The 144,179-nt window shown below is 46.0% G+C and overlaps 1 protein-coding gene across 3 annotated transcripts; it reads right to left on the bottom strand.

The window, feature by feature from the left end:
* Positions 1-23,603: 23,603 nt before the first annotated feature.
* bean1 (brain expressed, associated with NEDD4, 1) lies at positions 23,604-126,843 on the bottom strand. 3 transcript variants are annotated; one of them, XM_048546851.2, is made up of 6 exons: positions 126,284-126,843; positions 120,264-120,338; positions 107,804-107,938; positions 52,540-52,749; positions 43,964-44,105; positions 23,604-23,956 (listed from the first exon to the last, which is right to left on the bottom strand). In XM_048546851.2, the coding sequence occupies exons 1-6, from the start codon at positions 126,309-126,311 to the stop codon at positions 23,605-23,607; spliced, it is 942 nt and encodes a 313-aa protein (XP_048402808.1). In that variant the 5' UTR covers positions 126,312-126,843; the 3' UTR covers position 23,604. The 3 variants fall into 3 exon arrangements, with proteins under 3 accessions (XP_048402808.1, XP_059507539.1, XP_059507540.1); XM_059651556.1 differs by lacking the exons at positions 120,264-120,338; positions 126,284-126,843 and adding an exon at positions 87,879-88,207 and having other exon boundaries at positions 107,804-107,905; XM_059651557.1 differs by lacking the exons at positions 107,804-107,938; positions 120,264-120,338; positions 126,284-126,843 and adding an exon at positions 100,610-100,706.
* Between the last annotated feature and the right edge of the window lie 17,336 nt (positions 126,844-144,179).

The raw sequence follows: 144,179 nt of genomic DNA, 5'->3' as shown, positions 1-144,179 counted from the left end.
AGTGGGTATTATTGCCGGGCTATTAATCTAGAAACAAAAACAGAAGTTGCTGGAAAAAAGCTCAGCAGGTCCGGCAGCATCTGTAAAGAGAAATCAGAGTTTACTTTTCAGTTCCGGTGATCGAACCCGGAACATTGACGCTGATTTTTTTCTTCACTGATGCTACCGGACCTGCTGAGCTTTTCCAGCAACTTCTGTTTTTGTGTCTGATTTACAGCAGCCGCAGTTGTTTCGGTTTTTAAGCACAACAAAGGCTGCGGGCGTGGGGCATGGGGGCGGGCACGGTCAGAGACTGGAAGGGGAATTCAGGGGCAGACAGAACGTACTCAGTTTCAGAAATTATTGAAGTGAGGCTGGAAAGTGCCTGAGCAGAAAGTGAGGTGTAGTTTCTCCATCTTGTGTTGTGCTTGACTGGAACGTTGTAAATGGCCCAGGATGGAAATATTAGGATAGGATCAAGGTAAAAAAGATAGTGCCTGAACCTGGCAACTTCTATGTTGGTGGGCCTGGCACAAGTGGTGGTGAGGTGTTGTTAGTGAACCAGCTCAGGGCTTTGGACCCACTGCAGATATGGCAGGACAAAGGACAGACTCCCTTTTGTAGAACCCCTACAGTGTGGAAATAGACCCTTCGGCCCAACAGGTCCTCACCAAATCTCGCAGCATCCCACCCAGGCCTGTCCCCTTATAACCCAACTGGCCTGCACACTACGGGCTATTTAGCACGGCCAATCCACCCAACCTGCGCATCTTTGGACTGTGAGAAGAAATCCACATAAACACGGGGAGAATGTGCAAACCCTGTTCAGATAGTCACCTGAGGCTGGAATCGAACCTGGGTTCCTGGCGCTGTGATGCAGCAGTGCTAACCGCTGAGCCACCGTGCCGCCAAATTACATCTCTTTATTCTTAAAACTATACAAAGTGGTGCTGCGTTGTGGTGACAGTTAAAACGTTTCACTGTATTTTACTGAATTATTCACTGTAAAATGCAAATGACAATAAATCATTCAAATCATTTCAGAAGTGGTTTATTGAAATGGCAAGCAAATGGGAGGTCAGGGTCATTCTTACAGAGGGGAGCTGTTCCACAAAACAGGCTCCCAGCCTGTGTTTGCCCTCACTAATGGAAAGGAGACCACAGTGTGAGCCGTGAATGTTCTGCGGCCTTGGGTTTGAATTCTGTCACAGCAGATGGGAGAATTTCAATTCAATACCAAATCAAACATCTAAAGAAAAAAAGCAAAGTACTGCACATGGCTGGAAATCTGGAATGACAGCAGAAATTGCTGGAGAAACTCAGCAGATCCTCTGTGGAGAGGGAGAAACAGAGTTAATATTTTGAGTCCAGTTTAACTCACCTTCAGAACTAGAATTAACAACCTCTTCAACTTTTGCATTGGGCCTCTGTGAATTTACTGCTGAATTTTCCCCGCAATTTCTGTTTTAAATTTAATGGTGACCATGGAACTACTGTCGATTGTCGTAAGAACTCATCTGGTTCACTAATGTCCTTCAGGGAAGGAAATCTGCCGTTCTGAGGAAGGGTCACCGGACCCAAAACGCTAACTCTGTTTTTTTTCTTTTACGGATGCAGGCCAGGCCTGCTGAGCTTTTCCAGCAATTTTGTTTTTGTTGTTGTTGTGAAGGAAATCTGCTGTCCTGACCCAGTCTGGCCTACATGTGACTCCAGACTTTCAATGATGTGGTTGACTCTGAGCTGCCTCAAAAATACCCCAGCAGGACAGTCAGCTGCATCCAAGAGCGATTAGGGATGGGCACTAAATGCTGACTCAGCCAGTGAAAAAAAAGAAATCCATCATCCTTCTTCACAACTGAAACAATTCTGAAGAATGGTCACACTGGGCTCAAAATGTTAGCTCTGTTTCTCTCTCCACAGATCCTTCCAGGCCTGATACGTTTCTCCAGCAATTTCTGTGTTTTATATATAAATAGAGTCATAGAGTGATAGAGATGTACATCATGGAAACAGACTTGTTGGTTCAACTTGCCCATGCTGACCAGATATCCTATATACATCTAATCCCATTTGCTAGCATATCCCTCTAAACCCTTCCTATTCATATACCCATCCAGATGCCTTTTAAATGCTGTAACTGTACCAGCCTCCACCACTTCCTCTGGCAGCTCATTCCATCCACGCACCACCCTCTGTGTGAAAAAGTTACCCCATTTTAAATCTTACCCCTCTTACCTTCACCCTATGCCCTTTAGTTTTGGACTCCCTAACCCAGGGAAAAAAAACGTTGTCTATTTAACCTATCCGTGCTCCTCATGATTTTATAAGGTCACCCCTCAGCCTCCAACACTCCAGGGAAAATAGCCCCAGCCTATCCAAGATAACAAAGTGTGAAGCTGGATGAACACAGCAGGCCAAGCAGCATCTCAGGAGCACAAAAGCTGATGTTTTGGGCCTAGGCCCTTCATCGGAGAGGGGGATGGGGAGAGGGAACTGGAATAAATAGGGAGAGAGGGGGAGGCGGACCAAAGATGGATAGAGGAGAAGATAGGTGGAGAGGAGAGTATAGGTGGGGAGGTGGGGAAGGGATAGGTCAGTCCAGGGAGGACGAACAAGTCAAGGAGGCGGGATGAGGTAAGTAGGTGGGAAATGGAGGTATGGCTTGAGGTGGGAGGAGGGGATAAGTGAGAGGAAGAACAGGTTAGGGAGGCGGGGAAGAGCTGAGCTGGTTCTGGCATGCAGTGGGGGAAGGGGAGATTTCAGCCTCTCCCTGTAGCTCAAACCCTCCAATCCTGGCAACATCTTTGAAAATCTTTTCTACACTCTTCAAGTTCAATGACATCTTTCCAATAGCAGGGAGACCAAAACTGAACACTATTTCTCTGAGATAACATGGTGCAGAGCTGGATGAATACAGCAGGCCAAGCATCATCAGAGGATTTCTCTGTACGTGTTGGAATTTAGAGGTATAACCGGGGAGTTTATTTCATAACCCTCTCCCCATCCCCATTTTCTGATGAAGGGTCTAGGCCCGAAACGTCAGCTTTTGTGCTCCTGAGATGCTGCTTGGCCTGCTGTGTTCATCCAGCTCCACACTTTGTTATCTTGGATTCTCCAGCATCTGCAGTTCCCATTATCTCTGGAATATTGTGTGCAGTTTTGGTCTCCTTTTCTGAGGAAGGATGCTGTTGCTCTCCTGGGAGCACAGCGAAGGTTTACCAGGCTGATCCTGGGGATGGCGGGTCTGATGTGTGAGGAGAGATCGACACAGTTGGGATTGTTTTCACTAGAGTTCAGATGAACGAGGAGGGGATCTCATAGAGACTTAGAAAATTCTAACAGGACTGGACAGGGTAGATGCAGGGAGGATGTTCCCGATGGTGGGTGTGCCCAGAACCAGGAATCACAGTCTAAGAATCTGGGGTGGACGATTTAGGACGGAGATGAGGAGACATTTCTTCACCCAAAGAGTGGTGAACCTGTGGAATTCATTACTACAGGAAGTAGTTGTTGCCAAAATATTGAATGTATTCAAGAGGTGGCTAGATACAGCACTTGGGGAAAATGAGATCAAAAGTTGTAGGGAAAAAGCAGGATGAGGCTGTTGACCTGGACGATTAGCCATGATCATGAAGAATGGTGGAGCAGGCTTGAAGGGCCGAACAGCCTCCCCCTACTCCTATCTTCTATGTTTCTAGATGTTTGTTTCCCTTTGGCTCTGGTGATGGGGGGTGGTGGGGGGGTGGTTCTTGAAAACAGGGCCACAGTCTCAAAGTAGGGAGTTAAATGTTATTTGTTAGTGTGATGAAGAGAAGTGTCTTTACTCGGATGGTAGTGGGCCTTTGAAATTCTCGATGTCAGAGAGTTCAGAATGTTCAGTTAATGGGTTTATTCAAGTTTGAGATCAATAGTTTTTCTGGGTCCCAGCAGCATTCAGGGACAGTGTATGTGCATGTGAATGTGAGGCTGAAGGTCAGCCAGAAGCTTGTTGAAGGGATTGAGTGACCTTTTTCAGCTCCAACTTCTGCTATGTTTTGTGCCCCTGATGGCGCCAACTCCCCCATCACTACATTGAAGACCTGCAGAGATAATGGGAACTGCGGATGCTGGAGAATCCAAGATAACAAAGCGTGGAGCTGGATGAACACAGCAGGCCAAGCAGCATCTTAGGAGCAGGAAAGCTGACGTTTCGGGCCTAGACCCTTCATCAGAGAGCAGATTGAAGACCTGCAGTTCCACGATAGTATTGCTGGGAGTGGTGCTGAGCTCCCCATCCACTGGTGGCTCATCGGCACCACCAACAGGAATGGAGCTGCTTTGCACCTCATAAAGCCAACAAAATGTGTGTATTAAATAAGAAAATAAATCTCAATGGCACACGAAAATGGTATGTGGAATAATTTCCTTCCCTGATGGCTGTTGTATAGGCCAGTAGAGCATTCATTTTGTGTCCAGCAACATCTCAGAATGGCCACCGTTCACTCCTTTTTGTCAGGAGTGGAATGGGGGAGGAATATTGACAGGGAAAGCGGGAGAGAATTTCTTACTCGCACTTCAAGCCTTAACTTCAACCTGGATCAAATAACAAGGGGGCTCAGTGGCAGTCTTGGCACAGAAGACAATGGATTGCAATGTACTGGTTAACACAAGTCTGTGTAAAACATCTCATGGGGTGGCTCAAGAGCATTGCAGTCTCTGGCTTTTTCATCCTCGAGGAAGGTAATGGTTTGAGGATTCTGTGGATTTTGATTTTCCTGGACCGTCTTCTTTCCATGAACTTTTTGTTTCTGTTTGCCTCTTCCCAAGCTCCTCCAAATCAGCAGCTTCCAGAGGTAGAGAACCTTCCTCTGAGATAGGAGGCCCAAATTCTCAAGTCCCACCAACTCCAGGGGCGTTTAATAACATCTCTGAACAGATTGATTGGGAAATAGCCAAAGATCATGGCTGTCAGCGACTGTCTCCCAGTTTTCAGTGTCAATGATTGAAGGACATATCTTGCTCATGGGTGTCCTCCTAGCTGGGTTCTGAATGCCCAGGAGTCTTGGACTCATTGAGCAGTTCACTGCACAGAGTCTTTGGGCAAATAATGAACCAGTGCAGGCACCTTAGCAATGAGAATATGCTGATGGAATGAGCAGACAGCAGAACCTCCAAACTGGTCACCTTGTCCTGCCAAGGGAACTGAAGATACATCTGAGACAGTGGATGGTGTAATGGAGGGGACATGGCCAAACCTCTCTGTCAGTTAAACCAAAATGCAACCTGTAGAGTAGAGGTTCCCTTTTAATAGTTACCCCTGAAACACCCAGAAGAGCTCACCTTTACCCTCGTAATCTGTTAGAAGAGTGGTTAAAAGAAAGAAAATCCCTGATCCTCACTTTACAAATAATGAGAAATAATTTCTGAAGAAGGGTCCCGACCCGAAACGTCAGCTTTTCTGCTCCCCTGATGCTGCATGGCCTACTGTGTTCATCCAGCTGTATTATCTATGAGAAATAATTCATTTGCTTAACCCTAACAATGAAAAAATTAACAGAATTATGAACAAACTGAACAATTCCTCTAGACCATTAACTACTTCCTAACTGGTCTAAATTCCACTGGAATGCCGTTCAAATAAACATAAATCCCACTTATATCAACCCAATTAATTAAAAAAATGTTCAGACTTAATCTCTTCAAGTTCGCACAGTCTATGTCTTCTCTGCGTTATCGCCAATCTTCTTTCTGTTGCTCACTTCACAAATGTCTTTCTTCTGCTGATCCTGCTGTCTTGGGAGTTTTTCTCTTTAATTTCTTTGGTGAGGACTTTGAGCCAAAATGCTGTAGTACCTTTGATGGGTCTTCTCAGAGAGCTCAACAACTTTTTTGTGAAAGCCATTTTTGTATCTCAGATGGTGCTGTTTTCGCTGCAGCTGAAGTTTGGCTCTCCCCTCAGATGGCAGTTGGCTCTCTTCCAAATTTCCAAAAGCCCTCATCTTTATACCGTAATGATATAATAGCATTTTGTACTGAGGCTCAATGTTGTCAACACCATCAGATTTAAATTCCAGTGGTTTTTGGTAACTCAGGGCCTGGTTCAAATTGATTGGTTAAATTCAAACTTGGTGTCCAGGTACCAAAGCAAAACTGCTGTTTTGCTTGCCAACTGTCAGGCCTTTTGATATAACAAAGTGTGGAGCTGGATGAACACAGCAGGCCAAGCAGCATCTCAGGAGCACAAAAGCTGACGTTTTGGGCCGATGCCCTTCATCAGAGAAAGGGATGAGGGGAGGGAATTGGAATAAATAGGGAGAGAGGCGGAGGTGGACTGAAGATGGAGAGAAAACAAGATAGGTAGAGAGGAGAGTATAGGTGGGGAGGTAGGGAGGGGATAGGTCAGTCCAGGGAAGACGGACAGGTCAAGGAGGCGGGATGAGGTAGTAGGTAGGAAATGGAGGTGCGGCTTGAGGTGGGAGGAAGGGATGGGTGAGAGGAAGAACAGGTTAGGGAAGCGGACACAGGCTGGGCTGGTTTTGGGATGCAGTGGGGGGTGGGGACGAATGGGCTGGTTTTGGGATGCGGTGGGGGAAGGGGAGATTTTGAAGCTGGTGAAGTCCACATTGATATCATTGGGCTGCAGGGTTCCCAAGCGGAATATGAGTTGCTGTTCCTGCAACCTTCGGGTGGCATCATTGTGGCACTGCAGGAGGCCCATGATGGACATGTCGTCTGAAGAATGGGAGGGGAAGTTAAAATGGTTCGCGACTGGGAGATGCAGTTGTTTGTTGCGAACCGAGCGGAGGTGTTCTGCAAAGCGGTCCCCAAGCCTCTGCTTGGTTTCCCCCATGTAGAGGAAGCCACACCGCGTGCAATGGATATAATATACCACATTGGCCTGCTGTGTTCATCCAGCTCCACACTTTGTTATCTTGGATTCTCCAGCATCTGCAGTTCCCATTATCACATCAGTTTCTAGCTGGTTACCTGAGATGGAGACTGAGAGGTCCAGGAAGGTGAGGGATGTGTTGGAGATGACCCAGGTGAACTTGAGGCTGGGGTGGAAGGTGTTGGTGAAGAGGATGAACTGTTCGAGCTCCTCCGAGGAGCAAGAGGTGGTGCCGATACACTCATCAATGTAGCAGAGGAAGAAGTGGGGTTTGGGGGACTGTGTAGGTGCCGAAGAGGGACTGTTCCATGTAACCTACAAAGAGGCAGGCATAGCTTGGGCCCATGCGGGTACCCATGGCCATCCCCTTTGTCTGTAGGAATTGGGAGGAATTGAAAGAGAAGTTGTTGAGGGTGAGGATGAGTTCGGCGAGGCGGATGAGGGTGTCGGTGGAGGGGGATTGGTCAGGCCTGCTGTACAGGAAGAAGTGGAGGGCCTTGAGGCCCTCTGCATGAGGAATACAGGTGTGTAGGGACTGGATGTCAATGGTGAAAATGATGGAGAATTGTGCAATCCAGCAAGATAACTCGATGGAGGCAGATGTCTCATTTCTAGTTCGTTATAATAATGCATAACTAATCAATGCAATTTATATCGATTGCTTTCGCGCAATAAATTGTAGCATGTTGCGTAGGACAAATCGCTCTTCCTGATAAGACCCAATAGCAATTTATCCATTATTACTGCTAGACATGACATGGAGAGATGGATTGCACTCTCCCACAACCACCCATGGACTTGCCACATGCGACATGGTGGCAGCGTTAGGATTGTTGCTTAAGTCCCTCGAGGTAACAACAATGAAAATAAATAAGGATTTTCACAAGACAAGTGAGTTTGCTGCTTTAAGGACATGACCAGGTTCAGACGGTCAGTCAGTTCCAAACTATAAAGGCAGGTAATGGCACCCATGGGAGCAGTGGCAGAGTTAAAAGCAGCTCTCCAGAAGAAAACTTCCACCTCAGGGCTGGTAAGAGGTACGGGAGAAAGGTGCACAGTGGGTAAGTAAGAGAGTAAAAGAAAGCCACATTGGAAAGTGACTGAGTCCTTCAAGAAGATGGTCATCTGGGAGTATTTCAAACCTCTGTGAGTAAGGTTAGAAACGCCCTTCCCAAAGGTTGGTGGAGGGGGAGGTGGATGAAGGACCTTAAAATAACAGCACCAAAGGCCAGAAACAAGCACAGAGATTGCTGGAGAAGCTCGGCAGGTCTAGCAGTATCTGTGGAGAAAGAAATAGAGTTAACATTTTGAGTCCAGTGTGACTCTTTTCCAGTTCTGAAGATTTAAAAAGATTTTGAAGACAGGATTCAATGGAAAAAGATGGTTCAAAAAGTTATCAGGTTGTGATAAGGTCCGGATGTTCATAATTTAAACTGTAATGTTGGTAGGGAACTGCACCAAGGCTGTAGCCACATCAGTTTATTGTAGACAGTGTCTTGGATAATGTTCCATTTCACTCATGAACCCTGTGTGGGGTATAAACATTCAATTGAGTCGTTGAATAGGTGTACAGTTAATGTAGATATGAGAATGACATTTCTGCCTTGATTGGAAAACCTTTGCCAAGTGTGTATTCCAACCCCAACGCACAGCAGGAAGCAATCATTATCGTAGTCAGCAAATGGGTGCTGTGTGAGAGGAGAATGCTGCTCACAGAGCCATGTCTGCTAGTGATTATAGAATCCCTATTCTATAAATAGAGTTATGAAAACCCTACAGTGGAGAAGCAGGCCATTCAGCCCACTGAGTCCATACTTGCTTCCAAAGAGCATCCCATCCAAGCCCAACCCCTACTCTATCCCTGCATTTCCCATGGCTAACACGCCTAGTCTGTGCATCACTGGACACTATGGGAAATTTAGCATGGCCAATCCACCCTAACCTGCACATCCTCGGACTGTGGGAGAAAACCAGAGCACAAAGAAACCCACGCAGACACAGGGAGAATGTGTAAACTCCACACAGACAGTCACCCGAGGCTGGAATCAAACCTGGGTCCTGGGTGGTGTGAGGCTGCAGTGTTAACCACTGAGCCACCGTGCTGCTCTCTGTGATCACATCCTGATGCTGCCTGTAGCCTGACCTCTGGGACACAGTGAGACATGGTTTTTTGGATGTGAGTTTGCTCGCTGAGCTGGAAGGTTAGTTTTCAGACGTTTCGTCACCTTTCTAGGTAACATCATCAGTGAGCCTCCGGTGAAACGCTGGTGTTATGTCCCACTTTCTATTTATCTGTTTAGGCTTCCTTGGGTTGGTGATGTCATTTCCTGCGTTGGTGATGTCATTTCCTGTTCTTTTTCTCAGAGGATGGTAGATTGGCTCCAAATCAATGTGTTTGTTGATGGAGTTCCGGTTGGAATGCCATGCTTCTAGGAATTCTCGTCCGAGTCTCTGTTTGGCTTGTCCTAGGATGGATGTGTTGTCCCAATCAAAGTGGTGTCCTTCCTTATCTGTATGTAAGGATACAAGTGATAGTGGGTCATGTCGTTTTGTGGCTAGTTGATGTTCATGTGTCCTGGTGGCTAGCTTTCTGCCTGTTTGTCCAATGTAGTGTTTGTCACAGTTCTTGCAAGGTATTTTGTAGATGACGTTCGTTTGCTTGTTGTCTGTATAGGGTCTTTTCAGTTCATTAGCTGCTGTTTTAGTGTGTTGGTGGGTTTGTGGGCTACCCTGATGCCAAGAGGTCCGAGTAGTCTGGCAGTCATTTCGGAAATGTCTTTGATGTAGGGGAGAGTGGTTATGGTTTCTGAGCCCGTTTTGTCTGTTTGTTTGGGTTTGTTGCCTAGGAATCGGCGGACTGTGTTCATAGGGTACCCATTCTTTTTGAATACGCTGTAAAGGTGATTTTCCTCTGCTCTGTGTAGTTCCTCTGTGCTGCAGTGTGTGGTGGCTCGTTGGAATAATGTTCTAACGCAGCTTCGTTTGTGGGTGTTGGGATGGTTGCTCCTGTAGTTCAGTATTTGGTCCGTATGTGTTGTTTTCCTGTAGACGCTGGTTTGAAGTTCCCCATTGACTGTTCGCTCTACTGTGACATCTAGGAATGGCAGTTTATTGTTGTTTTCCTCCTCTTTTGTGAATGTTATGCCAGTAAAGGGTATTATTGATGGTCTTGCAGGTTTCCTCTAATTTGTTTTGTTTAGTGATGACAAAGGTGTCATCCACGTAGCGGACCCAAAGTTTGGGTTGGATGATTGGCAGAGCTGTTTGTTCGAGTCTCTGCATTACTGCCTCTGCTAAGAACCCTGATATCGGAGATCCCATGGGTGTACCGTTGGTTTGTCTGTAGGTTTTGTTATTGAAAGTGAAGTGGGTGGTGAGGTATAGGTCCACTCGCTTGATGAAGTTGTCCTTGCTGATGAGGTTGGTGGTGTCTGGTGGATGTGTCTTCGGTTCTTCTAATAGTGTAGTCAGTGTTTCTTTGGCCAGGTTGATGTTGATGGATGTGAACAGGGCTGTTACGTCAAAGGAGACCATTATTTCATCCTCTTCTATCTTGGTGTCTTTGGTGTTCAGGAATTCTTGGGTGGAGCGAATAGAGTGGCGTGAGTCTTCAACTAAGTGTTTTAGTCTTTGGTGTAGTTCCTTGGCTAATCTGTAGGTACGTTCCAGATAGCGAGACTATGGGTCTGAGGGGGGCTCCTGGTTTGTGAATTTTTGGTAGTGTGCAGAAGCGTGGTGTGTTGGATCCATCTGGTTTCATTTTTTAGAAGTCTCTCTTGTTTAACTCTCCAGATTTTTGAAGTTTTTTGAGTAAGGCTGTGATTCAGTTCTCTAGTTAGAACATAGAACATAGAACATTACAACACATTACAGGCCCTTCGGCCCTCGATGTTGTGCCGACCTGTCATACCGATCTCAAGCCCACCTAACCTACACTATTCCATGTACGTCCATATGCTTGTCCAATGACGACTTAAATGTACCTAAAGTTGGTGAATCTACTACCGTTGCAGGCAAAGTGTTCCATTCCTTACTACTCTCTGAGTAAAGAAACTACCTCTGACATCTGTCCTATATCTTTCACCCCTCAATTTAAAGCTATGCCCCCTCGTGCTCGCCGTCACCATCCTAGGAAAAAGGCTCTCCCTATCCACCCTATCTAACCCTCTGATTATTTGATATGTCTCAATTAAGTCACCTCTCAACCTTCTTCTCTCTAATGAAAACAGCCTCAATTCCCTCAGCCTTTCCTCGTAAGTCCTTCCCTCCATACCAGGCAACATCCTAGTAAATCTCCTCTGCACCCCTTCCAAAGCTTCCACATCCATCTTATAATGCGGTGACCAGAACCATACACAATACTCCAAGTGCGGGCGCACCAGAGTTTTGTACAGCTTCACCATAACCTCTTGGTTCCGGAACTCGATCCCTCTATTAATAAAAGCTAAAACACTGTATGCCTTCTTAACAGCCCTGTCAACCTGGGTGGCAACGTTCAAGGATTTAGTTGTGGGGTCGGGTCTATCACCACCTGTTGGCTTTTTGTTACCCCAGCTCATGGGTAGCAGTTATGCTCAAATAGTCGCTGTTTATACTCGTTTAACTTCCCCAGAGGGCCTGAGGCAGGAGGGCTACACCTTCTATTCCACATTCTTACTCGTGTTGAAATCGTCTCAGCCATTAAAAATGTTCTGACTTAGTGATTCTGCTCATGTTTCATTATAGACCTGGTCTTTCACCTCTGTACCAAAGCAAGGTGCTGGAGCTCAGATAGTTAGAAGGTAAATTGGCCCTGTGTGAGCCAAGAGGCAGATGGAAAGAACATGCTCTGAATCTTTTCATCAACAAGAGTGGTGAGTTCCTTACGAAGCAAGCAGAGGAATGCTAGAGAAACTCAGCAGCTCTGGCAGCATCTGTGAGAGAGGAACAGAGTCTAATGTGACTTGTCTCTGAGTTTGTTGCAGATACTGGATTTTGTCTTTAATTGAGAGTTCCTTATGAGCTCTTCCAGAGGAAAGTGATTCACTCCCAGTGAGCCTGGTGCTTCTAGTGAGAACATGTCAATATTCAGCCTCTTATGTTTGATCACAGCTGTCATGTGGCTTCAAGTGCTCTGCACTTGATCCTGACCTTCCAACCTCTCATGAGTTGGTGATTTCTTTCTCTTTGAATTTTTTAATATTCATTCATTGGCCAGGCCAGCACTTATTATCCAGAGGCCTGTTAAGAGTCAGTCACACTGTTGTGGTCCTGGATTCACACATGGGCTAGACCAGGGTAAGGACAGCAGATTTCCTTCCTTAAAGACATTAGCGAACCATATTGTCCAAAAAAACCACCATTTGGTCATCCTAATTCCTGATTTGTATTGAATGTAGATTCCACTATTTGCCCTGATAACAAGGTGTGAGGCTGGATGAACTCAGCAGGCCAAGCAGCATCATAGGAGCAGGAAGGCTGACGTTTTGGGCCGACACCCGAAATGTCAGCTTTCCTGCTCCTCTGATGCTGAATGGCCTGCTGTGTTCATCCAGCTCTACACCTTGTTATCTTGGATTCTCCAGCATCTGCAGTTCCTATTACCACTATTTGCCACGGTGGGATTCGAACCTGTTTCCCCAGAACATTAGCTGAGCCTTTAGATCAGTTGTCCTGGAGACAATTACCTCCCGTAACATTGATAACTTCCTGAGTGCGATAGACTCACTGGTTGAGCAGCGATTCTAATCTCTGGCACTCATTGACTCGGACAGTGTGTGGAGATAGCACCTTGCAGTCTGGGGGCTGTCCGGCCAGAGCTGGGCAATGTCTGACCACTGACATCCAATGGTGCCCTCCACAGGAGATGGCCTGAAACACTTATGGCCTAAACCAATCAAATCAGGGTACTTATTTGGCACTCCCCTTCCGCATAGTGTCAATCCATACTCTGCTAGAGCATCCAGTCCAGTCCAGGTCATGAATCTGGGCAACATTTATCTTGTCTCTGAGCTGCCCTAACACCAGGATCCCCATTTCAGTGTCCACACTGGGGTCCATTGGAATGTAAAGCACTATGTTATGGAGCTACCAGAAAGACGACAAGTATTGTTTTACATTGGGCTTCAGCCCAGAGTTTCTGTTAGTGTTTGTGGTTTTGTTTCCATGACTGCAGAGCTATTTGCCCATTGCTGGGAGTTTGGGTGCCAGGGTGGGTTCTCATGCTATAGGTTGGCAAACTGCCTATCCTAGGGCCAACCCTTCCCCATGTTCCCTGTACCTGAGAGCTTCAAGCTTGGAACTATGAGGGGTGCAGTTTCAATGTGTCATCACCAGGTGGCACAGCTGTGAACTGATAGTGGGGTTCTATTAGTGTGCGAGGTTCTGACCCTTTGTATTGCTGCTGACCAGGGGCAGGGTCAGAAAGTGAAAAGCAAAATGACAAAGAAACGTGAAGTGCGCTCTAACTCCCTACGCATTGATTTGTGTCATGGTTTTCGTTTAAAGTCTAAATAACGTGGTCAAACAGTGCACGTTGTTTATGGCTTGGGACCGAGTTTGAAGCTGCAACGCTCTGACATTGAGAGGAAGTGCTGCCAGCAGAGACAAAATGGCCCATGTCTCTCTTGTGAAGAAGGAACTTGCATTTATGATGCACCTTTTATTGATCTGATGCACTAACTCTCTCCACAGTCGCTGTCCAGCTCATTTCTTTTGCAGCCTCCAATCCATTTTTAATGATGTCGTTTAAGGCATAAATATTGGCCTGGAGACTGTGGAGAGCTCCGCACTTGTACAGCCAGCATAGTGGGATCCTTTGAACTCACCTGGAATGCCAGCTGGGGCCTTGGGTTAACATATCATTTGAAAGGCAACAATTTCTGGAAGCATAGCATTAAGATGCCAGTGTAGATTATGTTTGAAGTAAAGTTTGAAGCCACGACCCACTGAGCTTATGCTGTGAATCCTACCTCTTGATCTGAGACTGACATTCCATTAGCAGTGAGAGGAATATAAATGTAACAGCTGAAAATAGATAGAGCCACATGAGTCAGTTGGAAATTAGAGATTTTCGATCACATCCTCTTGTTTTGTTTTGTATGGCTGGTATCTAGTTACTGATGACTGGCACACATTGTGTGACATTGATCCTAATTTCAGCAAACATCAACAATGATGTGTCTCGATGAATTAATGTGTCTCTGTGCTGGATATTGAGTTGTACCCTGCAGCCCTAGATGAACAGCAATTCTAGTCTCTGCTGAGAAAATTATTTAAAGGTCTCATGAGCACAGGGAGGGGCAAAACTATTTTGTCAGACACTAAAAGTGCTGAACCCTGGGCAAACCGCACAGTCGCAGCACTGTGTACCCTCTTTACATGTATTCACTTTGTGGGACATGGATGTCACTGACTGGGTCAGCATTTATTACCCCATCCCTAGTTGCCCCTTGAGAAGGTGGTGGTAAGATGCCTTCTTGAACTGCTGCAGCGCATGTGCTGTAGGTCGACCCACAATGCAGTTAGGGAGAGAATTCCAAGATCTTTATCCAGAGACAGTGAAGGAAAGGCAATACATTTCCAAGTGAGTGGCTTGGAGGGGAACTTGCTGGGGGATGGTGTTCCCAACTATCTGCTGCCCTCGTCCTTCAAGTTGGGAGGGGTCACAGGTTTGGAGGGTGTTTTTCAGCACCTGATCTGAAAGGTGACATTTCTGACTCCACAGCACTGAGAACAGAAGCTGCAACTTTCTCAGCTGGAGGTCAGAAAACTAGCCACTGATTTACACCAGACATCAAAAACATTCAGTCGTGTTATGAGAGACAAACAGCAGTGGATCCAGCATTGATCCCTGTGGAACACCGCTGATGACAGACCTCCAGTCTGAAAAACAACCTTCTATCACCACTCTCTGTCTCTCATTGTCAAGTCAATTTTGTATCCAATTGGCAAGCTCCAAATCCCATGTGATCTAACTTTACTAATCAGTCTACCATGCGCAACCTTGTCAAAGGCCTCACTAAGGTCCATGTAGACAACGTCCATGCTCTGTCCTCATCTACCTTGGACACATCCTCAAAAAACTCATTCAAGTTAGTGAGACATGATATCCGACACACAAAGCCACGTTGACTATTCCTAATCCAAATGCATGTAAATCATATCTCTCAGAATCCCCTCCACTGATGTCAGAAGCACCAATCTGTTGTCCCCAAGATTCTCCTTACAGCCTTTATTAAATAATGGCACCACATTAGCCACCCTCCAGTCCTCTGGCACCTCACCTGTGGCTGTAGACGATAGATATCTCTGCGAGGGGCCCTGAAATTTCTTCCCTATCTGGAGGTTCAGGTACACGGTTCATAGAGTCATAGAGTCCCACAGCACAGCAATCGACCCTTTGGTCCAATCAGTCCATGCAGAACATAATCCCAAATTAAACTAGTCCCATCTGCCCGCTCCTGGCCCATATCCCTCCAAACCTTTCCTATTCATGTATTTATCCTAATGCCATAGCCACATCCACCACTTCCTCAGGAAGCTCATTCCATGTGAACTATCCCATATGTAAAAACAATTAACTCTCATGTCTTTTTTAAATGTCTCTCTTCTCACCTTAAAAGTGTGCTCCCCAGTTTTGAAATCTCCATTCCATGGGAAAAAGACGACCACCATTAACTCTATCTATAACCCTCATTATTTTATAAACTTCTATCAGGATACCCTTTCAACCTCCTACACTCTATTGGGAAAAAGTCCCAGCCTGCCCACCCTTTCTTTGCAACTCAACCTTTCCACACCCAGCAACATCCCAGTAAATCTCTTCTGAACCCTTTCCAGCTTAAACAATATCCTTCCTATAACTGGGCGACCAGAAGTGGACACAGTGCTCCAGAAGATGCCTCACCAACATCCTGTACAACCTCAACATGGCTTCCTAACTCCTGTATTCAAAGGACTGAGCAATGAAGGCAAGCATGCCCTTAGAAAAAGCATCACAGGACAATGGGGTGGTTCAGAATGTGTTTAGCATGCTTGCCTTCATTGATCAGAACATTGTGTATAATAGTTGGTGTGTCATGCAATGGCTGTACAGGACATTGGTGGGGCAACTTCTGGAGTACTGTGTACAATTCTGGTCACCCTGCAATCGGAAGGATAATATTAAGTTGGAGAAGTTTCAGAAAAGATTTTGTAGGAAGTTGCTGGGGCTGAAGGGTTTGAGTTATAAGGATAGACCCAATAGGTTGGGGCTAATTTCACTGGAGCACAGGGTTGAGAGGTGACCGTGTAGAGGTTTTTAAAATCATGAGGGGCAAATATAAGGTGAATAGCTAGGGTCTTTTCCCTAGGGTAGAGGGCATAATTTTAAGGTGAGGAGAAAGATTTAAAAGGGACCCGAAGGGTAACTTTTTCACATGGAGTGTGTTTTGTGTGTGGAATGAACTGCCAGAGGAAGTGGTAGCTGCAGCTACAGTTACAACGTTTAAAATTTTTTTGGACAAATACAATATGAAGGGTTTAGAGGGATATGGGCCCAAGCTATGTAGATTTGTAGATTTGTAGATTACGTGGAACAATCCCTCTTCTGTACCTACACTTTTAGCTTTTATTAATGGAGGGATCGAGTTCCAGAACCAAGATGTTATGCTGCAGCTGTACAAAACTCTGGTGCGGCCGCACTTGGAGTATTGTGTATGGTTCTGGTCACCGCATTATAAGAAGGATGTGGAAGCTTTGGAAAGGGTGCAGAGGAGATTTACTAGGATGTTGCCTGGTATGGAGGGAAGGTCTTACGAGGAAAGGCTGAGGGACTTGAGGCTGTTTTCATTAGAGAGAAGAAGGTTGAGAGGTGACTTAATTGAGACATATCAAATAATCAGAGGGTTAGATAGGGTGGATGGGGAGAGCCTTTTTCCTAGGATGGTGACGGCGAGCACGAGGGGGCATAGCTTTAAATTGAGGAGTGAAAGATATAGGACAGATGTCAGAGGTAGTTTCTTTACTCAGACAGTAGTAAGGGAATGGAACGCTTTGCCTGCAACGGTAGTAGATTCGCCAACTTTAGGTACATTTAAGTCGTCATTGGATAAGCATATGGACGTACATGGAATAGTGTAGGTTAGATGGGCTTGAGATCGGTATGACAGGTCGGCACAACATCAAGGGCCGAACGGCCTGTACTGTGCTGTAATGTTCTGTGTTCTATGTACACTAGCCCTAAACCCCACCTCTTCCTCCGTTACATTGATGACTGTATCGGCGCCGCCTCATGCTCCCACGAGGAGTTCGAACAGTTCATCCACTTCACCAACACCTTCCACCCCAACCTTAAGTATACCTGGACCATCTCTAATACCTCTCTCTCCTTCCTGGACTTCTCTGTCTCCATCTCGGGCAATCACCTAGAAACTATATCCATTTCAAGCCCACTGACTCCCACAGCTACCTGGAATACACTTCCTCCTACCCACCTTCCTGCAAAAATGCCATCCCCTATTCCCAATTCCTTCACTTCCGCTGCATCTGCTCCCAGGATGAGGCATTCCACTCCCGTACATCTCAGTTGTCCTCGTTTTTCAAGAACCGCAACTTCGCCCCCACAGTGGTTGAGAATGCCCTCGACCGTGTTTCCCGCATATCTCACAACTCATCCCTCACACCCTATCCCCGCAATAACAGCCAAAAGAGAATCACCCTCGTCCTTACATACCACCCCACCAACATCCAGATTCAACGCATCATCTTCCGACACCTCTGCCATCTGCAATCCAGCCCCACCACCAAAGACATTTTTCCATCCCCAACCTTGTCTGCTTTCTGGAGGGACCACTCTCTCCATGACTTCCTTGTCCGCTCCACACTCCCCTCCAGCCCCACCACCCCCTGCACTTTCCCCTGCAACCGCAGGAAGTGCTACACCTGCCCCCACACTTCCTCCCTCATTCCTCCGTCCCAGGCCCCAAGAAGACTTTCCACATCAAGCAGATGTTCACCTGCACATCTGCCCATGCGTTATACTGCTTGGGGACCGCTTTGCAGAACACCTACGCTCGGTTCGCAATAGACAACTGCACCTCCCAGTTGCGAAGCTTTTCAATTCCCCCTCCCATTCCTCAGATGACATGTCCATCATGGGCCTCTTGCAGTGCCACAATGATGCTACCCAAAGGTTGCAGGAACAGCAACTCATATTCTGCTTGGGAACCCTACAGCCCAATGGTATCAATGTGGACTTCACAAGCTTCAAAATCTCCCCTCCCCACACAGCATCCCAAAACTAGGCCAGCTCGCCCCCACCTCCCTAAACTGTTCTTCCTCTCACCTATCCCCTCCTCCCACCTCAAGCTGCACCTCCATCTCCTACCTATTAACCTCATCCCACCCTCTTGACCTGTCCGTTCTCCCCGGACTAACCTATCCCCTCCCTAACTCACCGTCTACACTCACCTTTACTGGCTCCATCCCTGCCTCTTTGACCTGTCTGTGTCCTCTCCACTTATCTTCTCCATTATCCATCATCGATGCACCTCCCCCCTCTACCTATTTATTTGAGAACCCTCTTCTCCTCCCCCATTTCTGATGAAGGGTCTAGGCTCGAAACGTCAGCTTTCTTGCTCCTGAGATGCTGCTTGACCTGCTGTGTTCATCCAGCTCTACCCCTTGCTATCTGCAGACAAATGGAACTAGTTTAGTTTGGGAATCCTGGCCGGTATGCACGAGTTGGAGCGAAGAGTCTGTTTCCATGCCATACGACTCTATTGTTAAGTATGTAACTCAATTTCTTCAGCAACTCAGGTAAGTTGCATGTAGCGGTGCAGCATTGGAATATCCTAAGATTCATTTGATATTTGGGGAGCTGGTCCCAAGGTTGGGTCAGGGACAAAACACCACTGTAGGATTGAGAGATGGGTTCTTAATCATTGTTAGGGATGTGTGTGCATTGCAAGTGAGGAGACATCAGGTGGGGTACTCCTTCCATGGTTGAGTAGCCTATCCATTGCCCGGCCAATGCAAGAAGAAGGGTGCGGTGCTTGGATGAAGTGGTTATTATTTTGCAATGTGCTGTTGAAGGAGCCTTGGTGAATTGTTGCTGGGCATCCTGTTGATTCACTGGTAACTCACGGCATTCGCATTGCTGAATTACCCACAGTAACACCCTGGGGCTCACCATAGGGGAGGCAATGGTCTAGTGCTATTTTCACTAAACTATTAATCCAAAAATTTAGCTAACATTCTGGGGATCTGGGTTCACATCCTGCCATGGAATTTGAATTCAATAAAAATCTGGAACCAAGAGTCCGATGATGACCATGAATCCATTGCTGATTGGAATCGGCAAACCCATCTGGTTCATTAATGCCCTTTAGGGAAGGAAACTGCCATCCTTACCTGGTCTGGCCTACATGTGACTCCAGACCCACAGTAATGCGGTTGACTCTCAACTGCCCTCTGGGCAATTAGGGATGGGCAATAAATGTTGGCCCAGTCACCTATGCCCTCACCCCTTGAATGAATTTTAAAAAAGCTGAACTATACCAACAATTTAGAGACTAGGAATTCTCTGGTAAGTATCTCACATCCTACCTCCCCAAAGCCTCTCCAAATCTAGAAGGTGCAATGATGGAATACTCCCCACTTGCCTGGATGGGCACAGCCCCAACAACACTCAAGGACCTTGACACTATCCAGATCAAAGCAGCCGCTTGATTGGCACCAATCTGCAAACATCCATTATATGCCCAGTAACAGCAGTGTGTACTATCTACAAAACGCATTGCAGAAATTCACCAAAGATCCTGAGACAACATTTTCCAAACCCACAACCATTCCCATCTCGAAGGACAAGGGCAGCAGCTACATGGGAACACCACCCCTTGCAAGTCACTCACCATCCTGACTTGGAAATACATCACCGTTCCTTCACTGTTGTTGAGTCAAAATCCTGGAATTCCATCCCCAATAGCATTGTCAGTCAACCCACAGCAGATGGACTGCAGCGGTTCAAGAAGGCAGCTCACTATTACCTTCACAAAGGCAATGAGAGACAGGCAATAAATGCTGGTCCAGCTAGTGATGTTCACATCCAATGTGCGAACGATAAAAGACTGAGGCTGTAGTTGGCTTGTTAGGTGGGCGTAAAATACCCGACATCTCTATCTGACTTAGCCAATAAAATTTCCATGTGTTGGAAACTGAGGGGTGACCTTATAGAGGTTTATAAAATTATGAGGGGCATTAACAGGGTGAATAGGCAAGGTTTTTTTCCCCAGGCTGGGTGAGTCCAAAATTAGAGGAGCGTAGGTTTAAGGTGACAGGGAAAAGATTTAAAAGGGATCTCAGGGGCAAAGTTTTCACACAGAGGGTGGTGCGTGTATGGAATGAGCTGCCAGAGGAATTGGTGGATGTTGGTACAACGTTTAAAAGGCATCTGGATGGGTACATGAATAGGAAGGCTTAAGGAGAATATGGTAGGTGTGGCCGAGTTGGACCAAAGGATCTGTTTCTGTGCTGTGCAGCTCTATGATTTTATGTCTATCTCTCAAACAGTGTTGCCAGAACCATTCTTTGTTCCTTGTCTTTTTTCTATTTATGGAATCTCCCTGTGTGGAAATCTGGCTGCTGTGTTTCCTTCATTCTGATAGACACTTCAAAAGTGCGTCGTCAGTGCAAAGCTCTTTAGAATGTGCAGTTGTGTGAGAGGCTATGGAAATGCAGGTGCAATATGTTGGTACTGGGACACTGTTTTTGGGCCGTGTTTGACAGTAATTGTGTTGAAATGGATCTTTTTAGCTTCTATTTCTATTTGCTCAGTGTGACCCGAGGTATTAACTAAATATAAACCAGTAATTCACTCTGCGACCAAGACAGTTTTAATGTGAACAGACCTCCAGAAGGGAGACTCGACCCGTGTCGTGAATCCTCCAAAGTAGCATTAAAGTCACGTGGCTCCTGATAATTCATATTTAATTCATTGTTTTAAATTTACTCATTGGATGCAGGCAATGCTGGCTGGGTCAGCATTTATTGCCTGTTCTTTGCTGCCCCTTGAGTGGGTGGGGGTGAGATGTCCTCTTGAACCGCTGCAGCCCACCAGCTGTGAGTTGAGTGGGTGGGGGTGAGATGTCCTCTTGAACCGCTGCAGCCCACCAGCTGTGAGTTGACCCACAATGCGCTTAGGGAGGGAATTCCAAGATTCTGACCCAGCAACAGTGAAGGAAGGGCGATATATGTCCAAGTCAGGATGGTGAGTGGCTCGGAGGGGAGCTTGCAGGGGGTGGTGTTCCCATGTATCTGCTGCCCTTGTCCTTCCAGATGGAAGTGGTCGTGGGTTTGGAAGGTGCTGGATCTTTGGTGAATTTCTGCAGTGTATCTTGTAGATAGTATACACTGCTGCGACTGACCGTCGCTGGTGGAGGGAGGGGATGCTTGTGGATGTGGTGCCAATCAAGTGGCTGCTTTGTCCTCGTTGGCGTCAAGCTTCTTGAATGTTGTTGGGGCTGCACTCATCCAGGCAAGTGGGGAGTATTCCATCACACTCCTGACTTGTGCCTTGTAGATGGAGGACTGGTTTTGGGGAGTCACGAGGTGAGTTACCCGCTGAAGTATTGCTAGCCACTGTCCTACTCCTGTAGCCACTTTTAAGGGGCTGTTTCAGTTCAGCGTCTGGTAATTCAGTGGTAATCCTCAGGATATTGAATTTTAACCTGTTAAAGAGACTCGTGGGATTCTGTCTCCTGCACTTCTTGTTGCCAGTTGCCTTCGAATAGATCCCTGTTCTGTACTGAGTCAATGGCTTTCAGGAGGACAGTTGCCCTACAATTGACCTCAGTGCCATGAGAGTCTGGTGGGGGAAGGAGGATGGCGAGAGCTGACAATTGCTAGCCAATGAATTTCTCTTTGCTCAATTGAACATGCGATGATAATAATACTGGGGTGGCTCAGGTGCGAGGCCTACTGTTGTAGAACAACCTATGAACGTTTTTGCACAGAATGGCCCCAGAGAGCAGCCAAAGGTAACTTCCAGGAAGCTGTTACCTCTGGCAGTGTATTTCATGTCTCGAGGAAGTGGGGGGTGGAGACAAGAACTAAAGAAATAAAAACTGCCCAGAGATGTTGGTGATAATGGGAACTGCAGATGCTGGAGAATCCAAGATAATGAAATGTGAGGCTGGATGAATACAGCAGGCCCAGCAGCATCTCAGGAGCACAAAAGCTGACGTTTTGGGCCTAGACCCTTCATCAGAGGATGATGAAGGGTCTAGGCCCTAAATATCAGCTTTTGTGCTCCTGAGATGCTGCTGGGCCTGCTGTATTCATCCTGCCTCACATTTCATTATCTTGCCCAGAGATGTTTGTTCTTTCAGGCTGACATGCATTTTACGGAACACAAACACGCCCTTTTGTGCACAAATTGTATTTTATTCTGTTTTATGTACAGCACATGTTATAAGGCATGGTACAAACAGTGGGTTTGATTAATTCGGCACCAGGGACTTCACAAGGAGGAGTTAGGAGGAGCTGTCTCAGAAACACCAATGTCACAAGGGAATGTGTACAACTGACCTTTCGGTCAAAGACTTGCATTTCTTTGGCGCTTTTCATCACCTCAGGGTGTCCCGAATTGCAGCTCAGCCGCTGAGGTATTTTCTCGAGGGGCGATCGCTGTTGGACTGTAGGCAAAACGGCAGCCAGTCGGTGCACAGCAAGATCCCACAAACAGTAATGTGATAAACGACCAAACTGTCCTTTTTCTTCGGAGATTTTAAACTTGTTGCGGGGGTGGGGCGGGGGGATGGGGGGGAGGTGGGAGGTGGGGGTAGTGGGGTTTAATTTTGCCCAGGAAACTGAGGTGAAATTCCCTTCGCTTTGTCAGATAATGCTCCGGGATCATTCCTGTCCAGCTGAGATGGAATCTTGGTTTAACAGCCCAACTGGATAGCAGTTCCTCTGACAGTGCGGCACTCTCACATTGCACTGGGAGTCTCAGCCTGGATGTTGTGCTCAAATTTATTGAGTAAGACTTGAACCCACAAACTGCTAGCTCACAGAGGAGTGCTATCAACGAACAGACACAGCTGAAGCTGTCGTAGATAAGGTTCGCTCGGTATGTTGCAGCATTCAAGCAGCACCTCATTTTGGCCTGGTTTATGTATTCTTGTGTTAGAGGTTTCAAAAGGCGTTCTCCTCCTTCTTTTGTGGGAAATGGGCATTAGTGGACAGGCCAGCAATCGATGCCTGTCTCTAATTACCCTCAAACTGAATGGTTCTCACAGCCCTTTCAGAGCATAGTCAACCACAATGCTGTGGGACTGAAGTCATGTGCAGCCAGGCTGTGTAAAAACGGCAGATTTCCTTCCCCAAAATGATATCCGTGATCCACATGGGCTTCTCCCAAAAAAAGTGATGGCAGCCATCAGTATCACAGACTAGGTTTCTGTTCCAGGATTTTCTGGTCATTGAATTTGAATTCCTGTAGCCGCCATGGGGGGATTTGAAGCTGTGTCTCAGGAGCACGAGCCAGGCCTCCACTGAATACCACAGCTCTGCCATCTTCCCTGTTGCTTCCACATGCTGTGCCTGCCTATCTGGGGTGAAAGCGACATTCATTGCCAGTTCCCTGAGCTTGCCTCCCTCTCCATTGCATTGGGGTGGCTGGAGGTTGGGGACTGGGGGAAGGGAGGGGTTTGCTTTGGGGAATTGGGAATTGGAGGTGGGCAGGGCATGCATTGCGCCTTCCTTCCTACACCTGCTCCCTCCAGCGCAAGGACTGGATTTTACACGATGGTGCGGGAGATGGGTCTGCATTCCTCAGGCGTGTCCTTTAGCTCCCCCGGTGGGCTTAGTGGGAGGGCCACCTCCTGCCTGTTAAAGACCACCTGCTCATAGGGAGGGGCCTGGTCCAGGGGCACAGAGCTCGAGGAGATTGACACAACCACCTGCTGGGATTCGGAGGGAAGGCTTGGGACATGAGGGGGATCCCCCGGTTCCTGGGATCTGGCCTGATCCTCAGGGGGCTCCCTGTGAGTGGAGACATTCCTCTGGCGTGGGTCAGTCAGGGAGTATGGCGGTGGGTCTTCCTCTGGGAGGTAGAGATCAGGAGCACGGTGACCCACACAGTCCTCGTAGCTGGTGCAAAGAAAGAAAAGGAAGAGCCTGAGACTTGAGAACAAGGTTGAGTTATAGAAATACAAAGATATTTCCAGATGACTAATCGTCCAAACTCAAATTAATATCCAACCCAACTTCCACCCTCTTGTGCTGTTGAACCAGTTAAAAACGTGACTGTCAGTTTTCAAACTGACACAAAGTCCTGCTTGCCATTGACCGCCCCACCTACCCCCTCAGTGATCCCCAAAGGCTCCTGGTCCCACTTTTATCCACGTTTGTAATTCCCTCCACTGTCTCACCCATCGCATGCTGTAGAACAATGCACCCATGGAGTAAGATTGGGCCATTAGGACAGGTTAAAAGGTGCCATATAAATGCACAATGGTGGAGCTGACAGCTCGATAAGCCCTGTTAGGCTCACTGAACATCGTCAGGTAGACAAACAGAGCAGCCAGACTCTCACACAGCAGAACAGGAAAAGGCCATCCAACCATTGAATCTGGCCATTGGATAATGATGTCTAAGGTCCATCCAGATCTCCTCCTGCCATCTGATCATGCAGCTTGGAAACAGACCCTTCTGTCCAACTCATCCATGCTGGCTAGATATCCTAAACTGATCTAGTCCCATTAGCCAGCATCTGGCCCATATCCCTTGAAACCCTTCCTATGCATGTGCCCATCCAGATACCTTTTAAATGTTGTCACTGTACCAACCTCCACCACTTTCTCTGGCAGCTCATTCTATACACGCACCACCCTCTGTGTGAAAACATTGCCTCTTAGGTCCCTTTTAAATCTTTGCCCACTCATCTTAAATGTATGTCCTTTAGTTTTGGACTCCCCTCACCTGGGAAAAATACCCTATCCATGCCCCTCATGGTTTTATAAACTCAATAACATCACTGTGTGTATGTGAATCAGAACGCACCTCAGGCCCACTGTCTATCCTCTGGCCACGTCTGTCTCTTTGTTACTCACAATCCCTTTGTTTCCTCTAATTCCCACTGGAATTCCTACACTGTTCTGCCGAACATTCATCAGAGCTGGTATAGCACAGGGTTAGACACACTGTAGAAGTGCCTTTACTCTTTTAAAATGAAGGTAAACTGAAAGTTACATTTCCTCTACACTGTCCCCATCAAATACTCACCAGGACAGGGACAGCATACATTAGATACAGAGTAAAGCTTCCTCTACACTTACCTCATTAAACACTCCCAGAACAAGGACAGCCGGGGCAACATTCAGAGTAAAGCTCCCTCAACACTGTCCTCATCAAACACTCCCAGGACAGGGACAGCATGGGGCTACAATCAGTGTAAAGGCTCCTCTCCACTGTTTCCATCTAATGGTCCCAGGACAGGGACAATACGGGGTTAGGTACAAAATAGAGCTACCTCTACTCTTTCAAACTGGAAATAAAGTCATCTTGACACTATTTCCATCAACCATTCCCATGGCAAGTACAGGAAGGGGTTTTATATAGAGTAAAACTTTGGGTGCTGATATTTTAATGATAGAGAATGATTAACGCCTGCTTTATAACCTGTTATGAAGCAGTGAATCATAAGACACACAAATTTCCATGAAGATTAATTGGATCTTGCAGCATTATGAATTATGTGACTGAAATTCAATTAAAATCTCAACCAGAAATCAGAGGCCAGGGTCCTCTAACCCCTCATTGCTCAGATAAGTGTGCTCTCACGCGGAACCTGTCCGCTCGGTCACTCTGTGATCGTCAGTCTCTATGCAAAGGACAATGAGGCTAAGGTGAACTGTCTTCTGTTGTTAATTCACATTTTACTCCAAGTTCTGTCCTATTTTAAAGAACATTCCTCAACAGAATGTGGCCACAGCCAGGAAACAGAATAGTGGAGGTGGGGGGGAGGTACACCCCTGGCTTGACTCCACCCTCGGGCGACTCTTTGTGTGGAGTTTGCATATTCTCTCCATGTCAGAGTGGGTTTCCTCCCACAGTCCCAGGATGTGCAGGTTAGGGTGGATTGACCATGGGAAATGTAGGGTTATGGTGGGGTGGGTCTGGGTGGAGAGTCTGTGAGGACCCATTAGGCCAAATGGCTTGCTTCCACACTGTAGGGGTTTTTTGATTCCACGCATTGCCTTGTTAACATTCGGTGTATATGTTATGATACACCATAGCCCTGTGCTCACCTATCTAGGGAGTATCTGTTTAGGATGATGGCTTTTTTTGGCATGTAGAAGTGCACGTCAGTCATTTCAATAAAAAACTTTTATTGCTAATGTATCTGTGTTGTTCCCGTTTAAATTCTGTGGTCTGGCAGATTAATGCTTTCCTTGCATACTGTGGCTTAAAGCTTCGTGGATGGATTGTACTTATTGAGGATACTAATGAATTATTGTCATGTTGCTTCTATGGGAGTTCAAATGGCCCATACATCAAAACAGATACAGAAGATACAGAACAAATAACCCATAAATGGGTTAGTGAGAACAACAAAGGAGCCCCTGGAACCCAAAACATAGGCCCTGAAAACCAAATAGTAGCCCACAAGAAAATCTCAAGAAACCCCTTGGAAAAAATCTTTACCACTTAGTTAGCCTCTCAAGTGTACCACTTTAATTACTCACGCCAGGTTGATCCTCGGAGGAAGCACGGGAAGGAAGAATTGCATTCATGTAGCACCTATCGCAACTTCCTAAAGTCTTTTCAACATTTGAAGAACTCCTGAAGTGAAATTATGGTTGTAATGTATAAAATGCAGGAGCCAATTACTGCAGCGTATAACTCACCTCCTGACACCCTAAAGCCTGTCCGCTATCTACAAGGCACAAGTCAGGAGTGGGATGGAATACTCCCCACTTGCCTGGATGAGTCCAGCTTCAACAACATGTGAGAGGCTTGACACCATCTTGGATAAAGCCACCCGCTTGATTTGCACCACATCCACATCCACTCCCTCCACCAGCGACGCTCAGTAGCAGCAGTGTGTACTATGTATGAGATGCTCTGCAGAAATTCAGCAAAGATCCTCAGACAGCACCTTCCAAACCCATGACCACTTCCATCCAGAAGGTCAAAGGTGGAAGATACATGGGAACACCGCCCCCTGCAAGATCCCCTCCGAGCCACTCCCCATCCTGACTTGGAAATATATCGCCGTTCCTTCAGTATCACTGGGTCAAAATTCAGGGATTCCCTCCCTAAGGGCATCATGGCTGGCCTTGCAGCAATATGGACTGCAACAGTTCAAGGAGGGAGTTCACCACCTTCTCAAGGACAACTAGGGATGGGCAAGAAATACTGGCCCAGCCAGTGACACACTCATCCTGTAGTGTTGGCTGTGAGATTGTTTGGGATAATAAACACTGCCATATTAATGGCAGGTCTTTCTCCATTTGAATTAATATCACACACAATGAAAGACTTTCTGACTGAGCTCACTTTGCTGTTTGTGGGAGTTGTTGCGTTTCTGACATTATAACAATGACTGCACTCAAAGACGTCCTTCATGGGCTGCGAAGCACTTTGAAACATCAACAGTTCATGAAAGGTGCTTTCAGAATGTTAACAATCTTCCTTCCTGTCGAAGTAGTGAAGCCATTAGGAATAGACTTTTCCCTCTGGCTAAGGAATAGAAAGCAAAATGGCCATTGAAGCTTTCAGGATTGCTTAAGTGCAGCAGTGAATAATTTAAAGACTGTGTGACTCAGCGAGAATTGTACCTATTAGGGTGATTGATGGGACGTCTTGCTTGGCAGGCTACCTGGAATAAAAAGGCAAAGGGCTGTACTGAGAAACACACAGAAACCTTAATGGAAACAAACATGTCCAGAGTTAAAGGCCACTGTCCAAGAAAGTCCACATTTTGCTTGTCAATCATTTAATAAACTTGCCGGCTCCATCTCCAGCCTTTCCTTTTACTTAATCTGATTATTAGAAAGTAAATTACATTGCATGTTGGAAATGCAGCAAGCAGGGAAGACTGAAATAGATTATAAAATGATGGAGAGTGTCCAAGGGGCTACGTTTGTTCTCATTGGAAATGACAATTAATGGCTAGAAATGAGATACTTTGAGTGCGCTCAACATTGCACTGTCTGCTCTTTTGTCTTTCAGGGCAATATGAGGTTTCATTACATGGACATCATTTTTGGGAGTGGGCTGTATTTTTCTCACTGAAGTCCAAAGCAAAAGCTCAGCATAGTGGGGCTGAGAGATTTCAGGTAGATGTAGGAACAAGAGACTGATTTATTATTGCACAATGACTGACAAATTACTGTCTCTCATCAGCTACCCCTTTACAGAACAATGTCCGACTCCCCATCGACTGGTTTATTGAAGGGGGCAAACCATTTCTTTCGCTGGTTTGAAGTCTAATGCATTAAATCAGGACTCACAGTTATAAAGACCACTCACATACCTATGTATCCTAGCCCATATCTGCCACTGCCTCAGCTTATCCCCTGCTGAAACTCTCAGCTGGGGGATTACAGCTGAGTCTGCAGGGAGCAGTTGGCGGGAGGATCAGCAGCACAGAGTGAGTATAAGATTAACTGAGCTTGGGGATCATGGCCTAGTCTGCAGGAAGCAGTTGGAGGGAGGATCAGCAGCACAGAGTGAGTATAAGATTAACTGAGCTTGGGAATCATGGCCTAGTCTGTCAGGAGCAGTTGGCGGGAGGATCAGCAGCACAGAGTGAGTATAAGATTAACTGAGCTTGGGGATCATTGTCTCTGTGAAAAAAACTGGATTGATGTCACAGGGAGGCTGTGACCTGATTTGCTGATAGGAATCTTCAATAAAGTCAAAACAACCACAGCAAAGCCGTATTAACAAATTAATTAACTCAATCATAAAATATTTGTAATTAATAAAGTAAGTAACTAAGTAGAGATGGCTGGGCAGGTGATGTGCTGTATGATGTAGGACTGGCTGATCCCATTGCAAACTGCAGTGACCACATCTGCAGCCAGTGTTGGTGGCTCGAGGAACTTCAGCTCAGAGTTGATGAGCTGGAATCGGAGCTTCAAACACTGCAGCACATCCGGGAGGGGGAAACGTACCTAGACAATATGTTTCAGGAGGCAGTCACACCTGGTACATTAAATACTTCACTTGCAGTCAGTGATCAGGGACAGCAGGGTATGATTGTCAGCAAGGCAGGTAGGAGGATTCTGCATTCAGGAATGAGATTGTTGAAGAAGAATGAAATGCTTGCTCCCTGTGAGGATGAGAAAAGGGGCTACGGGGGATGAGCCAGCTGCCCACTGCACTTTGTACCGGAGGCCATTCAAGAGAGGGGAGCAAACAGAAAAGTGGTATTTGTAGGGGACTCAATAATTAGGGGATTGATAGCATCTTTTGTAAACAGGATCAAGAATTCCACATGCTGAATTGCCTGCGCAGTGCCAGGGTAAGAGATATCTCTGACTAGTCTGAAAGGATATTGGAGTGGGAGGGCAATGATCCAGTTGTTGTGGTCTACGTTGGGTCAAACAACAAAGGCAAGGCTCAGAAGGTGGGATCTGTTTGGGGATTATCAAGCACTAGGAATGAAATTAAGGAACAGGACCTCAAGGTCATAATATTCAGATGATGACCTGAGCTACGTGCAAATTGGCTTAGGGATAAAAAAAATAGGGAAGTAAACACATGGCTAAAGGAGTGGTGTGGGAAAGAGGGGTTCCATTTCATGGGGCACTGGCATCCGATTGGAACAGGAGGATAAATACGGTGGTTATTAGGACATTAAACTAGTGAACTAGGGGGAAGGGAAGGGGAAAATGACAGGAAGTATAATAATAAATAAAAAAGAAAGCAGCAGGCTAGTATGTGCAGGAGGTTTAACTCCATCGAAGAATATGAAAGAAGTTAAAAGGAAGGAAAACTCAGGAGATATTATTAATGGAGATGTTAGAATTCAAAAAGAAGATACAAAATCTAGCATAAAGGCACTTTACCTAGATGTTCGTAGCATTCGAAAAAGGTAGATGAGTTACTGAGACAAATAATCACAAATGGGTATGATTTATGATAACAAGGTGCAGAGCTGGATGAGCACAGCAGGCCAAGCAGCATCAGAGGAGCAGGAGAGCGATACAGAGACATGGTTGCAGAATGGTCATGACTGGGATCTAAATACCCAGGGGTAACTGACTATTTGGAAGGACAGGTAGGGAGGTAAGGCCAGGAGGTGTTGATGTGATATTTGAGGATGACATCAGGACAATAGCAGAGAGATATCTGATATAAAAGGAGTGTAAATTAGAAATTCTAAGAAGGAAACGTCATCGATAGGTGTAGTCTACAGGCCACCAAATAATACCATCATGTTGGACAGGCAATAAACAAAGAAGTAACTAATGTCTGTAAAAATGACCATGCAATGACCATGGGGGAGTGGGGATTTTAATTTACATGTCAATTGATCAAAACAGGTTGTTCAAAGCAGCCTTGAGGAGAGTTCAATGAATGTATTCATAATAGTTTCCTTGCACAGCATATAATGGAAACAACGAGGGAGCAAGCTATCCTGGACCTGTGTAATGAGACAGGAATAATTAATGATCTCGTAGTCAGAGATCCTCTTCGAAGGAACAACCACAGTATTGTTGAATTTAGAATACAGATGGAAAGTGAGAAGATAAAATCCAATACCAGGATCCTGTACTTAAACAAAGGAGAGTACAATAGGATGAGGGAGGAATTGGCTAAAGTAGACTGGAAGCAAAGACTTTATACCAGGATCATAGAAGAGCAGTGGAGGACTTACAAAGCAATGTTTCAAAGTGCTCAGCGAAAGTATACGCCAGTGAAAAGGAAGGACTGTAGAAAAAGGGGTGATCAGCCATGGATGTCTAAGGAAATAAGGGAGGCTATCAAATTTAAACTTAAGGCAAACAAAGTGTCAAAGACCAGTGGGAAGCTAGAAGATCGAGAAAAAGCTCAACAGAAAGCCACAAAAAAAGCCATAATGACAAGTAAGACAGATTATGAGAGTAAACTAACTTAGAATATAAAGACAGATAGCAAACGTTTCTACAAATATATAAAACTAAAAAGAGCAGCTAGGGTAAACATTGGTCCTTTAGAGGACAAGAAGGGGAATTAAATACTGGGAACTGAGAAAATAGCTGAGACGTTGAACAGGTATTTTTTGTCGGTCGTCACAGTGGAGGACATGAATAACATGCTAGTGGTTGATGACAAGGAAACTAAGGTAGGTGAGGACCGAGAAATGATCATTATCATGAAAGAATTAGTGTTAAGCAAGCTAAAGGAGCTGAAGGTAAATAAGTCTCCTGGCCCTGATGGAATGCATCCCAGCGTACTAAAACGGTAGAAATAGCAAATATGCTCGTGGCAATTTTCCAAAATTCGCTGGACCCTGAGGCAGTTCCAGCAGATTGGAAAATAACAAATGGGATGTTTAAAAAAGGGAAGTAGACAAAAGATTGCAAAATTATAGGCTGAGATAACAAAGTGTAGGGCTGGATGAACACAGTAGGCCAAGCAGCATCTTAGGAGTACAAGATGCTGCTTGGCCTGCTGTGTTCATGCAGCTCCACACTTTGTTATCTCGGATTCTCCAGCATCTGCAGTTCCCATTATCTCTGAAATTATAGGCCGATTAGCTTAACGTTTGTAGTGGAGAAAATGCTTGAACCTATCATTAAGGAAGAAACGGCAAGACATCTAGATAGAAATTGTCCTATTGGGCAGGGTTCATGAATGGCAGGTCATATTTAACTAATTTACTTTAATTCTGTGAAGACATTATGAGCATGGTGGACAATGGGGACCCTGTTCTGTATCTAGTTTTCCAAAAGGCATTTGACAAGGTGCCGAACAAAAGGCTGCAGTATAAGATAAAGGTGCACAGTGTTATGGGGTAATGTATTAGCATGGATCAAGGATTGGTTAACTAACAGGAAGCAAAGAGTGGGGATAAATGAGTATTTTTTTGGTTGGCAAACCGTGACTCGAAGATCAGTGTGGGACCGCAATTGTTTATAATTTACAAAGATGACTTGTAAGTGTGTCAAAGTTTGTGGATGAGACTAAGATGAGTGGTAGAGCAAAGTGTGCAGAGGGCTCTGAACGTTTCTGGAGGGATATACATAGTTTAAGTGAGTGGGCAAAGGTCTGGTAGATGGAGTACAATTTTGATAAATGTCAAGTCATCCATTTTGTTAGGAATAATAGTAAAAGGGGCTAAATTGCAGCCTGCTGCTGTGCGGAGTAACCTGGGTGTCCTTGTGCATAAATTGTAGAAGGTTGGTTTGCAGGTTCAACAGGTAATTAAGAAGGCACATGGAATTTTGCACTTCATCCCCAAAGGGAGGAATTTAACAGCAGCAAGGGTCTTTTTCAGCTGTATAGGGAGTTGGTGAGGCCACACCTGGAGTACTGCGTGCAGTTTTGGTCTCCTTACTTGAGAAAGGACGTACTGGCACTGGAGGGGACGCAGAGGAGATTCACTAGGTTGTTTCTGGAGATGAGAGGCTTGGCTTATGAGGAGACACTGAGTGGACTGGAATTGTATTTATTGGAATTTTTAAGGATGAGGAGGGGTCTTAAAGAAACATATAAAATGATGAAGGGAAAATAGGTAAGATAGAAGCAGGGAGGTTGTTTCCAGTGGTGGGTGAAACCAGAACTGGGGGCATAGCCTCAACATAAGGGGGAACAGATTTAGGACTGTGTTAAGTAGAAATATCTTCACTCAAAGGGCTGTGAATCTGCGGAATTCCCTGCCCAGTGAAGTAGTTGAGGCTTCCTCATTGAATGTTTTTAAAGCTAAGAGCGAATTTTTTGAACAGTAAAGGAATTAAGGGTTATGGTGAGAGGGTGAGTAAGTGGAGCTGAGTCCATGAAAAGATCAGCCATGATCTTGCTGAATGGTGGAGTGGACTCAAAGGGCCAGATGGCCTACTCCTGCTCCTGGTTTTTATGTCTTATTTAACATAAAGGGCAGCACGGTGGCTCAGCAGTTAGCACTGCTGCCTCACAGCACCAGAGACCTGGGTTCAATTCCACCTTCTGTGACTGTCTGTGTGGAGTTTGCACATTCTCTCTGTGGCTATGTGGGTTTCTGCCATGTGCTCCAAATTCCTTCCCCAGTGCAAAAGTGTGCAGATTGGGTGGACTGGCCATGCTACCTGCTGAAGGGTCTAGGCCTGAAACGTCAGCTTTTGTGCTCCTGAGATGCTGCTTGGCCTGCTGTGTTCATCCAGCTCCACACTTTGTTATCTCAGATTCTCCAACATCTGCAGTTCCTATTATCTCTGGCCATGTTACATTGCCCATGATGTGCAGGCTAGCTGGGCTAGCCATGGCAAATACAGGAACAGGGTGGGTCTCAGTGGGATGCACTTCAGAGCGTCAGTGTGGACTCAAAGTGCCGATTGGCCTGCTCCCACACTGTCAGCATTCTATGATGCTAATACTTGATGATTCTGATTCACTCCTGGTTGGAGTGCTACATTTTACTCCCTGTAAACTTGAACTCATTTCAAAACTCTGCTATTTTTGCTCCTTCCCTAGTAAGAACATTTACATCTTGATAAGGTAAGTTTTCATGGGCACATTTAGCAAATCCTTCACTGTACAAATCTTTAACACTATGGTAGCCCCAGTCAATGCTTGGAAAATTAAAATCCCCTAGTATTTTTAAAAGTATTTGTTTCTTGTTTTCTCATTGTGGCTTAATTCACAGTCTAATCCATGGTGCAAGAATAAGGGCAGATTTAAATTACTATGTTGCCAGATTATTATAATCCCTGAGTACATCTGAGGAACCTGGAAAACTACAGCCTACTCCAGGCTTCAGAACCTATAACTGGGGCAAACGTTTTTCAGAAATATCAAAAGTGCAGGAAGTATGAAGAATTTTTTTCCAAGATTTAGAACAGCATCACACTTGTCAGAAAGCTGTAGTGTCAGGCAGGAGAATTCTCTACTTTGACGGGTCTTATTGCAATGAACTAGTAAGATCTCTCTGACGCTGACGCTCTGAAGTGCATGTCATGGTGACCACGCCAAAAAATAGCTACTTTAATGCTCCTTCATAAATTACAAGTGGAAAATTGGGAATGACGGATTCAGGAAATGAGATGTGGGGGAGGGCTGTTTGGTAATTTACAAGGATGTTCTATACACTATTGAATGATAATGCTAGTTGGTGATATCGTAGCCACCCTGAGATCCAGGTTCCTTTAGACAGTAGAAAAGAACATATTTTGTTTTTTATGAACTACATTTAATACATTAGGCTTTGCCCTTCAATTATTCGGAATTACATTGGCATGGAAGCTTAGTTTAAGGAAGCGATAGGCTTCACAGAGTATCCCTTGCTATGGACACAGTGATGGGGCTATTATCTCCATGGCTGCAAGTTATGGGTTCAAATTCTAACACAGAGACTTGGACACATTCACTTCCATTGTAGGTCTGAGGGAGTGCTGGGCTGTTGTAGATTTTTTTTTTGTTTCACATCAAGATCCTGATCTGCCCTCTCAGGTTAATATAGAAAACCTCATCATCATTATTTCAAACTGATCAATTGAACTCTGTGTGCCCTAGTCAATCTTTGTGTCTTAAACTATATTAATGAAGACCGACCATTGGCCCTTTATTGCCTTGCTGTTTGTGGGAGCTTGCTGTGTGTTATTGTGGTTTTTGGGTTTCTGACAGTGACTGCATTCCTGGAAATACTTATTTGGTTAGAAAATGTTTTATAGTGAGAAGCCTTGGAAAATGCAATCAAATAACCTGAAGTAAACAGAGTCATTTTTGCAGTGATTGGACAGAATGATAGCTTGTACTTCCCTCTATTTTTGAACTGATGATGGAAGTGATTAAGAGTTAATTGTCTCAGTGGAATTTGTACTAAGATTCAATGATGTTGTTTGAAGTCACTAATGTCTTGTGTTTGGATCCAAGTGCTAAGATCAATCCTCCTTTTCTAATTATTTTTAATCAGCCTCCACTGACATGTAATGACACACCACTGGGGCAGGTGGGACTTGAACTTGAGCCTCCTAGCTCAGGGTTAGGGACACTAGAAGGCTCTCCAGCCATCCTTCTACAATTTTGAAATTGACCAGACAGCAGGGTTAAACCAAATGAGGGCTGACACCCACTAAGGGGCACTGTGACAGAAAATCAAAACTCCAAAGGAAACTTGTAAATTTAAGTTCAAACAGGATAATGGATGGAGTAGGTATGGAGGGATATGGACCAAATGCAGACAAATGGAACAAGTTTAAATATGTGAAAACTGGGATAGATGGGCAAGCTGGGTCGAAGGGCCTGTTTCCATCCTATATGTTGAAGGGTGATGATACTCCAGCCCCTATAGAGCCATTGTTTGCAGAATAAATCCTCTCTTCTACTCTTCTAAACAAACAAAGTTGGCTTTATCAGCCCTGATGGGACTATGTCCGAAATGTGTTAATTAGCAGCATACGGACAACAAAACAGAAACTCATTAATCCAAAATAAAATTGTCTGTGGTGATGATACAATCTGGCCCCAGTGGTGCCCACCAGCTGCAGAAGAAATCCTCCTTCCTCTTCTGAGTCTTGGGGGTGACCTAATTATCAGCGGTATGTGACAAATTGCCTCGATGAGGTTTAATCAGATGAAGCACTTGTCCTACACAAGATTAAGGTTATTGCATGATATTAACAAGTACTGGTTAGATTCACTTGATTGGCATGGTTACAAAGATGATCAGGAGCTGGAGAAGGCATCCCTTTCACCACTGGGGCCTTGTGTTAGGCTCCACAGTTATCGACAAGAACAAGACAGTCTGACGCTATCAGATTGGGCAGTCCCCAACCCTTAACTCTTTAATTAACAAGCAAATTCTGTATCACAGTGAACCCCAATCAATGGCTGACCCCACAAAATGACTTCTTTTATTCATTAACAGGATGAGGGTGTCACTGACTGGGCCAGTATTTATTGTCCATCCCTAATTACCCAAAGTCAACCACATTGCTGTGGGTCTGGAGTCACATGTAGGTCTGACCAGGTAAGGAGGGCAGTTTCCTTCCCTAAAGAACATTAGTGAACCAGATTGGTTTTTCCAACAATCGACAATGGATTCATGGTCATCATTAGACTCTTAATTCCAGATATTTATTGAATTCAAATTCCACCATTTGCTGTGGCAGGATTCAAACTCAGGTCCCCAGGGACATATCTGATTCTGGATGAACAGTCCAGCGATAACACCGCAAGGCCGTGACCTCCCCTGCACCCCTTGTATCACAGTGCAGTCATCGCAACTATTGCCTCATTGACTGAGCACATTCCAACCCTGGTGAAAAAACTTGTCTTTCTTAGACACCTTTCCTGATTTCAGACCATCCCAATACATTTTCCAGCCAATTAAATCTGTGGCCTCTGACACAGGAAGTAACAGCCAATTTGCAAACTGTAAATTCCCACAAACAGCAAAGGGATAATAACCAGATAATCTGTTCTTTTCCTGTTTGTCGGCTGAGAGATAATTATTGACCAGAAGAGTCCAAAAGTTCTGTAATATGTATTTTCCAGTCATATCTCTGGAGTGGGAGGTGAACACTTGCTGACTCTGGGATGAGACCCATTGAGCCCTTGAACTGGTATCTGCAATGGATAAGACAAAAAGAAAACAAACCTGCAAATTCCGAAATGATCAGTGACTAGTGTAGGACTAACAGGCAGTACTGCTTAGCTTGGTCGTTCAGATTCTTTTATCTTCGCTGTACAGAATACAAAAACACTAATTCTGTGAGCTCTCTGCAAAATGACATGAGTAGGTCACCACCATACTGCTGCCAGGAGCTGATGGTATATTATTGTACTGCTGGAAATTACACACACACAAACACACACACACACACACACTTTTTCTCTCTCTCTCTCTCTTTCACACACACACACACACACACACACACACAGACAATCACACACAGAGAGGCACACAGACACAGACACACACACAATCTCACACACGCACACACTTTTTCTCTCTCTCTCTCTCTCACACACACACACACACACACACACAGACACACACACACACCCAATCTCACACAGACACACAAACACACACACACACAATCACACACAGAGAGGCACACAGACAGGCACACACACACACAGGAACATAGACACAGACACACACACAATCTCACACACGCACACACTTTTTCTCTCTCTCTCTCTCTCACACACACACACACACACACACACACACACACACAGACACACACACACACCCAATCTCACACAGACACACAAACACACACACACACACAATCACACACAGAGAGGCACACAGACAGGCACACACACACACACACACACAGGAACATAGGCACAGACACACACACACAATCTCACACACACACAATCTCACACAGACAGACAGACAGACACACACACACACACACAATCACACACAGAGAGGCACACAGACAGGTACATACAGACACAGACACACACATACGCACAGGTGCACATACAATCACGCAGACACACACACACAATCTCACACAGACACACACAGACACACACACACACACAATCACACAGAGAGGCACACACACACACAGGAACACAGACACACACACACACAATCTCACACACACACAATCTCACACTGACACACAATCACACACAGAGAGGCACACAGACAGGTACACACACACACACACACACACACACACAATCACACACAGAGAGGCACACAGACAGGTACACACACACACAATCACACACAGAGAGGCACACATACACACACAGGAACATAGACACAGACACACACACAATCTCACACAGACACACACAATCACACACAGAGAGGCACACAGACAGGTACACACGGACACACACAGGCACACACACACATACGCACAGGCACATGCACATAGGCGCACTTACAATCACACCGACATACACACACACTTACAATCTCACACAGACACACACACACACAGACACATACACACACACACACCCAATCTCACACAGACACACAAATATACACACACACAATCACACACAGAGAGGCACACAGACAGGCACACACACACACAGGAACATAGACACAGACACACACACAATCTCACACAGACACACATACATACACACAGACAGGTACACACACACACACAGACACACAGGCACACGCATCCACACAGGCACATGCACACAGGCGCACATACAATCACACAGACACACACACACACACATCCACATGCACACAGGCGCACATACAATCACACAGACACACACACACACACATGTACAATCTCACACAGACACACACACAGACACATACACAGACACACACACACAGACAGACACACACAGGCACACACACAATCTCTCTCTCACACACACACACACAGAGGCACACAGACAGGCACACACACATACACACACACAGACACACACACAATCACAAGCACACACACAGGCACACACACATACACGCAGACACACACACAGAGACACACTAGATATTCTGTTCTAGTTTTACATCTGTATATCTGAATGGATAAACTCTCACCCACTCCAAACAGCTCATGTACAGCTCTTGAATAATTCTAAAATTCATTCCAAGAACACTACTTTTTTTGTTTTAATCCAAACACCGAATTTCCATTTCACATTTTTCTCCCCTGTGCCACCAGACCTATAGACACTGTTCCTTTTTTAAAATGCCACAGCAAGTGCAGAAAATAATCAAGAAAACTCATGCAAAGCTGGCTTTTATATCTGGAGGACCAGAGTTGAAGGACACAGAAGGTCTGCTGCAGTTATACAAAACCCTGGTAAGACCCCACTCGGAGCACTGTGGCAGATCTGGGCAACACACCTTAGAAAGAATAGAATGGAAAGAGTTTACAAGAATGGTGCCTGGACTTCAGGGGTTAAACTATCAGGAGAGATTATATGAATTAAGACTATTTTCTCCAGAATTTAGAAGGTTAAGGTGTGATCTGATTAAAGTTTACAGGATGTAGATATTTTCTAATTAACTTCTTGAAGTTTATAAAATTGTAAGGGGCATAGATAAGTTGAATAGACAAGGTCTTTTCCCCAGGGTGAGGGAGTCCAAAACTCAGGGCATAAGGTATAAGGTGAGAGGGGATAGATTTAAAAGTGACCTGAGGGACGAATGTTTTACACAGAGGGTGGTTCACATGTGGAATGAACTACTAGAGGAAGTGATAGATGCGGGTATGATTGCAATATTAAAAAGGCATTTGGACAGGTACGTGAATAGGAAAGGTTGAGAGGGAGATAACAAGGTGTAGAGCAGGATTGACACAGCAGGCCAAGCAGCATCATAGGAGCAGGAAACCTGATGTTTTGGACCTAGTGGATAGCAAAAAGCTTTTTCCCAGAGTGGGGGACTCAATTGCTAGGGGTCATGAGTTCAAAATGAGAGGAGGAAAGTTTAAGGGAGATATGCGTAGAAAGTTCTTTACACAGAGGGTGGTGGGCGCCTGGAACGCGTTGCCAGCAGAGGTGGTAGATGCAGACACGTTAGCGTCTTTTAAGATATATTTGGACAGGTACATGGATGGGCAGGGAGCAAATGGACACAGACCGTTAGAAAATAGATGACAGGTTAGACAGAGGATCTTGATTGGCACAGGCTTGGAGGGCCGAAGGGCCTGTTCCTGTGCTGTAATTTTCTTTGTTTCTTTGTTTCTTTAGACCCTTCTTCAGAGAAAGACAAACGGGACTAGTTTAGTTTGGGAAACTTGGTCAGCATGGATCAGTTGGACTAAAGGGTCTGCTTCTGCGGTGTATGACTCTATGATTCTCTATTAACCTGGAAAGACAGGGTATATAAAGATAAATTATTTCCATTGGTTGGGGATTCTCGAACTAGGGGGTATAGTTGGAGCATTAGAGCCAGGTCATTCAGGAGAGATGTTAGGAAGAACTTCAACACACAAAAGCTGGGAGAGGTTTGGAACTCTCTGCTCCAAGTGGCAGTGGATGCTGGATCATTTGTTAATTTTAAATCTGAGGGGGATAAATTTTAGTTTAGCAATGGTATTAAGGGAAATGAACCAAAGGCAGGTCTATGGAGTTGGGCCGGATCTCACCGGATGGAGGACCAAGTTTGATGGACTGAATGGCCTAATTCTGTTCCTATGTTGTCATTGTTCATAAGCAAACCTTCAACAATGACGTTACTCATGGCATGGTTTGTGGCAGCATTCCTCCTGAGCTAGATGCCTCTGTATACGAGACTCACTTGTGGACTGAAGCATAAACATATAAACTGACACTCCAGTGCAGTCCTGACAGAGTGCCGCACTGGCAGAGGTGCTTTGGATGAGCTAGCGAGGTCCAGCCTACTCCCTCATGGTACCCAAATGCCAGTCTGAACAAAAGCATGGGGTGGAGGCAGGCTCAATCCAGGTATTTAAGAGTGTCATTGGATGGTTATTTGGAGAGAAATGGTTTGCAGGGATATGGGGAGAAAGCTGGCAACTGGAGCTAGGTAATAGAACTGGTGCAGGCATGATTGGCTGAATGGCCTGTTTCTGTACCATGCCAATTCTGTGATGTGTCCTAATCAATATGTACTCTTGATCAACAATCTGGTCATCAACAAAACTGTTTGTGGAGGCTTGCTGTGCTCAAATGGCTATGTTTTTGACACTGCAACTCTGATAACATTTCCAGAAATACGTTATTGGCCGTAAATTGCTTTTCAATATCTAATGACAATGAAAAATACTTTTGTTTATTCTTCTTTGCGATTTGGCCATTTATTGTCTGGCTTGGACTGAGTAATTTGCTATGGCCAATTCAGGGCATTGCTGAGACATTGCTGTGGGTCTGGAGTCACATGCAGGCCAGAGTGAAATGAAATTAGTGAAGTGGGAGGGAGGGTGTTGGGTGTGGATGTGCTCTCACGACAGTCAACCAGAACCCCTGTCACCCTCACATAACTAGATTTATTAACTGATTTTAAGCTCCATTAACTGCTGTGGAGGGATTGGAACCTTTGTCCTCATTCCCTGTCATTAATCCTGTTGTGGAGTAGACCTCTGAAGTCCATGCACACCAGCAGCTTCTGGAATTGGAAGTCAATGCATCATCTCCCTCAAAATATATAAATACTTCTTAAAATGTAGACATTTAGCCACAATCAATGATCTGAGCTCTGCAGTGCTACCACATCCAATCAGGAAACATAGAAACATAGAAGACAGGAGCAGGATGGAGCCACTCGGCCCTTCGAGCCTGCTTTGCCATTTTTCACAATCATGGCTGATCATCCAACTCAACAGCCTCATCCTGCTTTCTCCTCATAACCTTTCATCCCATCCACCCCAAGTGCTATATCTAGTCACCTCTTGAATACATTCAATGTTTTGGCATCAACCACTTCCTGTGGTAATGAATCCCACAGGCTCACCACTCTTTGGGTGAAGAAATGTCTCCTCATCTCTGTCCTAAAGTGTCTACGCCACATCCTCATACAGTGACCCCTGGTTCTGGACACACCCACCATTGGGAACATCCTCTCTGCATCTACCCTGTCCAGTCCTATTAGAATTTTATAAGTCTCTATGAGATCCCCCCCTCATTTGTCTGAACTCCAGCAAAAACAATCCCAACTGAGTCAATCTCTCCTCATGCGTCAGACCTGCCATCCCCAGAATCAGCCTGGTAAACCTTCTCTGCACTCCTATCCTGGGGAAGGATGCTCTTGCTCTCAAGGGAGACCAAAACTGCACACAATATTACAGGTGTGGCCTCACCGAGGCCCAGTATAACTGCAACAACACATCCTTGCTCCTGTACTCAAAACCTGTTGCGATGAAGGTCAACATAATATTTGCCTTCTTTAACCGCCTGCTGCACTTGCATGGTTACCTTCAGCGACTGGTGCTCGAGGACACCCAGGTCCCACTGCACACTCCCGACTTCCAGCCAAGGTGGTGACACTTAACTCACTGGTGGAGGAGGCTCCACAAAAAGCCCCATCCTCGATGATGGAAGAGCCCAGCACATCAGCGCAAAAGGTAAGGCTGAAGCATTCACAGCAATCTTTAGCCAGAACTGCCAAGTGGGTGATCCATCCCAGCCTCCTGCAGTGGTCCCCAACATTACAGATACCAGTCTTCGGCAAATTTGGTTCATGCCACGTGATATCAAGAAACGGCTGGAGACACTGGAAATTGCAAAGGCTATGGGCCCTGACAACTTTCTGGCAATAGTGCTGAAGACTCCAGAACTTGCCACTCCCCTGACCAAGCTGTTCCAGTACAGTTATAACATTGACATCTACCCGGCAGCATGGAAACTGTTTTTTTCAACTCACTTGTGGGACAGGGGCATCACTGCCTGGGCCAGCATTTACAGTCCATCCCTCATTGCCCTTGAGAAGGTGGTGGTGAGCTGCCTTCTTGATCTGCTGCAGGCCCTGTTCTGTAGGTAGTCCCACAATGCCCTGGGGGGTGGTACGTTTCACTACTCCATTCACTGCGATGATTCAAGAAAGCAGCTCATCACCACCTTCTCCTGGGCAATATGGGGTGGACAACAAATACTGGTCCAGGCAACAACTCCTACATCGTGGAATGAATATAAGGACAAGGCTCCTCAGAAAACAAAGGGACATTGAACCAAAGGTGGAGATTTTTTCCCAGGGGACTAAATGCTTGCTCAAGAGATAAGTTTTAAGAAGCTCCTTAAAACTGAGAGGGTGTGTGCTGCAGACATATATCAAAGAATCCCTACAGGAAACAGGCCCTTCTCCCGACAATTCCACACTGCCCCCCAGAGCATCCCACCTAGACCCATCCCCCTATAACCCACCAAATCTACACATCCCTGAATACTACGGGCAATTTTAACATGGCTGATCCACCTAACCTGCACATCTTTGGACTGCGGGAGAAAACTGGAGCACCATGCCTGGCAGTTAACTATCACCCAGAATCACTAGGTATGTTCTCCTTAGCAAAGCTTCTACCAATCAGGGTCCATTAGCCAACCAATCTCCACTCTCCTCTCATACAGGATACATATTAATCTCCCCCTTGAGCTGGTACTCTTGCGAATTGTCCTGATAAGTGTGAGACAAAAAGCTTTAACAAAGTTTTTCTGCAATGTTGAAGGTCTGTACAATGAAATGACTATGTGAAAGACAGAATGAAAGAAATTTCTAGCTGTTAGATGTCAGTGGACTTTGGGATGGAGAGGGGATATTGAGGAAGGTCAGTGCTTGTGAAACATTGACTTCTTTTTGACTATTTGCCTCTGTAAGTAACATTGCAGAATCACATAAACACAGATAAAGGCCTTCCAGCCCATTATACATATGCTGGCTCTTTGAAAAAGCAATGCAATTTGGAAAGATGATGGCCTAATTGTATTATTGCTGGACTATGAATCCAGAAACCCTGGTAATGTTCTGCAGGGCCTGTGTTTGAATCCCATGGTAGATGGTAGAATTTGAAGTCAATAAAAAGGTCTGGAATTAAGAGTGCAATGATGGCTGTTGTTGACTGTTGGGAAAACCCCAGCTGGTTCACTAACACATTCAGGGAAGGAAATCTACCCTTACTAGGTCTGGCCTTCATGAGTCTCCAGACCCACAGCAACATGATTGACTCGAAACTGCCTTTGGGACAATAAACACTAGTCTGGTCATTGATGGTCACAGGTTATGAATGAATAAAAGTAAATGAACTTCTCTACCCTTTGCCAATAACGAAAAAGGTTTTCCTTTCAAGTACTTATCACTTGTGGCTTGTTATTGGAAATGGTAGCCAATACTAAACAGCATTGACATTGAGCACCCAGGAAATTTCTGCCTTTCAGTCTGTTGAAAGGAGAGCTGCAAAGATTTGAAACAGGGATTGGAGGCAAAGGCTTGGAAACACAAACACATCAGCCCTTTGCTTAGTACTTGATGGCAGTTCATCTAGATCCGCCTCCATTTCCTTCACTTTCTGTGCACGGGCCCAGCAGGCAGCAGACTGGGAGGATACTCACTGTGGGGGCGAATCCTGATACATCACATTGATCTGGGACAGTGTCTCAATGTAGGAGTCGATATCGAAAGTAGGGGGGTACTCTTCGACACAAGTTGATTGCAGCTCTCCAACAGATCCTCCAAATGAGAAACCATCTGGGGCTGTGGGGTACAAACATGGAGACTGTTTATTACCATTTCAGTTCAGTAACATAGTGGTGATGGAACTGGACTAATAATTCATAGCAATAATTCAAAATATCACAGGGTAGGCAATGACTCAGCCGTATTATCAGTACAGGTACCTTCTAGGTACATTCCCTTGTTTGCATGAGACTAGTTGACTGGTTCACATTTACAATGTCTCTGACCTACTGGTAAAAAGCCACAACCTAGAGCAGCTAAAGAAGGAAATCAATGGGCTTTCCTCAGGGATTTTACTGCAGAGAGAAAGGCCACAGTTTCCTTTCCGAGGGCTCAATGGTTTCTCAACAAACGTTCTCTCCTACAAACTGTTCAGTTCCTGGGCACCAATCACATTGCTGTTGGCAGGCTGGAGGCCTTTGTCATTGGCAGCTGGTGACCCCACAGACCAGTCAGCGGCTTGTTCCTGGCCGAATCTCCCTTCGACATGCCCCCCAGCTCCAGCTCACTGACAGTAACTGCTCTCCACTACTGCTTGAACAAGTAGCTGTACAAACAGCAATTACACTGTCTAATAACTTACTTTTAAAAAGAATAGCAATCCTTTCTACATTCCTTGCTTTTTTTCAACACCGTCTTTTTCATTTTTCAGTTCATACTCAAAAATATAAAGAAGTAAAAAGATACGCCTTTAACCACAGCATCTGGTAGGTTTTTAATGTGCCCTTTCAAACCCCTCACCTTTATTTAAAATGGTGGTCTAATATCACTGACTGTGATTTTCCAAAATTCCCAAGATTCTGTATGAAATGTAACACTGCTATTCCAGAAAAGGACAGAGAAAACAGAGAACTATATGGTCATGCTGATATCAGTATTGGGGAAATGTTAGAAGTCTTAAGTAAAAGTAAAGTTATCACAGTCCCAGAGGATCAAGGGGCTGCTGTCTCATTGGAGAGGAGGCTAGCGGTGGTTAACCCTGAGCATCACCATACGTCAGACTAGAGGCGAAGTTGAGAAGGAAACTCCTTCATTGCAACCTCATTCAGTGAGGGAATTGAGCCCACATGGTTGACATCACTCTATGTTGCACACCAGCTGTCCAACCAACTGAGCTAACCAACCCTAACAGTGCTCTTCCTGTTAACTGCTGATGCTGGAGTCTGAGATAACACATTGTAGAGCTGGATGAACACAGCAGGCCAAGCAGCATCAGAGGAGCAGGAAAGCTGATGTTTGGCGTCGGGACCCTTCTTCAGAAAAAAATTGAGATGTGGTCTCAACGCTCTGTGTAAGTGAAGTGCAACATCTACCAGACATTTATATTGAGTTCCAAAGGACAGTATCTTATTAGCCTTGCTGTGCTGCAAGTTAACCTTTTGTGACTTATGCACTGGAATATCTTAGATCTGTCTGCACCTCAGAATCTTGCTGTAATTCTGTTTAATTAACAGCTTTCCATTGTCCTTTGACCTCTGAATGTGAGGCTGTCCTCTGATGTTATAGGATGGGCCCCTCCTGCCTCCTGTAAGGCTGCACACAATTCAGAGCTGGCTTTGAGGCAACTGGACTGGCTGTTCACCGCTTTTGGAAAGGTCAGTCACTGTTCACAGGGCTGGGAGGATCAGGCCACAAGCTGCTGATATCAAAGAATGTCAGGAACATATTCCAGGGAGCAAGAACAGCTCTTTCCTGGGCCAACACACCCACTTATAGCCATCACATCTCCCTTTCCCCTCCCCATTTCTGAAGAAGGGTCGCGGCCCGAAGAGTCGGCCTTCCTGCTCCTCTGATGCTGCCTGGCCTGCTGTGTTCCTCCAGCTCCACAATCTTCTTCATGTCTTCTTTGTAATGCTAATTGGGAGATCAGTATTGGCCAGGACACTGACCACAACTCCCATGCTCCACTTTGAGTTAGTGATTGGGAATCTTTTAGATTCTCCCACCCAAGTAGGCAGATGGGGCTTAATGTCTCATCTGAAGAGATGGTACCTCTGACACTGCAGTGCTCCCTCTGTACTGCACCGGAGAGTCATTCTTGGAATTTCTGTCCAAGCCCCAGGGGGAATTGACCACTTATGATTCAGTGGACTATCAATCAAGCCACATTAGGAGCAATAAATGATATTGTCATAGTGTGGCACAGTGCAAATGATGTACTGAATAGCAGAATGGGCTCAAAGAATACAATGGCCCACCTTAGCTCCTATCTCATATATCCCAATGCTTTTTTAGGTTTACTAGAGGGGGCAGGAGAGACTGGAGCTCTTCACAGGGGTCCCATAAAGAAGCTCAGTGTCTCCCCCATTTTGTTTTCTTTATTCATTCATGGGATGAGGGTATCGCTGGCTAGGCAGCATTTATTGCCCATTCCTAATTGCCCAGAGGGCAGTTATGAATAAACCACATTGCTGTGGGTCTGGAGTCACATGCAGGCCAGACCAGGTAAGGATGGCAGTTTCCTTCCCTCAAGGACATTAATGAACCAGATGGGATTTTCCATCAATCAGCAATGGATTCACAGTCATCTTCAGATTTGTAATTTCAGATATATATTAAATTCAAATTCCACCATATGCTATTGTGGAATTTGAACCCACCTCCTCCAAACATTATCTGGGTCTTTGGATTAACAATCCAGCAATAATACCAGTAAGGCATTGCCTCCCAGTAGAGATTGCACTCCATATCACCCAGCGTTCCCACCTCCATCCCAACCAGGGCAGAGGGGTGGCACATTGGCTCAGTGATTAGCACTGCTGCCTCACAGCACCAGGGATCTAGGTTCAATTCCACCTTCAGACAACTGTCTGTGTGGAGTTTGCACATTCTCTGGGTGCTCCAGTTTCCTCCCACAGTCCAAATATGTGCATTAGTTGGATTGGCTGTGCTAAATTGCCCATAGTGTTTAGGGGTCTGTAGATTAGGTGGGTTATCAGGGGATGGGTCTAGGTGGGATGCTCCAAGGGTCAGTGTGGACTTGTTGGGTCAAAGGGCCTGTTTCCACACCGTAGGGATTCTCTGTTAACCAGCCAGCAGATGCCATTCTGTGCACTCAGGCTGTGATGCCCCTTTTTCCCAATACCCTTTCATTCTGGGCAAATACTGAACTCAGGTAGGACCCTCGGTAATGGGTGTCTTCATTTTGAATCCCTACAGCAGCCCCTGTTTCCAGACTTGCTTGCACTCGAACCTTGTCTCAACCTTTACCACTGGCCTATTGGCTCTATCTTTATCTATTTCCTGGGTTCCTGGAGCCTGGGTTCAATTCCAGCCTCAGGTGACGGTCTGTGTGGATTTCCTGCGGGTGCTCCGGTGTCCTCCTACAGGCCAAAGATGTGCAGGCTGGGTGGATTGGCCATGCTAAATTACCCGTAGTGTTCAGGGATGTGTAGATTGGGTGGGTTATAGGGGGATGGGTCTGGGTGGGATGCTTTGAGGGTCAGTATGGACTTGTTGGGCCAAAGGGCCTGTTTCCACATTGTAGGGATTCTATGATCTATTTCCATGAACAACAACATTTGGCATGTGCAATGACAAAAGATCATCAAAGTGAAATGTTATCTCTGTTTCTGTCTCCACAGTTGACAGATTCCAGTTTTACCTGTTAATGTCTGCACCCAACAGACTATCCCAAGAGCAATTAAAGAAAAAAATGTTTCGGCAAGGCATATGAGGACCTAGGTTTGTAGCTCACCAATTGTTTGGCCAGAGAGCTGGGGGATGGCGAGTCATTAAGGAGAAGATGGAGGTAAAGAGGTTCAGGGAGGAAATCCCAGAGTGTGTGAACCCAGGCAGCTGAAGGCATGGCCACCAAAGAGAGACTGATTCAAGTTGAGAATGTGCAGGAGGCCAGAACTGACAGCGTCTAGAGGCCTCAGAGGGCTATAGGTTACGGAGAAAGATAAGGAGGAGAGAATGGAAAATGTTATAAAAAGGAAGAGATTTTTAAAATTAAGGTGAGGGTGAAGGGGAAGGGAGGGCATAGTGTTGATGGATGAATGGGACTTGGCGTGAGTCACAGTCTAAAAATACAGGGTAGGCCCTTGAGGACTGGGACAAGGAGAACCCTGAGAATGGAGATCTGTGGAATTCTTTGCCACATAAAGTGGTTCAGTTGAACATTGAATGTTTTCAAGAAGCAGTTGGAAACAGTTCTTAGAGCTAAAGGGATCAAAGGAAATGAAGGAAAGCAGAAACAGGGGGCTGAATTGAATGATCAGCCATGATCATGTTGAATGACAGAGCAGGATCAAGGGGCTGAATGGCCTCTCCTGCTCCTAGTTACTATGTTTCTACATTTCAATGAGTTAGGATATGGGCAGCAATGTTTTGGATGAAATAAAACACCACCGTTTTGTGAATAGAGCAATTAGTAAGAGAAAGAAAATAAGAGATTGCCTGAAGTAGAAGAAACTATCAAAAGGGATGAGAAACCGTTGTAAATCCCAAGGAGTGACTGGTATTTTTAATCAGGATCATGGGGCTTCGTTCAGAATCTCCATGGCAACCGCTAGATTCCGGTGGCATGAAACGTCAATGGAATCAAGAGCCACATGAGTGAGTCCCTATTGGACACAACCCATTGCAAAGCTCAAATTGCCTTCTAGCGTACTGTGCTGTAGGGAGAACAGAATTCCCCAGCACACCTCACCCTTACCTCCAACAAAGGACATCGGAGGTGAAATGATTTAAATTACAGGCCTTTGCGGTGAGGTCAATTTTGGTGAAGTTTCGCAGTATTGAAGCTCTCTCTACGTTATCTCCATTAAACACTCCCGGGACAGGGACAGCACGGGGTTAGACACAGAGTGGAGCTCCCTGTACATTGTCTCCGCATAAAACATTCCCGGGACAGGGACAGCACGGGGTTAGATACAGAATGGAGTGCCCTCTACATTGTATCCCCATAAAACATTCCCGGGACAGGGCAGCATGGGGTTAGATAGAGAATGGAATGCCCTCTACATTGTATCCCCATAAAACATTCCCGGGACAGGGACAGCATGGGGTTAGATACAGAATGGAGTGCCCTCTACATTGTATCCCCATAAAACATTCCCGGGACAGGGCAGCATGGGGTTAGATAGAGAATGGAATGCCCTCTACATTGTATCCCCATAAAACATTCCCAGGACAGGGGCAGCATGGGGTTAGATACAGAATGGAGTGCCCTCTACATTGTATCCCCATAAAACATTCCCGGAACAGGGCAGCATGGGGTTAGATGGAACGGTGAGGGCAAGTTGCAATGGCAGATGAATGGGTGGCAGGTTTCTTTGGGCCCAGTAAAATATTTTTGAGGCTAAATATTATTCCGTTGCGATATTAATTAAGAAGCCAGACGATTTAATGTACTGTCAGAGAAATAAATCACGAGTGTGATTTTTCTTAACAGTGTTGTGCAGGCAATGCAGGCCGTGTACAAAAAAACAACTGGGCAAATGGAACTACAGTCTATTGAACCTTCCGAATTCAGAGCAGTTTCTGTCATTGTCCTTGAACACTTGAGGTGATGAGCTGCAGAAATGGTCTGTAAAGCAGCAGCATGGGACTTCTGAAGTGACATGTGTGACCAATTCAGCTCGACTGGTGGTGACCTCTGCAAATTTATCTCAGGGTCACCACTGTGTACATTACAGAGCTTGACAGTCCCCTGACAGTGTTGTTCACGGACTCCTGGCTCAACCAGGTTCACAACTGTATTCAGTGCATGTGCATTTTGGTGAGGATGAGTGATTTAATGTTGGTCATTGCCTGCTCTGGGATATGCTGAAGGTGTTGTGTCAATCATTGCATTATACATGGTTTGTGTAGAATCTTGTGCCATGGATAATTGTTTATCATATTTATGAGACTGTGACAGGTTCCTGCCTATAAACATGCTCAGTGACTTCTCTGCTTTGCTTGTAATTCCAAATGCTCTGCTCTCTGTCCTCCCAGCTTTGATAAACTTGTCCACTTTGGAAACACTGTTGTTGCGATCTTCCAGTTCACACTGAAGCCTATTCTCCCATCGGCCATTTTACTGGCTCCTTTTCCAGAAATGTCTTGATTTTAACTTTTTAATCCTTGTTTGCAAATCCCTCCATGGTCTTTTCCCCTCCCTATCTCTGTAACCCCTTTCAGCCCTACAATCCTCTCAGATCTTTGCGCTCCCCGACTTCTACCTGTTGTGATTTGTCAATTTGAAAAGTTGCTCTGTTGCGTGGTGAGACCTGTCTCTCACTCCTAACCTCCCTCCCAAAGGCCCTCTGCCTCTCTACCAACACCACCCTTTGCACCCCCTCCCCCCCACCCGCACCCCTGATATTAGGAGTTTCCATTGACCAGAAACTGAACTGAATTTGCCAAATAAACACAGTGGCTACAAGAGCAGGTTAGTGGCTAGGAATACTTTGATAGCAAGGTGTGGAACTGGATGAACACAGCAAGCCAGGCAGCATGAGAGGAGCAGGAAGGCTAATGTTTCGGGCCTAGACCCTTCTTCAGAAAAATGACCCTTCTCCAGCATTTGCAGTTCCTACTATCTAGGAATACCGTTGCGAGTAACTGACCTCCTGACTCCCCAAAGCCTGTCCACCATCTACAAGGGGCAAGTCAGGAGTGTGAGGGAATACTCCCCACTTGCCTGGATGAGTGCAGCCCCAATAACACTCAAGAAGCTTAACACCATCCAGGACAGAGCAGTTGACTTGGTTGGTACCAGATCCACAAGCATCCCCTCCCTCCACCACTGACGCTCAGTAGCAGTAGTGTGCGACATCTACAAAATGGACTGAAGATGTTTGAGTTTGTTGGCTTTCTCACTCAGCTGCCTGGGTATAGTATAGTCATTTTGTCACTGTGACGGTAACATCATCAGTGCGGCCACTAATGAAGAGATGTTGATCTACTCTGTTTGGTATTTATATGATCCAATCTGTTAAGTTGGGTGGTGTCATTTCTGGTTCTTTCATGCATGGGTTTGCATATGGAGTCTAATTCCACATGTTTGTTGATTGCATTATGGGTTGAAAATCAGGCCTCTAGGAATTCCCGTGTGTGTCTGTGGTTGGCTTGAGCTAGGATGGTCATATTGTCCCAGTTAAATTGATGGCCTTCATTGTGAGAGTGCACTCATGGGTCATATAAATTCCAAATGGAATGGAACATCATCGCTTCGTCAGAGGCCTCACTCTTGATGTCACTGAGTATGATGAAGAAATATCTGAATGAGACAAACCAGCTCAGCGAGCAAGCCAACAACCTCACCCACAACCTGACCTACAAATCTTCACTAGAACCTTACACTGCGTAAATTTATCAAAGATCCTTAGACAGCACCTTCCAAACCCACGTCCACTTCTACTTCAAAGGGCAAGGCCAGCAGATACATGGGAACACCATCCCCTGCAAGTTCCCCTCCAAACCACTCACCATCCTGACTTGGAAATGTATTGCCATTCTTTCAGGGCTGCTGGCTCAAAATCCTGGAATTCCCTCCCTAACCGCATTGGGGTCAATTCACAACACATGGATTACAGTGGTTCAAGAAGGAAGCTCACCACGACAAGGGATGAGCAATCACACTTGGTAACGTGTGTTTCTGTGTGTGTGTGTGTGTGTGTGTGTGTGTGTACCGCAGCGATATCTTTCGGTCCAATGGGAAAGGGTAAAGATGTGGTTTGTACTTGGAGTGCCATCAGCAACAAGAGAACATACTTGAGACAACAAGGTGTAGAGCTGGATGAACACAGCAGGCCAAGCAGCATCAGAGGAGCAGGAAAGCTGACGTTTCGGGCCTATCTCCCCCTCTGATGCTGCTTGGCCTGCTGTGTCCATCCAGTTCTACACCAGTTTATCTCAGATTCTCCAGCATCTGCAGTTCCTACTATCTCAAGAGAACAAACTTGATTTATTTTCACTTGAATGTTGGAGGATGAGGAGGTAACCTGACGGAGGTTTCCAAAATTATGAGAGCCATGGATAGATTGGATTGTCAGAGGCTTTTTCCCAGGGTAGAAAACTAGAGGACACAGGTTGAAAGCGAAAGGGGGTAAGCTTAAAGGAGATGTGAGAGGCAGGTTTTTTTTACACAGAAGTTGGGAAGTGCTTGCGATGTGCTGCTAAAGGAGGTGGTGGAGGTGGAGACAATTGCAACGTTGATGAGGCATCCTGACGGATACACTAATAGGCAGGGAATAAAGGGAAACAGATTGTGTAGGGGTAAAAGGTTTTTCATTTAGAAAGGCATCATGTGTTGGTGGGCCAAAGGGCCTGTTCCTGTGCTGCACTGTTCTTTTGAAATCACAAAGAAGCGCTCCAAAGCGCTCGTGATTTCAGATAGACCTGTTGGACCATCACCTGGTGTTGTGTGACTTCTGACTTTGTCTGCCCCAGTCCAACATCGGCACCTCCTCATCACGTACTGTTCTTTGTTCTTCGATTTTGTAATGTACAAGGGACTCACCATAACTTGGCTCGGTCCTGAGATTGGAGTTTCTTAAGCGGCTGTCTTTTCTGAAGCTGCCGACAATGATGGTCATGCAGGACAGGAAGAGCACTAGTCCAATCACAATGCCTGCCACTACCAGCGGTGACACCAGCAAACTGGAATCATTGCTGACGTCCATATAATGCGAATATCCACTGTGGCTTCCGCTCTGGTTCGACTGAATCTCTGAATGTAAAGAGACAAGGTTTTAGCAGACAGAAGAAATCTAAGTCAACGTTCAAAGATTATCCAGCTTTTTTTTAAGTCTACCAAACAAGAGCAAGCTTATAAAAATAAAAACCGAAAGAACTGATGATGCTGTAAACCAGGAACAAAACAGAAGCTGCTGGAAAAGTTCAGCAGGTCTGGTACTATATGTGAAGAACAAAACACGGGTAATGTGTCGGGTCCAGTGACCCTTCCTCACAAGTTTGTGTGTGTGTGTGTGTGTGTGTGTGTGTGTGTGTGTGTGTATAAGGTTATATTGTGTTGGCAGCTGTCTTTTGGAGTGTATCTCTACACTTGATCTCTGTTAAAATTCTGTCGTTGACCCAGAGAAACATCAAAAACAGCAGCATGCTTTGCAATTCCCACAGAGAATTCCCCCCAGCAACTCTTGTACTCTCATTTCTGATCAGGGGCTTGACAGGAGCAGTCAAAGACTATCTATCTAGCAGCCGAACCAAATATTAAGTGAAACAAGTTTCTGAAGAGAGACTTCCACCAACTCAGAATTTTCCAGAGCCGCTTCATGCTCAAAGCATTTCTTTCATGAGCTTGAATCTTGCTGAAACAAAGCGACAAATTGCAGAGCCTCATCACCTCAGGGGACCTCCCAACCACAGCCTCCAACCTCATTGTTCCCCAACCCTGCATGGCCCGTTTCTATCTCCTTCCCAAAATCCACAAACCTGCCTGCCCCGGTCGACCAATCGTCTCAGCCTGCTCCTGCCCCACCGAACTCATCTCCACCTATCTGGACTCCATTTTCTCCCCCTTGGTCCAGGAACTCCCCACCTACGTCCGTGACACCACCCACGCCCTCCACCTCCTCCAGGACTTCCAATTCCCTGGCCCCCAACACCTTATCTTAACCATGGACGTCCAGTCCCTATACACCTGCATTCCGCATGCAGATGGCCTCAAGGCCCTCCGCTTCTTCCTGTCCTGCAGGCCCAACCAGTCCCCCTCCACCGACACCCTCATCCGCCTAGCCGAACTCGTCCTCACCCTCAACAACTTCTCTTTTGACTCCTCCCACTTCCTATAGACTAAGGGGGTGGCCATGGGCACCCGCATGGGCCCCAGCTATGCCTGCCACTTTGTAGGTTACGTGGAACAGTCCCTTTTCCGCACCTACACAGGCCCCAAACCCCACCTCTTCCTCCGGTACATTGATGACTGTATCGGCGCCGCCTCTTGCTCCCCAGAAGAGCTTGAACAGATCATCCACTTCACCAACACCTTCCACCCCAACCTTCAGTTCACCTGGGCCATCTCCAGCACATCCCTCACCTTCCTGGACCTCTCAGTCTCCATCTCAGGCAACCAGCTTGTAACTGATGTCCATTTCAAGCCCACCGACTCCCACAGCTACCTAGAATACACCTCCTCCCACCCACCCTCCTGCAAAAATTCCATCCCCTATTCCCAATTCCTCCGCCTCCGCCGCATCTGCTCCCACGATGAGGCATTCCACTCCCGCACATCCCAGATGTCCAAATCCTTCAAGGACCGCAACTTTCCCCCCACAGTGATCGAGAACGCCCTCGACCGCATCTCCCGTATTGCCTGCAACACGTCTCTCACACCCCGCCCCCGCCACAACCGCCCCAAGCGGATCCCCCTCGTTCTCACACACCACCCCACCAACCTCCGGATACAAAGCATCATCCTCCGACACTTCCGCCATCCACAATCCGACCCCACCACCCAAGACATTTTTCCATCCCCACCCCTGTCTGCTTTCCAGAGAGACCACTGTCTCCGTGACTCCCTTGTTCGCTCCACACTGCCCTCCAACCCCACCACACCCGGCACCTTCCCCTGCAACCGCAGGAAATGCTACACTTGCCCTCACACCTCCCCCTTCACCCCTATCCCAGGCCCCAAGATGACATTCCACATTAAGCAGAGGTTCACCTGCACATCTGCCATTGTGGTATACTGCATCCACTGTACCCGGTGTGGCTCCCTCTACATTGGGGAAACCAAGCGGAGGCTTGGAGACCGCTTTGCAGAACACCTCCGCTCAGTTCGCAACAAACTACTGCACCTCCCAGTCGCAAACCATTTCCACTCTCCCTCCCATTCTTTAGATGACATGTCCATCATGGGCCTCCTGCAGTGCCACAATGATGCCACCCGAAGGTTGCAGGAACAGCAACTCATATTCCGCCTGGGAACCCTGCAGCCTAATGGTATCAATGTGGACTTCACCAGTTTCAAAATCTCCCATTCCCCAACTGCATCCCTAAACCAGCCCAGTCTGTCCCCTCCCCCCACTGCACCACACAACCAGCCCAGCTCCTCCACTCCACCCACTGCATCCCAAAACCAGTCCAACCTGTCTCCGCCTCCCTAACCTGTTCTTCCTCTCACCCATCCCTACCTCCCATCTCAAGCCGCACCCCCATCTACCTACTAACCTCATCCCACCTCCTTGACCTGTCCGTCTTCCCTGGACAGACCTATCCCCTCCCTACCTCCCCACCTATACTCTCTCCACCTATCTTCTTTACTCTCCATCTTCGGTCCGCCTCCCCCTCTCTCCCTATTTATTCCAGTTCCCTCTCCCCATCCCCCTCTCTGATGAAGGGTCTAGGCCCGAAACGTCAGCTTTTGTGCTCCTGAGATGCTGCTTGGCCTGCTGTGTTCATCCAGCCTCACATTTTGTTGTGTTAAATTGCAGTGCCCTTCTGTTTTGCACTCATCAGGACAAATGCAAGAATGCCAAACTCTAAATAATCACAATTTATAATGATTAATCCACGACAAAACATTTTCTCCTCTCTCATGTACTTTTACGTCTTTGACCTGTCACCAAAAACTTTTTGATAATCTAAGTAAACTATATCCATTGGCTCTCTTTTATCAATTTTGTCAGTAACACATTCAAAAATTTCAAGAAGTTCATCAAATGCAATATTTCATTCACATATCCATACTGACCATGCTCAATCTGATCATTTAACCACATGCCTATAGCACACAGTAAATCAGCAGGTCACACAAATGTGGGCAATTTTTCAACATTTCCCATGAATACTAATTTACTTCCAGCCATTGTGTTTGTGAGTTCTTTTTTGGAAGAGATGCAAGTGTCTGGCAGAGAAATTAGTGCAAAAACATGTTGTGCTCAATTAGGTCATGCGTGACTGACCTAAAGAGTGTGAAGATGATGAACTGGAGGCACATTTCACACATAGAAATGGACTGATGTAAATCAAAACTGCTCTGAGGTTTAAGAGTCATTTTTCTGCCAATGTTTATGGAGAGAGTGTTAAAATGCGAAAGCACTTGAAGGAGCTACTTTTGGTATTCAAAAGAAGACTGAGAGATTGAGGATTTGGTAAAGGTTAGTGAAGAGCTAGTGAACAGCTGATGAAGATCTGGGGGAAGAGTTTGGGGAAGAGCGGGGTAAGTGTTTGGGGAAGAGTTTGGGAAGAGCTGGGGGAAGAGTTTGGGGGAGAGTTTGGGGTAAATATTTGGGGAAGAGTTTGGGGAAGCGTTTGGGGAAGAGTTTGGGGAAGAGTTTGGGGGAGAGTTTGGGGGAGATTTTGGGGGAGAGTTTGGGGGAGAGCTGGGGGAGAGCTGGGGGAAGAGCTGGGGGAAGAGCTGGGGGAAGTGTTCGGGGAATAGTTTGGGGAAGAATTTTGGGGAGAGTTGGGGGAAGGGCTGGGAAAGAGTTGGGGAGATTGCAAAATTTAGATTTGCTTGATTCCATAGTTAAACACAAGAAAATGTGGGGACAAGTTCATCTTGACTCTTTTGAAGTGGAAAGGAATGAGTAATTTGTTTTGGTTGATGGATGTAGCAATTGGTGAAATGTTGAATCTATGCCCAATGCTACAAGTGTAAAAACTATTGAGGTTTCGAGAAGTTGTTTTCAAGTTGTGGTTGCCAAAAGTACTGATGTCAGATAATGATCGGTCTACTTTAGAAAAGTTTGAAGTATATCTGTTTAGGAAACATAAGAAATAAGATCAGGAGAAGGCAATTCAGCCCCTCGGGTCTGCTCCCACATTTTATATATTCATGGCTGATTTCATCTCGGCCTCAAATCCACTTTCCTGCCTGCTCCCCATGATCCTTGAACCTGTTAATACACCATCAACATTGAGAGAAAAGTCCACAGTTATGAAGAAGTGTTTGCAGTATTTATTTGGTGAAGAACTAGACAAAAGTTTTATGATAATAAAGTGTGGAGCTGGATGAACACAGCAGGCTCCATCCTGGGCCTCCTGCAGTGCCACAATGATGCCACCTGAAGATTGCACGAACAGCAATTCATATTCCGCTTGGGAACCCTGCAGCCCAATGGTATCAATGTGGACTTCACCAGCTTCAAAATCTCCCCTACCCCCACCATCGCAAAACCACCCCAGCTCATCCCCACCTCCTAACCTGTTCTTTCTCTCACCTATCCCCTCCTCCCACCTCAAGCCGCACCTCCATTTCCTACCTACTAACCTCATCCCGACCCCTTGACCTGTCCGTCCTATCCGGATTGAACTATCCCCCCCACCTCCCCACCCATACTCCCCTCTCCACCTACCTTCTCCTCTATCCATCTTCGGTCCGCCTCCCCCTCTCTCCCTATTTATTTCAGAATCCTCCCCCCGTCCCCCTTTTCCGATGAAGGGTCTAGGCTGGAAACATCAGCTTTTGTGCTCCTGAGATGCTGCTTGGCCTGCTGTGTTCATCCAGCCACACACTTTGTTATCTCGGATTCTCCAGCATCTGCAGTTCCCATTATCTCTGATCACAAAAGTTTTATGCTTCTCTTTCACATAGGCTGGATAATTTTCAGTTCTGAAACAGAGTAACCCTACACTATAAAAAGATGCTTAGCCGTATGAGTCAGTGCTTGAACACACTCCTTGCACAAGGTTTAATTTGCTTAAGCCTGATGAAAATAACAAAATCAAAGAAAAGTAAGACTAAGACAAGGTGAGTCATGGTAGACCAGATGTGAGAGTTCAGTGCAAGCCAAAAGGTGTTGGCAAAAACTGCTGGGCTGATACAGAGAAGTCTGTGACTTTAAAGAGACCAGGTGCAATCACATATCTGGTGAAGGATGGGGAGAGACTCCACCAGTGTTGTGCAGATCGCTCGTTTCAAAGAGAAAATCTGACAGAGGGAGAGCATGAGAAACCAGTTGTCAGCCTAAATTCTTGGACACCCAAGTGGAAGTTAGAAAGAATGTGAAGGTTCGTCAGCATTAGTGAATCCACTGGTATAGTACAGTGAGTCAATGCCTTTTAGACAAATCAATTAATGTCACATTCCTAGCAATGAAGTGGACTTAGTTGTTAAAAAGAAAGTTTAGGTTTGACATAGTCAATGATATCGAGAGAGCAAAATCAACTGAATGGCAATGGACAGAAACACACACGCTGTAAGAAAAAGAAGACAAATAGGTTAGCTGCAAGTATGTAAGAAGGAAGAAAAGAAGTTGATCTTGTCCAATGATGATTTTATTTTATTAATACTTATTGCTTTGTGAAAAACAATTTTATTTACATGTAAATGACTCTGGCTGTATGCATCAGAGATGTTTATATTTGATTTCAGTAAAAGCAAATATGCAACTTAATGTATTCAATTCTCAGCTACTTTGTTATTGATTCAGTCATGTTGGCATTTGGGAATCAATGCACATATGCCAGCTTACATTTCAGAAGGTTAACTCAAGGCCCATATGATATGGTTTGCTTTGCCCTGTTGTCTGGGTCCTGTCTGGGGATTTCATTTGATTATTTATAACCTTATATTAAAAAAAATCAATCAATCCTTATCCAACAGAACCTGATGGAATTTAATGGGATAGCACAGATCTTTACTTTGTATGTAAATACATTCTATCCCTGCCCTGGGAAGTGATCGATGGGGACAGTATCGAAGTTGCTTTACTCTGTGCCCAACCATGTGCTGTCACTCTCTTGGGAGTGTTTGATGGGGACAGTGTAGAGGGAGCTTTACTCTGTATTTAAACTGTGTTGTCACTCAGGCGAGATTGCCTGGCTTTGTGCGAGATTCCAAAACCTTCCTTTCTTAGTGTTGACATTCTTCACTTTCATCAGCACAAAAGGAAAATAATGAAAAAAGCTGCTTGTTTCTCTCTGAGAGGCATTGTTGCCCTATCATCGAGAGTCTGAGAGTAACTGACTGCCAATGTAACAACGCTGAGAAAAATTACATGTACAGTCGTGGGATTGATTGTTGTAACAGCGCATACTGCCCAGGTATTATGTTCATTGCTCACTGGGATTAGACTCATTACCAGAACATCACATTGTATCCAAAATGATGTAATTGCTGTAACATGATATAACCAGGAAATCCAGATACCGAGAGAGTGCAAGGAGGCTCATTAAAATGGGATTCTTATAAATAGGCACTTCAATTGTTGAAAAATCATCCTGTGACCTTGAGCAAGAAAGCTATTCCCATACTTTGAATTAACTGCAGGCTTGTTCCTTTCTCCCTGTGTGCCTTTTCTGTCATTTGATAATCTGACAAAGCTCTCCCTGTGTTATCATCTGCGCTTTGACAGAAATATGATGGGAATTGAGTCACTCAGACATCAACACTGTACACTCTCAATATTCAACCTTCTACTGTTTTTGTGATCAAAAGCTACAGTCTGAAATTCACCTCCTGCGCAATTTTATCTCCCTAGTAACCCTGTAACTTGACCTTGTTCGGCCCCCAGGCATCAGAACGCTCATAGAACAAAAGGACTGCAGGTTCAACCAACCACAACCTGCAGTTCAATTTATGCCAGCAGCAATGGGTTGGGTAATACTATCAACCTGATCATGAAGAATCATGTGCGGAAGACCTCAATTTGTTTGGAATATGTGAAGGCTTATAGGGGGAGAATGAAATATTCTGAGGTGCACTGAAGTGACAAGGTGCCCAAAGATATCTCATTGTCAATGATATTGGCTCCATGGAGTCATAGAAAACAGGAGCTGAAGTAGGCCATTCGGCCTGTCAAGCCTGCTCTGCCATTCAACATGATCGTGGCTGATCATCCAACCCAGTAAAAACGGAAAGGACTGTGGATGCTGTAAATCAGAGAAAAAAAACATTGAGATTGCTGGAAAAGCTCAGCAGGTCTGGAAGTATCTGTGAAGAGAAATCAGAGTTAACATTTTAGGTCCAGTCACTTTTCCTCAAAACTGATGCTAGCTAGGAAAATGTTGGTTCATGTGCAGAAGATAGAAAGAGGTTCAGGAGTAAATGATAGGTGGGGATAGAGTCCAAAGAGAGAGAAGTGCATTGGACAGACAAAGGAGTTGATAAAAGGAGTTTTGGCTGGGAGTGTGAATAGCTGTTAATAGGGACTGTTAGTGGCTAACAATGGGTAGTGTGTAATGGCAGGCTATGTGATAACAAGGCCTTATGTGTGGGGTAGGGGCCTGGTACATGGGAGAGGCCCTAAAATGATTGAATTCAATATAGAGTCCCGGGGACTGTAGGGTCCCCAAGTGGAAAATGAGTGTTGTTCTTCCAGCTCGCATTGAAGTTTGATGGAACACTACAGGCAAGACAGAGACAGAGATGTTGGCCAGGGAATAGGTTGATGCGTTAAAGTGGCAGGCAACAGATAGCTCAGAGTCTTTGTTTCAGCCAGCATGTAGATGTTCTGTGAAGCAGTTACCCATTCTACGTTTTGTTTCCCCAATGTAGAGGAGACCACATTGTGAGCAGCAAATGAAGTAGAATAGATTCTGGGAAGAGCAGGTGAATAGTTGCTTCACCTGGAAGGTGTGTTTGGGCCCTTGGATACTGGAGAGGGAGGAGGTAAATGGGCAGGTGCTATCCTCTTGCTGATGCAGGGGAAGGTGCCGTAGGGCTGTGGGGAGGTGTTGGGAGTGAAGGAAGAGTGGACCAGGATGTCTCAGAGGGAATGGTCTGTGCGGAAGGTGATCAAGGGAGGGGAGGGGAATGTATGTCCAACTCAGTCCCTTGTTCCTGCTTCCTCCCCATACACTTTGATTCCTTTAGCCCCTAAGAACTATATCTAACTCCTTCTTGAAAATATTCAATGTTTAGCTTCAACTGCTTTCTGTGACAGAGAATTTCACAGGCTCCCCACTCTCTGGGTGAAGAAATTTCTCCTCATCTCAATCCTAAAAGGTCTACCCGATATCCTTATCTTGGCTCCAGGTTTTCCCGCTACCAGGAGCATCCTTCCTGTGTTGGCCCTATGCAGTCCTGTTAGAATTTTATACATGTACATGAAATTCCCTAATTCCTACAAACTACAGTGATATTGTCCTGACTGATCCAGTGTCTCTTCATATATCAGTCCTGCCATTTCAGGAATCAGTCTGGGAAACCTTTACTGCACTCACTCTGGAAAATAGAGGGAAATGAATTGTAGAAAAATACTGCACTTCCTGAGACAAGGAGACTAAAACTGCCCACATTACACCAGGTGGGGTTTCAGCAAGGCTGTGTATAAGTGCAGCAAGACATCCCTGCTCCTGTACTCGAATTCTCTCACTATGAAGGCCAATAAACCATTTGCTGTTTACCATTTTGATTGATGAAACCATCTGTTATTTGAAGGATAGATATCGGGCAGGGTATCTGAGAGAACCTCACTGCTTTTCTTCAAATTAAGTCCATGGGATCTTTATGGTCTCAGCTTAACATCTCAGTGACCTCTCTGAAAGAACATAGAACATAGCTCTTAAACTTGGCAAGTCTACTGCTGTTGCAGGCAGGGCATTCCACACCCCTACTACTCTGAGTAAAGAACCTACCTCTGACATCTGTCCTATGTCTATCACCCTTCAATTTAAAACCATGTCCACTCGTGCTAGCCATCACCATCCGAGGAAAAAGGCTCTCACTGTCCACCCTATCTAATCCTCTGATTATCTTGTATGTCTCTATTAAGTCACCTCTTAACCTTCTCTCTAGTGAAAACAGCCTCAAGTCCCTCAGCCTTTCCTCATAAGACCTTCCCTCCATACCAGGCAACATCCTGGTAAATCTCCTCTGCACCCTTTCCAATGCTTACACATCCTTCCTATAATGCGGCGACCTGAACTGTCCGCAATACTCCAAGTGTGGCCGCACCAGAGTTTTGTACAGCTGCAACATGACCTCATGGCTCTGAAACTCAATCCCTTTACTAATAAAATATAACACACCGTATGCCTTCTTAACAACCCTATCAACCTGGGTGGCAACGTTCAGGGATCTATGCACATGGACACTGAGATCCCTCTGCTCATCCACACTACCAAGAATCTTACCATTATCCCAGTATTCTGTATTCCTATTACTCCTTCCAAAGTGAATCACCTCACACTTTTCTGCATTAAACTCCATTTGCTAGCTCTCAGCCCACCTCTGCAGCTTGTCTATGTCCCTCTCTAACCTGCAACATCCTTCCGCTGACTTCAGTGTCATCTGCAAATTTACTAACCCATCCTTCTATGCCCTCATCCAGGTCATTTATAAAATGATAAACAGCAGTGACCCCAAAACAGATCCTTGCGGTACACCACTATTAACTGAACTCCAGGATGAACATTTCCCATCAACCACCACCCTCTGTCATCTTACAGCTAGCCAATTTCTGATCCAAACCGCTAAACCACCCTCAACCCCATGTCTCCATATTTTCTGCAATAGCCTACCGTGGGGAACTTATCAAACGCTTTACTGAAATCCATATATAACACGTCCAGTGCTTTACCCTCATCCACCTGTTTGGTCACCTTCTCAAAGAACTCAATCAGGGGTTTGTGAGGCACGACCTACCCTTCACAAAACCGTGTTGACTATCCCTATTCAAATTATTCCTTTTTAGATGATTAGAAATCCTATCTCCTATAATCCTTTCTAACACTTTACCCACAACCAAAGTAAGGCTCACTGGCCTATAACTACAAGGGTTGTCTCTACTCCCCTTCTTGCACAAGGGGACAACATTTGCTATCCTCCAGTCTTCTGGCACTATTCCTGCAGACAATGACGACATAAAGATCAAAGTCAAAGGCTCTGCAATCTTCTCCCTAGCTTTCCAGAGAATCCGAGGAAAAATCCCATGTGGCGCAGGGGACCTGTATCAGTGATAATGGGAACTGCAGATGCTGGAGAATCCAAGATAATGAAATGTGAGGCTGGATGAACACAGCAGGCCCAGCAGCATCTCAGGAGCACAAAAGCTGACGTTTTGGGTCTAGGCCCGAAACGTCAGCTTTTGTGCTCCTGAGATGCTGCTGGGCCTGCTGTGTTCATCCAGCCTCACATTTCATTATCTTGGCGCAGGGAGCTTATCTATTTTCACACTTTCCAGAATTGCTAACACCTCCTCCTTATGAACCTCCCATCTAGTCTAATAGCCCGTATCTCAGTTTTTTCCTCGACAACATTGTCTTTTTCCTGTGTGAATACTGACAAAAAATATTCATTTAGCGCCTCTCCTATCTCTTCAGACTCCTTGCACAACTTCCCACTACTGTCCTTGACTGGACCTAATCTTAGTCTAGTCATTCTTTTATTCCTAACATACCTATAGAAAGCTTTAGGGTTTCCCTTGATCCTACCAGCCAAAGACTTCTCATGTCACCTCCTGGCTCTTCTTAGCTCTCTCTTTATGTCCTTCCTGGCTAACTTGTAACTCTCAAGCGCCCTAACTGAGCCTTCACACCTCATCTTTACATAAGCCTCCTTCTTCCTTTTGACAAGAAAGTCAACTTCTTTAGAAAACCACGGTTCCCTCGCTTGACCTCCTCCTCCCTGCCTGACAGGGACGTACTTATCAAGGACACGCAGTAGCTGTTCCTTGAACAAGCTCCACATTTCAATTGTGCCCAGCCCCTGCAGTTTCCTTCCCCATCCTATGCATCCTAAATCTTGCCTAATTGCCTCATAATTGCCTTTCCCCCAGCTATAACTCTTGCCCTGCGGTATATACCTATCCCTTTCAATCACTAAAGTAAATGTAACCAAACTGTGGTCACTATCACCAAAGTGCTCACCTACCTCCAAATCTCACACCTGGCCTGGTTCATTACCCAGTACCAAATCCAATGTGGCCTCGCCTCTTGTTGGCCTATTTACATACTGTGTCAGGAAACCCTCCTGCACACATTGGATGAAAATTGACCCATCTAAAATACTCAAACTCTAGAGTTTCTAGTCAATATTTGGAAAGTTAGTCTTCCACAACAACTACCCTGTTACTTTCGCTCCTATCCAGAATCATCTTTGCAATCCTTTCTTCTACATCTCCAGGAACATTTTGAAGGCCTACCAAAAACTCCCAACAGGGTGACCTCTCCTTTCCTGTTTCTAACCTCAGCCCATACTACTTTAGTAGATGAGTCCTCATCAAACATTCTTTCTGCCACCGTAATACTATCCTTGACTAACAATGTCACACCTCCCCCTCTTTTACCACCTTCCCTGTTCTTACTGAAACATCTAAATCCCGGAACCTGCAACAACCATTCCTGTCCCTGCTCTATCCATGTCTCCGAAATGGCCACAACATCAAAGTCCCAGGTACCAACCCATGCTGCAAGTTCACCCACCTTATTCCGGATGCTTCTGGCATTGAAGTAGACCCACTTCAAACCACCTTCCTGCCTGCCGGAACACTCCTGCGACCTTGAAACTTTATTCATGACCTCACTACTCTCAAGCTCCTGTACACTGGAGCTACAATTCAGGTTCCCATCCCCCTGCTGAGTTAGTTTAAACCCTCCCAAAGAGCATTAGCAAATTTCCACCCCCCCCCCCAGGATATTGGTACCCCTCTGGTTCAGGTGTAGACCATCCCTTTTGTAGAGGTCCCACCTACCCCAGAATGAGCCCCAACTATCCAGGTACCTGAATCCCTCAGTCTTGCATCATCTCTGTAGCCACGTGTTCAACTGCTCTTGCACCCTGTTCCTTGCCTCACCAGCATGTGGCATGGTTAACAAACCAGAGATAACAACTCTGTTTGTTCTAGCTCTAAGCTTCCATCCTAGCTCCCTGATTTTCTGCTTTACATCCCCATCCCTTTTCCTACCTATGTCGTTGGTGCCTATGTGGACCATGACTTGGGTCTGCTCCCCCTCCCCCTTAAGGATCTCGAAAACACGATCCGAGACATTTAGGACCATGGCACCTGGGAGGCAACACACCAACCGCGAGTCTCTCTCGTTCCCACAGAATCTCCTATCTGTCCCCCTAACTATGGAATCCCCAATGACTAATGCTGTCCTCCTCTCCCCCTTCCCTTCTGAGGGACAGGGACAGACGCTGTGCCAGAGACCTGTACCCCATGGCTTACCCCTGGTAAGTCGTCACCCTCAACAGTATCCAAAACAGTATACTTGTTATTGAGGGGAACAGCCACAGGGGATCTCTCCACTGTCTGCTTGTTCCCTTTCCGTTCCCTGACTGTAACCATCTACCCTTTTCTTGTACCCGAGGTGTGACTACCTCCCTGTAACTCCTCTCAATTACCCCCTCAGCCACCTGAATGATCTGAAGTTCATCCAGCTCCAGAAACAATACAGACAGGGGTATCATTGGGTAGAAATTTCGAAGGGGTGAATTTTCCCCGCATAGCCCCAGAACATAATATGACCCCTCTGAAACAGCCTGGCCTGCAGCTGCTATCAATCCAAGAATCGCTAACTGGCTGAACAAGGGGGATGTCAATTCCTCTCTCAGGAGGATCCTCCACCTCAGACAGATGTCAGAATGTGAAGCAGCTCTGTGGTCTCAGGAGCACCACCAGGAATGGTGGCCACTGCTGGAACTACAAGCAGCCCCAACAATGTAAGTTCTGGAGCTCAGCATGGATATAAGTGTTGTAAAATGTAAAGGCTCTGAAAGAGGGGCAGTTGGAGAATGCATTCAACTCTACCCAACCTGATGATGTCGCTAGTTTTGGTGGGGAAACAACTCTGGATCTTGAAATGGACAAATTTGCCACCTTTGTCTCTCAAGTTATAATGACTGATCAGCTCATTTCACCTTTACCTAAATGTTATCCTGTAATAAATGATGAACTACGTCTTGATTAAGACAAGAGTCTTGTTAAGTCTCACCTCCGATCACGGTAAACCCTTGGATCCAGTGAAGAGTATGGATGGCAGCATTCTCGCACCCACACAATGGCACAATGGTGAGAATGGGAAGGAAGAAGCTTGGAGGTAATGAGGAGACAGGAGATGAAGGCTCTGACAGCAAGGTTAACTGTGGGACTTAGGCCTGATCTTGTAAGGGGTTCAGTTATGCAGGTACTCACCCTGTTCCCTTCTTTTAGGGGGATGCAATGGCCTAGAGGTATTATTACTGGACTATTAATCCTGTGCCCCCAAGCACCATTCTGAGGACCCAGGTTCAAAACATACCAGGGCAGATGAATTAATGGAATTTGATTCATTAATTCAAATTTTTATTTGAATTAAAATAATTCAATTGAATCAAATTCAATAAACATCTGGAATTAAGAGTCTGCCGATAATCATGAATCCGTTGTCAATTGTTGGAGGAAAGTAAAACATCTGATTCACTGAAGTCCTTAACTGCTCTGGCCTATAGGTGACTCCAGACTCACAGCAATGTGGATGATCCTTAACTATAAAGGATGGATAATAAATGCTGACCCAGCCGGTGACACCCACAGCCTGTGAACAAAAACAAAACCCAACAACGAGGCAGGGCGATCGACTGGCCTTCTCAGTCTCATCATCTTTGATCTTCAGTTGCACTGAGTCAAACAATTGCAGGTTGGCTCAGGCAGTTCTGAAATTGTCAAAAATTGGCCAACTAAGGGTCTCAGGTAATGAAGGCTGATGGGATCACTCACGGCCTCGCTGACCTCTGCCTGTAAAACTGTGTCATGCTGCGGGAAGGTGCATTGCCAACAGCAAGGCTTCCTGGGGACTATTATGCAAACACACCACCTATAAATATGCCAGTGAATGACCACAAAATTCAAACCTCTGTGCAGCACTCAAAATGACTTTTCTCTCAAGGACTACTTTTCGATTTCTGGGAACTGCATTTTTAATTTTTCGAACCCCTTTTTGATTGTTGGGGGTTACCTTTTCATTGTCACTAACTTGATTTTTTTAGGTGATGCTGTTGCATGGTGGCAATTTCTTATGAATTTGTGCTAAATAATGTGGTATTTGGACTTTCACAGAAACACAGTTAGAAGAATTCATCAATATCCTGAATAATAATGGAAACTCCTTTAAACTTAAATCCTCAATACAAAGGGAAAGCATTACTTCCTTCGATACATAGAACATAGAACATTACAGCACAGTACAGGCCCTTCGACCCTTGATGTTGTGCTGACCTGTCATACCGAACTCAAGCCCATCTATTCCATGTATGTCCATATGCTTGTCCAATGACAACTTAAATGTACTTAAAGTTGGCGAATCTACTACCGTTGCAGGCAAAGTGTTCCATTCCCTTACTACTCTCTGAGTAAAGAAACTACCTCTGACATCTGTCCGATATCTTTCACCCCTCAATTTAAAGCTATGCTCCCTCGTGCTCACTGTCACCATCCTAGGAAAAAGGCTCTCCCTATCCACCCTATCTAACCCTCTGATTATTTTATATGTTTCAATTAAGTCACCTCTCAACCTTCTTCTCTCTAATGAAAACAGCCTCAAGTCCCTCAGCCTTTCCTCGTAAGACCTTCCCTCCATCCCAGGCAACATCCTAGTAAATCTCCTCTGCACCCTTTCCAAAGCTTCCACATCCTTCTTATAATGCGGTGACCAGAACTGTATGCAATACTCCAAGTGCGGCCGCACCAGAGTTTTGTACAGCTGCAGCATAACCTCTTGGTTCTGGAACTCGGTCCCTCTATTAATAAAAGCTAAAACACTGTATGCCTTCTTAACAGCCCTGTCAACCTGGGTGGCAACTTTCAAGGATCTGTGTACATGGACACCGAGATCTCTCTGCTCATCTACACTACCAAGAATCTTACCATTAGCCCTGTACTTTGCCTTCTGGTTACTCCTACCAAAGTGCATCTCCTTACACTTGTCTGCATTAAACTCCATTTGCCACCTCTCAGCCCAGCTCTGCAGCTTATCTATGTCTCTCTGCAACCTACAGCATCCTTCGTCACTATCCACAACTCCACCGACCTTAGTGTCGTCTGTAACACTTAAATTAACCCAAGACAACAGACATATTTGTAACAAAGGTTTATGTCAAAATAACTGGCATATACTTCGACATACAAAATGCTGTTACACTGAAGACATTATCTTTTTGCTAAAACTCAAATCTCAATCTTAGATTTAAATTTAACAATTAGCACCATGTATTTATTGATATATCATCCATCAGATTTTCTCAGAGAACTGGTCATGAACTCATGCAGCCTTATTGAAACAGTCCAGGTATCAGTCTAGCAAACCAACTCTGAACCACCTCAAGTGCATTTACATTCTTTCTTAGATAAGGACCAAAACAGGACGTAGTATTTGAGAGATAGTTAGAACTGCAAATACAGGGATCACATTGTAGAGCTGGAATGACACAGCAGGCCAGGCAGCATCAGAGGAGCAGAAAGGCTGACCTTTCGCGTTGGGACCCTACTTTAGAAAAAATTTGAGATGTGGTCTTACTGCTCTGTGTAAGTGAAGTGCAACCTCCTTTTCATTGGAGAAAAGGAGGAGGAGAGGGGACCTAATTGAGGTATACAAGATAATGAGAGGTATAGATAGAGTTGATAGCCAGAGACTATTTCCCAGGGCAGAAATGGCTAGCACGAGGGGTCATAGTTTTAAGCTGGTTGGAGGAAAGTATAGAGGGGATGTCAGAGGCGGGTTCTTTACACAGAGAGTTGTGAGAGCATGGAATGCGTTGCCCGCAGCAGTTGTGGATGCAAGGTCATTGGGGTCATTTAAGAGACTGCTGGACATGCATAAGGTCACAGAAATTTGAGGGTGCATACATGAGGATCAATGGTCGGCACAACATCGTGGGCTGAAGGGCCTGTTCTGTGCTGTACTATTCTATGTTCTATGTTCTATGTTCTAATATCTACCAGACATTTATATTGAGTTCCAAAGGACAGTATCTTATTAGCCTTGCTGTGCTGCAAGTTAACCTTTTGTGACTCATGCACTGGAACATTTTAGATCTGTTTAATTAACAGCTTTCCATTGTCCTTTGACCTCTGAATGTGAGGCTCTCCTCTGATGTTATAGGGTGGGCCCCTCCTGCCTCCTGTAAGGCTGCACACAATTCAGAGCTGGCTTTGAGACAACTGGACTGGCTGTTCACCGCTTTTGGAAAGGTCAGTCACTGTTCACAGGGCTGGGAAGATCAGGCCACAAGCTGCTGATATCAAAGAATGTCAGGAACATATTCCAGGGAGCAAGAACAGCTCTTTCCTGGGCCAACACACCCACTTATAGCCATCACATCAAACGAGAAATACCACATCATCATAAGACTATAGAGCACAGAAAGGAAGGCATGAGGCCCATTTAAAGAAAACCATTTAATCTGACTTGACCTGCTGTTTCCCCAAGTCATCACAGTTTATTGCCTTTTCCAAATATTCCAGTCTATTTTGAGTGTTGTTGAATCTGCTTCCCTTCTGGCAATACACAACCGATCAGAGCACATCATATAAAATACTTCATCTGCTCTCCCCTCTCTAGTTCTTTTGATGATTATCTTAAATCTGTCTCCACTGGTTACTGATCCTGTCACTGAATATTGTTTTTCCTTGTAAACGCTATCAAAATTCCCTAAATGTAACTGATAGAACTTGTATTTCGTGAACGGGATACATTGCACAGTTAGAACTCCTGAGGTGGGCAAACATCCCATTAACTCACTGGAATCCCTGGCTCCTGACTGACCAACATGGAGAAAGCTCCATGGGGTGGCAACATGGGGCAGCATGGTGGCTCAGTGGTTAGCACTGCAGCCTCACAGCGCCAGGGACCCGGGTTCGATTCTGGCCTCGGGCGACTGTGTGGAGTTTGCACACTCTCCCCGTGTCTGCGTGGGTTTCCTCCGGGTGGTCCGGTTTCCTCCCACAGTCCAAAAATGTGCAGGCTAGGTGGATTGGCCATGCTAAATTGCCCGTAGTGTTCAGGGGTGTGTGGGTCATGGGGGATGGGTCTGGTGGGATGCTCCAAGGGGCGGTGTGGACTTGTTGGGCTGAAGAGCTTGTTCCCACACTGTAGGGAATCTAATCTAAGGCTCATTGAGGAAGGCACCAAATATAGAAACATTGAAAACAGGAGCAGGCACCTCAAACCTGCCCTGCCATTCACAAAGTGAGGTTCCACTGGGAACGTGCGGAGGTGAAATGGAGGTATGCGAGGGAAGCCACAAACTCCTAAACTAGAACCTATACAGTGTAGAAGCAGGCCATTCAGCCCAATGAGCCCACAATGTCCCTCCAAACAGCATCCCACCCAGACCCAGTCCTCTACCCTATCCCTGTAACCCTACATTTCCTATGGCCAATCCACCTAGTCTTCACACCCCTTGACACTATGGGCAATCTCCCAGGGCCAATCCACCCTAACCTGCACACCTTTGGGCTGTGAAAAGAAACCAGCACCCAGAGGAAATCCACGCAGACAGGGGGAGAATATGCAAACTCCACACAGCCTGAGGCTGGAATTGACCCTGGGTCCCTGGGCAGTGAGCCACCATGCTGCCCCATCTACCCAGCCCTCCAAACATCACCCACCCACCCCTGTATGTGGCAGAGGCTGCAGATCACACACTGGACTCAGCAGCCATACTGGAACCCACTTCAATGGAAAGTAAGTGGGTGACCCACAAACCCAAGAACTGTTAAAGGAGGAGATAAGGAGAGGCTCAGAGGTCAGCCATTGGTTATAATTCACATTAACTCTACTCCATTGAACTGCAAGCATGGGCTTGACGGATTGAATGGCCTCCAACTGCGCTTCATGACTTATCACGTGGAGTGGGTTTGATTTTGCTGTTTAATGCACATTTAATCACTGAAGGCAGTACTTTGATGGAATAGACACACAATGTGTTGAACAGCTTGTGAACTGAATTCTGCAACAAAAGGTTCAATCACAGGAAAGCAGTGTAGCACAGCTGCTTTGAAGCTGTTTTAATGTCTCAATAAAGCAGGTAAATCCTGCCTTGTTCATTAATGATGGTGAGAATGGGCAGACAGAGAGCTCTGCAGCCAGTCTGGAAGTGGTTCACTTTAAGGATGCTTTGATCCCGGCCCTTGCATATATTTTGCATGGTTTTCGTTTCATGGAGGAATTCAAAGAAAGAAATACTTGCATTTATGTAGCACCTTTCAAGGTCTCGAGACATGCTTCGCAGCTAATGAAGACTTTTTTGTAAGTTGTCACTGATTCAACGTAGGAAATGCAGCAGTCAATTTATGCACAGCAACCTCCCGAAAACAGCAACTTGATAAATGATCAAATAGCTTCAGGGATAGTAGGAACTTCAGATGGTCGAGAATCTGGGGTAACGAGGTGTAGAGCTGGATGAACACGTTAGGCCAAGCAGCATCAGAGGAGCAGGAAAGCTGACATTTCGGGACTAAACCTTTCTTCAGAAATAGTGCTGTTATTTGACTAAGACACTGTGAGGGAACTGTCTCGTGCCGGTGGTCCTTTTACATTCATTTGCAAGGTTCACACAGAATGAATAATTGGAAGCTGGCATAAAAACCACCTGAGTTCCTTGATTAGATTCCAGACCATAACTTGCTCCTTGGCACCCCATATTCACACCAGATATACAATGGCTTTGTTTGTCTAGACTAGTTTAAATGGTCAGTTTAAGGACATGTCAGTGGGCAGGTTTATTTGGTGCATGATCCCAGGCAGATATGAGGGCTCCTGGGACACACACATGACTGGAGCGTATTACACATGTGTGACTACCTATAGTGGTAGAGGCAGCAGTGGTAGTGGGGAGAATGGAGAGGAAGACAGAGGGAGAGACAGAAAGAGAGAGAGAGAGAGGGAGAAAGAGAATGAAAGAGACTGTCTCCTTGATTATGGAATTGATGGGGTTGGCGTGGGAGGGATGGAAGAAATGGGATCAGGATGGCCAGGGACCACTGAGGGGAGTAATAATAGGCAGTAGAATGAGATGATGGAATTGATCTAATATGAAAAAATGGTGGGGAAAATATTTCACACAGCTTAATGTGCAAAAGCTATTCATCGAGTTAAAAATGAAATTTTCAAAATTTTTACGTATGAACATCTGGGAATTAGGAGCAGGAGTAAGGCATTTGGCTTTTCAAGCCTGCTGTGCCATTCAATAAGACCTTGAATGCTCTGTTTTTAAGTTTGGACCCACATTTCCACCAATCCCTGATAACCTTTGACCCCATTACTCAACAAGAATTTCTTCATCTCTGCCTTAAAAAAGTATTCAAGTCTCTGCTTCCACCAACTTTCCAGAGCAAGATTCCAAAGACTCATGATTTTCTGAGAGAAACAAATTGCCTAATCTCTGGTTTAAATGAGAAATACCTGATTTTTAAACAGTGACCCCCGAACCCTGGATTATTCCAAAAGAGGAAACATCCATTCCACACGCACCTAGTAAAGACCCTTTAGGAGTTTATATGTTTCAATCAAGTCATCTCTTACTCTGCCACATTTTTTATGTCTGGAATTGTTCTAATTCACAATGGAACTTTTTTTTTGTCACCAAATCACCCATGGTACTTTTCATTTATTAACCAGTAAATGACCCATGTTTTCCAATGGATTAATTTAGATGCAAAGCCAATGCAGAGCCCTCTTACTCTTTTAAACCTCGGCCGATACAAGTCTCAACTGTCCAACTTTTACTCATTAAGACAACCTGCTCTTTCCAGGTATTACTCTGTCAAACCTTTTCTGAAATGCTTCCAACTAATTTAAATCTTGCCTGAAATAAGTTGACCAATGCTGTGCACACGGTACTCCAGATCTGGTTTCACCAGTGCCCTGTGGAAATGAAGCATGACCTTCCTACTTTTGTATTTAATGCCCATTGTGATAAATGATAACATCAGCTTTCTTAACCGTTTGTTGTAAATGCAGGCTAACCTTTCTGAAGTCATGCATGAAGACAGTAAGCTCTTTCTGTATCTCAGAGCTCTGCAATCTCTCACCATTCGATAAAATGTTTCTTTGTTATTCTTCCAGTCAAAATGAACCATTTCACATTTTCCCACAATAGACTCTATTTACCACATCTTTGCCCACTCATTTAACCTATCAGTTACTATTATATTCTTTTTGTAATCTCATCATAACTTGCTTTTCAGACTATCTTCCTGTCAAATTTAGCAAACAGCCCTCCATCTGCATCATTTATAAAAATTAAGGCTTCAGCTTGACTGAAAAATGTTTAGGCATATCAGTCTCGATTCTACATACGAAGGAAATAACATTTGGGCCTTCCAGCCTACCAACACAGTCTCACTCCAATGGGTGTGAAATCTCACATACCTAACTTCATGGACGCAAGGATCTATTTGAAACTTGCAAAATTCTTACAGGGGTGCATATAAAATGTTAACCCTGGTTGGAGAGTCTAGAACCAGGGCAAATAATCTCAGAACAGTGGGTCAGCCACTTCAGACTAAGGATGAGGAGAACTTCCTTCAGCTATGAGCTAATTAAGAGTGGAGCAAGCCCGATGGGTTGATTGGCCCACGACCATGTTCATTTATTCAAAGAAAAGCAGTTAGAAAATTGCTACAAAACATGATTCCAAAATAAGGACTTCATCACTGAACAGTATTGGTAGTTTGCGAACTGATGAGAGATGTTCAAGTTATTACAAGCAGATTGCCAGAAATTCAAGTGTTTATATCTCAAGTAATATTGAATCCATCACTCGTAAGCCTGTCTATCCATCTCAGGGGAAATAGTCCCCAATTAGACTTCCATATTGTATAAAAAACAGTCATAACATCACACCTTTGTTGAAATCTGCACTTATACAGGTCTGTAGTAACACATGAGCAGCTTTTTGTCACATTTTTTGATGTGATAGTATTTGATTCTGTTAGAGTCGTGTAAGAATGCCTAGAAATCTTGCAATAAAGATCTACTGTCACAAAAAATGAATTTGACTGTACATATTTTACAAGTCTTTGTAATTTTTGAGCTGCACACATACACCAATCAAGCCCTTCAATTATGAGTTAATCTGCAACTCATGTATGGGTATCCATTATTCTTGATAATACAATACCCGAATTCGCACAATTCCTACAGCCTGTAATACTCTGAGGGATCTGTTATTATAGATATATAAACCTCCCAAACCCCTTGATTAGATTCCAGTCTGTACTTCAACCGTGTGCATCTGTTATCTTATGTATAAACTATCTGAACCCCTTGTTTACATTCCAGACTGTAATCCACTCCTGGGTATCTGTTATTCGATATATAAGCCACCTGAGCCCCTCAATCAGATTCCCAGGAGCCCCTCAACTCATTCCCAGGTATCTATTAATCTATATATAAACCCCAACAGATTTGTTGATTAGATTCCAGTCTGTAACTGATTGCTTGTGTTTGACTGAATTTCACATCTATATTTTCAATCTGCAAAACATATCCTCATGAAGTAAAGAAATAGTTCAGGGACTTTATTCTAAAACACCAATCAGGTAATCGTAACAGGCCGAGGATAACTTTTCAAATTAAGTCTATTTTTTTCTGATCCAATTAACTTAACTTTTCCCAACAGAAATTTCTGCAGTTTTTCTCAACAGAAGATTTCAATAATTGAACACAGAATCTCATCTCGTCATCTCTCTCTCTTTGTTGGATTCTCTCTCGGGCTGAGACTGTCTGGCAACATTCCCATTCAATCAATAAATTAATCCCATGCCATGAGAGAGCATGGTATATATGACCAGAGTTGGTTAATCCTATCAAATATTGAAAACAGAGCAGGATGAGGGCATGCTGCATTGTCAGAGGTACTGTCTTTCAGATGAGATATGAAACTAAGATGCTCTCTGTGCACTCAGGAGGGTGTAATGGTATGGCTGTAATTGCAGTGTTTCAAAAAGAGCAGAGAGGTTTTTCCTGGAGTAATTGCAAATATTTATCCTTCAAGTGACACTTAAAACAGACAGAGCCAAAATCTATTGGAGTACTCTGTTGGTTAGGTTTTATGAAGCATCATTCAGCACAGAAGAGTTTTGTATGCGAAGAATGAGCACAGTAGGGACCAACAGGAACTGTGTGAAAAACTGGACCAACAGTAATATTTAAACAATATGATGTTGGGAAAGGAACAGAAGAATAATGCATGCAGGCAAGGTTTTGAGTCAAATCAGATATAGAAATAGATATAAAGAGAAGGATAGAATAATTGAACTAAGGTGATGGAGGGAAATGAAGTGACAAAAACAGGTAAGAAAAGTATTTTATTCAAAAATTGTTTCACTCATGATGAAAATACCATCTGAGGAAAGAGTGTCCCAAAGTTAAAATTTGAATTGTCCTGAATGACATTGTGTTAATCACAGAATCTCAGAACAGTTCTGGTGAAGAAGTATTCCACACGGTCCTTCAAAGTCCCACCTTCACATTGAATATAACCTACATTGTGTGCGTGGCTCTATCACCGTGCTCAATGGGACAGACTTCACACAGATCTAGCAACTCAAGACTGTGTGTCCATGAGGTGCTGTGGGCCATCAACAGCAGCAGAATTGTACTCCAGCACAATCTGTAACCTCATGGCCCGGCATATCCCCCACTCAACCATTACCATCAAGCCAGGGGATCAACCCTGGTTCAATGAAGAATGCAGGGGGGGAAGCCAGGAGCTGCAGCAGGCATACCTGAAGATGAGGCATCAACCTGGTGAAGCCACCACACAGGACCACTTGCACGCCAAACAGCGAAAGAGCAAGTGATAGACAGAGCTAAGCAATCCCACAGCCAACGATCAGATCTAAGCTCTGCAGTCCTGCCACACCCAGTGGTGAATGGTGGTGGGCAATTAAACAACTCACTGGAGGAGGAAGCTCCACAAATATCCCCTTCCTCAGTGATGGAACAGCCCAGCCCTTCAGTGCAAAAGAAAAGGCTGAAGTATTTGCAGTAATCTTCAGCCAGAAGTGCCATTTGAATGATCCATCTTGGCTTCTCCCAGTGGTCCCCAGTGTCACAGATACCAGCCTTCAGCCAACTTGATTCACTCCACGTGATATCAAGAAATGGTGGAGACACTGGATACTGTAAAGGCTATGGGTCCTGACAACATTCTGGCAATAGCACTGAAGACTTGTGCTCCAGAACTTACCGTTCCCCTAGCCAAGCTGTTCCAGTACAGTTACAACACTGGCATCTACTCAACAATGTCAAAAATTGCCCAAGTATGCCCTGTAAACAAAAGCAGGACACATCCTACCCGGCCAATTACTGCCCCATCAGTCTCCTCTTGAACATCAGTAAAGTGATGGAAGGTGTCAGTAATAGTGCTATCTAGCAGCCCCTGCTCAGCAATAACCTGCTCAGTGACGCCCAGTTTGGGTTCCACCAGGACCACTCAGCTCCTGACCTCATTACAGCCTTGTTCAAACATGGACAAAAGAGATGAATTCCAGAGTGAGGTGAGAGTGACAGCCCTTGATATCAAGGCTACATTCACCGGAGTGTGGCATCAAGGAGCCCTTACAAAATTGAAATCAATGGGTATCAGGGGACAAACTCTCTGCTGGTTGGAGTCATACCTGACACATGGGAAGATGGACGTGGTTGTTGGAGGTCAGTCATCTCAGCTCCAGGACATCTCTGCAGGAGTTCCTCAGGGTAGTGTCCTAGGCCCAACCATCTTCAGCTGCTTCATCAATGACCTTCCCTCCGTCATAAGGTCAGAAGTGGGGATGTTCGCCAATGATTGCACAATGTTCAGCACCATTCACAGCTCCTCAGGTACTGAAGCAGTTCCTGTAGTATCTAGGTTTAGGCTGCCAAGTGGCAAGTAAGAAAGGTTTAGTAAATTGGGCCTGTACTCATTGGAATTTAGAAGAATGAGAGGCAGTTTTATTGAAACATACAAGATTCTTAGGAGACTTAACAGGGTAGATGTGGAAAGGTTGTTTCCCCTTGTGGGAGAGTCTAGGACCAGAGAGCATCAACTCAGTATAAGGGTCACCCATTTTAGACAGAAAGGGGAAGGCGTTCTTCTTTCAGAGGGGTGTGAATCTATGAAATTCTTTACTGCAGAGGACTTATGGTCTTAATCATACCACACAAGTGCCAGGCACTGACCATCTCCAGGACAGAATCTAATCATTGCTCCTTGGCATTAGCATAGGCAAATCCCCCACTATAAACATCCTGACTAGAAACTCAACTGGACTAGCCATAAAAATACAATGGCTACAAAAGCAGGTCTGATGCTAAGTGTTCTGCAGAGAGTAACTCCTGTCCTGCCTTTCCAAAGCCATCCAATGTCTACAAGGCACAAGTCAGGAATGTGCTGGAATACTCCCCACTTGCCCTGGATGTGTGCAGCTCCAACAACATCCATGAAGTGCAACACCATCCAGGGTGAAGCAGTTTTACCTGGTTAGCAGGCCATCCACCTCCTTGGACAGTCATGCCCTTAGCGAACAAAGCATGTGCTCTCTGCAAGATGACTGCATTAACTGATCAAGGCTTCTTTGACAGCACCTTCTAAATAGGTGACATCTACACCCCCACAAAGACGAGAGCAGCAGATACATGAGAACACCACCCCTTATATTTCCCCTCACCATTCTGACTTGGAAATATATCACCATTCCTTCAAAGTTGTTGTGTCAAAGTTTCTCTCCATCGCCACCCCTCTTCCCTAACTCACTGGCCCAGAATGCCAATCATGCTGTGAGGCACACTACTGTACTGGCTCATGAAGGCAGCTGACTACTTCAGCACACTGTCGCTGCACCAGAAATGCCCACATCCTGCGAAAGATTAAAATCCCCACCCTGCATCCTCTCTAAAGCCTATTGACCATGCCTAAAACTTACTCGTCAGAATCGGACACAATATTCCCTGAGGATGGGCTGCATCAGTGTTGCAGAAAGTTTCGTCATAACTTCCGTGATTTTAAATTCTGCACCTTTCTTGTCTTTCCTTCAGTGTCACTGGGTCAGAATTCTGGAGCTCTCTGGTCATTAGCACAGTGGCTCCCTTCAAACCAGAGAGACTGCAGTGGCTCAAGAAGCAGCTCACCAGCACCTGGTTCAAGGGCAATTAGGGATGGGTAACTAATGCAGGGAAAGAACCCTACCCCCCCCCAACATTGGATGAACAGATACAAGAAATTCCTTCTAGAACGCCTCCATTAGTCATCACTCCAGCATTTGCACTGAGCCTTCAGCTGAGGTCTAAATGAAATTCCTGCCCTAACCCTATCTTTAGACTAGAATAGGATCCCCAAGGTGGGAAGTAAGCCATTTGGACCATTAACTCCACACAAATCCTCCAAAGAGCATCGTATCCCATCACTCTATCCCAGTATTTCTCATGGCTAACTCACCTAAGCCTGCACATCATGGGCTATTTTAGCACAACCAATCCACCTAACCCACATAACTTTGGACTGTGGGAGGAAACTAGAGCACCTGGAAGGCAGCACAGACACAGACAGTCGCCCAAAGGTGGAATCACACTCAGGTCCCCAGTGCTGTGGGGGTTGCGGTGATAACTAGTAAAACACCCTGCTGCTGCTGTAAATTCTTCACCTTTGACTAAGTTCTGGATTATTTGTGCTGATAATGGTGAAAGTGCAAGTCCATGAACCGTACTCTTATCTCTAAGTCTCTGAATTCAGGTTCCCAGGCTGACAGTCTAGTGTAGCACCGAGGGAATGCTATGTTATTGGAGGCACTGTTTTTCCAATGAGATGTTAAATCGCCTCTGAGATAAATGAAAACAATCCTATGACACTGTTTGAAAGAGGAAGACTGGTTATCTCTTGAAATCAAATTCAAATCAAATCTTGGCCATCATCACATTGATGTTTGTGGGAGCTTGCTGTGTGCTATTTGGGCTGCTACACTGCCTAAATTATAAGTGAGAGTACACTTCAAAGATTATTTCATGGCTGTCAAAATCTTTGAGGTGTCCTGAGGTCATAAAAAGCACACTATAAATACAAGACATTCTTTCTTACGTTTGTCAAATTATATTCAATAATTACTCCTGCGTTAAATGTGCTGTGGAGGTGAAAATGGTTCCAAATTAGGAGAGCAAGAGTTGGAAAAGGATTTTTGCTTTTTCCTTGTCCTGATTTTGCAATGATCTTCCCTTGTCTTGGTTTTGCTATTGCAGAAGGCTTGATGGTGGGTTGTCTGAACTGAGCTCCAGCCTTTTAGCAAGCTGTAAGTTGTTTGTGGTTTGTATTCAGGGAAATTGGGTTACTCACTAAAGACAGATATATCCTCGAGGGAAAACAAGAACAGTAGGGCTTGGAAATGTTGGTGCTGGCTGCTGCTGTGAGTTCCATTTTCAAAATATACAAGATCGGTTTGAACCAGTTACGTTATTTCCAAAGTTTACTGCCTTTCCTTCTCAACCCCACAGCACAATATCATAAACAGACAAGTCTTGTCGCTAATCCCACTCTATAATAACTAAGACTTACATTTTTACAGCAGCCTTTAGAATTCTGGGACATTGCAAAACATTTGACAGCAAACATCTTATAATAGGTCGACATTGCTCTAATGTAGGAAATACAGCAACCTGTTTAGAACACAGTAAATTCTCACCCTGTCTACAACTACTTACATTTATATTGCAGCTGGTCAATAAACACACAAGACAGCTGTGATCATCATGGAAAATAAGAGGCTGGATGTTGACATGGCTTCAATACTAGCACTAGGCTCACTGGGAGCAGATCATTGAAAGAACCATCTAATCTTTATCTGCCAGGGAAAGAGGCGAGATGTGGCCTGCACTCATCCAAGCAAATGGGGAGAATTCCATCACACTCCTGACTTGTGCCTTGTGGATGATGCACAGGCTTTAGGAGTCAGGATGTGAGTCACTCACTGCAGGATTCCCTGCCCCTGACCTGCTCTTTCTTGTTCAACATCTCTCGGGGTGTTGAAAGTAAGGCTAAGATATGTTAATGGTGCCAGATATCCAAGGGGCAGTGGTCAGATTCTCTCTTGTTGGAGATGCCATTGCCTGGCACTTGTATGCTGTGAATGTGATTAGCCACTTGTCAACCTAAGCCTGGATATTGCCCTGGTCTTGTTGCTTTTGAATATGGACTGCTTCTGTATATGAACAGTCCCGAATGTTGCAGAGCTTTTCTTCATAACAGACTCTTGACCTCATAACAGAGGAACAGAGTCATCGGGGAAACCAAGCGGAGGCTTGGAGACTGCTTTGTGGAACGCCTACCCTCAGTTCGCAACAAATGACTGCACCTCCCAGCTGTGAACCACTTCACTTCCCCCTTCCACTCCTCAGATGACGTGTCCATCCTGGGCTTTCTCCAGCATCACAATGATGCCGCCCAAAGGCAGCAAGAACAGCACCTCATATTCCGCTTGAGAACCCTGCAGCCCAATGGTCTTAATGTGGACTTCACAAGCTTCAAGCTCTCCCCGCCCCCTACTCCATCCCAAAACTAGCCCAACGTGTCCCCGTCTCCTTGACCTGTCCATCCTTTCTCCCACCTATCCGCTCGTCCCACCTTACTGACCAACCTCCACCTCCATCTCCTACCTACTGGCCTCATTCCCCTTGACCTGTCCGTCTTCCCTCAATTGACCAATCGCCGTCCCAACTCCTCACCTACACTCACCTTTACTGGCTCCATCCCTACCTCTTTAGCCTGTCCATCTTCTCTCCACCTATCTGTTCCTTTATCCACCTTCCATCAGCCCCACCCCTCCGCTCTATTTATTTCCCAGCTCCCTTCCCCCTCCCCATTTCTGAAGGAGGGTCCAGGCACGAAATGTCAGCCTTCCTGCTCCTATGATACTGCTTGGCCTGCTGTCTTCATCCAGCTCCACACCTTGTTATCTCAGATTCTCAGGCATCTGCAGTTCCTACTATCTCTGAGTATCTCTTGTGTTACACGCGATTCCAATCATTCCTAATTCCCATTCATCTCAATGTTTTCAGGGCACTGTAATGTCACATTTGGACAAATAATGTCCAGGGCAGTCAGTTTCTGTTCGTAAGTTGTCTGTTGATCCCAGCTTTCTGTTGAACAAGTTCCTGATTTCCACTCCCTGTTGTGTGATAAAGTGCTTTCTGAAATCACCCTTGGACATCCTTACTTTAGTTTTCAAGCTCGGCTCCTTTATAATGTCAGGATAATAGCTGGGTGGCACGGTGGCTCAGTGGTTAGCACTGCAGCCTTACAGCGCTAGGGGCCCAGGTTCAATTCCAGCCTCTGGTAACTGGCTTGTGGAGTTTGCACATTCTCCCCATGTCTGCATGGGTTTCTTCCAGGTGCTCTGGTTTCCTCCCACAGTCCAGAGATGTGCAGGCTAAGTGAATTGGCCATGCTAAATTGCCTGTAATGTTCAGGGGTGTGTGGGTTATGAGGGATGGGGCTGGGTGGGATGCTTCAAGGGCAGTGTGGACTTGTTGGGCTGAACGGCCTGTTTCCACACTGTATGGAATCTATTCTAACCATTGAAATACAGCATCAAACAGAACAGAAGATGACTTTTTGGCCCATCTAGTCTCTGGTGGCTCTCTCAAAGAACAATTCACTTCCATCAAATCATGCTTTTTTTTCTTTCTTGCTCAGAATTGATGGTATGTTTAATCATAAACATTTATTGTGTAGAAAAGATTTTCCCGAGCCCAGCACTGTCCCTTTACTTCAATTTCTTGACACCAGTTGGAGTACGTGTGTAATATTTTTGAATATATGTGAGTTAGCACATGCATGTGTGCATGATTATGTGGGAGACAGACGGAAGGACATAGGTGAAGTCTCATGTTGAAGAGAGAGACAAAGCCTGCTTTCATTAACTTTCAGTTATGTCCTTCGAGTGACTGAGCTACTGGATGAGTTAAGAAGCAGACGACAGATGCAGCTGCTGATACAGAGAATGATTCAATCTGTCCATCAAGCTGGTAATCTGATCGTTACAAACCTTGAAGAGACCTTGAAGTTCAGTTGCCAATCAATAATCACTTCCAGAAAAATCACTGTTACATAAACTCTTCATTACGCAACACTGGGTCAGCAGATTAATGTTGAATGCACCAGGCCAGAATTATTCCTGGAATAATCATACCTAAGATAAGCAAGGAAATGCGGCTAATTCACATTTAATGATTGGACCTAGACTGCACACTGATTCCATATTCCTGAAGCATCAAACAATTATTACTGGCATCTGTTTAAATCACCCTGCAGGTTTTAATTTGCTTTCAATTAATTTCTTAGATTCAGGAAGTGAAGGAGATGTGGACTGTCTTCCATTGGTAATGAGCACACTTCCCCTTTCAATTTTGACCACTTATGTTCTCCACTTGAGACATGAAGCTTTAACTTTTTAGGTGTTACCTGTTAAAGACCCTTGACACTATTTGAAAAAAGATAAGGTAAGTTCTCCCTGGTCCCCTGGGCAATTACTGCCCATTAATCAATCATCATATTACTACTTGTGGGATGTCGACACACTAAAGTATTTGTCATGTCTGGTTCCTCAACATATATCACTTCTTAAAAGAAAAGATTAATGAGGAGAAAATTTTTCACTGGGGATGGAGTCGGACCTAACAAAGGAGGTTAGCTGTAGTTGTTGGAGGCCAATCATCTCAGATACTGGCCATTGCTACAATGGTTCTCTAGGGGTCATGTGCTTGGCTCAACTGTTGTGTCTCACAAATACCAGTCAAACAAACTGAGTCAGAAGTCACATGACATCAGGTTATAGTCCAACGGGTTTATCTGAAATCACAAGCATTCGAAGTGCTGCTCCTTCGTCACCTGATGAAGGAGCAGTGTTCTGAAAACATGTGATTTTAAAGAAACCCATAGGAAGCCAACCTGGTGTCATGCGACTTTGAGCCTTGACTGCCCCAGTCCAACACCGGTACCTTTACATCTCAAATAAACTTGTTGGACTGTAACCCGGTGTTGTGTGACTTCTGAATTTGTCCACCCCAGTCCAACACCGCCACCTCTACATCAATGAAACAGAAGGTGATTGGTTCAACTCCCACTATAGACACACACATACACAAAATGATACCCTGAGGTTCACCCCTAATGCTGTCTTTCAGGTGAAATATTAAAATTAATTCCTGCCATTCCTGTGGGATGTCATAACAGGTGCTGAGAAATGCAAGTTGTCTCATTACTCGCCTCTCCTGAAGCAGCTATATTTAAGCATTTTCACATTTCTACTCCTTTGGAATTATGTTGTGTGGTGATTGCCCGTTGAATGCTTTCTGCAATGATTTCCAAATCATTAATCTTGATGTATAATGGAAGGAGGGGTGTGATTGAAAGCAAACATAATAATGCCTCTTCTGAAACGGGGGGCTCATAGATTTAATGTCACAACAGAGGGAATATGTAACGTTTCTTCTTAAGTCCCATTCTCATCTGTAACTGCCCTAAACATATTAAAGAAGCTTTCCCCTACAGACAAGCCCTACGTGTACACAGATTCAGCTCAGATGAAGAGGCACGAGACAGACAGTTGAAGGTGTTGAATGACACCCCCAAACGATGCTCAGGTCATCGATAGCCAGTTCCAATGCGCCACAGCAAAAAACCACAATGACCTCTTTAGAAGACAGACATAAGATACCACTGATGGAGTACCCTTTGTCGTCCAGTATTGCCCAGAGCGGAGAAACTACTCCATGTTCTTCATAACTTTCAACATGTCATCAACGACAACGAGCATCTCGCCAAGATTCTCCCTACACCTCCACTTCTCGCCTTCAAACAACCACCAACATAAAACAGACCGTTGTTTGCAGCAAATTACCCAGCAGCCTTCAGGACAATGTCAACCCCAAGACTATACAGCCCTGTCATGGTAACCTCTGTAAGACATGTCAGATCATCAACATGGACACTACCATCACACCTGGGAACACCACCCACCACATACATGGCAGATAGTCATGTGACTCGGCCAATGTTGTCTATCTCATACACTGCAGGCAAGGATGCCCAGAGGCATGGTATTTTAGCAAAACTATGCAGATGCTCACACAATGGATGAATGGACACCACGCAATAATCGCCAGACGGGGATGTTCTTACCCAGTCAGGGAAAACTTAGCGGTCAAGGACATTCAGCCTCTGATCGTCGGGTAAACGTTCTCCAAAATGGACTTTGAGATACACAACAAAGAATCGCTGAGCAGAGGCTGATAGCCAAGTTCAGTACCCATGAAGATAGTTTCAACTGTGATCCTGGTTCATGTCGTGCTACAGGTGACCCCACCAGACTGTTCTGCATCTGAAAAATCTTCCTCCCTGTCCTGGTTTGACAGCATCACCTTGGTAAATTGTTATTATCTCTCTACCTTAATTAGTTTGTATGGTTTTGGATTACTCATTACTTTGGCTAGGCCCTCAGCATGTGACTCTTATACTTTTCATATTATTCCAGTTGTGATATGAGATAATGAGAACTGCAGATGCTGGAGAATCCAAGATAACAAAGTGTGAAGCTGGATGAACACAGCAGGCCAAGCAGCATCTCAGAAGCACAAAAGCTGACATTTCGGTCTAGACCCTTCATCAGAGAGGCCTCTGATGAAGGGTCTAGGCCTAAAATGTCAGCTTTTGTGCTCCTGACATGCTGCCTGGCCTGCTGTGTTCATCCAGCTCCACACTTTGTTATGTTATTCCGGTTGTTTGGCTTGTCTCCAGCACCACCTTACTTTTATTTTTTTGTAATTATCTCTCTGCCTTATTTAATCAGATTATAGGTAATCCCATCGCTGGCTATTCAGCTGTTGACGCTTTACTCACACCACCTGATGCTCTTGGTCACCTGCAGAGACTTATTATTCGACAACCCATTCACACCAATCGTGCAATCTTTTGATCTCTCTGCCCTTGATCTCTCTGTGTATGAACTCTGGGTCTGTGTGCTCTCTTCTCTCACTGCACCTGATGAAGGGGCTGCACTCTGAAAGCATGTGATTTCAACGAAGCCTGTTGAACTGTGACCTGGTGTCATGTGGCTTCTGACTTCATCTAGAACAAGACAGGCTTTTTAACACATCCTGGCTGTGCAAGATCAGTGGTTTTCTTCGCTCAAAGACATTCAATGATAGTTATTTAGACCAGCTTTATATACCAGATCTTTCAATGGAATCCAAATTCCATAAGTTATCACTGTGGCAGTGTCCCCATGGTATTAGCCTAGAACACTGGATCACCCCATGATCTTACCACTTTGCCATCATCAATTTGTCTGTATAACAACTGAAATAACTGAAGATACTGTCAATCAGGAACAAAAACAGAAGTAGCTGGAAAATCTCTGCAGGTCTGGCAGTATCTGTGAAGAAAAGAGTCAGTTACAATTTCGGGTCTGGTGAACTGATTCTGAGGAAGGGTCACCGGACCTGAAACGCTAACTCTGATTTTCTCTTCACAGATGCTGCCAGACCTGCTGAGCTTTTCCAGCTAATTCTGTTTTTGATCAATTTATCCATTCTGATTTTAAACACAGGACATCATCTCGAAACAGATGAGGTTTGAGGATTTTAATAGCTTGTTAGTTTTAAACAACTAAACAATCCAAGCAAAAACAGAGCGAGAGCGAGAGCGAGTTAAAGTGGAACGATTAGCAGTGGTGCGCATTTTAGCCTGAGTTTATAAGCGGCAGATTTAGCCTCACGGCCTTCTCACCTCTGATCGGCAGTCACTCTCAATGGTAATTAAAGAAGAGAGCTACTAATTATGAAGAAAATTAGGTTTCCTTTTGAAGAGCACAGAGAGAATTCAAGTGACATCTGCTGTCTGCACCAAACCATCTGCGACATCACTAATTGCTTTGTAAGGGCAGTAGAGCCTTGTCTTTCAGGAAACTTTGAGCAGAATCGCTGAAATCAATTGTGTTACCGTTCTCCAGCTTTGTTTGTTGCTGAGTATGATCCACGAGGGGCTTTTCATTACCTGAAGGGGCTTAATTAAAATTCTGAAAATCAAGAGAGACCATCTCACCTTCATCTCAGAGATGCCGTGCAGCTAAACTCTCCCTCGTTGGGGGGAGCATTTATCAGTGCTGGCAGTAAGATCCTGCGTTTATTGTTCAGTGGAGTGTCACTAAATGAGGTACATGTAAAAAAGAAATAAAACTTGCATTTCCCAGGGACTTCCCCTCTTCAGGATGGCCCAAAGTTCTTTGGAAGTTTCATCGCTCTGGGAAACATGGTGGCTAACATTTTAGCACAGCAAGATTCCAAGATAGCAAACGGATGAATACTGCCACAGAATGGTTACAGCACAGTGGAGGCTATTCAGGTCATCAAGGAGAGGCCAACTCTCTGGAAAAGCAACTCAGCTGATCCCTAACTCCTCCTACCCTTCAATATAGCTCTGAAATTGTCTTTTCTTTTGAGTGCTGTCAGTTTTGAAAACACTGATTCTAACAGCCTGCACCCCCCCACACACTCTCAGACAGTACATTCAAGACCCAAACCACTTGAGTAAACCTGCCTCCCCCGCACTCTCAGGTAGTACATTCCAGACCCGAACCAGTCACCGCATAAAATAAGATAATAAAATGTGAGGCTGGATGAACACAGCAGGCCAAGCAGCATCTCAGGAGCACAAAAGCTGACGTTTCGGGCCTAGACCCTTCATCAGAGAGGGGGATGGGGTGAGGGTTCTGGAACAAATAGGGAGAGGGGGGAGGCGGACCGAAGATGGAGAGAAAAGAAGATAAGTGGAGAGGAGAGTATAGGTGAGAAGGTTGGGAGGAGATAGGTCAGTCCACGGAAGAGGGACAGGTCAAGGAGGTGGGATGAGGTTAGTAGGTAGGAGATGGAGGTGCGGCTTGGGGTGGGAGGAAGGGATGGGTGAGAGGAAGAACAGGTTAGGGAGGCAGAGACAGGCTGGGCTGGTTTTGCGATGCATTGGGGGGAGGGGACGAACTGGGCTGGTTTTGGGATGTGTTGGGGGAAGTGGTATACTGTATCCATTCTCCCCGGTGTGGCTTCCTCTACACTGGGGAAACCAAGTGGAGGCTTGGGGACCGCTTTGCAGAAGACCGCCACTCGGTTCGCAATAAACAACTGCACCTCCCAGTCGCAAACCATTTCCACTCCCCCTCCCATTCTTTAGAGGACATGTCCATCATGGGCCTCCTGCAGTGCCACAATGATGCCACCCGAAGGTTGCAGGAACAGCAACTCATATTCCGCTTGGGAACCCTGCAGCCCAATGGTATCAATGTGGACTTCACCAGCTTCAAAATCTCCCCTCCCCCTACTGCATCCCAAAACCAGCCCAGTTCTTCCCCTCCCCCCACTGCACCACACAACCAGCCCAGCTCTTCCCCTCCCCCCACTGTATCTCAAAACGAGCCCAGCCTGTCTCTGCCTCCCTAACCTGTTCTTCCTCTCACCCATCCCTTCCTCCCACCCCAAGCCGCACCTCCATTTCCTACCTACTAACCTCATCCCACCTCCTTGACCTGTCCGTCTTCCCTGGACTGACCTATCCCCTCCCTACCTCCCCACCTATACTCTCCTCTCCACCTATCTTCTTTACTCTCCATCTTTGGTCCACCTCCCCCTCTCTCCTTATTTATTCCAGAACCCTCTCCCCATCCCCCTCTCTGATGAAGGGTCTAGGCCTGAAACGTCAGCTTTTGTGCTCCTGAGATGCTGCTTGGCCTGCTGTGTTCATCCAGCTTCACACATTATTATCTTGGATTCTCCAGCATCTGCTGTTCCCATTATCTCACCGCATAAAATAAATCTTTTCCCATGTCTCCATTGGTTCTGTTTTATGGCTGTCTTTCAAGCTCTAGAACTTTCTCTTCTAATCGCCTTTATGTAAAATTTATACCAGATAGACTAGACATTTGTGCTCCACTATGTCTCCCCACAGCGTACCTCTTTCCATCCTAGCAGCGTATTCTTCAGTTTTTATTCTTTCCAGGGAATTTGCAGAGCACCCTGAAGGAAAAAACAAGTAAAACTGAAGAAAGTGATGCGCTGGTCTGACCCATTTTGTGATTGTGAGCTGGAACACACGTTCATCTATTTCCTGGCAGTACTGGGCTTCCCCTCTGGTCAAGGCCAGCTTTGGTTGTCCCGTTCCTAAATGCCTCCGTAAGTGACTTGCTTGGGCCATTTCAGAGGGAAGTTAATGATCGACCACCTTGCTGTAGGTCTAGAGTCACACGTCGGCCAGACCACGTTAGGATGGCAGATTTCCTTCCCTGAAAAGCACGAATGGGACAGATCACCTTTAAAAAAATAACCAATGACAGTTACTGAACCTACTTCTCAGTTATTGATTTTAAGTTCTAACAGCCACCAACAGCAAGATCTGAACCCTTGCCCTGGAGATTCTAGAACCATGAATGCACTATGACCCTCTTATTCCTTTCTCCTATGTTTTATTCATCTTGCCTCCCCTTGACTGCTGCTCTGCTATTCACCTCAACCTCTGCCATAGTGGAATGACTTTCACATTCTAGTTTCTCTGAGTGAAGAAATTCCTCCCGAATTTCCAATGGATGTTCTTATACTTATGGCCCTGAGTGGTGGTCTTAGCCACCAGTGGAAACATTTTCTTCACAATGGTTCTGTCGTCTATCTCATCCAACCCAATTCAATCATTTTAAAGACTTTAATTTTAGATCACCTACCTTTATACTGAAGCCTGCTCTGCTTTCCAAGGCATATATAACCTTGCAGCTCTGCTTGTAAATGTTATCTGCCTCAACCTTCTTTGCACAATATAGCAAAACTGTGATCGCATCATTTTGAGTGCCCTATCATTCTAAGATGTGGAGGTGCTGGTGTTGGACTGGAGCGGACAAGGTTAAAAATCACACACACCAGGTTATAGTCCAAACCTGTTGGACGATAACCTGATGCATGTGAGTTTTGACCTCTACCATTCTAAGATGCATTTGCCAGATATCTATTTCAAACTCAAATTCAATCATCTATCCCAGATCTATGGCCATTGTCAAGATGTTATTTAATGGTGGGGAGGGGGGGGCTTCCTTTGAAAGTCACATATTGTCACAGTGCTGTTATCCGTGCTGGTTTCTGATGCCACTCCTCTCAGTTAATTCTATCCCAATCATTCACCTCACTGCTACGATGTAAACCCTGGCTGTCATCAGTTAGCCAGCGGTCTAACCCCAAGCACCCGAAGCAATAATCCAAACCCTAACGCCTCGAAATCAGCATTTCAATCCCAAAGTCCAACACTTCACCCTAATGACTGTGTGTTGATTATAGGAGTCCGGGTGTCATGTTGTGGCTGTACAGCACATTGATTAGGCCACATTTTGGAGTTCTGCGTGCAATTCTGGCCTCCCTGCTAAGAGAAAGATATTGTTACACTTGAAAGGGCTCAGAAAAGATTTACAAGAATGTGGCCAGGGTTGGAGGGTTTGAGCTACATGAAGAGGTTGAATAGGCTGGGGCTATTTTCCCTGGAACATTGGAGGCTGAGGGGGTGACTGTATAGAGGTCTATAAAGTCATGAGGGGCATGGATAGGGTGAATAGTCAAGGTCTTTCCTCCAGGGTGGGGGAGTCAAAAGCTAGAGAGCATTGGTTTAAGGTGAGAGGGGAAAGATTTAAGAAAGACCTAAGGGGTAACATTTTCACGCAGAGGGTGGTGTGTGTATGGAATGAGCTGCCAGAGGAAGTGGTGAAGGCTGGTACAGTTATAGCATTTAAAATGCATCTGGGTGAGTACATGAATGGGAGGGGTTTGCGGGATATGGGCCAAATGCTGGCAAATGGGACTAGATTGATTTAGGATATCTGGTTAGTCCGGACGAGTTCGATTGAAGGGTATGGTTCCATGCTGTACATCTATATGACTGACTGCTCACCACTACCTTCTCTAGGGTAGTTAGGGATCGTGAAAAATGTAGGTGTAGGCAGTGTGCCCACCTCCCATGAGCTGAATAATACCCATACCTCACCTCTTCATAACACACACACATGAATTGTCTGGTGTCTACCGTCACTCTATCCTCTTTGATCTCTCTCATGCTCCTCTTCTGTTGCAGATCGTGTGAATAGCAGTGGCTGAAGGGTAATTTCTTTGTTGGGCAGCATGACCATGGTCTGCCCTGCTTCTTTTGCTGTCGCTGAAGAGTGGGCATGAGGAGGATGAGGATTTTCATAGTCATCGTGAGGGGGTGAGGAGAAGGGTTTTGGCGTTTGAGCGCAGACAGAATTTATTTTCCAGGCTGGCAGAGTACAGGTCAGAGGTCAAAACCTGTGGATGAGGAACCAGCAGTAGTCCAGAAACTCCCAAATTCTTTGGAATTCCTGATCTCAGAGGATTGTGGAAGCTGAGGTACTGAGCAGGTTCAAGGAGGAAATCAAGAGGTTGCTGCTAATGACATCAAGAGAAATTGGGAGAGCGTTGGAAAGGATTTGAAGAAGGAGCATCTTATACTTATCTTCCACAGTTAACATGCAGAAGTGCATGGGAAATTCCCATGGGAATGGCGATCATCATGCTAATAATTACCAAAAGCCAAATGACCCCATTTTAAACCATTGACTCTGTCTCCAGCATCTAAAGTCTCCTGTATTCCAATGTTGACCAAGGACCAAGGATATATATATATCATACATAGAAGCATTGCCTGGGTAAAAGCCCAAGTTCTTCAGATCAATTTGTTCTGCTTTGGAGGTGATTTCTGTGAAATGTGTTGCTCCTTGCTGCACCCCTGGGGTTTTGTGTTTGGACTTTGATCTGCACTTGCTCATCATCAGCCTTTACTGCAGCGTACGTCTCTACCCGCGAGAAATTCACTCCTTAATCATCTGCCACTCAATAGGTCAGTAGTGGAACATGGTGTTCTTGCCAGCAGGAGGCAGAAAACCCTACACAAGATTAGCTTCCTTGATATGACTGAGAAACAGTGCCCCGTGAAACACAGACTTTCACATCCACGTTTTGCTGACATATTTTCTTTAATTCATTTAGTGTCGGCATCATTGGCCAGGCCAGTGTCTGGTGAGGAGCAGAACAGGTTTGAGGGGTTGAATTGGCTCCTCGGGGCTCTTATTGCCCGGAGGGTTTTTAAGGATCGACCAGCTTGCTGTGGATCTGGAGTCACATGTAGATCAGACTGGGAATAGATTTCCTTCCTGAAGGGGCATTACTGAGCCACATGGATTTTTACAACAATTGTTTTTTTCACTAGGACCCAGAGTATAAGGGTGGCACAGTGGCTAAAACTGCTGCCATGCAGCACCTGGGTTCCACTCAGACCTTGGGTGTCTGTCTGTGTGAAGTTTGCACATTCTCCATGCGTCTGTGCGGATTTCCTCCAGGTACTCCGGTTTCCTCTCACAGTCCAAAGGTGTGCAGGTTAGGATAGATTGGCCATGCTTAATTGTCCCGTAATGCCCAGGAATGTGCGGGTTAGGGTGGATTGGCTGTGCTAAATTGTCCCATAGTGCCCAGGGATGATCGGGTTAGGGTGGATTGGCCGTGCTAAATTGTCCCATAGTGCCCAGGGATGTGCAGGTTAGGGTGGGTTGGCCGTGCTAAATTGTCCCATAGTGCCCAGGGATGTGCAGGTTAGGGTGGGTTGGCCGGGCTAAATTGTCCCATCGTGCCCAGGGATGATCGGGTTAGGGTGGATTGGCCGTGCTAAATTGTCCCATAGTGCCCAGGGATGTGCAGGTTAGGGTGGATTGGCCGGGCTAAATTGTCCCATAGCGCCCAGGGATGTGCAGGTTAGGGTGGGTTGGCCGTGCTAAATTGCCCCATAGTGCCCAGGGATGTGCGGGTTAGGGTGGGTTGGCCATGCTAAATTGTCCCATAGTGCCCAGGGATGTGCAGGTTAGGAGGGTTGGCCATGCTAAATTGTCCCATAGTGCCCAGGGGTGTGCAGGTTAGGGTGGATTGGCCACAGGAAATCAGGGTTACAGGGATAGGGTACGGGGTGGGTCTGGGTGGGATACTGTTCAGAGGTTTGGCGTGGACTCAACGGGCTGAATGCCTCTTAATGCAGTGCAGGAAGTCTGTGATTCTAAGTGCTATTATGTACAACTGAGCAACATGTGAGCCAGCAAAATCACTGTTAACTAGTACCCACTACCAGTCAAAACACCTGTGTAGCCAATCCAATACTTACACCCTAAGCCCATTGTGAACCCCCTCAATCTGCTGTTTTAGGGGATTGCTGCATGCAACACCCTCCATCCCAGGTTCCCCGATGGAAGGAGGGAGGACTCCGATATGGAGAGCCCTCCACTGGGGATCCGTGCCACCCAGTGGTAAATAGGCATGCCAAGGCATGCCTGGACAGCAGACATAGGAGTGGAAGCGGATGGTGTGAAGCGGCACTCTGTACAATAATCATATCTTTACAAGGAAGAAAGGTACAGTGAATTCACCCAAGAGGTGGCTCAGGTTGTGGGGCGTGCGCTCCTGAGGGAGGTGCAGGCCTTTGGGGCCAATGTGAAATTCTGCCCGAGCAGGGGTACAGCATCCTCCAACTGGTGGACTGTGTCTGGTCTGTGCGCTGCAGTTTTTTAGACATTGGATGGCATTGGACACGAGCCGGGCATCTATTGCTGCCCTGCTGGCCAATTCCTGCAGCAGCATCTAGCCCAGGCCTCCTTCGTCCAGAATGTCCCCAATTCCGGTCGCCATGTGGCGAGGGCCCTCCCTGACTGCCTGCCTTTTAATTACAAATTAAATTTCGCTAGCTGCTGTGGTGGGATTTGAATCTGTAGCACAAGAACATTAGCTCGGTCCTCCAGGCTACTAGCTCAGTGACAAGGTCACCATAGTCACCAGAACCTACACCTTGGATTCATGCCAGGTGACTGATTCATGCCAGGGGACCGTTGGCAATGCCTGTGGAATCCCACCGATCCCCAGCTGATCAATGTCATGTTCACCGGGGCTGTCACTTCAATCCAGTTCATGTTTGCTGAGGCTGTCCAGAGCAGTGAATGCTCAGATCTATTGAGGTGAGTGGAATTCCCACTGCCACCAGGAGTCACAGATGGTGACCAATCATAAGGGATTGCGCTCCACAGTGCACTGTTGGTCTGCAATGCCAGATACCCAGGGAGGCTGCTACGATGCCTTCCCCCCTCCCTGTCACACCTACCACAGAGATTCTCACCTTCAAAACCAGAGGTATGCCTAATAACTTCAGAGAGGACCCCTACAAGATGGTGGCACTAGTGGACTAGGTAGCTCCTGAGCCTGGGGCCCGTCCACTCCGTCTGCTTTTCTTTTCTCATTTTTCACTTTCCTTTCTAATTTTTGCATCTACTTACCTTCTGGGGAGACCTCGGTGGCGTTGGCATTAGTGGTGTCGGCATTGGCAAGGAAGGCAGGAGGTGGTTGGAAGGTGGCCTTGTTGAGGGCATGCAGCATGGCAGCAGCTGGTGAGCCTGAAGCGGGGCCTTGTGTTGGTGTCGAGGAAGTGGCTGGCAGAGGGGTGTGAGCATGGGGCCCGGTATCTGCTGTGACATCCACAGAGGTAACGTTGGCAAGGTGGAAGTTGGCGCCTGAGGACTGGCAACTGGCTGGGTCTTATCTAGATGGCAGTGAAGCGGTGGTGGAAGGTTTATGTACTCTCTTTGAGCTATTTCCTTTCTAAAATTATTCTTAAACTATTCCAAATAGTGCCAAACCATAGTGACAGTGGAAGGTTTTCATTGTAAAATCCACCTGTCGATAAAATCACTCATGCACACAACTAACAAACAGCACCACACGCTGAGATGATGGTTGGCTGGCTGGTGGCTTTCTGATGTGCAGTGATGTGAGCAGCACAGGTTCAACTCCTGCGCTGGCTGAGGTTACCATGACAGACTCTCCTTCTCAATCCTTCCTCTTGCCTGAGACGTGGTCACCCTGAGATTAAACCACCACCTGTCATCTCTCTGTACTGAGGGCACAGGGCTACAACAATGTTGCTTTACCTTGCCCCCTGAGGGTTGATAAAGATGTGATCCAGGTGTCTGCTCGTTAAAACAGATACAATTCTGACAGAGATAATGGGAACTGCAGATGCTGGAGATTCCAAGATAATAAAATGTGAGGCTGGATGAACACAGCAGGCCAAGCAGCATCTCAGGAGCACAAAAGCTGACGTTTCGGGCCTAGACCCTTCATCAGAGAGCCTCTCTGATGAAGGGTCTAGGCCCGAAACGTCAGCTTTTGTGCTCCTGAGATGCTGCTTGGCCTGCTGTGTTCATCCAGCCTCACATTTTATTATCACAATTCTGACAGGGCTGGATGTGGGAATGATGATCGTGCTGGCTGGGGCGGGCAGTCTGACCTCAGGAGAAATGAGGGTGGTGCAATTCTCTTCCACAGAAAGCAGCGGAGGCCAAGATACTGAATATGTTCAAGAAAGAAAGATATATTTCCAGGAGACAGAAGTGTCAAGCTGTATGGGGAGATAGGAGGAACATATTGTTGAGATAGTGGATTAGCTCTGATCACACTGAATGGCACAGCAAGCTTGATGGGCTGAATGGCCTACTTCTGCTCCTGTAGTTGTATGTTTCTACTTGGTTCTCCTCAGGGTAGGCAAGCTGAAGTTTCCAAAGTGGTCTGCATTGGCACCTTGTACTTTGGACTGGAGAGGACTGGAGTTGCAGGAAGAGAGAGCACGAACTCTTTTACGTTGTGGCAGGAGCAGCAGGGAGAGAAGGAGCAACAGGGAGGGGGCAGGATGGTGGCCAGCTTCCCAGGATGCCCACGACAGACTGTGTCAGGAGGCCGTCAGCTAATCTGAGGCATTGTAACCAGCTTGTACACCAACAGAGAACCCATTATATTCCCTTCTCATGCACTGTAGCTGCAGCATCAAAGCAGCTCCATCCCTCTCACTGAACATTCACCATCAGCTTCTACTCATCATCTCAGATCTTCAAGGCTTTATACAAGTAACAGGCAATGCTGAGGGTGGAAAATACAGCTTCGGAATGGGAATGAATATTGAAGGGCAAAGTGAGAAGCTGAACAAAAACTGAAAGAACTGTGGATGCTGTAAATCAGGAACACAAACAAAGTTGCTGGAAAAGCTCACCAGTCTGGCAGCGTCTGTGAAGGAAAAACAGAATTAATGCTTTGGGTCCAGCAATAGGATCTGAGGAAGGGTCACCGGACCTGAAACGTTAACTCTGTTTTTTCCTTCACAGATGCTGCCAGACTTGCTGAGCTTTTCCAGCAACTTTGTTTTTGTTCCTGAAAGTCTGAACAGTTATAAACACCCAAGAAATCTCGCTTACGAAGCTCAACCCTTGACATTCAATAGCATTAGTATTGCTGAATCCTCCAGTAGGAGTTGACTCTCCTGCTCCTCTGATGCTGCCTGGCCTGCAGTGTTCCTCCAGCTCCACACTGTGTTGACTCAGCATACTAGGCTTTAGTATTGATCAGAAACGGAACTGGATCAGGCATATAAACACTAGAGTACTGCTGAAAAATGACACATTTTGTCTTGCATTCATCAGGACATCAGTCTGCAGCACAGAAAAAGCCATTTGGCCCATCGAGTTTGTGCTGATCAAAAACAACCATAACTATTCTAGTTAACAAAGTGTAGAGCTGGATGAACACAGCAGGTCAAGCAGCATCTTAGGAGCAGAAAAGCTGATGTTTTGGGCCTATCTGCTCCTCTGATGCTGCTTGGCCTGCTGTGTTCATCCAGCTCTACACTTTGTTATCTCGAATTCTCCATCATCTGCAGTTCCTAATATCGCTATAACTATTCTAGTTCCAGCACTTGCCCATAGCCTTGTTGCCTTGGTATCGCAAGTGTACATCTAGATTCTGCTTCAATATGATGAGGCAGTGAGTTCCAGATTCCCACCAGCCTCTGGGATGAAAAAGGTTTTCCTCATATCTCCTTTAAATCTCCTGACCCTTACCTGAAATGTACGATCCCTGGTCAATGATTCTCCCATGAAGGGGTAAAGTTCCTTCCTATCTATCCTATCTATACCCATCATAATATTACATATCTCAACCATGTCCCCACTCAGTCTCCCCTGCTGCAAGGCATCGCACGACACTAGGTTATAGTCCAATGTATTTATTTGAAAACACAAGCTTTTGGAGCCTCAGTTCTTCTTCAGGTGTTAGTTAGAGGGATTATATCAGACACAGAATTTATAAGTAAAGATCAAAGGTTGAGGATGTGTTAAATAAACCTAAGATGCTGTCCACTCCAATCCAACACTTCCACATCATGCTACAAAGGCCACAGCCCCAGTCTGTCTTATCTCTCCCCAGCCCAGGCAACAACATGGTAAATCTCCTCTGCACCCTCTCCAGTGCAATCACATCCCTCCTATAATGTGGATTCCAGAATGGCACATGGTACTCTAGCTGTAACCTAACCAACATTGTACACAGTTCCAAGGTAATCCTCCTGCTCTCAAACTCTCACATTCATCAGGACACTTCACAATAGTGCCATTGTAAAAGGAAACGAAGATTTACACTGTGCTAAAGCAGACTAGTGATTGGTTGGCAAATAGACTCTCATTGCTAGTGAATTGGAAAGATAAAGCACCTCAATGGTTTGAGCAATAGATGAAGTTAAGTGTTTCACAATGCTATTATGTAGGTCCAAACCAAGTGGTATTCACCTCTGACAGGATGGTACCATCAAATCAAAAGGGGTGTGTGGGTTATGGGGGCATGGGTCTGGGTGGGATGCTTCAAAGGGTGGTGTGGACTTGTTGGACTGAAGGGTCTGTTTCCACACTGTAGGGAATCTAATCTAATGCTGCGCCTATCACACAAATAAGTAATGTGGTATATGAATTTTAGTGCTGGTGTGATACCAGGTGAGTGGTCTAAGATCCCAAAGCCTGGTGTGTAGTATCAAACAGCATTTCAAATACATAACGCTGATAAAAGACAACTTATGTCACGTATCATCATCTTGTAATCATCAGGACTATTCACACAAATACCAAAGTAAAGCAAAAACATCACTTATAGCATATAAGAGCAGAGTGTTGATGAGTTGGATGATGGGCTGATGGAAATGTTGCCATGGCCTAGGCTACAGAGAGAAAAAGCAAAAGCGAAAATAGTGAAGTCTTTGACAATTATTTTCAGATCCTTTATTGCTTAAGGTGTAGTGCAAGAGGGCCGTAGGAACTGCTAACATTATACCATGGTGTTAAAAGGGAGGCAAGGATAGCCCGAGTGATCACCAGCCTAAGCTCAGAGGTGAGGAAATTAATGGTATAAAACAGGCTGAGAGGCAGTGCAGGCTGGTCAAATGTAATGGTAAGGACACCTGAAAAGTGTATAAACATGCGGACTGATGCCCAGGAGATGGCTGGAGAGTTTAGAGTAAATGTAGCAGCCACTCAGCTATCTTTCCTGATAAGGCCATTTTTAAAACATTTACTTATTGGACATAAGGTGTTGCTGGCTGGACAAACATTCATTGCCCCTCCCTTGAGAAGGTAGTGGTGAGCTGCCTTCTGGATCTGCTGCACCTTTTGTTAATTGTTCAAGGAATATGGGCATCGCAGGCTATGTCAGCATTTATTGCCCAACCCTAATTACCCAAAGGGGTAAACTATATTGTTGAGAGCATTGAGCAATGTGTAGGTTAGACCAGGTAAGAACAGCAGATTTACTTCCCAAAAATTAATTAATGAACAATGACACCACCTACAAACTGGGGAACAACACCTCATATTCCACCTTCCAGCAACTTCTGTTTTTGTTGCAAGTGTGTGGTGTTCACTTATCACGGTCAGAAGTCACACATTACCAGGTTCTAAATGACAAGCTTTTGCCTGATGAAGGGGCAGCGCTAAGAAAGCTTGTGATTTGGAATAAAACTGTTGGCCTATAGCCTGGTGTCTTGTGACTTCTGACTTTGTCCACCCCAGTCCAACACCGACACCTCTACATCACTCACTTATCATCTATTCACTTGCATGGCACAAGGTAATGTAACTGTTGGATAACATTATTTTGACACCTTTGTGTGACAAGCAGGTACCAGGTGCCTTTGGGTTGAAGAAGGTACTTAGTATCAGCTTTTGGATTATTCAGCTGTTGTTTATCACAGGCCTCAGAGAGAGTAGCTGAATGTATTCCTCTGGAAAACTTGCAAGCAAAGATAGGGGTCTATGTGAAGGGCTAAAACTACACTCTCTGAAATGAAGAACTTCAAACAAAGACCTAGGTCCAATTGACTGGATACCAAATTGGGGACCTTCTATTGCTCTCCAGTTGACAACATAGTGATATCGTCTCCAAAATTTAAAACAAAATCTATTTGGAACTCACCTCATTGCAGTTTGGTGTCTTCTCCGTGGGATTTGGACTATTTTTGCCTATGTTTTCCACCCAAGATATGTTTGCAGAGATGTCTGTCCGATTTGTGAATGAATGTGTATGTGTTCGGATTTAGGGGGGATATAGTTTAAGTTTGCATAGTTTGAACTTTGCAATATGTTAAAGAATAAGTTCGCACATGAATCAACTTTTGTTGTTAAAGTGGTGAAACCTAGTGTGAGTCTGCTTTGTTCTAGATAGCACTCAGAGTCGGTTTTATTAACCAACTTAGCCATTCTGGTGATTCCACTGGACATTTACATATTCATGGTAGTTTGTGGAGTTCTAGGGCTTGATTATCAGCACATTGCTCCCATTAGGATCATGACAGCCTGTTGAATATGTTATCATTATGTTTGGAATTTTGAGTTTTTTTTTAAAATAAGGGACTGATGAATTTTGGTTAGTTGTGTGAAGTTTTATTTTGAAAAAGATCAGAAAGTCATTTGGAACAGGGACCTACATATGTCAATTCCATGAATGCATGTGACTGCAGTCAACTGTCTTGGAGAAACTCTGGGAGATAATGGATAAAATATTAATGTTGTTGAGTTTATGACAGAGTAAACACATTAAGACACATTAAGTTTAATTTTAACTTCAGAACAGAAGGTTCACTGTCTTAGTTCTGAAGAACCTGGATATTCAGTTCAGAGGAGAACAGTTTTTCTCAGAGCAGAAGAATACTGTGGTTTTCTTTTCAGTGGAGTTAGTTAAAGGAACCAGTCACTTCAGCAGAAGTGGTTTATTGTCGATAGAACTTCTAAGTCAGGAGAGTTTGTATAGACATCTTCAGGTTGCTGGAAATGAGAAAGTTGAGGTCAACAGAGTTGTGGAAAATTCATGCTATCAGACTCGGAAAGGAAAAAAAAGTCTCATCAGCTCCAGGGAAAGGAACTAACAAGAATCAGAAACATAATAATTTGAAAAGCTGAGAACAGATTGATATTTCTCTGGGATTGAGTCTCTGTAAATCGTTGCGTTGGGAGATAGGTCACAACTTTGTTTTAAAGCATGTGTTAAGATCTTTCTAACCATCCTCTATATCTACATAGCTTTGTCTTTTTCTTTCTTTTGTATAATAAACTTGTGTTCTGTCATTAAAGAGCAACTATAGCCATACACCAAGAGATTTCAGTGACTAACAAACACAGTAACCAACAGCAAACATAAAGAAAGGTGATCTATCAAGCCAGGTTTTTTCGGGAACTGGAGTTGTCCTATACTACCATTAGCTGGGAACATAATAACTGATATATGACTGACAGTTGTATTATTTGCTTAGGAAAAAGATCAATGAGAAAGCTTGCAGCAAAATGCATTAAATGCTAACAAATTTGCAGAGAAGCCCATAAGAAATTTGCTTAACCCACTTTTAGCAGCGTTTTAACTAAAGTTTTTAATCATTTAGGAAATTGGTTGCCTTGTCAGGTCAAATACCATTGGAAGTGGGTTAATTAAATGCACAGTGCTGTGCTGATTAGCACAAGAAAGGATTAGAGAATCTAAAATTAATTTGCTTCATTAATATATACATACACACATGGCTGCAGTAGCTCACATCTGGGGATATGCAGATAGATACAATCTGACAAACTGTACCAGTGATGGCACATTCCAGTTAAGCTGAACCCTGTAACATTCTGGGATTTCTGTATTCATTCAATTCAGGATTCTTGTGAGTGTCTGAATTCTCTTAATCCACGCTGCACCATCCAATCTATGAAATTCTCCACCTTAAACCTCTCAACTATGGATCAATCAACTCCATTAATCATCCTAAACAGCTCAATTAGTAAACTGTTTAATGTTCAATGCTCAAGGGAATACCGAAGCCTAGTCAACACGACCTGCCCTGTTTTAGCTCCAGTATCTTTTTTATGGATTTGAGCTGAGTCTGCTCCAAGTCTAACACATTCTCCAGAGGGTGCCGTGCCCAGCACAGAGCTCAATACTGCAGGGGGGTACAACCGGAGCTTTACGAAATTGGAATAGAGAGAGTTGGTTCAGTGTTTTATCTGAAAGTTCGGCTCTTTCATTAACACATTGTCATCTCAGTTTGGTTTAGCTTCCTGCATTGCTGGTGTGAACTTTGAACCTTCTGCCTTAGGGACGTGAACTGAACGAAGCTGACAAACTGTTGTTGTAGAATAGGCTGTTATGTTTAACTAAAATCAAAATATCTGAAATAAGATCGCCAGTGCGGGGAAACAGTCAGCAGCTCCAGCAGTATCTGAACACAGAGAGAAACAGCTCAATAACTTTTCATCAGAACTCACCTGAAAGAGATGCATGATAATAAAATGTGAGGCTGGATGAACACAGCAGGCCAAGCAGCATCTCAGGAGCACAAAAGCTGACGTTTCAGGCCTAGACCCTTCGTCAGAGAGGGGGATGGGGAAAGGGTTGTGGAATAAATAGGGAGAGAGGGGGAGGCGGACCGAAGATGGAGAGTAAAGAAGATAGGTGGAGAGGGTGTAGGTGGGGAGGTAGGGAGGGGGTAGGTCAGTCCAGGGAAGACGGACAGGTCAAGTAGGTGGGATGAGGTTAGTAGGTAGCTGGGGGTGCGGCTTGGTGTGGGAGGAAGGGATGGGTGAGAGGAAGAACCGGTTAGGGAGGCAGAGACAGGTTGGACTGGTTTTGGGATGCAGTGGGTGGGGGGGAAGAGCTGGGCTGGTTGTGTGGTGCAGCGGGGGGAGGGGACGAACTAGCTGGTTTAGGGATGCAGTAGGGGAAGGGGAGATTTTGAAACTGGTGAAGTCCACATTGATACCATATGGCTGCAGGGTTCCCAGGCGGAATATGAGTTGCTGTTCCTGCAACCTTCGGGTGGCATCATTGTGGCAGCCAGCCCAGCTCTTCCCCCCCACCCACTGCATCCCAAAACCAGTCCAACCTGTCTCTGCCTCCCTAACCGGTTCTTCCTCTCACCCATCCCTTCCTCCCACACCAAGCCGCACCCCCAGCTACCTACTAACCTCATCCCACCTCCTTGACCTGTCCGTCTTCCCTGGACTGACCTATCCCCTCCCTACCTCCCCACCTATACTCTCTCCACCTATCTTCTTTACTCTCCATCTTCGGTCCGCCTCCCCCTCTCTCCCTATTTATTCCAGAACCCTCTCCCAATCCCCCTCTCTGATGAAGGGTCTAGGCCCGAAACGTCAGCTTTTGTGCTCCTGAGATGCTGCTTGGCCTGCTGTGTTCATCCAGCCTCACATTTTATTATCTTGGAATTCTCCAGCATCTGCAGTTCCCATTATCTCTGAAAGAGATGCATGTATCGTTTGGAAGGATGTTTCAGGTCCTGGGTGGGGGGAGGTGATGGGGTGGGTGTGGCAAGTCCCAATGCTCTAGGCACCCTGGAGAATGAAAGGGGCAATTGGCCAGGAGGTGAAAGAGGGAGCAATATCTTCAAAATGCAGGAACAGAGCGGGGGTGGGGGAAGGCCGGTTACTGTGTTAGTTCATAACGCAGGAGAAATGGTGCTTGCATTAAACATATCTGGTGTGGTCAGATATAAGTGTGTGGTTAAAAACTAAAAGAACTGCAGATGCTGTAAATCTGGAACAAAAACAAAGTTACTGGAACAGCTCAGCAGGTCTGGCAGCATCTGTGGAGAGATAGAGACACAGAGTTAATATTTTGAGCCTAGTATGACTCTAATTGAGGTTAAGACCCAAGATGTTAACTTTGTCTCTCTCTCAACAGATGCTGCCAGACCTGCTGAGCTTTTCCAGCATTCTCTGTGTGTGATTCAGGTTTTCATACCACCATATTTTGCTTTTATGTCTTGGAAGAGGTAAGATATACCAAGGGCTGCCCAATGTTAAGATAGGGAACAGGCGATGGCTGAGTGCCATCATCACTGCAGCTATTAGCTCTTCGCCTCAGGTAATGTTCTGGGGAGCAAATTACTGCAGACGCTGGAATCTGCACTGAAAACAACAAATGCTGGAGATAACAGAGGGTGAAATGGCGTCCATGGAGAGACAGCAAGCTAATGTTTTGAGTCTAGATAACGCTTCATTGGAGCTGACTTGGAGCGTCGGGGGTGGGGGCATCATTTATGCCCAAAATTGGGGGGAGGGTGGGCGGTGTGATGGTGGTGGGTGTAGAGTGCTGGGGGAGAAAAAATGTTGGTAGTTCAGAGGAAGTGATCAGAACGTGCGAATGGCAGAATAATGGTGCGTCTAACTGCCAGACTGGAGAAACAGACACTCTCCCTGGGGTGTGGGGAGGACAGCGAGGACATGGTGACAGAGAATGTACCAAGTGAAGCTAAAAGAAAGGGAAGAAATAGGTTCATAATTTGGAGGTGCTACACTCAATATTTAGTCGTGAAGGCTGGAAAGTTCCAAGTCTGAAGATGAGATGTTGTCCCTTTTGTGCTCCTGAGATGCTGCTTGGCCTGCTGTGTTCATCCAGCTCCACACCTTGTTATCTCGGATTCTCCAGCATCTGCAGTTCCTACTATCTCTGTTGTCCCTCCAGTGTGTGCTGTGATTTGTTGGAACACTGCAGCATGCCAACGACTGACAAATGGGCATGTGAGCAGGTAACTGTGTTACAATGAGCAGCTACGGGAAGGTCAGGGCCATGCTTGTGCATGGATTGGAGGGGTTCCGCAAAGTGGTCACCTGGTTTGTGTTTGGTTTCTCCAATGTGCAATAGGCCACATTGGGTGCGCGAATACAATGCACAAGATTGGAGGGGGTACATTGGAAATGCTGCTTCACCTGGAAACACTGTTTAGGCCCTTGGATGGTGAGCAGGGAGGGCGTGAAGGAGTGGCACTGCACCATCTGTCATTACACAGGAAGGTGCCAGTGGTAGGGGTGGGGTGGAGTGGGGTGGTGTTTGTAGTCGAGGAAAGGGCTAGGGTTTCCCGGAGTACAATCCCTGGGAAATGCAGGTGGGGGAGAGTGAGGGGAAGATGTGTTTGGTGGTGGCGATCTGCTGGAATTGTCTGAAATGGCAGTTAATGATCTTACCCTCCTCCGTGTTCCACCCCTCATTCCCCCCACAACAAGTCCATATTTTTACTGAACTGAAACTTCACTGTCTCTCCTGGCTGGGTTTCAGCCCATTTCCGCAGAACATTAGCCTGGCTTTCTGGGTAATTGCCTACTTTCCTAGTTTTAGGAGGAAGGTGGAAAGGCTTTTGGTGTTGATGTTTGGGAAGTGGGTCAAGAAGCCTGTGAATGTGAGGGTTAGGGAATTGGTGAGAGGGGTTGAGAGGAAGATCTATCTATGGTAGTCACAGACACATACAGCAAAAAAAAACTAGACCCTTTGATCCAACCAGTCCATGCCAACCATATTCCCAAACTCCTCACATCCCATCACACCCCATTCCCACAACAAAAACAAAAACAGAATCCCCCTTGTCCTCACGTATCACCCCACTAACCTCCAGATTCAATGTTTCATTCTCCGGCACTTCTGCCACCTACAATCTGACCCCACAACCAAAGATACATCCCCACCCTAACCATATCTGCCTCCCGTAGGGACCGCTCTCTCCGTGACTTCCTCATCCGCTCCACACTCCCCACTAGCTCCACCTCCCTGACACCATTCCCTGCAATTGCAGGAGGTGCTACACCTACCCCTACACCTTCCCCCTTCATCCCCATCCAAAGAACCAAAAAAACCTTTCAGATCAGACAGAGGTTCACCTAAACATCTGCCAATGTGGTCTACGGCATCCGCTGCTCCCGATGTGGCCTCCTCTACAACGGTGAGACCAAGCGGAGGCTTGGAGGCTGCTTTGCAGAGCACCTCCGCTCGGCTCGTGACAAACGACAACACCTCTCACTCACGTACCATTTCAACTCCCCCTCCCACTCCCTGGGTGACCTGTCCATTCTGGGCCTTCTCCAGTGTCACAATGACACCACCCGCAAACGTGATGAGCAGCACCTCATATTCTGCCTTGGGAGCCCACAGCCCACTGGTCTCAATGCAGACTTTACTAGTTTCAAAATCCCCCCAGCCCCGGCCTCATCCCATGACCAACACTCCTGCTCAACTCCGCCTCCTTGACCTGAAAAAACCTGTCCATCATCTCTCCCACCTATCTGCTCCTCCCACCTCACTGACCAATCCCCACCACTGCCTACCTGCACTCACCTATAATCATCCCATCTACTTTCCCCAGCCTCACCCCTCCTCTCTCTATTTCTTTCTGAGCTCCCTTCCCCCTCCCCGTTTCTGTAGAACGGTCCAGACTGGAAACATCAGCTTTCCTGCTCCTCTAATGCTGCCTACCCTGCTGTGTTCCTCCAGCTCCACACTGTGTTATCTCTGGCTCCAGCATTGGCAGTTCCTACTATCTCTTCCCAAACTAAACTAGTTCTTCCTGCCTGCACTTGGCCCATATCCCTCCAAACATTTCTTGTTCATGAACTTATCCAAATATCTTTCAAATATCGTAACTGTACCTGCATCCACCAATTTCCCTGTAAGTTCAATCCACACACGAGCCACTCCCTGTGGAAAAAGTTGTCCTTTGTATCCGTTTTAAATCTTTCTCTACTCTCCTTAAAAATATGCTCCCTAGTTTTGAAGCCTTGCAGGGAAAAGACCCCACTCATTCACCTGTCCCTATACCCTTCATGATTTTATAAACCTCACTAAGGTCACCCCACAACGTTCTACATTCTAATGAAAAAGGTCCCAGCTTCTCCAGCCTCTTCTCATAACTCAAACCCTACATTTCCAGCAATATCCTTTCTGAACCCTTTCCAATTTAATAATATCCTTCATATAGCAGAGCAACCGAAACTGCACATAACAGTGCAGAAGAAGCACTCACCAACATATTGTACAACCTCAACATGATATCCCAACTCCCATACTCGAAGGTCCTAGCAATGAAGGCAAGCGTGCTAACTGTCGTCATAATCAGTTCTGCCTCGAATCAGTGAATCTAAGGAAGGATGTAAAAAGGAATTGCATGGAGAGTTGGAGAGTATGGAGTTGGAAATCACGGATGGAAGATCTCGAGAGAAGATGCCATCAGTAAGTTGACGTTTGGTGATGAAGTTCATGATCCTGCTGGAACAAGAGCTGACAGGTTGGAGAAAAAGGCTCCACAAAGCAGGGGCCTGGGCTGTAAAAACAACCAATAATACCTTTGTTCTCAGCAGGTTTCATAGCAGCCTCCCTTTTGGACCTGCAAGAACCAGAGTGCTGTAAAATCACTGAACCACCAAGTCTTCCATTGCAGAAAGACAGCATTTGGCCAATGAGCCCTACTAGTAAGTTAAATGTGCACCATTAGCTAGAGACAATCTCCTGTCCTCTCGCTGTACCTTTGCACATTGCTTGGAATAAAATAATAAATCAAGTTGGTGTGTAATGCACTACCCGCAAGTATGGTCGAGGCAGGTTCAGTTGTGCCAATCAAGAGGGCACTGGATGATTATTTGGATAGAGATAACGTGCAGGTAACAGAAACAGTATTGATACGATGGGCCAAATGGCCTCCTTCTGAAACATAACAACGCTATAATTCTGTGAATGTCTCAACTGAACCTGCTCATACCAGACGTCCAGGCAGTGAACTCCAAACCTAACAACTTGGTGAGGGGAAAGGTGTCTTCCTCAGTCCACCCTTGCTGCTTTTGTAGATCATTGTAAATCTATACCCTCTTGTTCTTGAGATAATAGGAACAGCAGATGCTGGAGAATCTGAGATAACAAGGTCTAGAGCTGGATGACCACAGCAGGCCAAGCAACATCAGAGGAGCAGGAAAACTGACATTTCGGGCCTAAACCCCCTCATGTTCTTATTCCTTCCATTGCCCTCTAGTGAAACTGGGATGGCTGACAGTGTTAGGGTTAGCGTTAACTCTAACCCTAACCCTAACCCTAACCCTAACCCTAACCCTAACCCTTCACCCATTGTAACAAGATCCAGAGAGAAGATTAAGAGGCCAGGGAGGTGAAGATAAAGATGAAATGAGATTTCTGAAGGTAGCAAAGTGAGAGCAAGTAGACCTGGTTAGCGGGATGGGCAGGAGCTAAAGGCCATCTGATAAAAAAGTCATTAATCTGAAACGTTAAGTCCGTTTCTCCTCCAGAGACACAGACAGTTTCTATTTTACTCTGTGTCTCTGCAACATCCACATTGCCCTAAGGTGCACATCCCGCAAATGATCATCGGAAATAATTTCAGGGTGTAAACATCGATCATTGACATGGTCCAACCACATCAGCAATAAACACGAAATAGGTCAGTAAAGGACAGAAAAACATCAACAAAGCAGGGAGGCTCAGTTTTAAAGGGACAGAACTGACATAAACTGATACAGAACTTTAGTTAGACCGTATTTAAAGAGTATTGTGACTAGTCTTGGTATCCATTTATGAAACTACATTATAATAAATTTATAATTATAATGAATCCATTTATAAAGGAGAAGGCACATAAAAGGTCCATTAGAATGATACTAGAACTGAGAGATAATAATTACCGTGAATCACTGAACGAGCTGGAGCTGTTTACGAAAAACTAAGGGGTGGACTGATAGAGATTATCAAAATTACTTTCAGTAGGGTAGACATAGAAAAGATGTTTTCACTGATGGTGAGCTCACAACAGGGGAATGGGAATAGAAGATATTCACGAACATTCCACGAAGAAATTCAGAAGACACTTTGCTAATTGAGAAGTGAGACCCTTGGATTCGCTAGTTCTTGGAGTTGAGAGTAGGCTAAATACATCTAAAGGACATCGAAATGAGCGCTTGATGGAGACAGAGTTGGAAGGATGTGTGGATTTTGGTGATGTGAAGTCATGTGACAATCATTGAAAGCATGGACCAGTTGGGCCAAATGGTTACTTTCTGAGGACAGGATCAGCTTCATTTGTGGCGCCCATGCTGCCTGTCTCAGAAGTCATTCCCCACTCACATAGGCTGCCAAGCATCATGCTGTCAACCTCGCAAGGTCTTGCTGGCCAACTCTGTGCTCAGCAACACTGAGTTTTTGACTCCACGGCTTAATTTGTGGAGAGCCAGGGCTGTCGAAAAATCAGGGATCCCCTCTCCTCCCACCACGCCCGCGCCCCCCCCCCCCCCCACCCCCAATCACCTAAAGAAATACACTGGTGCAGACGTTTCTGAGAAGGTGACAGATTTAGCTTTGGGCTTCACTCCTGATGATCTGTCCAGCTTCACACTCCAGAGGTAACAGCAAGTCAATGGAGCTATTGGCCAGCAGCTGGGAGACTCACTCATAAGGAATGGCTAATTGACCAGGAGGCTGAGTGCAAGTGGATCTCAATGGGGCCCCACATCTCAGGAAAACCTCAGCACCTTTCAGATAGCACTGGGAGATTACTGGAAGAGACTAACTAAGAGCTTTTTTTGTGTCAATGAGGAAAGGGCTGGATTTGATGCTAATTTTGCTGTGGGTGGCGGCTGGTACACAACGCAAAATGTAGTTTCAGAGATGGAACTTACTCGAACATAATAACTTGACAGAGGTGTACTCTCGGCCACAGTCCTTCCGGTACTGACAGTGTAACCAGTTCAGGAGACACAAGCCATTCCCACATTGTAGCTCTTCCTTCTTACATGGCAGGATGCTTTGTTCCGCTGATTAAATTAAAGGAGGCGGAAATTAATGCACAGGAAAAGTAGTCAAATTCAGTTCCTGATCAATACATCCTGATAGAAGTGCAGACATTCCTGTTTGGTTGCAATGTACAGAACTCCAATAGATGCAGCTATTCCTACTCATTCCCTTTGTACAGAATTCCACAAGCAAATACATTGCCACTGAGGGACCCGGGAGCTTAATGCTATCAGAGCTAACAAGGTATAGATCTGGATGAACACAGCAGGCCAAGCAGCATCAGAGGAGCAGGCAGGTTGACGTTTCAGGCCTAAACCCTTCTTCAGAAATAGTACCATTGTTGGCTTATTGAGCAAGGCTAACGTGCTGGGGATATGGGTTCAAATCCTACCCTGGCAGCTACAGGAAATTTAAATTACATAAATCAATGCAGAATTGAAAAAAAATTATCTTAGCAATGGTAACCATGAAGCTATTATTAATTATTGAGACAAATAGGGTTTTTAAGTTAATGTTTATTCGGCAATCTGCCCTCTTGACCTATATAAGAGTCCATCTTGCATTAATATGGCAGAATCTTAACTACAGTAAACTTTCTTTTAACTGTCACTCTTCATAAACCAGCAAAAAATTACATCCCTCAAATATGAGAAGTTTACTGAGTTATCTGGATCTCCATTAAGTCAGTTGACGGTGTAAATGAGAAGGCTGTCTGCCAGTAAGTTTTATTTAAGGCAAAGTTGCATTATTATTTGATTGATTTATGTTGTAAATAAGTTATAAAAGTGATGTGTATATGCCCTGCATTACATTTCTATTAATTAGTGTGAGTTTTTTCTTTGATCATGAGGATCTCCTGATCAACTGGAATATTTGATCGACTGACGCACTCCTGGTCCCATAGGTGCCAGATAATAAATGTTTGTTCGTAGTACCTGAAACAGCTACATAGCTCAAGCACAATTAGAGTAGGTAATAAATGAGAAAATTCATCCCCATTGTATGCCAAATCCCAAAGCACTATGTGTATTCCCATTGTGTAGAATTATTGATTGAAACTAGCCTCAAGTTTTCTGAAGTTCATCTCACTATCAAGGCTGACTTTCAGACAACACTATGTGTTTGGAATATGGTCACTGATGTCTAAAATATCATACTGTAGCGCAGAACTTGAGAATTGCTGAAAACACATAACTCAATGAAGCTTTGTACCTTGCATTCATCAGTTTAATTCACAAAAAATAGCAATGTAAAAGGAAAAGAATATTTTGCACTATATGAGAAGAGAGTGCTGATTGGTTATCATATGGCTTCTGATGGTCAATAGAATTGCCAGGGAGAATGTGCCAGGTTGTTGCCAAGCTTTGTTTAAATTTTAACTTGACACTAATTCATCAACGCATTACCCTGAGGGATGATCCAGAGAATGGATGTCACCTGTCTCATGAAGTTGAGACAGATTTCAGTCTGTAAGGATGGGGCTCTGTGCATTAATACATGCAGATTCCAGAATGCACAAAGCACCGCACTGTGAGCTGAATGACAATCCCAAACTGGCTGTCAGCACAATGCTTTGCATTTGGGATTACTTAGTGAATGTTGTTCAATTGTTCTATTGCATCTAATGTTGGGGACTGTTGCGAGTTTTGCAAGTGTGTGATGGTTGGGTACAGCTAGGACCTTGCTTGTTGCAAATACTCAAAGGGACAAGTGGTTTAATATAAGCAGTCTTTGGGACCTATAGCCTACTTGCCTGGCATCACACTGGCACTGAAATTCATATAGCATATTACTCAGTTGTCTGCCAGGCAGACCATCTTTTGGTTTGACAGCAGCACCCTGTCAGCAATGAACACCATTCCATGTTGTTAGTGCTCAGTAGCAGCACGTATCAACTACCATCACCATTTGGTCAACATTTGAGGTACTTTACCCTTCCAAGGTAATTTCAGGTAGACTGGGGACTACTAGGAATTTTGTGCTGAGAAATGGTCTGATCAGGGCAAAGTCACAGGATGACTTTGATGCTCTTTATTTCAGTATTAAACTTGTGGGGTGACCAATTCTATCCGCCCAATTTACAATCATGCTGAAAAGAATCAAAGTGTGAACTGACCCGTGAATGAAGGCTTGCAGTAAATAATGACAGAGAAACTTCTGGCTGATTCTCAAGTAGGACACTGAGGAGGCTGAGTTCATTCGCCTGCTCCATTTGACAGGTGAATCTGAATGCGGGTTGGTGCCCACTAAAACAAGTGAGGAAATTCTCACGAGCAACCTGGGAATTCAAACACGGCAAACATACCAGCTACATGTGGGAAATGTGTAAGGGGTAGGAGGTTAAGTGTCGTCCATCAAGATGGGTTTCTCATGAACCCAGCACAGGCACATTGTGAGAGATGGCAGTAGTGGGGATCAGCTGGCTACGCAATCTATTTGGGTATCTATGGGGTCATCAAAACTGAACACGACTGAGTTGCTGAGTTCATCAGTTCAGTGGTGGCAAATCTACAGCAACATGATGCAGTGCTACAGTGTAACAATCTATGGTGTCCTCAAATGGTACATTGGTAAATACATACAAACTAGGAACAGGAGTAGGCCATTCAGCCCCTCGAGCCTGCTCCATCATTCAATACGATCATGACTCATCTCATCACGGCCTCAATTCCACTTCCCTGCTCAGTCTCTATTATCTTTCAATCTGTTCCGACTTAAAAATGTGTCACTCTCTTCCTTAACTTTATTCAGTGTCCCAACATCCACCACACTCTGGAAAAGGAAATTCCACTCATGTGTGACCCTTTGAGAGAAGTAATTCCTGCTCTTCTCTGTTTTAAATTTGCTCCCCTTTATCCAAGAACTCTGACCTGTCAATCTAGATTGCCTCACATGAGGAAACATCCTCTTTACGTCAACTTTACAAAGCCCCTTTAGGATCTTATATACATTCATTAGATGTCTTCTTGTTCTTCTAAACTCAAACAGTTATAGGCCTAAATTGCTCAAATATCTTCTCATTTCATTTCATGGAATTAAGCAAGTGAACCTAGACCAGCAATGCTAAAGGTGGGGAGCACAAAACATTGCCTTGATGTTGATATGCAAGATCCATTGATCTTTGCAATGCTGAAGGAATCCTTCACTTCGTACATGGAAAACTTGCCCAAAGCTGGTTGCAGCAATTCACGCAACCATGTGGTCAGTGTGCACTGGGCAGAGCTGGACAGGGATACCATCGGGTATTGTGTATCTTGGGCAGCCTGTAGATTCGCAGACTCCAGGCTGTCAATGAGTCCAGGAACAGTGGGAGCAGTCAACATTTACCACATCATTGGTCAACTCGCAGACGAAGGCATTAAGCAATGACAAACCCCTCAGCTGTGCCACCGAGTATTATTCGCTACACCCTGGCTGCTTACTCTAGGTGTGTGTGTGTGAATTTTGCTGCATTCATCATCCTTCCTTCCATTGTTTGGTGATCAGCAAGACTGTATCTACTCATGTGATTTATCTTTCATTACCTTTTATCTCTGACCATATGGATTCTATTTTTGTCTTGCTGATAACTGCATCCTTTTTCAACCCACAATTATTATCGCATTTCTGAAGAAGGACTGTTTCTCCACTTCCCTTTTTCCTTCTGTCTCTTTGATATCGGTTATGCTACAATGTTTTATTCCCAGCCCCGACTTTCATGCCACAGTGCCTCAGTAAACCCCGTTACATCTGGTTCCACTCCACAAATAAAGTGCTGGAGGAACTCAGCAGGGAGCAGAGCTGAATTTATAAGCTCGATGTTAGCTATCCCTGTTGGGTGTTTTTCCTGTGGGGGAAAGCATGTAAAATATATCAGGCACTTAATTCACCCTCTCCGAACCCACTGCAGGTTGCTCTCTCATTCGAGAGAGGGATCTGCTGGGTGGATTAACCTGAGGGTCACCATGCCCCAGGCAAGGGGAGAGGTTGAGAAGGAGCAGTGTGGAACTTGAACCCATCGGTATCAATCTGCGTCAGGAACCAGCCATTCAACCAACTGAGCTAACCAACACCCACCTGCCTAATGCTAGAAGATTGGGTGGGAGTCAAATATCAGTAACCATTCATTATATATGAACAAATATTGAATGCCCAATTGAGTTTGTTTAAAAGCTTGGACTCAGCCCAATATTACCATGCCCTTGCTATGATAGGGATAATAAGGACAGGAGATGGAAGCCCTCCCTTTCTTTCGCAAGTTTTTAAAAGTGTAAGGACGAAAGGGCTAGGGTTAAGGTCAGAACTATCCTTGAAGATGCTCATTGCACACTATGGACATCCCTCAAGAAAATAGCAAACTTCTTTAATTGCATGGACTTTAAAACCCTACCTGTATAATTCCTACCCCACTATTCCTAAGGTTGCCAGACTGCATCTACTGGACCACTCTGTATCCATTGCAGGCAACCACCTAGAATCCGATATCCATTTCAAGCCCACTGACTCCCACAGCTACCTAGAATGCACTTCCTCCTACCCACCTTCCTGCAAAAATTCCATCCCCTATTCCCAATTCCTTTACTTCCGCCGCATATGCTCCCAGGATCAGGCATTCCACTCCCGTACATCCCAGATGTCCTCGTTCTTCAAGGACTGCAACATCCCCCCGACAGTGGCCAAGAACGACCTTGACTGTGTCTTCCGCATTTCCCACACCTCATCCCTCAAACCCCATCCCCGCAATAACAAAAAAGAGGATACCCTAGTCCTCACGTACCACCCCGCCAACCTCCGGATACAACGCATCATCCTCCGACACTTCTGTCATCTGCAATCCGACACCACCGCCAAGACATTTTCCCTCCCCACCCTTGTCTGCTTTCCAGAGGGACCACTCTCTCCATGACTCCCTTGTCCACTCCACACTCCCTTCCAGCCCCACCACACCTGGCACTTTTCCCTGCAACCACAGGAAGTGCTCCACCTGTCCCCACACCTCCTCCCTGACCCCCAACCCAGGCCCCAAGAAGACATTCCTCATCAAGCAGATGTTCACCTGCACATCTGCCAATGTGGTAAACTGTATCCACTGTACCCGTTGTGGCCTCCTCTACATTGGGGAAACCAAGCGGAGGCTTGGGGACCTCTTTGCAGAACACCTACACTTGGTTTGCAATGAACAACTGCACCTCCCAGTCGCGAACCATTTCAACTCCCCCTCCCATTCTTTAGATGACATGTCCATCATGGGCCTCCTGCAGTGCCACAATGATGTCGCCTGAAGGTTGCAGGAACAGTAACTCATATTCCGCCTGGGAACCCTGCAGCCCAATGGTATCAATGTGGACTTCACCAGTTTCAAAATCTCCCCTTCCCCAACTGCATCCCAAAACTAGGCCAGCTCGTGCCCGCCTCCCTAACCTGTTCTTCCTCTCACCTATCCTCTCCTCCCACCTCAAGCCGCACCTCCTATTCCTACCTAGTAACCTCATTCTGCCTCCCTGACCTGTCCGTCCTCCCTGGACTGACCTATTCCCCTCTCTACCTCCCCACCTACACTCAGCTCTGCAGGCTCCATCCCCGTCCCTTTAACTTGTCTGTCTCCTTTCCACCTATCTTCTCCTCTATTCGCCTTCTATCCGCCTCCCCCCCTCTCTCTATTTATTTCAGAACCCTCTCCCCCTCCCCCTTTTCTGATGAAGGGTCTCGGTCCGAAACATCAGCTTTTGTGCTCCTGAGATGCTGCTTGGCCTGCTGTATTCATCCAGCTTCACACTTGTTGCCTCTACCCAATTTCTTTTGCGTGTTTGGGTCTGGAATTTGTATTGGGAATGGTTGCAGTACCAGTATCCGCCACTCTGGAGGTCTGGCACTGCTGGGACAGCTGGAGCTGCTTGTCCTCCTCGGAGGGTGGGCTTTCCTGTTCCTGAGGGTCAAATGTCTAACTCTGCATTAGTCTAACTGGCCAAAGCATGTTCTGGCTGCTCAGGGCAGGCTTCTCTGGGCTGGTTGGCTGCTTGGCCACCAATTTTCCTTTGGTGTTGGGCCAAACGATGTACCCAATGCTGGCTCCTGTAAATTTCCACCCAGTGTTTGAAATTCGAGATAACTGTGCATCAGAACTCAGCAAATAAACATCTCCAACAAAATCAGAGATTGCTGGAAAAACTCAGGAGGTCTGGCACCAATGAAGTTCTGAAGGAGGGTCACTGGACCTGAAACATTAATTCTGCTTTCTCTCCACAGATGCGACCAGACTTGCTGAGATTTTCCAGCAATCTCTGATTTTGTTAGACATGCTTGTTTGCTGAGTTCTGACGCACAGTCATCTCCAATTTCAGATTTTCTAGCAATTTTTGATTTGCAGCCTCCGCAGCTTTTTGGGTTTTGTTTTAGTTCGTGAAATAAACACCTCCAGTTCCCCAATTTTAATTTTGACTCCTATTTAATTGGCTTTCTTCTCACTTTATGCATCTTTTAAATGTCTCTTCTACAACTGTGTCCCTGTGCTATCAATACCCTCCCTTACTTTAACCTTTCCTAAGTTGTCCTGCCCTGTCATGTTTATACTTTGATTGCTTACATTTCTTGTAGACCACTTCTCTCATTTTGCTAGTTTTAAGCCTTTGTCCCCTCCCTCTTCATCCTTTTCAGTTGGACATGGATCCCATCTGGTTCAGGTGGAGCCCATCCCATTGGTAAAGCTCTTGCCTGCTGCAGTACCCCATGAAAATGAACTCTCTCTTTCCTAAATTAGCTCTTTAGCTATGGGTCAAGTTTCCTGACCTGCTTTCCCCGTGCCAGTTTACTTTTTAATTCTGGGGCCTGACTTCTGATAGTCTTTCAGTTGGAGCTCCTCTCTGCTGTTGCCCATGTCATTTGCGCCAATGCGGACTGAGACAACTGAATGTAACTTCAACATTTCTCACCAGCCATCCTAAGATATCCTGCACCTTGGGGCACAGTCGGCTATACCCTTCAAGATGCTTGTTTTCAGCTGCAGAGCTGTTACCATCGATCTTCTCTAAAGCCTCAGTTACTGGTGCATTTCCATTCTGCTCTTAGCCCACTGAGAAGCCTCTGGGCTACAGCGGGATAGTACGGATGCATTCCATGGGAACTTAGTATAAGTGGGACAAAGGAATAGTAGGACATCTTGATAGGCTTAGAGAAGTGGTGTGGGAGGAGGCTTCTATAGAAAATAAGGAGGACTGCAGATCGATCGAACTAGGTAGACTGTTTTCAGAGTTGTTAATACTTTGAAAGTTCTTTCTATCGTGTTCGATTGCTCTGTATTTGATGATGTGAGTGTGTTTACTGTTTATGCTCACTGTGCTGGATTTCAGGCGGTCCACAACTGCTCATGGAAGAGTACCTCCAAGTGTCCCAGAATTATGGAGGACCCAGGATAAGAGTAAGGTGAGGGGCACATTGGTGGCGGTGGTTGGGAGTCATAGGATGAGAGGTCAGGTGGTTCAGAAGTGAGAGCAATATTAGAGAAATTGGGCTTACTCTCCTTGAAGCAGAGAAGATTAAAAGGTGACCTCATTGACATTTTGGGAATTATGAACAATTTTGACAAGGGAGAGAAGAATATTCTGTTCCCAATAGTTGGTATGTCAATATCTAGGGGGTCACAGTTTCAAGACTATCAGCAACACAGCTAGGAGTGAGGTGAGAAGATTCATAAGATCCTTGCAATGGAGATAGAAGCCATTCAGCCCACTGAGTCAGCACAGACCCTCCCCTCCCCATAAACCAGCATTAACTATGGCTAATCCCCCTAAGCCTGGACACTATGGGCAATTTAGCAAGGCCAATCCACCAAACCTACACATCTTTGGACTGTGGGAGGAAACCCACACAGAAAGACACCCAAAGGTGGAATTGAACCCTGTTCCTTAGTGCTACGATACAGTCGGGCTAACCACTGAGCCACCCCCATCTTTACTCAGAGCATTGTTAGGTATTGGAATAATGATGGAGACAGATTCCATTAGAAGTTTCAAAAGCGAGCTGGATTTTTTTTTGAAAATGAAGAAGTTAGAGGGTTATGGAGATAGGGCTGGAGATTGAGATTAGTTAGGTAGCTCTTTCAGGAGCCAGTACAGACATGATGGGTTGAATGGCCTCTTTCTGTACCGTAAAATTCTATTATATACTATTTTTCAACATGTGGGGGGATCTTGAGGCCCTGAAAGGTATTTCAGGGAGACAAATTTGCTTTTAAATTTCTGCTTCATCCTAGTGATTCATTAAAGGTCCTGGTGGAATTTTTATCGAATGGCAAACAATGCAATTTTGCAGTTTGCCACAACTTTAGAAGGCATGGCTTGAAGAGCAGAACCTGATTTGCTGCTCTGGTTCTCTGGTTTAATCAGAGTGATAAATAATTGGAGGTAATTTCTATCTGAGGAACTGCATCAGGCAAATGGGATTAGTTTAGAATGACCTCCTGGTCAGTGCAGACACAATGGTCTGAAGGGCCTATTCCTGTGCTCCACTGTTCTGTTCCTTTTTATCCACCTCACTGCTAGAATTGTAGCATTTGACAGTGCTGAGGGTGACCATTCAGTCCACTGTGCCTATTCTAGCTCTCTGTAAGATCTATCCACATGATAATTGATAGGATTTGTTTGTCAGACAGGGACGAAAATGGTTTTCATTGTTTGCCGGTGGTAGACAAGTCCAGAATAAAACAAAACATTGTGTTAAGTTAGTGCTGGCCTCTTCCACACAAAGGAACTGTCTCCCCTCAAATGGTGTTGAAGTTGGGGGTCAATTGAAAAGTTCAAGACTAAGATTAATGGGAACTTTACGAGATATGGAATCAAGACATGTGAAAGAGGATTGAAGATGTCCATCATCAAACAGATCAGCAGAACAGACTTAAAGTGCTGAATGGCCTCATTCTGTTCCACTGATTTTTAGCTACCAATTTCTACCTGTCTCTTCCAAGTAGTGACTTCTGAGGTGTGGATAGTTCTGCATGTAGCATACTCTACATCTATTTTTTTCACATACAAGCTAAGGAACTGAACATTGGCAGGCTATTTGACCGTGGGGAACCTCACAGTCGAGATTGTGATGAACAGCTGTATGCTCTTTCCAGGAGTTATCAGGAGACTGTGATCAGGAGTGGGAACAGCTTGTCCTCTATTTTACCAGCAAACTGCTATATGGCCAGTTGTTGTAAAACCACTTGCCAAAACCTGGAAATGAAATTGATCAGCAGTTACCAGAAAGCAAAAATCAATTAGAAAATCAATCAGTTGTTTTATGGGCCCATCCAGTAGAGATTTGACTGTTTTCTTGCAGGGGATGTGAATGTTCGTCCCAGGTTTATTGACTTATAAAGAAAGAGTGTGCATTTATATAAGGTTGTTCGTGACCTCAGGATGACTCAGAGCGGCTCTCCAGGGAGATCATAGCACAGTCTGAATGTCACTGGCCTCAGAACTCCAGCAGCCCAGCCTAGAGCTTAAGGGCAAAGAAATCCCACTGCGAAAGCTGCAAGAAATTGAATTCAATTAACCATCAGTTGAAAGTCAGCCTCAATAATGGTAACCATGCCCAGGTTAGGTGGATTGGCCATGCTAAATTGCCCACAGAGTCCAAGTATGTGCAGACTAAGTGGGTCAGCCTTGGGAAATCCAGGGTTACAGGGATAGGGTAGGGGAATGGGGTGGGTGGGTGCTGTTTGAAGGGTTGGTGTGACTCAATGGGCCGAATGGCATGCTTCCACACTATAGGGAATCTACGATTCTTCTATGATTCTATGAAATGACCATTGATTGTCATTAAAAAAACCCTTTTTCACGAATGTCCTTTAGGGAACTCTGCCATCGTTCAAGTGACTCCAGACTCATGACGAAGTGGTCAGCTGAAATGGCCCCGTGTGGTGCTCCGTAAAGGTGTACCAAATTCTGGTTTTAAAATCATACAATTGGTACACTGCAGAAAGAGGCCATTTGGCTATCCAACCCTCTGAGCAACAGCCCTTTCAGATCCACACCCCGACTCGATCCCCCATCAGCCTGCATCTACCTTGGCTAATATACCCAGCCTGCACATCCCTGGACACTACGGGGCAATTTAGCACTGCCAATCCACCCGACCTGCTCATCTTTGGATTTTCTCCAATCTCTCACACACACACACACACACACACACACACACACACACACACACACACACACACACACACGCAGCCCCCCACAAGAAAGAATACAAAAATAAATTGATGCACACTTTTGGCCCTGTTGTAATGTAGGTAAGTTCCCAGAAGTAGCAATGTGAATCATATACAGTGTGGTTTTAGTAAAGTTGGTCCAGGGATAGGTATAGGAGAGATAATGGGAACTGCAGATGCTGGAGAATCCAAGACAACAAAATGTGAGGCTGGATGAACACAGCAGACCAAGCAGCATCTCAGGAGCACAAAGGCTGACGTTTCGGGCCTAGACCCTTCATCAGAGAGGGCCTCTCTGATGAAGGGTCGAGGCCCGAAACGTCAGCTTTTGTGCTCCTGAGATGCTGCTTGGCCTGCTGTGTTCATCCAGCCTCACATTTTGTTGTCCAGGGATAGGTATAGTCTAGAATGCCAGGATAACTGCTCTGCTTCTCCTCAAAGTAGAGATTTTTCAAAGGAGAGAGCAGGCAGGGCTTCCGTTTAATGAAAGACAGTATCACTGACAGCACAGCACTCAGTCAGTACTGCACTGGGCCTTTGGGTCTCTGTGTGTGTGTGTGCGCGTGCGTGCGTGCGCGTGTGTGTTAGATAGTGTGTATGTGTGTGTGATGGTGTGTGTGTGTATGTGTGTGTGTCTGTGTGAGTGTGTGTGTGTGAGTGTGTGTCTGTGTGTCTGTCTGTGTGTATGTCTGTCTGTCTGTGTGTGCGTGTGTGTGCACACATCTGCGTGTTTAAACCACACACACACACACACACGCGCACACACGCGCGCACACACACACACACACACACGCACGCACACGCACACACACGCACACGCACGCACACGCACACACACGCACACACACCATTCTTCAGAATTGAGAACAGGGCTAAACATAATTTTTTTTTAGATGCTGTTTTCCAGATTTTCACAAGGTTCTGATTTTTGGTAGCACTTTCTGGATTTTGGAGGTTCCTTTTGGGTTCTCACTAACTTGTTGATCAGGTGATGCAGTCATGTGGTGACACTACTTCCACTATTTGAGTTGACATTTGGGACATTTCACAGAAACAGAATTGAACAACATCCACAACTTTTAGCAGAAGTGAGTAAACTTAAAGCCGCAAAGAAAACATTAATTTGTTGGATTCCACAAAATTTAGATTGACACAAAAGATTAACACACAGGCGTTAATAAGGAAACTTTTTTTTAAAATACAACATTTCTGCATACAAACTGTCATCACCCAAAATCTACCTTCCACAGGCTGGTGAGGTCACAACTGATGTGGTACTAGAAGATTTTAACCAGGTAGTTACTAGCATTGTTATTGCATCTCAAGACTCAATCTCAAGATCTCAGTTTTAAATTTAACAATTAACAGCATTCATTAGAATAACATCCACTATATTTCCTGCCAGCTCCTGAATATATGCAGCTTTGAGCTAGAGTTCCACATGCCTTTCCAGGATTTCATTATCTCCATCATTTCAGGTTTTCCTGGTTGAGCATTCCTTTGTTGACACATTGAAAACTGTTCTCTCTATGTGATACCCTCATTGTACAATCCCTTGCAGCTTCTCTCACATTCTGATTCTCTCTTGCAGCCTCAACTCCATCTCCTTGAGCATCCTCCCCTATATACCTGGCTGTCGGCCAATAGAGCTCGCATCTGAAAATATGATGTGGAAATGTCAGTGTCGGATAAAGGTGGACAAAGTCAGAAGCCTCAAAACTCTAAATTATAGTCCAACAGATTTGTTTGAAATCATAAGCTTTTGGAACTTCTTCGTCAAGTGAAGTAGAGAGAAGCACACAGGCAACAAAGGAGCAGTTCTCTGAAAACTTGTCTTTTCAGATAAATCTGTTGGACTGTCTGAATCCGAAAATACACCTTGACTTACTGAGTGGTAGCAAGTGAAGTCAAAGTGAATGCTACCAGCTAAATCTAACTTGGGAATGACTTCCTGGGGCAAGAACATTGTAGGACTATTTCTAACAGGATCTGAGTATGAACTGAGTGTATGGAGAAACTAGACAGATGGGAGCATTACGGATGAGAAGGTCAGGGTTGTTGAATGTTCTCAACTCTACAGATGCTGAACATTTTTCAGTTCAGTAGCAAACCCCTTCCACAAGCACTGTCCCTACACGGCCAATAAAAGTAGTCACATCACCAGAGTCACTCACAGAGGTTAGAGTAGCTCCCTTCTAGACCAATCCTGATGGAGCTCCCGAGAATGAGAGGTAGATAGAAAAGATTAACTGTAAAACAAAAACAAGAAAATCACAGCTTAGTTGAGTTACACAAGTATAGAACAATGTTGAAAATGGCAACCACAGAAGGAGGCCACTTGGCCTACTCCAATTCATGGTGGCTCAGTGGTTAGCACTGCAGCCTCACAGCATCAAGGACCGGGTTCGATTCTAGCCTCAGTCTGTGTGGAGTTTGCACATTCTCCCCGTGTCTGTGTGGGTTTCCTCCGGGTGCTCTGGTTTCCTCCCACACTCCAAAGGTGGATTGGCCATGGGAAATTGCCTGTAGTGTTCAGGGATGGGTGGGTTAGCCATGGGAAATGCAGGGTTACAGGTAAAGGAGAGGGGGAATGGGTTTGAATGGAGACTATTTGGAAGAGCAGTTGTGGACTTATTGGGTCAAATGGCCTGTTTCCACACTGTAAGGATTCAATTACCTGGTACTCATCTTATAGAATCCCTACCGTGTGGGATAGCCCTTTTGGCCAAACAAGTCTGCACTGACTCTTGCAAGAATATCCCACCCAGGCTCACACCCCTGCTCTGTTCCAGCAACCCTGCACTTCTCATGGCTAATCTACTGAACCTGCACATCTTTAGACTGTGGGAGGAAGCTGGAGTACCTGGAAGAAAGCCACACAGACACGGGACAGTGTGCAAACTCTGCACAGACAAGGCTGGAATTGAAACTGTGTCCCTAGCACTATGAGGTAACAGTCCTAACCACTGAGCCACCATGTTGCCGTTTCCTTTCCCTGATGCCCTGCACACCATTTCTATTCAAGCCCACACATTCCCATAAGCACCTTTAACAAGGCCAGGACATTTTAAAACATGATACAGTCAAGGAAGCACTGTTTTGAAATGCACTGTTGTAACGTAGAAAATGACAGTGAATATTTTTCACAGCGAGGTCCTACAAATGGGCAATGTGATGATAAGATAAATTGTGCCTTTTTCGGTCATGTGACTGGAGTGCCGTTGCTGGAGAGAACTCCCGTTCTCAAAAAGTACGATGGATATTTTGTACGTGGAGCCGAGAGGTGAGATTGCACCTCAATACATGAAAAAAACAGTAGTGTGAAGGAAGGAAAGTGAAAGCCAGCCTGGCTCATCACTGACATCAGGGTAAGCCATTAAGCAATTAGCCTCAAACAGACCTTTGAAAACAAAAGCAATTACACTCTAAGCCGTGCACAGCCACATTATAGCAACACAAATTGCACTGGGCACTGGGTAGCTGAATGTCTCCTGCTCTTAAAACAATAAACGCCAGCACCATTGAAATGGCTCGCATGTGACATCATTGATCATTTGTTTAAACGCTGGTGCAAAAAAATTGCAATCTTGCATTGAAAACTGAGGCAGTGTGTTCATTCTCAAAAAGAATCACAGGAGGAATAATTGTATCAGTGATAATGGGAACTGCAGATGCTGGAGAATCCAAGATAACAAAGTGTGAAGCTGGATGAACACAGCAGGCCAAGCAGCATCTCAGGAGCACAAAAGCTGACGTTTCAGGCCTAAACCCTTCATCAGAGAGGGGGATGGGGAGAGGGAACTGGAATAAATAGGGAGAGAGGGGGAGGCGGACCGAAGATGGAGAGAAAAGAAGATAGGTGGAGAGGAGAGTATAGGTGGGGAGGTAGGGAGGGGATAGGTCAGTCCAGGGAAGACAGACAGGTCAAGGAATAGATTGGGCTGCACAGTAATTGGTCACTTTGGAGCATTTATGCCAAGCCCACAGCTCCACCAGCTTCTACAGGCCAACTACAGACAGGCTATAAATGCTGGGCCAGCCAGCGAAGCCCACGTTCAACAAGTGGATATAAAAAATTCACTACATAGAGATGGAAAATGCACAAGTTGTAAGGCTCATCAGTGACATACCATTGCCAAGAGACAATTGAAAGGCTTGCATTGGGATAGTGCTTTTCACAACTGCAGGATGTTCACACACAGCACAGTGAACAAAGTGCTCTGTTAATGCAATATCCTTGAAAATGCTGGCAATCTGTCTGTCAGTCAGTGCCTGGAAAGCTTAGAGATCAGTCTGTGAACGACTGAATAGTCTCATTTCAGTGATACTGGGTGAGGGACTAATCTTCTGTGTTTTATTGGAACAAAGATATTGGGTCTGATACATGATGTTGAATGAGCACTGGTTCAAATTTCATCTTGAGCTCATAACCACCAACAAGGCAGATTGCTGTATGTGTTGACCCTCTTTGAACGTGATGCCATCTCAGTATGGACCATTTGGCAGTAAAACGGCTCAGAACAGTTGCAGAATCATTGCTGGGACAGTGACACTACGTTGATGTTTCAGTACGAATGGAGGGCTGACCTGTTCATCAGTTAGAGGCCAATTGTTTAATGGCTTACGCTGACATTGGTTCAGAGGAACAGCTGACATGTCAGTGGATAAGTACAAAGGTATATTCACAATGCCGGAGGGAACGGAGCACTGTCAGAGGGTCAGCACTGACAGTGCGGCACTCCCTCAGCACTGACCCTCCAACAGTGTGGCACTCCCTCAGCACTGACCCTCCGACAGTGCGGCACTCCCTCAGCACTGACCCTCCAACAGTGTGGCACTCCCTCAGCACTGACCCTCCGACAGTGCGGCACTCCCTCAGCACTGACCCTCCGACAGCGTGGCACTCCGTCAGCACTGACCCTCCGACAGTGCGGCACACCCTCAGCACTGACCCTCCGACAGTGTGGCACTCCGTCAGCACTGACCGTCTGACAGTGCGGCACACCCTCAGCACTGACCCTCCGACAGTGTGGCACTCCGTCAGCACTGACCCTCCGACAGTGCGGCGCTCCCTCAGCACTGACCCTCCGACAGTGTGGCACTCCCTCAGCACTGACGCTCCAACAGTGCAGCACTCCCTCAGCACTGATCCTCTGACAGTGTGGCAGTCCCTCAGCACTGACCCTCTGACAGTGTGGCACTCAATCAGCACTGACCCTCCGACAGTGCGGCAGACCCTCAGCACTGACCCTCTGACAGTGCGACACTCCCTCAACGCTGAACCTCCGACAGTGCGGCACTCCCTCAGCACTGACCCTCCGACAGTGCCCCCTCTCTCAGCACTGACCCTCCGACTGTGCAGCACTCCCACAGCGCTGACTCTCTGACAGTGCGGCACTCCCCCAGGCACTGACCCTCTGACAGTGCGGCGCTCCGTCAGCACTGACCCTCCGACAATGTGGCGCTCCCTCAGCACTGACCCTCCGACAGTGTGGCACTCCGTCAGCACTGACCCACCGACAGTGCGGCACTCTGTCAGCACTGACCCTCCGACAGTGTGGCACTCCCTCAGCACTGACCCTCCGACAGTGTGGCACTCCCTCAGCACCGACCCTCCGACAGTGTGGCAATCCCTCAGCACTGACCCTCTGACAGTGCCCACTCCCTCAGCAATGATCGTCTGACAGTGCGGCATTCCCTCAGCACTGACCCTCGGACAGTGCAGCACTCCCTCAGCACTGACCCTCCATCAGTGCCCACACCCTCAGCACTGACCCTCCAACAGTGCTGCACTCCCTCAGCACTGAACCTTCGACAGTGCAGCAATCCCTCAGCACTGACCCTCCAACAGTGCTGCACTCCCTCAGCACTGACCCTCCAACAGTGCTGCACTCCCTGCGTACTGACCCTCCGACAGTGCCCGCTCCCTCAGCATTGATCCTCTGACAATGCGGCACTCCCTCAGCACTGACCCACTGATAGTGTGGTGCTCCCTCAGCACTGACCATCCAAGAGTGCGGTGCTCCTCAGCACTGACCCTCCGACAGCGCCCACTCCATCAGCACTGTCTCTCCGACAGTGCTGCACTCCCTCAGCTCTGACCCTCCGACAGTGTGGCACTCCCTCAGCACTGACCGTCCCACCGTGCGGCGCTCTCTTAGCACTGACCCTCCGACAGTGCGGCGCTCCCTCAGCACTGACCCTCTGACAGTGGCCACTCCCTCAGCACTAACCCTCCGACAGTGCGGCACTCCCTCAGCACTGACCCTCCGACAGTGCTGCAATCCCTCATTACTGACCCTCCGACAGTGCGGCACTCCCTCAGCACTGACCCTCCGACAGTGTGGCACTCCCTCAGCACTGACCCTCCGACAGTGCTGCAGTCCCTCATTACTGACCCTCCGACAGTGCGGCACTCCCATAGCACTGATCCTCCGACAGTGCCCACTCCCTCAGCACTGACCCTCCGACAGTGCCCACTCCCTCAGCACTGACCCTCCGACAGTGCGGTGCCCCCTCAGCACTGACCCTCCGACAGTGCGGCACTCCCTCAGCACTGACCCTCCGACAGTGTGGCACTCCCTCAGCACTGACTGTCCCACAGTGCGGCACTCTGTCAGCACTGACCCTCTGACAGTGCAGCGCTCCCTCAGCACTGACCCTCCGACATTGCCCACTCCCACAGCACTGACCCTCCGACAGTGCCCACTCCCTCGGCACTGACCCTCCAACAGTGTGGCACTCCCTCAGCACTGACCCTCTGACAGTGCCCACTCCCTCAGCACTGACCCTCCGACAGTGCCCACTCCCTCAGCACTAACCCTCTGACCGTGTGGCACTCCCTCAGCATTGACCCTCCACCAGTGTGGCACCATCTCAGCACTGACCCTCTGACAGTGCCCACTCCCTCAGCACTGACCCTCCGACAGTGCGGCGCTCCCTCAGCACTGACCCTCCGACAGTGCCCACTCCCTCAGCACTGACCCTCCGACAGTGCCCACTCCCTCAGCTCTGACCCTCTGACAGTGCAGCGCTCCCTCAGCACTGACCCTCCGACAGTGCCCACTCCCACAGCACTGACCCTCCGACAGTGCCCACTCCCTCGGCACTGACCCTCCGACAGTGTGGCACTCCCTCAGCACTGACCCTCTGACAGTGCCCACTCCCTCAGCTCTGACCCTCTGACAGTGCAGCGCTCCCTCAGCACTGACCCTCCGACAGTGCCCACTCCCTCAGCACTGACCCTCTGACAGTGTGGCACTCCCTCAGCACTGACCCTCCGACAGTGCCCACTCCCTCAGCACTGACCCTCTGACAGTGTGGCACTCCCTCAGCACTGACCCTCCGACAGTGCCCGCTCCCTCAGCACTGACCCTCCGACAGTGCCCGCTCCCTCAGCACTGACCGTACATTCCCTCTCCTTTTTTTGTGAAGTTGCAGAATAACATGTGAATTGCCAGTGGGAGTGGATGAGCCTGTGTGTGTGCCTGCTCCTGGGACAGCTGTCTGGCTCTCGGTGCAGTAACACTGACCCCTTTTCAATGAAATATTAGGATTTTGACCTGTTTCACGTTAACTGTTTGCAGTTCGCTGTCTCCGTGTGGATTGTATGACAGAGTCCCAGGAGCAAGGCTGGGAGGAGTACAGTACGTGTGTGTGTGTGTGTGTGTGTGTGTGTGTTGGGGCAGCGGGGGCGGGGAGGCTCTGTCTGAGAACAGAACAAGGCTAAAAATCCAAGTCTCCCGAGCATCAGGCAAATGCCCCTTTAAGTCACATCATCTCAGGAGCAAGCGAGAGGGAGAGAAAGGGAGACAAAAGACGGCCCCAAAACAGCAGTGACCCAAAAGAAATGAATTAGGAAGGTTAAACGTTGTGTAGAGCCTTTGAGAGTGAGTGAATATTTCAGCATTTCCCTGGGCTCCACAAATATCAAATTCTCTGCTTCAGTTCGACATGTAAATGTTTAGAAAGGATTACAATGTGTCTTAGTGAATGCTGGTAAAAACCCTCCACTAGCTCCTCAGACATAGTTTCTTTCTGTTTAAAATATATTGTAGCACTGACTAATCATGGTCTTGATTTGAAAAAAAACCTGTATTAGCCCACCCCGATCCATACCCTGGGCGGGAGCAGTTCGTGGAAAACTGCAAATTCAAAATATATTTGGATGTTCATTTGTCATGTTCCTTCTTACCTGAACAGAAGTATACGATTATCTCCATGCGCCAGGTCTTAATCCATAAGACTGCATTTGCTGGAGAAACGTGTGTTTAAATATTATCAATATTTTTGCAAATGTAGGATTCAGCGGAGCCGGTGCAAATGATGATGGAGTTTCAGGAAACGGCGTTTAAACACCATCGCTTCTGGGTCCCAGTCTGCCATCGGTCCTCATCCCCAGTTTCCGGATCTCATTCACTCTCCTCTCGCCTTCTCTCTCTCTCTCTCAAATAGGAGATATCCCTCAGCTTCATAACCAGACCCAGGCAACGCTGCTGAAACGCGACAGCGAACAATGTTTGCCTCCTGCCGTCAGTGGTCCACCCCAGTTCTCTCTCCAAACATCAGTCGCCCTGTGTTGCAAGCACAGGCAGTCATTTCCCGCGAAGGGAGACTCGAACCGCTTTCCTCAGCTGAAGACTGAACGTCTCCCTTGGGTGGGCCTTGTTGGGATAAAACGCACACCCACCCACCCAGGTATCCACGTCGAAAGTAACTCCGTGTGAGCAGTACTTTTGTTGGCTCAGGGACTGGAGTCAGGGTGGGTGGCTGATCTATTTAAATAGTAGAACAGTCTCAAGGGGCCGAACGGCCTTCTGCTGTTTTTTTCAGACAAGAAGCGTAGAACAGCACCCTTCATCTAACATACCGACCTAACTATTTAAATCCCAATTACTACACTTGGCCCCGCGTTTGTGTAAAGTCACATTTCAACTTCTTCACATTTTGTAGATAAACTATCCTTTCATTGAATCGGCCCTTATCCAGGATTCTCAATTGTTAAATGAAACTATATATTCAAAATCTTTCATGACCTCGGTACATCCCAAAACACTGTTGTTAACGAAGAGCTTTTGAGACACAGTCACTGTCACTAGCGAAATTCGACAGCAAGATTTCACAAACAATGATGAGATCACGTCTAGACATTATGTTTTAATAATGTTGGTTGACAATAAATATTGTCCAGAATACTTCATGTTATACAAATGGGAACTTTTGTCAGTTTGAAGTCTTTTTGAAGAAAGTGCACCACAGATTGTGCCGTACTCCGTTGGTTTTCTCCCTGTGGTGTACCAGCCTGGAAAATTGATTGGAGTCTGCCAACTAACTGGGAGAGCTACCTCCTAAGGGAAGGACAACCCTTTATCATAAAGAGAAAGAAAGAACTGAAATGTCTGAACTGTCTTTCATGACCTTAGGACTTCCCAAGCAAACAGCCAATGAATTATTTTTAATGTGTCGCTGCAGTGGAATTGTCTGGAATTGAATTACAAGTTCACATCAACTGATTTTATGGCCAACTTTGAATTTGCCCATTGCAATAACTCACGGCGTAAATTGCAACTGTTCTTCATTGAGTTAAAAGCTGAAGGTTTTCTGTAGCAGATGGCTTTGAACTGCCTGAGGTTGTTGAGTCTGAGCTCGAGCTGAGGGATTACTCACTTAGAATGATGCCCATCGGGAAATCAGATTTCAGGAGAAATTTGCCGTCCTTATTCTGTTCTCCCATCTGGTGACAGCTGACAAAATAGCAGACTGCCTGAAAATTCAAATGCCACGTATAATAAAAGTGAAGGGCAGGTATCAATTAGTGAAGAACTGAGGCTGACTGATCTCTGGAGAATAAATACTAGAAACTGAGTAAAACCACAGGGACCTCATAGCATCAGTGAATGGTTTAAAGCTCTGCAAATTACAGTGTGTGGAAGAACAGCCTTCGGCTTGGAAAGGTTGATCCAGCATTTAATTGCCCTATTTTTCCCATGTCCCATGCAGATTTCCTTCAACTCTGGAAGATGGAGGGAGTTAGGTTCATTTTGTTAATGGAGGGGAATATCAGCAAATTTCCTTATTGCATGCCTTGTGAGCCTAGACATGAACATGTTCTTAGTTACTGAATCAGAAGAGCACTAGACATTGGAAAGGGAGGAGGAACACATAATCCTCTCGAACTTCCTCTGCTATTAAATAGGAGCATAGCTAATATACATCAGTTCCACGATCTTGCCACATCCCCAAATCCCTTAACACCATGGAGTGTGGAGGGCTTCACAATATCTCTGTTACTTGGCTACGTGGTCCCTGGGGGATCATTCACAACATTTGTCCCACCCCACATCCTCCCCTGTTGACTTACGTGGGTTCAGCTGACTACATCCTAAGCATTTGAGTTTTGTAGAAAAAAAATCTTTGATGGGCTGTGGGTGTGTGTTGGAATGGTCAGCATTTGTTGCCGATCCCTCCCTACTTGCCCTTGAATGGAGTGGCTTACTTCGCCAATTCAGAAGGCATTCTGGAGCCAGCTACATAGCTGTGGGTCTAGAATCACCTGTAGGCCACTGTGACGAACAGTCCTGAGACGAGATTCCTCAGTTTATTACCCACCCCAATGGGATATCCCAAAATTGTTATGCTCTGGGTGAGGAGGGACGGATGTGTTCCCCTCCTGTAAGGATTATGGGGATGAGGCAGGAACAGGATACTGATTGTGGATGATCAGCCATGATCATAATGAAAGGTGGTGCTGGCTTGAAGGACCGAATGGCCTACTCCTCCACCTACTGTCTATTGTCTATTCCTCCCCTCCCAGCTTGGTTAATCTAAAATCTGATCCCTTCCCTTGTGTGTACCTTTCTTCCACTTTCAACTTAATTTTTGTTTAAAAAGGAGCCAATTTATCCGGGTGCTCTTGAGTTAATGAAAATATAAGTTTATTGGCTATTGACTGTGACCAGAAACAATGCAACGCTTAAGCACAAAGAACAGATATGAGAGCCAAGTCCAAAGGTTCAAAAAGGTTTACAGATCAGTCTCTGAGTCCTGTAAACAGTGGGATGATGTGGCCATTATGTTGGGTGATACTGATGTTGGTCAATGAGCAGCTGATTTTCAGATGCATTGTCACCTGAAAGATCTTTGTCCGATTTCTTTTCAACTGGACATTTGTATATATATGGACATAAGACAACGGGGTAGCTATAGACCGCAGCAGTTCAAGATGGCAGCTCACCACCACCTTCTCACGGGGCAACTAGTGATGGACAAGAAATGCCTGCCCAGCTGGTAACACCCATGTCCCATGATGAATAAAAAGGCAGGGCCATGAAGAGACTTGAAAACTGGGATGAACATGTTAAAAATAAGATGTGGCTTTATAGGTATCCAGTGTAAAGGAACGAGAAGGGAGTGGTGGGGGGAATGGAACTTGATTTGAAATAAGATCCAAATAGCAAAGGCTTGGATAACCTTTGGTTAACAGAGTGTACAACGTGGAAGACAGGCCTGAAGAGCAAAGGAATAAATCTATGGGCAAAATCCCCAAATCTAGTAGCTATAGTAAGGTAACCATGAACGAGCTGCTCCTGTCTTTTGCTGTGTTCTAGCTCCCTCGGGGTTTACACCAGGCAACAGTGAACTATTCCCCATTGTTTGGTGCTTGAGTATGTCTTGGGGATGGATAATGAGACCAGGGCTTGTTGTGCTGAGTCAGTAGGGAGTGGTACCTGTTTGTCTGGTGGATGGGAATATGTGAATGATGCACAATGTCAGGGGATAGCAGAAAGCTATAGGGTGATAGTCTCACCAGAACCACCTTGGTGATGTACATCAGCATTCCCATTACTTTTTATGGAGAAGTGTGATGGATAAGAAAAAGAAAAAAAACATGCATTTATGTAGCATCTTTTTGGATATTTCAAAGTACTTTACATGCATTGAAGTATATGTTTAAGGCAGTAGGAAGGATGCTAGTCAATGTGTGCACAGCAAGCTCCCATAAACAGCAAGGTGTCAGTGTTAACAAAGTGTGAAGCTGGATGAACACAATAGGCCAAGCAGCATCTCAGGAGCACAAAAGCTGACGTTTCAGGCCTAGACCCTTCATCAGAGAGCTCTCTGATTGCTCATTGCTCTCTGATGAAGGGTCTAGGCCTGAAACGTCAGCTTTTGTGCTCCTGAGATGCTGCACAAAAGCTGACGTTTCAGGCCTAGACACTTCATCAGAGAGCCCTCTGATTGCTCATTGCTCTCTGATGAAGGGTCTAGGCCTGAAACGTCAGCTTTTGTGCTCCTGAGATGCTGCTTGGCCTGCTGTGTTCATCCAGCTTCACACTTTGTTATCTTGGATTCTCCAGCATCTGCAGTTCCCATTATCACAGGTGTCATTGATAGTCTGTTGTCTCCATTGTATATAAATGTGGACTCATCTGATTTTAGTGCCATGGGATTGTTTTACATGTTCCCGCGAGAGCTGGCAGTCAGGGCAGCTCATCTTTCACACCCCCAGCTGAAAGATGACTTGCATTCTCTGCAGGTTCAAACAATGTAAGGTGATCTCATTGAAGTCTACAAAATTCTTAATGGGCTTGTCTGGGTAGATGCAGTAAGGAAGTACCCCCATTCCCAGATCATGGGAGAATGTATATAACCAGGGTGATTACAGTGTCAATGTAAAGGAGTAGGGTTAGATCAGCGGAACTTTTTCATTCAGAGGGTGGTGAATCTTTAGGATTTTCTAACCCAGTGGGCTGTGGAAGCTCAGTCATATGATCAAGGCAGACATTGATAGATTTCCAGACATTAAGATCTGAAGGGATTTGGGAATAGAGCAGGGCAACAGTGTTGAGGGTTGCAAGTTAGTTGATCTAGTTGAATGCTAGGGCAGTTTGATGGGCTGAATGGTCAATTCCTACTCCCTACACTCCTTTGACAGAGCAGAGTTTGGCTTAGCTAGGCTTGAAATCACACCATATGATTCAGTAGCACACGTGGCAGCTACTGAGCCAGAACTGTCAGCAGGTTGGGAAACCATGTTGATGAGCTTGGTTCTCGTAAACCAAACAAATTAATCTATTTGTGTACCCATCATGGATGAGGTCTTGGTTATTGTTTTGTACTTCACTGGATGAGGGCATCACTGGCCAGGCAGCATCTGTTGGCCATTCCTAGTCACATCCACAGGGCAGTTAAGAGTCAACCACATTGTTGTGCGTTTGGAGTCATATGTAGGCCAGACCAGGTAAGGATGGCAGTTTCCTTCCCTTAAGGACATTAGCGAACAAGATGGGTTTTTCCAACAATTGACAATGGATTCACAGTCATCATTAGATTCTTAATTCCAAATATTTATTGAAATCAAATTCCACCATCTGCCATAGCAGGATTCGAACTGGGTTGCCAGAATGTTATCTGGTTCTCTGGGTTAATAGTCCAGCCATTATACCACAATACTGCTGGTATTGTCTAACAATTACAGGATTCAATGACTTGTTAAGCTTCTTCAAAGGGCAGTTAAGTGTCAACTGCTTTGGCCATTGTTTGGAGTCATGTATTAACCGAGACTAGATATAGCCAGTGTGAAGTGAAGCTAAATGATTACAGATGGCAATTAATGTCATAAAAGCATCTCAAAGAGCTACGTGGTTACATTATTGGACAATAATTGACACTCAGACCCGTAAAGAGCTTCAAGGACAGATGACCAAAAGCTAGGCTTGGACAAGCATTTTGAAGGGAAAGGTGGAGAGAGATGGAGAATTGGAGAGGCTTAGAGAAAGAACTCCAGAGATGAAGGCACGGGAAGCTGAAGACACTGTTGCCAAAGGTGGAGCGATAATAACTGTGGATGCAGAACAGATGAGATTTGGAGGAACACAATGATCTCAGGGTATTGGGGAAGAGATTTACAAGATTGGAGGAAGTGATGGAGAGTGAGAGCATTTAAAGAACTTGGAAGCAGGGATGTGCTTTTTCCAAATCAAGGAGTTGCTGGACTTAGAGTGAGTGTAGAAGAAATGGGGGGCATTTGGAGGCCATTTGGCCCATCAAGCCTGCTCTACCATTCAGTATGATCATGGCTGAGACTGGTTGGCTAATGTGATGCCATTATTTAAGAGAGGCAGTAAGAAATAATCAGGTAACTATAGACTGGTGAGTCTGATCTCAGTGGTGGGTAAGTTGTTGGAGGGGATTCTGAAGGACATGATTAACATGCATTTGGAAAGGCAAGGAGTGATTGGGGATAGTCAACATGGCTTTGTGCGTGGGAAATCATGTCTCACTAACTAGATTGAGATTTTTGAAGATATGACTAAAAAGACTGATGAAGGCACAGTGATAGACATTGTCCATAAGGACTTCGGTAAGGGGCTTGGCAGGATTCCTCATGGTAGACTGGTTAGCAAGGCTAGAGCACATGGAATCCAGGGGAAGTTGGCCAATTGTTTCCAAATTGAATTGAAGGTAGAAGCTGGAGGGTGGTGATGGAGTGTTGCCTTTTGGACTGGAGGCCTGTGACCAGCAGTGTGCTGCAAGGATTGGTGCGGGGTCCACTGCTTTTTATCATTTACATAAATGACTTGGATGTGAACGTGGGAAGTATGGTTAGTAAATCTGCAGATTACACCAAAATTGTTGGTGCAGGCGATAGTGAAGAAGGTTACGTGAGGGTGCAGTGGGGCCTTGATCAGATGGGCCAATAAGTCAAGGGGTGGCAGGTGGAGTTTAATTTAGATAAATGTGAGGTCTTGCATTTTGGTAAGGCAAATCAGGGCAGGATACACACTTGATGTTGGGCCCTGGGAACTATTGCCAAACAAAGAAACCTAGGGATGCAGGTTCATAATTCCTTGAAAGTGGAGTCACAGAGTGGCAAAGAAGGCATTTGGTACGCTTGCCTTCATTGATCAATGCACTGAGTATAGGAGTCGGGATGTCATGTGGTGGCCGCACATGACATTCGTTAGGTCACCATTGGAAGACTGCTTGGAATTCTGAGCTCCCTGCTATAGGAAGGATGTTGTTGAACTTGAAAGGGTTCAGAAAAGATTTTACAAGGATATTTCCAGGGTTGGAGTATTTGAGCTATAGTGAGAGGCTGAATAGGATGAGGCAATTTTCCCTGGAGCATTGGAGGCTGAGAGGTTTCTCAAATCATGAGGAGTATGGATAGGATGAGCAGCTGTCATTTTTCCAGGGAAAAGAGGAAAACGTTTCCAGAGGAAGTGGTGGAGGCTGATACAATTACAGGATTTAAAAGGCATCTGGAAAGGTAGATGAATATGAAGTGGTTAGATGTCAGCAAGTGGGACTAAATCAGTTTAGATATCAGGTCTGCATGGATGAGGTGGACCGAAGGATCTGCTTCCATGCTGTACATCTCTATGACTCTATGATCCCCTATCTCAAATCCACATTCTCAGTCTCTCCCCATGCCCGTTGATGCCTTTAAAATCTAAACATTTATCAATCTCTTAACTGAGTATATTCAGTGGTTTGACCTCCACAGCTTTCCGTGGTGGAGAATTACACAAGGTAGCCAGTTTGTGAGTGAAGAAATGTTACTATATATCAGAATGGTCTACCCCACAGCTTGAGGTGTTGTCGCCTGGTTCTGGACTCCCCAGTGTCCTCTCTGCATCTGTTCTCTTCCAACTCTGTTAGAATTTGATACAATTCAATCAGATCAGGTCAGTGAGCACAAGGCAGTTGGATGAATTGGGCTTGGGCTAGTTAGTTTACAAGCAGCAGAATTTTGGTGAGTTCAAACATTCACGTCGTGAGTGTCTGGGAAGTAACGTGTTTGTATACTTAAGAATAAAGGGTGCTGACAGCACAGATGAAGGATTGAGCTGTTGATAAGCTGATGGAGAATGGTCTTAGTGGTGGAATGGTCGGCAGAGTGGAATGGGAAGGCAGTGTTGTCACCAGAATGAGAACCTCAACGCTTCAGGCTAATGTTCTGGTGGTGTGGGTTCGAAACTAATCGTAGCAGCTGGTGAATTCAGTACAAATCTGGAATTATAAGTTTTGGCTAATAGTGACCATTGCTGTAAAATCCTGGTTGGTTCACTAATGTCTTTAGGGAGGAAAATGGGTTGGTGTTCATGTGACTCCAAACCTGCAGCAATGTGGATGATTCTTAATAGCCCTTTGGTCCATAACTGTTGGCCTGGTCAGTGGCACCCACATCCTATGAATGAACAAAGTAAAGAAGTCAGCTCACAGTGAAATATAACACCAACCCTCTGAGTAGTTTGGTTCAGCTACGGAGAGGTCATTGCTGTCACCATCAGTTCATTATCCTGCTCGTTGGTTCTCCCTTTCACTCTTGAAATTTCAATACAGGAGTAAAAAAGTTTCTGAAGAAGGGCCTAGGCCCAAAACGTCAACCTTCCTGCTCCTCTGATGCTGCTTGGCCTGTTGTGTTCGTCCAGCTCTACACCTTGTTATCTCACATTCTCCAGCATCGGCAGTTCCTACTATCTCTATCAGTAAAAAAAGTTATACTGAAATTGTACAGGTTTTTAATGAGACTGCAAGTGGAACACTGTGCACAGATTTGGTCTCTATTTAAGGAAGGACATACTTGGATTTTCAGGCTTTACAGTGAAGATTCTTGAGATATGGGGTTTGTCCAAAGATGAGGATTGAAGTAAATTGGGTCCAAATTCTGTGCAGTGTCAAAGAATAGGAGAAAATCTTACTGAGACATAGAAGATTCTGAAGGGGCTTGCACAGGGTGAATGCTGAGAGGTTATTTCTGATGGTGTGGGAATCTACAACACTGTGGGGGGGGGGGGCGTGCATCATGGAGGGAGGGGACAGGATAAGGAGCTGATCCTAATGGACTGTGATGCGGAGAAACTATTTCAGTCAGAGGAAATTCTCTACCCCATAGAGTTTCGAATACTCCATCCTTGAAGAGATGTAAGGCTGGGGCAGATAGATTTTTAAGGGACATTGGAGTAGGCAAGATAGAGAGTTGAAGCCCAAGGTTAGCCAAGATTGTATTGAATACAGGAAGAGGCTCGATGGGCTAAATGGTCTACTGGTGGCTGAATGGTCTTACTGCTGCTCTCGTCCCTCTTTCCAGATTCTTGAATTCTCTCCGACTTGTTTCCTTTCCTTCAATACCTCTTAAAAATTAAACTGTTTGACCGTGGTTCCAATTCTGCTTCTTTAGCACCTGTGTGCCTCCCTGTTTGACCTCCTCTTTCAAATCACTGTGGAAATGAGCCAATGTTCTTCTGTGTGAGTGGGCGATATACTCTCAAAAGGTAGGAAGGCCTGAGTGTGAGGGTGAAAATTACATAGATTCATTTGATCTGACTGGCATTGGATCTGATCGCACGGCAGTTTAAGTAGAATGTTACAGTTTTGAAGAGCGAGAGCCCTGCCATTGCTGCCACCTGCTGGGCTGATAGCAGAAAGACATAGCAGCAACGCACTCCATTCGACTAATACTGAGAATTGAAGTCATTACCACTGGGACAGTGGAGATTGTAGAAGGGGTTCAGAAAGGTTTTATAGGCATTGCTGCAGCAGGCTGATGAGAAACTGCAGTTATGTGAAGCTGCTGTCCCTTGAGAAGTGGAGATTTGATCAAGGTATTTAAAATCATGGGGTTTCTCAAAGAGTAGGTAGGTGAAATAACTCCAAAGAGGCCGGTATTCTGTCAACAAGTCCCCCGTTTATTAACATTGGAGAGTATTTGACACTGATCCCGCTCCTTTAGAGTCAGGTCTCAGAGTGAACAGGATGTCTGATACTGCTGTCTCTATCTGTCAGTCAGGGCTCCCTGAATGGACCAGGTTAACTGCCCCAATCAGGGAACTCATTTTCTATGTGGTCCAACTGGCTGACCTCATTACAATCACTGCAGTCGGGAGGTGAAGAGTCGACAGTCAATTTGTACAAGGTAATGGCTATGAATGAGTTGGTGTTGGAATGGCATCCACCTAATCTGGAGATGTCACACTGTGTTTGGATGATGCTGTCTGACCTGCTGTATTTTGCTAGCCTCACACCTATAGACCTATAGCAGTCCATTTGTCCAAGTGGGCTATCCTCTACTGCTGAGAATTAGATTGACTCTTAGACTCAGCGTTGAAGGGAGGATTGAGAGGTTATTGTGGTGCAGTGGGAAGCCCTTCTCTTTGAACAGGGAGGCCTGGGTTCAACTCCCAAATCCCCCAGAGGTGTGTAATGGCATTTCTGAACAGATGGACTGGAAAATATCTAACCTTCTGTTGGTAGTTTAGAGTTGGAAGAGAATTTACCCCAAAATGAGTTGAAAGGAGGATCAGTTGAGGGTTCTCATAATAGTGTCCCCACCTTGCAGCTGGGTGGCCTGACTTCAAGCCCCTGGAGTTGTGTTAAGATGTGCCCGAGTAAGTTGATAGAAAATATGTAGAATGTGAGTTGGTGCTAATGATATTTTGGGGTGTGCCTTTACCCTGGGAAATGTTATTCTGAAATGATAAATTTCTGTTAGCTGCTTCTGTTACACTGTCTAACTGCAGGCTGTTTAACCTGTTTGTTATTTCAGCAGTAGAAAGGGGAATTGATTGACGGCTTTCATGGCACAGTGACAGTGTCACTACCTCTGATGGAAGAGGCCTGGGATCCAATCCCACCTGGTCTAGAGGTGTATTATAACTTCCCTGAACAGGTCCATTAGAAAATATCACAGAATCACAAAATGCTGTCCGGACTACCTACCAGGAGAGTTCACCTCTGCCACCCTGACGGCAGTCTAGATCCCATACCATGCGGATGTGAAGAATGTCCTGAATGAGATTTACACAGCCACAAACACTCTAGAGACAAAATCACCCAAGGACCAGTTCATTGTGGTCCCCAACTTCAACCAAGCCAACCTCAAGAGGGCACTGCCAAAGTACCACCAGCACATCTCCTGCCCCACCAGAGAACCGAACGTTCTGGACCACTGCTACTCAAAGATGCCGGCCCCTCCACCTCATGCCCACACTTTGGAAAATCCCACCTAGCTTCCCCAGTGGTGACAGTGAAGGTGGTGATGGTGGGGGTGGGGATGGTGAGGGTGGGCATGGTGACAGTGGGCATGGTGACAGTGGGCATGGTGACAGTGAGGGTGGAGGTAGAGATGGTAGGGATGGTGACAGTGGGGGTGGGGATGGTGAGGGTGGGGATGGTGACAGTGAGGGTGGTAACAGTGAGGGTGGAGGTAGAGATGGTAGGGATGGTGACAGTGGGGGTGGGGATGGTGAGGGTGGGGATGGCGACAGTGGGGGTGGGGATGGTGAGAGTGGGGCTGGTGACGGTGAGGGTGGTGACAGTGAGGGTGGGGATGGTGACAGTGGAAATGGTGACGGTGAGGGTGGGGATGGTGAGGGTGGAGAAGGAGATGGTAGAGATGGTGACAGTGGGGGTGGGGATGGTGAGGGTGGGGATGGCGACAGTGAGGGTGGTGACAGTGAGGGTGGGGATGGTGACAGTGGAGATGGTGACGGTGAGGGTGGGGATGGTGAGGGTGGAGAAGGAGATGGTAGAGATGGTGACAGTGAGGGTGGGGATGGTGAAGGTGGGGATGGTGACAGTGGGGATGGTGACAGTGGGGGTGGGGACGGTGAGGGTGGAGCTGGTGATAGTAGGGATGGTGACAGTGAGGGTGGGGACAGTGAGGGTGGGGATGGTGACAGTGGGGGTGGGGATGGTGAGGGTGGGGATGGTGACAGTGGGGATGGTGACAGCAATGGGGTGGTGGGTTATGGTAGGGATGGTGACAGTGGGGGTGGCGATGGTGACAGTGGGGGTGGGGATGGTGATAGTAGGGATGGTGACAGTGGGGGTGGGGATGGTGAGGGTGGGGTGGTGACAGTGGGCATGGTGACAGTGGGGGTGGTGAGAGTGAGGGTGGGGATGGTGACAGTGGGGGTGGTGACAGCAATGGGGTGGTGGGTTATGGTAGGGATGGTGACAGTGGGGGTGGGGATGGTGAAGGTGGGGATGGTGACAGTGGGGATGGTGACAGTGGGGGTGGGGACGGTGAGGGTGGGGCTGGTGATAGTAGGGATGGTGACAGTGAGGGTGGGGACAGTGAGGGTGGGGATGGTGACAGTGGGGGTGGGGATGGTGAGGGTGGGGATGGTGACAGTGGGGATGGTGACAGCAATGGGGTGGTGGGTTATGGTAGGGATGGTGACAGTGGGGGTGGCGATGGTGACAGTGGGGGTGGGGATGGTGATAGTAGGGATGGTGACAGTGGGGGTGGGGATGGTGAGGGTGGGGTGGTGACAGTGGGCATGGTGACAGTGGGGGTGGTGAGAGTGAGGGTGGGGATGGTGACAGTGGGGGTGGTGACAGCAATGGGGTGGTGGGTTATGGTAGGGATGGTGACAGTGGGGGTGGCGATGGTGACAGTGGGGGTGGGGATGGTGATAGTAGGGATGGTGACAGTGGGGGTGGGGATGGTGAGGGTGGGGTTGGTGACAGTGGGGATGGTAGCAGTGGGGGTGGGGGTGGTGACAGTGGGGGTGGGGACGGTGAGGGTGGGGCTGGTGATAGTAGGGATGGTGACAGTGAGGGTGGGGACAGTGAGGGTGGGGATAGTGAGGGTGGGGATGGTGACAGTGGGGGTGGGGATGGTGATAGTAGGGATGGTGACAGTGGGGGTGGGGATGGTGACAGTGGGGATGGTGACAGTGGGGGTGGGGATGGTGAGGGTGGGGCTGATGATAGTAGGGATGGCGACAGTGAGGATGGGGACGGTGAGGGTGGGTGCTGGTGATGGTAGGGGTGGTGACATTGGGGGAGTGGGGAAAGGAGGGTTTGATTTCCCCCTGAACACTACCCTGTGGAGCTCCAGCTCCTCTGTCAAAAACTTACATACTTGCCCCTTGCTGACCTTCACTGCGAGCAAATGTCTACAAGTAACAGTCATGGTCAGTGAATCAGCAGAGCATCCTGCCTGTAATAGCTAGTTCGTTTTGCTACTCCTAAGATATTGATCTAAAGCAGAGGGCCCTTTCCTGTTTACTTTACAGATTCGGATACTGTTGAACCATCAAAGTGTTGGCAACACCCACATTACCTTGGGGATACCCAATTAGATGAGACAGTGTTGGCCCTGGGCCTGCTTTTCTGCTTTATTGTAATTGCATGAATCAGTCTGACCTGCTTGAATTGATGAATGATCAGATCTGATTGCTGCCTGGTGAATTATTTAGCGTGTCCCTGAGTCAGACTCCTTCAGGAAGATGAGAGACTCCACTGATTTTGAATCATCATGTCTAACAATGTGCAAGGAGGCCATTTGACGTCTTGTACCTGATGTGCCTCTTTGAAAGTTCCATCTACTTTAAGTTTAAAGGGCTTGATAGGCTAGCGAGAGAGAGAAAACAACTATTTCCTCTGATGGAAGACCAGAGATAATGGGAACTGCAGATGCTGGAGAATCCAAGTTAACAAAGTGTGGGGCTGGATGAACAGAGCAGGCCAAGCAGCATCTCAGGAGCACAAAAGCTGAAGGGTCTAGGCCTGAAACATCAGCTTTTGTGCTCCTGAGATGCTGCTTGGCCTGCTGTGTTCATCCAGCCCCACACTTTGTTATCTTATTTCCTCTGATGGGGCTGGTCCAGATAAAAACTTGAGAAGCTTACAGTTTGAACCAGGCTGTGGAGCAGGGTGGTGGGGGTGGGGGGCGGAATTGCACGGTGAAGTGCAGAAAAACATGTTCACATAAAGAAAACAGTGTAAATCAGGAGCTCTGTCCCTGGAGGCTGTTGAGACTGGAGATCAGTTCTGTCTCAACAGCAGAAACTAACAGTTTTTTTGTTCGATAAGTGCATTCATGTTTACAGAACCACTGAAAGTAAACAGCAGTAAAACACAGATTAGCCATGACTTTTTGAAGTGGCAGAACAGGCTGGAGGAACCCCTCGTGCCCTACTTTTATGCGATTTTTGTGAGGCCAGTTCTAACAGTGCACCACCAGAGGTGAACGCAAGTCATTGTTAGTCAAACGCAAATTCTTAGCTCAATCCTGGTCCCCTCCCCGACTTTCAATATAGAATCCGTTCTACAGCACAACGAGTCTGCACTGGTCAAAAGCAATCACCTAATCAATGTAATCCCATTTTCCAGCACTTGGCCCATAGCCTTGTATGGCTTGGCATTGTAAGTGCACATCTAAACGCTTCCTAAATGTGATGAGGATTTCTGCCTGTACCACCCTTACAGGCAGTGAGTTCCAGATTCCCAGCACCCTGTGGGTGAGAAAGTTATCCTCACATCCCCCCTTTGAGAGTCAGGTTCCTGTTGTTACGTTGTTTGCCCAGGGAAGGTAGCTTGTCACAACCGAGTGGCCCGTTGGGCCGCTAAAGAATCAACAGTAACAACTTATGTTCATAGTGTCTTTAACCAGAGGGTTGTCAAGGGAAGGAGCACTTTGGCAGCACAGAATTTGGGTACTGATGAGAAAAGACATGTTTTGTCAGAAGTTTTGCCTTGCGTTCATCAGGTCACTTTGTAGGAACGACTGATGTAAAGGGCTAAGAACATTTATGCTGTCTGAGACGAGAGTGCTGACTGGTTGGAAAGTGGATTCTGATTTGCCATAGACAAAGTCCCACTTTGTGATAACTGTCTGAGTTAACTGCTGAGCTTTGTTTAAATTTTACACAAAGCAGGTGAATTCTGATTGGACAGGTCATTGCCCTCGGATATGAACCAGAGAATAGTTGTTGAGATAACAAGGCATCGAGCTGGATGAACACAGCAGGCCAAGCAGCATCAGAGGAGCAGGAGAGCTGACGTTTCGGGTCGAGAGCCTTCTTCAGAAATGGGGGAGGGGAAGGAGGCTCTGAAATAAATAGGGAGAGAAGAGGAGGTGGAAAGAAGATGGATAGAGGAGAAGATAGGTGGAGAGGAGACAGACCGGTCAAAGAGGCGCGGATGGAGCCAATAAAAGTGAGTGCAGGTGGGGAGGTAGGGAGGGGATAGGTCAGTCCAGGGAGGGCGGTCTCTCCAATCCCAAACTCACCATAAAACCCCTGGACAAGGGAAGCACAGCTGTAGTATGGCGCACTGACCTCTACATTGCTAAGGCCAGGCGCCAACTCTGTGACACCTCCTCCTACCGCCCTCTTGATCATGACCCCACCTCCGAACACCAAACCATCATCTCCCGAACCATCCGCAACTTCATCACCTCAGGTGACCTCCCACCCACAGTCTCCAACCTTATCGTTCCCCAACCCCGCATGGCCCGCTTCTATCTCCTTCCCAAAATCCACAAACCTGCCTGCCCTGGTCAATCCATTGTCTCCGCCTGCTCCTGCCCCACCGAACATATCTCTACCTATCTCGACTCCATTTTCTCCCCCTTGGTCCAGGAACTCCCTACCTACATCCGTAATACCACCCATGCCCTCCACCTCCTCCAGAACTTCCAATTCCCTGGTCCCCAACACCTCATCTTTACCATGGATGTCCAGTCCCTATGCACCTGCATTCCTCATACAGATGGCCTAAAGGTCCTCTGCTCCTTCCTGTGCTGCAGGCCCAACCAGTCCCCCTCCACCGACGCCCTCATCCGCCTAGCCGAACTTGTCCTCAACTTCTACAACTTCTCTTTCGATTCCTTCCACTTCCTGCAGACAAAGGGGGTGGCCATGGGAACCCGCATGGGCCCAAGCTCTGCCTGCCTCTTTGTCGGTTATGCATAACACTCCCTCTTCTGTTCCTACACCGGCCCTAAACCCCACCTCTTTCTCTGTTACACAGATGACTGCATCGGCGCCGCCTCGTGCCTCCACTAGGAGCTCGAACAGTTCATCCTCTTCACCAACACCTTCCACCCCAACCTTAAGTTCACCTGGACCATCTCTAATACCTCTCTCTCCTTCCTGGACCTCTCTGTCTCCATCTCTGGCAACCACCGAGAAAGTGATATCCATTTCAAGCCCACCGACTCCCACAGCTACCTGGAATACACCTTCTCCCACCCACATTCCTGCAAAAATGCCATCCCCTATCCCTAATTCCTTTGCCCCTGCTGCATCTGTTTCCAGGATGAGGTATTCCATTCCCATACATCTCACATCTCGTTTTTCAAGGGCTACGACATCCCTCCCTCAGTAGTTGAGAACACACTCGACTGTGTCTCCTGCATTTCCCACAACTCATCCCGCACATCCCCTTCTCGCAATAAAAAAAATCCAAAACAGAATCCCCCTCGTTCTCATATACTACCCCACCAACCTCCAGATCCAACGCATCATCCTCCGACACTTCTGTCATCTGCAATCTGACCCCACCACCAAAGACATTTGTCCCTCCACACCCTTATCTGCCTTCCGGAGGGCTCACTCCCTCCGTGACTCCCTTGTCTGCTCCACACTCCCTTCCAGCCCCATCACATCCGGCACCTTCCCCTGCAACCACAGGAAGTGCTCCACCTGCCCCTACACCTCCTCCTTCACCCCCATCCCAGGCCTCAAGATGACTTTCCACGTCAAGCAGATGTTTACCTGCACATCTGCTAATGTGGTATAATGCATCCACTGTACCCGGTGTGGCTTCCTCTACATTGGGGAAACCAAGCGGAGGCTTGGAGACCGCTTGGCAGAATACCTACGCTCGGTTCGCAATAAACAACTGCACCTCCCTGTCGCGAACCATTTCAACGCCCCCTCCCATTCCTCAATGACATGTCCATCCTGGGCCTCCTGCAGAGCCACAATGATGCCACCCGTAGGTTGTAGGAACAGCAACTCATATTCCAATTGGGAACCCTGCAGTCCAGTCAATCTGCATTTCACAAACTTCAAAATCTCCCCTCCCCCACCGCATCCCAAAACCAGCCCAGCTCGTCCCTGCCTCCCTAACCTGTTCTTCCTCTCACCTATCCCCTTCTCCCACCTCAAGCCACACCTCCATCTCCTACCTACTAACCTCATCCCGCCCCCTTGACATGTCCGTCGTCCCTGGACTGACTTATCTCCTCCCTACCTCCCCCCGACACTCACCTTTACTGGCTCCATCCCTACTTCTTTGACCTGTCTGTCTCCAGTCCACCTATCTTCTCCACTATCCATCTTCTATCCACCTCCTCCTCTCTTCCTATTTATTTTAGAACTTCCTTCCCCTCCCCCATTTCTGAAGAAGGGTCGAGGCTCGAAACGTCAACTTTCCTCCTCCTATGATGCTGCTTGGCCTGCTGTGTTCATCTACACCTTGTTGTCTCAGACTCTCCAGCATCTGCAGTTCCTACTATCTCAGAGAATAGTTCTTGCATGTTTTCCTGAGCTCAAAACAGGTGTGGTGCATCTATCTTTGCTTTCTGTCTATAAAGAAACAAACCTGTACATTAATATGTATAGTTTCCAGCAAACACAAGTGTGCCACACTGCAAACTCATCTGACAATCCTACATTTGTTGTCAGACTAATTAGAACATAGAACATAGAACAGTACAGCACAGAACAGGCCCTTCAGCCCACGATGTTGTGCCAACCATTGATCCTCATGTATGCACCCTCAGATTTCTGTGACCATATGCATGTCCAGCAGTCTCTTAAATGTCCCCAATGACCTTGCTTCCACAACTGCTGCTGGCAACGCATTCCATGCTCTCACAACTCTCTGTGTAAAGAACCCGCCTCTGACATCCCCTCTATACTTTCCTCCAATCAGCTTAAAACTATGACCCCTCGTGTTAGCCATTTCTGCCCTGGGAAATAGTCTCTGGCTATCAACTCTATCTATGCCTCTCATTATCTGGTACACCTCAATTAGGTCCCCTCTCCTCCTCCTTTTCTCCAATGAAAAAAGTCTGAGCTCAGTCAACCTCTCTTCATAAGATAAGCCCTCCAGTCCAGGCAGCATCCTGGTAAACCTCCTCTGAACCCTCTCCAAAGCATCCACCTCTTTCCTATAATAGGGCGACCAGAACTGGACGCAGTATTCCAAGTGCGGTCTAACCAAAGTTTTACAGAGCTGCAACAAGATCTCACGACTCTTAAACTCAATCCCCCTGTTAATGAAAGCCAAAACACCATATGCCTTCTTAACAACCCTGTCCACTTGGGTGGCCATTTTAAGGG

The sequence above is a fragment of the Stegostoma tigrinum genome, chromosome 16 (assembly GCF_030684315.1).
Source record: "Stegostoma tigrinum isolate sSteTig4 chromosome 16, sSteTig4.hap1, whole genome shotgun sequence".
Taxonomy (NCBI): Eukaryota; Metazoa; Chordata; class Chondrichthyes; order Orectolobiformes; family Stegostomatidae; genus Stegostoma; species Stegostoma tigrinum.
The sequence above is the reverse complement of the archived record's forward strand: the minus strand, read 5'-3'. Positions and strand labels throughout refer to the sequence as shown.

What these genes read in the sequence shown, in the direction of transcription:
- bean1 (XM_059651556.1), bottom strand. Translation starts at nt 88,119, where the DNA reads ATGGCCCAAGCAAGTCACTTACGGAGGCATTTAGGAACGGGACAACCA. An exon ending in CGCTGCTAGGATGGAAAGAG is followed by an intron (nt 52,750 to 87,878) that starts GTACGCTGTGGG and finishes CTTTACATTCAG; the next exon opens with AGATTCAGTCGAACCAGAGC. An exon ending in CAGGACCGAGCCAAGTTATG is followed by an intron (nt 44,106 to 52,539) that starts GTGAGTCCCTTG and finishes TGTACCCCACAG; the next exon opens with CCCCAGATGGTTTCTCATTT.